The following is a 132,993-nucleotide window of genomic DNA, read 5'->3' on the forward strand; positions in this document are numbered from 1 at the left end:
CCCAGCCAGCCCTAACTCCCACCCTCCCTCTTCACTGTCCACAGCCGAGTGAGAAAATGGCGCCGACGCGGGTACCTTATATAGGATCCAAAACCCGCGAGACCCGGAAGGCGGGATGATGACGTTTTGCCTCGATTTCAGATCCGAGTCAGGCGGGAAAAGTCGAGCCTGACTAGGATCTGCCTCGGATCGGGGGGGCTCGGGGGGGTTCGGATTTCAGAAATCCGAACCCGCTCACCCCTAGTAATCATTATGGGGAAAGTCTTGTTTGTATATAATTGTTATCATTTATAGCACCACCAATTTACACTGCACTGTACAGAGGATGTACAGGGGCAGCTTAACAGAGGAGTCTCCATGTGGACCCCTTCCTCTCTTGCAAATGCATGTCTCAAGTAGGCTCTGTGCATTTGGAATTCCTAGGGGCATCCAAGCCCGTCTAAGGCCACCAGTCATGGAAGTTTGGGGCAGGCAGTGAGGCACGGGGAACCTGCTCCTGCTCCCGTGGGCCTTTGCAGAGTCCTTTGGTGATGGGTGTGGCTGCAATCTGTGCTGCTGGGTGAGGGGTGCTATGCTGGGAGAGGGTAGAGGGGTTCTGTACGAGGGGTGCTGGATGAGTATTGCTGTGTGGGAGAAGCGTGATGGGTGTTGTTGGCTGCCTCTGTTATCTGTTGCTGGGTGATGGGTGCTGTGAGACAGGGAGAGGGGTGCTGGGTCAGAGGCAGAACTAGCGGCTGTCACGAGCCTGTCTAGTTTTCACCTTTTGCCTGTTGACTTACCACTGCCAGCTGTCTCCATGGATCAGTGTGTGTAATTTGCCTGGAGGATCTGTTCCTTCCACAGTGATTATTGCACCTGGGTCCTTTCTGTCTGTGACCACTGCTAGCCCTGATTGCAATCACAGGTGTAGTTCTGACTCAGTGCTGCAGAGATGAATACTCCCTCTGCACTCAGAATGCTACTGCAATCCAGAAAACCTGCTACAGCAACCACTGGTGCAATCCAGAAAACCTGCTACAGCAATACCCAGACGTCCTGCTAGCATCAGCTAATAGTGAGTTCCTGTGCTCCTGACCTTAGTCCTGTACTCTACTAGCCCTACTCCTGGTTGGTCCCTGGCACCCTTGCAAACCTGCATCGTGCTTCCTGCTGTGGATCAACTCCTGCTCCTTCTACCCACTCCCTCCCTGAACCTAAAATCCCAAACCTACCCATTCCTTCCTGAACCTGTTATTCCCAATTACCCAATCCAGCCTGCACCTGAGTTCCAGCCTTTGTCACAGCATTTCCAGATTACCCTGTTTAGCCCTCATTTCAGCATTACCTGATTTCCCTTCAGCCATTGTCACGTTATTCCAGTCCAGAGTCAAGTTCCAAGTTCTTCAGTTCAATCCATGTTATTCCAGTCCAGAGTCAAGTTCCAAGTTCACCAGTTCAACTCAACAAGTCTTCCTGCCGGTCCCAGTCCGGTTCCTCCAAGTTCCTGTCATTCATCATCAAAGGCAGTCCACACTGCTACATAAATCTTGCAATAGAGCTATCTACGTCATCTGTGGTTCCAGTCATGCCAGTCACCGTTGAATCCCACTCATCACCTGAGACAGGTAACGCACAGACACCATTCGTGACAGCGGCGGTGCAGCCAGTACATTACACCGACCTGGGCTCGCCACAATGAAGGGAGCCACAGCAGTATAATGAGTCTGACTCATTTTACGCCGTTCCCCTCTATGCCGTGGGCTGTAACAGGAGGAAGCCTGGATAGTTGTATATTTTGTTTGTTTAACTCATGTTTATTTAACAGAAAAAACCAAGCCATAAACCAATTGGTTTTTGATGTCCTTGTATAAACACGGTGGGATCATCTGCTAGGGAGCACTAAGCCTAGGGCATCAAATTGCTTAGGGCCGGCTCTGTCTGTAACCATACGAGATTCTACTGCGCAATCGCCAATGCGATATCAGTACTGCCTATGCACAGTTTTGCGCCATTTTTCCAGTGATTCCTGCAGTGCTGACAGAGAGGTCATTATTGTGAATTGGTACAGGGTGTGCAATGTGGCCCACCCGGAACCCTGGGGCCCTTGTGCCCCACACCTTGCACCCATTATAAATACACCTATGAGGATATCTGTCATTCATATCGGTCTCTGCAATATTAGCCTGCAAGTATATTGTTATAGTGTGAGAGAGATCCCATGCAATGACAGACAGAATATATAAACCACACTGATGAGTCATGGCCAGGAATTGAACTCATGACCTCAGAGCTGTGAGGCAGTAATGCCAATCACCACACCAACATAACACTACTGAGAATAACCAGATTTTGTCCAATGTATTGTCTTCAACCATTTTTAACTCATTTTATTGATGGGCATTTGTTTTAATTCATACATGCCTACTCTCCCGGAAGTTGCGGGAGGCTCCAGATTTTTCGGGTAACCCCCTGAACCCCTGGTAGAGTAGGCATTTCTCCCACATATTTGCCCACTTCCTAGTGAAGTGGGCAGAATTGGGAGAATTTCCACGGAAATCGGGGGTCCCTGAGTAGGGGGCGGGGCTTAATAACACGATTTTTCAAGATTCATGTCATTTGGCCGGGTCCCCTATTTAATTATGCGCTGTTCGAGGCAATTTGCCGCGAGGGACAGGGCTTAATTATGCGAACCGTCAGGCCCCACCCCCATCACCGCCCACCTACTTTTCCTCCACGGAGAAGCCTGGGGAGGAAAACTTAAAAGTAGGCAGGTATGTTTTAATTCCTTCCTATGATAACACCAGTTAAAATTACAATTCAAAATTGTTTTAAAAATAAATCAATTACATTTTTCAATCACACTTTCCCTTAATAATTGACTGTTGTGTTTTTTTTAAATAAACCAAATACCCTGGGCCTCCAATTTGGCACACTGCAGATTTCTCTGTGATTTTGCCATTGGATTTAAACGGAAACATTCTTAAAAGGCAAAACCAGGTTGGTTTTGTTTTATTTAAAAAAAAAAAAACTAAATCAAGCTGCAAAACAGCCAAACTGGTAAATAAATACCTGTATTACATTTGACCACCTGTCTTTCTTTTTGCACTAGACCCCATATTATAATCTCCTGCCTTGAATCGCCATTATTAGTCTGTGAATAAATGTATCTCACAGCTTGGTTCCTTAGAATGAATTGATGTAAATCATTTTCCTCAAACATCTCAGAGTGCAGCGACTGTACATAGAAGAGTTCAATTCTGCCAGATGCAAAATCTGACTCTTTTCCCTACAACTAAGCTCAGAGACATTGTTTTCTTGCTCTACAACCCCGCCAATGAGCAATGTAATGCATCACACCTATTATGTTATTATCAGTCTAATATAGAACTAATTACCTAATGAGAAAAGTAATTATCTAATGTGACATTGTTACCAAATTAAATACAAATATCACTTATGACATCAGAAGAGTCTGTCATTGTTTGAATAGTCTCTGAACCTTATTAGTGCAACGTTTTATTGGGGAAAGTACACAGAATTAATACAGAGCATGAAGCGCTAGGCTTCTGTTATTGTAGTGCTACCTACATGTACCAGCAGATTATATTACGTTCCAGAACGCTTTGTTGTCTTGTTTACTATACTTGGTGTCCCTAAAGCTGGCCACACACATAGCAATATTCTACATGGTTTGGCCGATTTCGACGAATCGTGATGACAAATCGTGTAAAATATGCCAAAATCGTGAGTCCCCACTCACGATCACGATGCGCGTCCCTGCAGGTCGCACATAGCATCTTCAGATCTGCCGTGCAGTAGGGCAGATCCAGGGGCAGAACTATGGGAGACAATGGAGGCGCCTGCCGCCGGGCTCTAGCTCTGAAGGGGGCACCTCCTCCATTGTCCACAACATATTCACCCCACTTAGGGCTGTAACTATGTACCCGGAGTGTACCATCATGGCCATGGCCCTTCACGGCACCTGAGAAGCCACCATACACTATTAGAGAGCACCGTGTCAGACCATCAGCTGCTGCCTTCGTCTATCTATAGCCTGTCCATGCGAATTGCTACATTACAGTGTCGGCGGCTGTGATGGGGGGCACCAAATTATAATTTGCCTCCGGGCGCCTGGGATGTATTTATGCCACTGGGCAGATCTAACAATCTGGGTCACAATGCACTGGGAAAAAAAAAAAAAAGTTAAGACACACGATAGATCTTAAGTCAGATTGGATGTTTTTTACTCCAAATCGTGTGTAGGATTGCCGGGGAGCTGTCGGGGGAGAGTTCAAGAGAAATCCTACACAATGTCGGATCGTGAGCACATCGCTATGTCTGTGGCCACCTTTAGAAACATTTTTCCTTTTTTCTCCGTTCACCACTAGACAGGAGATTTACTTTAATACTGACAGATCTCCTCCATCTTTTTGCCAAGAGCCACCTTTTGTGCGGGCATGGAGGGCATATGACTGGTGTCTAGTTTGTGTACCACAAAACATGCATTTTCAGGTCCTTCCTGCATAATCTGTATATACAGAACTTGTCTGCAGTGTAAAAACAGATAAATAAAATCATACTTGCCTATTCTCCCGGAAGTTGCGGGAGGCTCACAATTTTTCGGGTAGACCCCCACACCCTGGGAAGCGTAGGCACTTCTCCTGCATCCTGCCCACTTCCTAGAGAAGTGGGCAAGATACAGAGAAACTTACCTGCAATCGATGGATCTGCGAGGAGGAGACAGGGCCTAATGACACTAATGATACAACTCTATGATAATCACGTCATTTGAACCCGCCTCCTATTTAAATTTGCCCAAATTACTGTATTTTGCAGTGAGGGGGTGGGGACTAATGCTGTAAAATGCCTGGCCCCGCCTCAGTCACCTCCCTTCTGCTTCTTCTCTCCGGGCTGCTCCTGCAGAGGAAATCATAAAGGTAGGTAAGTATAAATAAAATCAATTGTAATCTTATATTTCTTGATAGAAAGTATACAGTCCATGTTATTTGTGTCCTACTAATGCAGCTGCCAGCTAGTATACAATCCATGCTATCTGTGTGCTACTAATGCAGCCAGTATACAATCCATGTTCTGTGCCCTACTAATGCAGTTAGTATAAAATCAATGTTATCTGTGCCCTACTTATGCAGCCAGTATACAATCCATGCTATCTGTGTGCTACTAATGCTGCCAGTATACAATCCATGTTATCTGTGCCCTACTAATGCAGCCAGTATATCATCCATGTTATCTGTGTCCTACTAATGCAGCTAGTATATCATCCATGTTATATGTGTCCTACTAATGCAGCCAGCAGGGCCGGTTCTAGACATTGTGGAGCTCAGGGCGAAAGTTCCCAGTTGCGCCCCCCCACCCCAAAAATAAAAAAATACTTTTTTTAGATGGCGATCCTCTGCGCGTGCTGAAAGCGCGAGCGCTTCTGGAAAGCGGATGTGTCCTTGCGGAACACCCCCAATTCATCACACTGTGGGGCATGCCCGGCACTTACGAAGGTGCTGGGCTTCCCCCAAGCTCTCCCGTCATGGCGAATAATTGCCATGTGCAGTAATGCACCTTACACAGTATGTCTTACACAGTAATGCCCTGTATAACACATTATGCCACACACAGTAGTGCCCTTTATAACACATTATGCCACACGTAGTAATGCCCTGTGTAACATTATGCCACACGCAGTAATTCCCTGTATAACACATTATGCCACATGCAGTAATGCCCTTTATAACACATTATGCCACATGCAGTAATGCCCTATATAACACATTATGCCACACACAGTAATAACCTGTATAACACATTATGCCACACGCAGTAATGCCCTGTATAATACATTATCTCCAATTAAAATTACGCCACACAGAAGTCCCTTATTCATGTTATGACACACAGTGGTGCCCCTTTTACACAATGCCCAAATGAGTGCCCCTTAAACACAAGGCCCACAGTAGTAGTGCCCCTAATACAATGCCCACAGTAGTAGTGCCCCTAATACAATGCCCACAGTAGTGGTGTCCCTTACACAATGACTCCAGTAGTGGTGCCCCCCATTGCAGTGCCCTCAGTAGTGCCCACAGTGGTAATGCCCCCAGTCTTAATGCCCCCATTGGTAATTTCCCATATAGTAGTGCCCCCCTTATAGATGTTCCTCCAGTAGTAATGCCCCCTGTTGTAATGCCCCCAGTAGTAATGTCCCCGTATAGTTGTGCCCCCAGTAGTAATGTCCCCCTATAGCCATGCCCCCAGTAGTAATGCCCCTTATAGCAATGCCCCCCTATAGCCATGCCCCCAGTAGTAATGCCCCCTATAGCCATGCCCCCAGTAGTAATGCCCCTTATAGCCATGCTCCCAGTAGTAATGCCCCTTATAGCCATGCCCTCAGTAGTAATGCCCACTATAGTCATGCCCCCAGTAGTAATGCTCCCCTGTAGCTATGCCTCCTGTAGCTATGCCTCCTGTAGCCATGCCCCCTATAGCCATGCCCCTTATATGCCCCCCATAGCCATGCCCCCAGTAGTAATGCCCCTGATAGCTATGCCCCCAGTAGCCATGCCCCTTATAGCAATGCCCCCAGTAGTAATGCTCTTTATAGCCATGCCCCCAGTAGTAATGTCCCTTATAGCCATGCCCTCAGTAGTAATGCCCCCTATAGCCATGCCCCCAGTAGTAATGCTCCCTTGTAGCCATGCCCCCTATAGCCATGCCCCTTATATGCCCCCCTATAGCCATGCCCCCAGTGCTGGTGCTTCTGAAAAAAAACAAAAAACAAAATATAAACAAAATACTTACCTTAAGCCCCGCTCCTGCATCTGCTGCTGTCCGGTCCGACCGCGGCTCCACCACGTATCTATGGGAGAGACGTCATTACATCATGACGTCCCTCCCATAGTGCTCTCTGTAGGAGCAGGAGCTCAGGAGTGAGCTGTGGCTCCTCGCATCTATGGGAGAGACGTCATGATGTCCCTCCCACAGTGCTCTCTGCCGGAAGCCGGAGCTCAGATGTGAGCTCTGGCTTTTGGCTGCCGCTGGGAGGGAGCCGGGTGCCTGCTGATAACAAATATCAGCGGTGGGAGCCCGGAAAATGCAGCCTCCCTGCGGCGGAAGCTAGCGGCGGGGGAAAGCGGTGCTGGGGTTTGTTTTTTTTTCAGAGATTTTTTTTTGCCTCTCCTGGGGACTCAGTGGTGACCTCTAGGGGCCGGCGCTCCGGGCGACTGCCCTGTTAGCCCGCCCCTAGAACCGCCACTGGCAGCCAGTATACCATCCATGTTATATGTGTGCTACTAATGCAGCCAGTATACCATCCATGTTATCTGTGTGCTACTAACGCAGCCAGTATACAATCCATGTTATCTGTGTGCTACTAATGCAGCCAGTATACAATCTATGTTATCAGTGTGCTACTAATGCAGCCAGTGTTCAGTTCATGTTATCTGTGTGCCACTAATGCATACAAATCATACCTCCTAACTGTCCCCATTTAGGTGGGACAGTACCGCTTTTCGGGCACTATCCCGCTGTCCCACTTTCGCGCCCCAGTGTTCTGTGTTGTGGGGGAGCTTGGGAGGCCCCTCTCACCCACTGCTTTGCTTGGCAGAGCAAGTAGTGAATAGATGCTATGTGCATGCATACTTTGTCTATTCACAGGAGAGAGAGACTGGGGGCAGGTACCCAGCATGATGAAAACGGAGCATGTAATATACCATGTCATGGACAGCCGCCGTACTGTATTGCTAATCTTATGCATTAAGCACTATTTTACTCTAAGCTGCCACCTCTCTCATGTCACTCCCCGGCTTGTTGTACAGGTGCATTACTGTATACAGAGTGGTTTGCATGACAACCCTCCTGTTTGAACTACAAAAAGCATTTCTCAGTCAGGGCTGCTGTGCTCTTGACTGAACGGCCCAGAGCACTCAAGTATCCGCAGCTAGTTTTATGTTTATAGCAAAATAAACAAAATCATGAAAGTAAATTTTAGCCTGTCCAGCTCTAACTAAAAAGAAGTATTACTCTTTAAGTGTGAGAGGACCTAATGTTCAACTCACACAAAACAGCATTTAAATACAGCACTTCTATAAAGACATAGCAATGCCTCTCAACGGGTCTGTCACCCTGCTCCCCAGGTAGTGAGAGACTGACACACCCTTTATCAGCCTCTCACAGGTGGTCTGGCAGTTAAGGCTGCTGATTTGCATCTGTCTACCAGACAGAAGCTAAAAACCTGGAGCATATATATCTCCCTTTTTACAATTTTCCCAGTGTTTGCCACATATCTTCTGTTTTAAGCTCTTTATATTCAGACATCCATTTCAACTAAGCATGAGCTTGCATTTCCTAAAAGATAGTTCCTGAGTGTTTCTAATGCCCACTTAATTGCCAATGCTTCTCTTTCAATAGTGGCATGTACATTCAGTTTTCTACTTAAATAGATAAGAGGATGCTTTTTACCCTCTTTGTTCTGAAACAGAACAGTGCTTACCCTACATCTGATAGGGGATTCACAATCCCGACGCTGGAATGCCGGCTAGGGATTTATGACAGGCGTCATAATCCCCATGCCAGAATGCAGAACGACGTGGGCCTGAACGAAGTAAGTCCGGGCGTCCACCCCGGGGGGGACTTAGGGTTAGGCACCCCCAGGAAGGGTTAGGGTTAGGCTAGGGGAAGGATGGGTTAGGGTTAGGCACCCCCCCGGGAGGGTTAGGTTTAGGGTGAGGTGGGTTAGGTTTAGGTACTAACGGGGGGGAGGTTAGGGTTAGGCACCGCTAAAGAAGGGTTAGGGGAGGGAGAGGGAAGGGTTAGCTGTACTTACCTCCGCTGTCGGGATTTCCTCCCTTCGGCCAGCTGCTGTCAGGATTTGAACCGGCGGCTATACAGTCGATGGCAATACAATCCCATTCCATCTGATACATCTGATTCCACTACAAATTCATTTTTAAAGTAAGGTGTCAACAAAACTGTTTGGGTGCACAATGCTACCGTCATGCCTGAAAAGCCTTTTCTATCTCAGAAGGCCACTTAACCATAACTTTTACCCTTGCTAAAATCAGTGAAAGGGACAGCAATGGTGACAGAATTGGATATGAACTTTCTATAATACCATGTGATTCCTAGGAAAGCTCTCACCTGATTCTTATTTAGGGATTGTGGTTAATGTTGTATTCCCTCAGTTTTATTAAGTTGGGGCTTTATTAAACCTCTGCCTATGGTGTGTCCAAGATACTTCACCTCTTCCATCCCTAAGCCTGTCAACCCTGCCTAACAGATGGAATCCAACACTGCTTGTACCCTGGGTAAGACTGCTAATCAGGGATATACTGTAGATGACTGCATCATTGAGACAAGCAGCAGCATACTGTCTATGAAGCCTTAGAATTTTATCCATCATTCTCTGAAAGGAGGTGGGTGCCCCATGTAACATCTTGTTTTGGAACAGATCCCCCGGTGCAGAAAGAGCTGTCTTCTCTTTTCCACTGTCTGTCAATGGCACTTGCCAGAACCCTTTGGTTAAGTTTATGTTTCCAGCACATCAATTAGTTCATCCACATGAGGCATTGGGTAGGCATCAAACGTAGATACACTATTTAATTCACCCTAAATCATTGCAGAAGAATGAGCTGCTGTCGGGTTTTGGAATGAGTACAGTGAGACTTGACCAACCATTTTTAAATTCAACAATATCTTTCGCCTACATTTTTCTTACATTTCTTTAGAGAATGCCTCTCATTGGGCTTCTCATATGCTATAGGGCTTTAGGTTAACCTTAACCCCTGGTTCAGTGATTGTCATGTTTAATGACTGTTTTACCTGGTATGTCAGAAAAAAAATCTCTATTTCTTATGAGAAATTCTTTAGCCTCATGCAGTTGAATACTTGAGAAATTTGTGTATTATTATTTCGGGGACCAAAGATACCGAGGTTACCAGAGAGACCGGGGTAGCTGACAGGGCTTCTCTATCCTTCAGAGGTTTTATATGGTAGATCAGTTCTGGCTTTCTTATCCCAGGACTGGTAAACTTTATAATTAACCTCACCCATTTTTTCTATTTCAAATGGTCTTTGCCACTTTGACAATAATGTACTTTCTCCCGTGGGTACCAAATAAGTACTCTGACCCCAGGAGCAAAGGTCATTATGATTGAACACTCTTGTTGTGCTTGCTGGGCCTCTTCCAAGTGCTCTCACTATCGGCAGCTATTCTTTCCTGCATTTGAGAACATGTTTTATAAGAACTGGGTTGCTCCTCCCAAGTCTCATATGCAATATCCAGCAATCCCCTTGGGTGTCTCCTATACAGCAATACAAAATAGAGGTTGCTCATATCAGCTTAATGTTTTTTACAGATGCTTGTAATGGGAGGGGTTTACTATGTGCTACAGAAAAAAAAGAAATAAAAGGTTTCCCTCCAGCACACTGCAAAAATACCAACAAAAAGGCTTGAACACTACATGATCATAGAAATCCAGAGGTCTTTGTTGCATATAATTGCAAATTAATTAAGCACCGGGCCGTGTCAAGGTACCCCAGAAACCTCCAAATAGCACTACAGGAATCAGCACACCCTCCCAGTGCTGGTCCCATCCATACCAGCAATACAAAATAGTGGATGCTCATATCAGCTTTTTATCATATCATGTTTTTCACCATGTCTCCTATACAGCAAATCAAAAGGCAAGAACCTGTGGAAGATTGTGTAACTTCTTTAATGGCCAGCAATAAATAGGGTAACAAATAATCCTGATCTTTCCCAACTTTATCTTCCACTTTCTTTAGCATATGCATTAAAGTTTTGTTAAACCTCTCCACTAAGCCATCAGTCTGAGGGTGCTACACGGAGGTCCATAAATCTATGGACAGCTACAGCCTGCCGCTGCCGCTGCCCTATCCCCACAGCAGGGACAGTGCTGTCCCTGCTGCGGCGGCTGCCGGCTCCAGGCTGTATGCAGGGATCTTGCGATACTTGCGAGATCCCGCGCATGCTCAGTGGAGCCGGCCGGGACTGAGACAGAGCGCATCAGCACTAGGCTGATGCGCTGCGGTCTCTTGCGGGTAGCGCCGGAGGGGGGAGTTAACGCTCCCCCTCTCGAGCCAATCTCATCGGTAGTACTTCCTGCTTTGCCTCGGTAAAGAGGCGAAGGAGGAAGCGTTATAGCGGCACGTTAAGTGCCGCTATAATATATTTACCACGATGAGACAAGCAGACTTCTATAATGTGGCCTGAGAGCACGGTACTGACACTTGAGGCAGGGTGTTCAGTATTCAGACACATTTTTATGGATTCCTGGCCAGAAAAACCACTGCACAATTCTTTCAGAGGTTTTTTTCTACCCCTAGCTGTCCTGCAGTTATGTGACCATGAGCCAGGTCTAACACATTTCTCCTATATGTCTTAGGAACTATCAATTGTTCCACAGTATCTTCTCCTTGCTTGGTCACTTGGTTCAACAAATCTTGACGTACTGTCATGTGAGGGTATGACAACCTACTATCAGGCTCTACTGGGTTTCCATCAACCACTTTTACATTCTATCTAGCGTTTACAAGAGTAAGGTCTTTAAACTGTTCTGAGGCAAAGAGCTATTTTCTTACTTCAAGATCAGGCATACCGTCAGCTGGATCAACAACATTTTCTACTTCAGTAGAAGGTACATAATTCTGCACCCCACTGCTGGTCCCATCATTCTCTGACTCCCCAATCACATAAAAAAGAGGAAACACTTCACACTCATGGAAAACTCCCACTGCCACTGTATCAGTAACATTATCAAATGGGTCTGGGTTTTTACTTCTGTAATATATTGGGTTTCTCACAGCTTCCAGAAGTGGGAAAAATCTCTCCCCAATATAGAATCATACATCAAAGAAGGAACTAATCCCAGAGTGACTACTGTAAGACCACACTGTGTTTTTATGTTAACCTCGGCATTAACATAATACCAAGTATCCTTGTGTATACAGGTTGTACCAATAGTTTGTCCCTGATGTTTTGAGGGGTTCACCAACTCTGCTTTGACTATAGTAACTAGTTAACCAGAATCTAACAGTGTCTCTACCCATTAGCCTTCTACAGTAATTATAGACATTTGTTTATGTGGCTCAGCCTGTCGGTCTGCAGTGCAGGCTAGCTGAGCAAAAGAAAGATACTCTGTGAGTTACATATGTAGTATCACATTGCATAGGTTCAGAAGAAAGTAAACAATTAGCAGCAACATGGCCCAAGCCACCATTAAAACATCTGATTACAACCCCCCTGACACAGCTGGCCAGTCTCAAGGTCCCAAGCCTACAGACTTTGGATTTTCAACTTCATTCCAACAGTCAGCACGCTTTTCCCCTGGAACAGTCTTACCTGAAATCACTGGAGATAACTGTTGCTTGTCGGCTCTTGGGGTATTCTCAACAGTTCCTCAGCTGCCACATACCTCTCCACCATTTCCACCAGCTGGCCTACTGATTTAAGGTCCCAGTGACTCACCCACCTACACAGAACTGCAGGCAATGACCATAGTCATTGGTCCATAACGATCTGTGGCCCTGTTGCAGTCTATGACTGTAGCCACTTCTTGCTGAGATGGATGAGGTTGTGCATTTGAGAGCGGGGAGGTTTGTCCACTTGGTATCCCCAGCAATAAACTTATGCTCAAACAGACATTGTGACATCTGATCGAGTTAGAATTTCAGCTTTTAGTTTGTCATATCCCTTGGCTCAAGTCAAAATATGCCTTATGTGGTTCCCCTGACAGAAAGGGTGCCAAAAGGCCTGTCCACTGAATTTTAGGCCAACTTTCCTTTTCAGCTGTTCTCTCAAAAATGGTTAAATAGGCTTCAACATCATCACTCTTCAGGGGCGGATTGGGCCACCGGGAAAGTTCCCAAAGGGCCGGTCCCCTCTCCCCCCTGCTGGGCCGCTTTACACAGGCTGACCGGCCGGCGGCTCTAACAGCCACTACCATGATAGGGGCTCAGCTCGGAAATCGCAGCGGTCATGCGCAGAAGCTCATTCAGTAGTGAGATGGCAGAGGGAGGGCTGCTGTGTATGCCGAGCCGCAGCAGCTCCTCCCGTGGGGCATTGCGGAGCATGCGAGTGACACCTCACGGCTTCGCCTCCAGCAGCAGGAGCCAGGAAGGGGAGAAGGGGCAGGCCGCAGGGGTGGCAAGGCTGTTTCAGGACTGGAGCGAGCGGCTGCGACACTGTGTGAGTCACAATTTATCCACATGATGTGACATACTGTATGACTCCTTTTATATATATATATATATATATATATCACATCCCATAAGTTGTGTTGTGATAGTTATTTAGGTGATGCCTAGGATGTGATGTGATTATAATTTTATGATCACATAACATCCCAGGCATCACCTAAACAACTATCAGGACATGTGGTTTGGGATGTGAAATATATATACTGTATATAGATAGATATTTAAGGTGTCCTATGTGTTTGTGTTACTTTAATATCATGCACACTGACATTTATGTAGGTTGCACATGTAATTAGCTATTTAGAGTAGATTGTGCTATTTAAAGAAAATGTGTGTCTCTCTCTCTCTCTCTCTCTCTCGTCAAAATGGAATGGGCCCCAGAATTGATTACTTTAGGTGTATCCAAATTGCTCAAGAGATCGTCTAGTGTGTACCCAGCTTAACCCCAACCTCCCCCTTGTGCCTAAACCTTAATACTTAACATCTGGATTGTGGTGCTGGTATTATGAGTCCCGGGATGTCAACTACATCCCCTCTGTATGAATCTACTATATTAATTGGTACTTCTTGTGCTCGTGATTTTAGAATATATAATAGTTGCGTCCAACTCAGAATCAGGCCGTCTGAGGAGGAAACCTGCCCCCCTTGATAGTGCCCCCTCATCAGACCACGCCTCAAATAGGGCTGCTTCCAGAAATTTCCCGGGCTGGTTTTCCAACCCAATCCGCCCCTGTCACTCTTGGTCATTTTTTGCAAAAAATGACTAGCCTTTATGGAGCTGGAGCTAGTTGTGATGTTCCTGGAAGCATTTCCAGACAGTTCTGCCAGATGCTGCACCTCCTCTTTGAAGGCTTTGCGGTTTTGGTGCTGCTGACTCTGGTTTTCCTCAGCATCCATTTGTTGTTGTCTCCAAAGTTCATCAATGGCCAATCGCTGCTGCCTCCGTATCTCCTCAACATCAAATTGTTGTTGCCTCCAGGCTTCCTCAATGGCTAATTGCTGCAACATTTTAGCTTCTTGCTGTGCAGCTGTAGCCTTTAGCAGTGCTTTAACAATGTCTTCCATGTTATCTTATGGTGTAGGTGGGAAGCAGAATCTGGCTTCCCACCTACAGGACTTAGAGGGGGGAATAGGGTTAGGCACTGGGGGGAAGGTTAGGGTTAGGGGGGAGGTTAGGTTAGTTAATACTTACCTTGGTACGATCGGGATTTTCAGCCATTTCGGCCATTCCGTCTGTCACTGTAAGTTTATTATAGCTGCAATTTAAGTGCAATGCTTGCATTCTCCACGTTGTGTGGCTAGATCAGGTTATCATCTTTCCATTTCTAATAATTCATTGCAGCCAATTGTGATGCTCAGAAAATTACACCTTCTAGGAAGCTTCACTTAAATAATTTTCTTTTCTCTTACCTGACATTTTCCCTTTGTTAACACTGCTGTATTGTGGCTTACAAAGTATATTTTATACATGCTATAGAATTGAATTCATTTTGTCAATTGACATTCCTATATTAATTTCCCTTTCTTAGATGGCTTACAAATAAATGCTCTTATTTGTTCATTGTACTTCCTCCTATCCACTCATCTACTGTCATTGAATTAATTCTCTTATTTCTCCATATTCTTGTCCTCTAGGAATCATTATTATCTGGCATTTAAACATTTAAGCTTTCTGTGAATTTACAATGAACATTTGTTGGTCCTGACAGTTGATTCTTCAAAAGGATCAATGATAACAATGTGCAGTATGGCCAAAGCACAAACCACCTAACAGCTAATGTGAGTCTTGTGTGTAAGTCACATAACCTTAAATAAAATAATATTGAAAATCAATCGTGATCAACATGTTAAAGATTGTTTGGTAACAAGAAGGGAATCCAATAATCAGCGCAGCCCAGCAATGCACCAACACAAACCCACCACGTGCATTGCAGGCGGAGTCCATCCTATGCCTATGGGTGCTTACAACACGAAACCAAAAAGGGTATCCAACTCGACCTTGCAACATAAAAATTCACCCAGTTAGGTGTAGTGCTGCCCCCAGTGGGGTGGTTCAGACTTCATTTAAGATGAGTGCAGCCAAAAGATCAGATCAACTGCACCCAAGCTGACTGATCTGCTGTTCTTCCCTCAATCAATAAATAGCCAAAAACTAAAGGATGAGAGGGAGGCAAATTCTTCACAAAGAGGCTTATACAGTACCATGTGATTACAAACCTTAAATAAACCAAACTATAACCCCCACCCCTTAGAACTAACTAGCTAAAAATATACAATGTGACACCTCACAATTCAGCACATCGCCTCGTGATTTAACCCTTGCCAGGCATACTCTGCCTTCTGCCGGTGCAGTAGCTAGTGCTCCCGGCACCCGGTGCAGGCCACGCCCCTCCACGTGACATCAGGTGGAGGGGCGTGGCCTGCACCCTGTGTTGGGAGTGGGTAATTACAGCAATGCCCGGAGCATCCTATTGATGCTCCAGGGTGCTGTAAGTGCAGTATTGTGATGCTGGAGCATCCTAAGGACTCACCAGGCAGCACTGCTGCAGAGATTCTGGCAGCAGGGTGCTGTTACAGGCACCCTACTAGCCAGATGCAGGAACTGTGGATGAGCAGCGGTGCCGTTCACAGAGACTGCGCTCTGTGCGGCCGCACTGCTCGCACACCCCTAGTTATGGCCCTGCCTTCTGCTCTTCTGTAGACAACCGAACATCGCAACCATATGTTCTTGTTGTGCCTCATTCCAAAACCTCCCCCATCCTCATATTACTTGCTGCTATAATAATATATTCTCTTCTGAGAAGTCTTTCCACTAGATTTTTACACATGGCTGCAGGGATTCACATCCATTCAGCCACAGAAATACTATTGAGGTCAGGCACTGATGTTGAGAGATAAAGCCTGGTGGTGTTCCAGTTCATCCCAAATCTGTATTGGGTGTCTAGATCATGGCCATAACTAGGGATGTCTAAGCAGAGCCGTAACTATACTTTTTGGTGCCCTGTGCCAGAGAGAGCATTGGCGCCACTCACCCCCCATTTTTTAAATAGGGACATAAGATGAAAAAGGGCCATGGCCTCATGTGGAAGGGCCAGGGAAGAAATAGGGGAGGCCAGGAGATGCTGGGGATAAAAGAAGAGCAAGCTATAAGTGAGAATAATAATAAACAGGAAAATTGACAGGACCAAACAGCACGCCCTCCCCTGCGGTGCCCTGTGCCAGGGCACAGGACGCACCACCCTAGTTACGGCCCTGTGCCTGAATGGTTTCACTGCCCAGGGTGCAGGGCCCTGGGGGTAGCACAATCTCTGCCCCATGGCACCTACTTTTGGCCTGGAATGGCACCCTGCAGCCAGAAAAGATGCTGCAGAGCTGCCCTGGGCATCCAAAGGACACTCCGTACACATGCTCTGTGAACTGTATAGCCGCCCAAAACATCCTTAGGATGGGCCAGGCAGTGCTCTTCTTCCTATCCCTTGGTGCGATTGTTGAGGATGTTGATAGAGAGTGCTACTGTGCATACTCCATATTGGATCCTCCCGGGATACTTCAATCCCTTACCAAGATGGCTGGTGCCAGTAGTTCTACACATGTGCAAGCCATCTTGTTATTGTGTGCCACAGTGGCAGGCAGACATCTTTCACTTAGCTCTGGAGAGACTGGTTATTACTGCATTCCACAAAGGCCACTACTGCTATACAGTTGCTAGTTCAGCTACAATGCTGCACCTCTATCTGCATACAGTCACTGACTGGTGAACTGTATGCCTCCACTCAACTCAAGCTCCGCTCCATGACCGGGTGTGTGAGTGTGTATAACTGTAAGTATGGCTGTACTACCACATTGCTATCAAATAACCACCTCACTGGTTAAGTACTGGGCTGTTTGTTGTCTCAGGGCATCTGTTGGTGCGTACATACACTCTGCCATAACTGCTACCTGTGCACACACATTCCAACAGGTTATGGGCCCAGGCATGTAAGTTACAGTTACACAGGCCCCATGTTACTAGAATGCCCAACTGCACACAGGTGCCATCTTAGACACACATAAGGCACAGACTGCTATCAAACGCAGAGAGAAGACAGCACAGGGTGTTTCCAGGACAGTGTGTCAGCAAAAAAGCTAGTTAGAGCACAGAAGCTGCATAGTTATGTATGTGAGAAGCATGCTCTACACACAGGAGCTGCACCCATAATGGGGTTTATCAATCTGAAAGGTGCAAAAAATTACACCACATGGAAGTTTTCTATGGAAGTGCAACTAAAGCTTGAAAGGCTGTGGAAAGTGACAGTAGGTCCTGGTGACAGTCCAAGCCCAGATGATGTAGAGAGATCCATGGTGACAAATGGCTTAAGTGTAGAGCAACACATGTACTCTATCATACATGGGAAATTGTCAGCGAATGACATGTGGACAGCACTGCAGGCAGCATATCAAGATGGGGGTCTCATGAGAAGATATAATCTGAGATATGTATTATACAATACCAAGTTATGTGAATGCAGTGGTATGAGTGACTACATTGACAAAATGATGTTTGTTTCTCAGCAACTATTGCCTAAAGAAGTGAAAGTAGATGATGAGATTGCTACATCGATGCTGCAAAACTTAACTCCTGAGTTTGACTTCCTAGTTGTGGCATTGGGAGCAAATACAGCCAAGTTGACCACAGACACAGTCAAATCAAACCTACTGCAGGTACAAGAACAAGTACCGTGTGAGTTGAGAGTACTGCATTACACACAAAGGGGTCTATTTACTAAGCTTTGGGTGGAGAAAAAGTGAACTGAGATAAAGTACCAGCCAATCAGCTCCTAAATGCCATGTCACAGGCTGGGTTTGAAATATGACAGTTAGACTCTTAAGTGTGAAATGCAAAAAATTCAAGTTCAAATGATACATATGTGACAAGATAGGTCATAAAGCATTTGAGTGCAAGCAGAAGAATGTTAATGCTTCACAAAATAAGAAATGCAACAGCAAAGATGAAGTAGCACTGAGTGTCACATATAGCCATGGAAAAGATTGTTGGTATATTGACTCAGGTGCAACAAGGCATTTCAGCTGCAATGAGGTACAGTTCATCATGTTAGCTATGTGTGATCCTATCGCAATCAAAAAAATTGGGGAAAAAAGTGCTTACAGCTACAAAAGTTGGAACAATTAAAACCTGCTTGAAAATTAGGAGTAAAACTAGTCACAGAAATCCAAGACGTGCAGTATACACCAGAGATGGGAACAAATCTTATAGCCATCAGTGTCCTAGAGCAAAGAGGTCACAGAGTTTATTCTGCAAAAAGAAAGTGCATTGTGTGAAACAGAAAAGGGGCCATAATAGCAACAGGTGTAGACAGTTATACGTCATTGACTATCGGCAGTGTTATGCAATGATGCTGACTGAGTCACAGTGACTAGAACTCTGGCACAGAACATTTGGTTATCTCTGGCACAGAAGATTTGCACAGGACTGTCAGTGACTGATACAGGAAGACCTGTATCTGAAAGCTGTATAATCGGAAAACAAAGTGGTCAGCCATTTCTCAAGTCAGCAAGTAGTGCTGGAGCACCACTCGAAATAATAGCACAAACAGATGTGTATGGTCAAATATATGACCAGTTAATAAGTGGCTACAGACACTTCATTACGTTCATTGATGACTTCACAAGAATGACACCCCTATACTTCATCAAAGAGAATCCTCAAGTAGTAAAAAAAGATTGCAGTCTACAAGAGACTTCTGGAGATTCAAACCAGTCATAGATTCAAACCGCTGAGATCTGATAATGGTGGAAAATATCTAAATAGAGAAGTGGAATTCTTCTTGAAGAAATATGGATTTAGCATCAATTGATCATTGCCTACACTCCTAAACAAAATGGTGGAAGTGAACGAGCAAATCGTTCTAGTGGAGAAAGCAAAATGTATGCTGAAGGATGCAGGCCTAGACAAGCAGTTTTGGGTGGAAGCCATGTCCACAGCATATTACCTGAAAAATCGCTGTCCAATAGTTGCCTTAAAAGCTAAAACACCTATTGAAGCATGGTCAAAGCGAAAACTACGTTTAAAGCCTCTCAAAAATTTGGAAGTACAGACTATGGGCCTGATTCAGAGCCGGACGCTCTGACCAGAGCGCTCGCTCTGAATCAGGGCCCACCTACCTAAAAATTGAGCGGCCTCCTGGCCGCTCGCATAGCTGTGGGTGACCACCCACAGCTTATGCAAGCGGCCAAAAAGATGGTCGCGATGGTCATGACCATCGCGACCATCGGGCTTGCGACGAGACCCTGCGGTAGGGTCTCGCTGCTGCAAGCCCAGGAGTGCTTTTGGCTCTATCAGAGCCAAAAGCACTCCCACTGACATCACTAGTGATGTCAGTGGGGCCGGACCCAGACGGTAGGCGTTCCCATGGGAACGCCTCCGTCTGGGCAGCAACGCCCCCGGCACGCCCACCAAAGGGGGCGTGCTGTCACTCACCATCGACAGCACGCCCCCTTTGGTGCGAGACCCATAGCAACAGCTTGGCTGTCGCTATGCGGGTCTCGCGCATGCGCACGACAGAGCTCCCTCTGTCGTGCGCATGCGCATTAGGGCACCATCGACCCGCTTGCGAGTGCTCAGCGCTCGCGAGCGGGTCTGAATTAGGCCCAATGTGCACATACCAAAATAAAGAAGATACAAGCTGGATTCAAAATCTGTGATGTGTATCATACTTAGCTATTGCCATGAAAATAAAGGCTATAGATTATGGAATCCAAGTACCAGAAAGCTTGTTAAGTCAAGCAATGTCATATTTAAAGAACCAGCACAAATTACAGAAAATCTTGAATTTGAAACACAGAAAAAGTATGAGTTACTGGATATGCCAGCAGCTGGATAAATGTCTAAACCAGAAACTACCGTTGAGGACATTCAACGACAGAAAAGAACTTGTGCAAGATCAAATTTTGGGGAGCAACCTCAAAGGTATGATGAGGAATTTGCAATATTGTGTTCACTGAAACTTAAGACATCAAGAAACCAGACTGAAGAGCTGACCGATGTGAGTGGAAGTCCAAAATTGGCAAAGAGACTTTGCATTATTAAAAAATCACTAGTGTGGAGGACATCAAGAACCATGAGAGTAACAGCAGCCCTGAGTTTGTGATTAAGGAGACTGTTGACATAGTCCATTCAGTCAGTGAGATTTGTCTTGCTGACAACTCATACAGGAAAAGTGGGCTAAAACTACTTAAAATATTGATAATTTCATATTTATCTAACCATCAATTTTTTTGCAGGTTGCTACCCGACAGCTTTAAGTAAATATTTGTATAACATGGAGAGGGTGTTGAGGATGGAGAGCTCTGCTGCGCATACTCCGTATTGGATGCTTCAATCCCTTATCAAGATGGCCACCTTCTGTAGTTGTGCACATGCGATGCGCCATCTTGTCACTGTGTTTGAGTGCCACAGGAAAATCCACAAACCATTTTTCATGGAACTCGTTTTGTGCACATTGATATTGTCATGCTGAAACAAGGCTTTCCCTAAACTGTTGCCTCACATTTAGAAGCACACAATTCTCTAGAATGTCATTGTACTTTGTAGTATTAACATTTGCTTTCACTGCAATTAAGGGGCTCAGTCCAATCAAAAACAACAGCCACAGACTATTTGTCATCTTCCACCAAACAGGAAGCGTTCTCTTGTCATCTGTCAAACCAAAATTTGTTTGTTACACTGTAAGATAGTGACTGATTCGTCACTGCAAAGAACCTGTTTCCACTGCTCCAGAGTCCAATGACTGAGGTTTGGCATTGCATCCATCTGGTGATCTAACGCTTCTGTGTAGTTGGTCAGCTATATAAACCCAATCTACGAACCGCCTAACAAATAAGTTCTTGTACTTGTCTAGATACAGTTTGGAACTTAGTATTGAGTTTTGCAAGAGGATTTTTACACACTCCAGCCCTCCGTTGTCCCCTTCTGTGGGATTTTGTGGGTGAGCTGTTGTTACTTGTAGACATTTCCACTTTACAATAACATCATTTAGAGTATACTAGAGCAGCTTCAACAGGGAAGAAACTTGATAAACGTGACATCCACATTCAAATTCATTGAGCTCTTTAGTACGACCCATTCTACTGATGTGTGACTATGGGGTTGCGTGGCTGTATGTCTGATTTTTTTGCCCCTGTTACATTAGTAAGTTGCGTTCACTACATGGCATGATTCAGAAGTGAAAGCTAATGCCGTTGCCGTTGCATTTTTTTGCAGAGTCGCAGCGGCTGTACTATGCAAATGCTAGTTTCATCCTTCCCCTTGTGCACTAGCTTGTGCCAGACAGTAAAGTCCTGAGATGCCCACTTTCAATGCCTGTGGACAGTGCATGCACCAGTCGTCGGCGCACTATCGCATCCAGCAATAGAAAATGTCACCAGCCTATGACAGGTGCAGTGTCTGCTTCTCAACGCTGGCTAAACATGGTCTTTGTTGCTGCATTGTTTGGGAATGCAACCGCGTTCACCGACACGACCGGGACACTCCTATAACACGTCCGTGAGATGGCCTTTTTTTGGACACACTCTAGGCCACCTTTCAGTCATCATCTAGAAACACCCATGGTTTTGCTTCACCGGTGCTAATGCCAGCGCCTGCATATGCGGACTATGCATACACTCAAGAGAACGCATGTGCCATTGGGGTTATCAGGACTTTTCGCGCAGTCGCAAATAGCTCAACTCCGCAAACATTGGCATTGCGTTCCCTTCTGAACCAGGCGCAGTATTTCACCAGGCAAAAACCCACAGGTGGATGTAAAACTAGCTGCATGTATATATCCGTGTACTCAATAATATTGAAGGCTGATGCTTGTAAAACTTTAAGCTATAATGCAGCTGAATAAAAATAATTTTAAAATCATGTTGTGTATGAACGGTTGGAATTTATAAAACTGGGGATTCACACTGCAGCCTACATTACTTCTGACACATACAGTAGCTAGACGATCTTTCTTGACATAAGTTGGGCAAACATTCAGTTTAAAGTCTACATTATATAGCATAGCCAACCCAGGCGTGTGGCTTCTAAGTGTTTCCTGTCCTGCTCAGGGCTGCCAAAATCTCCCAATGCCATACGCTTTGCCAAAGTATTAATGCATTGGTTTAAATTACAATCAACTGTTCCCCACTTGATCTTTTGCTGACTTGAGAATTTCTTCCGGCTAATTACAATCAATTAGCAGGGGTAATTAAGACAATTTCATGGTGAGAGGAGTTCCTTTAGTACTCAAAGCCTTCTATACTGCAACAACTGCAAGTGTATATATTTATAACATCAGCTCCTATAGCCTTCTAATATTAGAAACACACTTAATCTATTGGAAATCCAAATGATACTTTTCCAGCACCCATCAATCTTTTTGACTTATACAGTGGAACTGTCTGTGTGCCAGTAACAAATAAGAACTTTAATTCTTAAAATGTAATTGTTTCTAACTTATTTGTCAGTAATCAAGATCCTACAAAAAGAATCCTCTTTAGTGGCAGAGCAGCAGAACAAGGTAATCTTAGCAAAAAGTCGCCATGTTTCCCTGTCAGCTCCACTATGTCAAAAATATAATTTTTCCGACTTGGGCTGGTGGGCAGGTGCCGTTTCACCTTTGGAATCCCCAGGGTGTCAGAGCAGTGAAGCCTCTTCCATGCATGATGAAGTTGTCGCTAAAGAGCAACAAAATGCGTTGGATCAACAATGGCTGTCTTTACTGGACTCTCAAATTGTCGGCATCTTTATACCCCAACATTTTGGATTGACATGCACATTTCTGGAGTTACCGTGGACTCTAGAACTGCATGAAGGTATCAGGTTATTTGTAGATTATCCTTCAGATAGTCTTCCTTCTACAGTATACTGTACCTGGGAAATAGCCAGGATACTATCTAAATTGGGTGAAGAAGGGCAAAGCGAGAGAGTGGTAGGCCAGAATGGGTTACAGTAATCAAGACGGGAGTTAATAAGAGTTTGGATGATGGTTATAGTGGCATTCAGATTTAAAAGCTGCCTGATCCTACAAATATTATGTAGATGTAATTAGCAAGGATATTATAACTACAATATTATAACTACAAACGTAATGCTTGAAGCTGATTAAGTTATTCTATCATCACAGCTATATGGTTAGGAGTTGATTCAATTAGCCATGGGGGGAGTTGAATTGCCCTAGTAACACCATTGCTGCCTCTCAGGTTCAATTACAACCAGGGAATTACAACCAGGGTATACAATCGGGAAGCCGGCTGCCGGAATCCCGGCAGCTGGCTTCCCGACTGCTTTATCCCGCCGTGGGATAAATGACCGGCATCTATATCTAGACACCGCTTATTTCCCCGATGTCCGGGAGACCAGGCGCCCGGCATCCCGACCAAGTGGATGCTGGGCGCCGCTAGCGGACAGCCGCGGGGGCGGAGGGTTAGGTTTAGTGCACCCGGGGGGGACATAGGGTTAGGCAACCCCCTGGGAGGGTTAGGGTTAGGCTAGGTGGAGGGAGGGTTAGGGTTAGGCACCCCCAGGGGGAGATTAGGGTTAGGCACCCTCCCCGTGTGACTTAGGTTTAGGCAGCGGGCAGTGGCATAACTACTGCCCACGCGGTGGCTTGGAGGCGCCGGGTAGCTTGGGGGCGACGGGGGCAGTGGTTACGCCACTGCAACTGTGAGCGCTGGCCTCTGAAGTGATTGGAGGCTAATGAAGCCTCCGATCACATCAGAGGCCAGCATTCCCAGTAATGCTGTGCGCAGTTGATGTCATGATGTCACCCGCAACCTGGATAACCTGCACGGCCGCGTCTGCTGGATCTATTTAGATACAGTCAGCGTTGCAGCGGGAGAGACAGCCTGGATGATAGCATGCGGAGTCAGGTAAGTACAAGGGGGGAGGGAGAGGCCACAACAACAGGGGGCACCACTTGAGGGGCACAACTACAGCGGGCACTACTAAAAGGGGCACAACTACAGTGGGCACTACTAGAAGGGATACTACTGCAGGGGGCACCACTAAAAGGGGCACAACTACAGGGGGCACAACTACAGAGGGCAGTACTAAAAAGGGCACAACTACAGGGGGCACTACTAAAATGGGCACAACTAAAAGGGGCACAACTACAATGGGCACAACTGCAGTGGCCACTACTATTACAGGGGGCATTGCATAAGGGCACTATTACAGGGGACATTGCATAAGGGGCACTATTACAGGGGACATTGCATTTTGGGGCACAACTACAGGGGGCACTGTATAAGGGGCACTAACTTGATACACGCAGCTTACAAGTTATAAACTATGTTCCCAATAATCTGGCTCTACACGGACATAAAAACTGCAACCAGTCTTCAGCTGAGGTGACAGACTGGCAGGAGCAGAGAGGAGGGATTGGTGAAGTAGATCTGTCAGGGTGGGATGTAATGGGCATTACTGTTTGGCATAATGTGTATTTGGCATTACTGTGTGCATGATGTGCTATTAGGGGCATTACTGTGTGGCATAATGTGTTATATGTGGCATTACTGTGTGGCATAATGTGTTGTATGTGGCATTACAGTGTGACATAATGTGAAATAGGGGCATTACAGCATGGCATGAATTTGTTATAAGTGCATTACTGTATGTCATTGTGTTATATGTGGCATTACTGTGTGGCATGTGTAAGGGGCATTGCTGTGTGGCATAATGTGTTATAAGTGACATTACTTAGTGTGTCATAATGTGTAAGGCACATTACTGTATCATGTAACCACACACCTTAAACGTCGTCTTTGGGTGTGTTTGATCTTAGGGCGGGGAGGGGGGGAGGGGGCGCCTGAAACTTTTTTGGCATGGGGGAGCAAAATTTATACTTATGCCACTGGCAGCGGGGTAGGGGGGTTTAGGGTTAGGCACTTAGTGGGGGGATTAGGGTTAGGCACGGGGAGGAGGTTAGGGTTAGGCACCCCTAAGTAGGGTTAGGGGGGTTAGGTTAGATTAGTAGATACTTACCTTACCACGATCGGGATTCCAGCGCTGTCGGGCTTCCGCTGCCAGGCTCTGCTGTTTTGTCGGGCTGCCGCTGCCGGAATTCGGACTCCCGGCCATGCGGCAGCCGGGATATCATACCGATTCCGAATTATCTGTGTAGAACTAATATGTTTTCCCTGTGATTGAGTGGGTTTCCTCTGGGTGCTCTGGTTTTCTCCCACATTCCATTGACATACTGTTACTTGGCTTCCGACTAAAGTAAAACATAGTAGCTTATTCAGACCCGGTTGTTAGCTCTACAAGCTTGCAACCGGGTCGATGTTGCTCTACTGCGCATGCGCACGATGGAGCGTGCGCGAGACCCGGCTCCATCGTGCGCATGCGCGATACCCGGCTAACGACGGGTGATCCGTCATTAGGGGTCTCGTAGAAGACTGGGCGAGCTGTTGATGTCGAGTGACAGCTCGCTCCATTTGTTGGGCGGGCCGGGGGTGGGCCAGGGGCCTGTCGGAACGCTTGCCGTTTGGGGGCGGCCCCACTAACATCATCGGTGATGTCAGTGGGGAGCTTCCATTACCCTTAGCGGTCGTTAGAGCTGTGGGTGTTAACCCACAGCCTAACGACCGACATGGAGGCGGCCGTTCAGGATGCAAGGGGCCGCCCTGTTTCAGAACGACCACTTGCATCCTACGACCGCCTCTGAATGAGGCCCATAATGTGTGTGCAAGTATGTGTGGAAAGATATATAGGGGATCAATCCAATTAGGTGCAAATTACGATGTGCGAGTTGCTGTTTTCTCTTCGAAGTCGCATAGAGAATTAATTTTGCAATCCAATTAGGAACTCGTAGTGAACCAGTCAGCGTGAATTCACATTTTTCCATTTGCACTTCCCTGACGGTGAGAGATGGAAGGGAAAATCCTTATTTTAAGGTTAAAATGTCAGGACACCCCCCATAATGACTAATTAGGCAATTGGAAGTTTCCAGTTAGTTTAATTAGTCCAATAAGAGCATGTCATTTTGGGGGGGATTAAAAAAATGGCCTAAAATTACCCCAAAATCAACTTTTTCATTAGTTTAGGCACCCCAAATTTAATTACACAATTTATTTAATTAAAAATTCATTGTTATTTTTATTATTTATTTTTTTAATTTTTCAGTGCCCTCAAAATACTCCTTTTTTTGCATCTTTGTTTAATTCATTTGAGATTAAATAATAAAGTTTTTTGCAATTTTAAAAAAAAGCACAAATCAACTATCTAACACCATTAAAAAACATTCAGTACTTTCCTAATGCCCACAAACAGCCTTCTATATAGTCCTGCTAACAAAACTATAAATATTTGGTGGTCCAGGATGGTCTCCCCACTTTTTCATGCACTTCTCTCACATCGCATTTGGCAGTCAATTTGCAGACCTCTGCTGCGAGTACCGCAAATAATCATTTGGACTGGAGAATTCTCGGGTGCGCGTATCCGTGCAAAGTCATCGAGTTTCATGAAACAAACTCACTACTTACAATTTGCACCTAATTGGATTGATCCCATAGATTATTAACTCCACTGGGACAAGGACTGATGTGATTGGTTGTTATACATCCAGCGAAAGAAGAGGCAGCAACCTGGTTTAGCGTTCACTGATTTCAAGCCTGATTTCACATCTGTAGAAAGCATTAAAGTTTAGCCATTGTAGCCCATGGGCTATTTTCTGCACAATTTACAAGGCGAGGGATCCGCACTTTGCTTTTTAATTATTTTAATACAGTGTTCAAACAGGCAAAACAGTACACACTGAGCGATTTGTACCTAGCCAATATATGTGAACCCGACGGGCCGACATATCGGATCCTGGGTACACATCAGATCTACAGTAGGTAATAAGCTACAGAATGATCCCTCGTTCCATCCTTCATTACCTGCAACGGGCCTGTATGCGATATCATCTGGCTGAACGTGCAGCACAGCCGACCTGACAATACCGCATGCGACCATGGGAGCGCACAAATTTGTCGTACACACTGAGCGCTGAGGCTAAAATGTCGTTCCAAATCTGCCGGAAACTACATATCTTGCCGAAATCGTCTTAGTGTGTACCCAGTTTAAGCAACAAGAGACCCAGCCAATAGTGTTGAGCAATTGGTGAATTTCCACGTTAATATTTATTATTTCCACATGTACCCTACATCCAACACACACATCTTCTTAACACTTTAACACACTATCATATTTATAGATGTCAAGACAGGTATAGGGAAACTGACATGTACTATATTACACCCCTATACCTCCCCCTCTCCTATCCTCCCTTCCTCCTTTTCTGGACCACAGCTACTAGAAAGAGACAAGTCATACTAACTTGCCTACTGGCCAAACATTTGTGAGAGTCCTTTGAACTAACGGAAGAAAATTTCACCCTAAGAGGAATGTCTACGATGCTAGGACCTCATTCAGAGCCGCTCATGAGATGAGATCGTTCGCATCCAGCGTATGCAAATATGACAAAGTGATGGCATGGGAAGCGATCGCCAAGGCATAAGCACGCCCACTTTGGCTGTGCGAGCGATCGCTCTGTGTATGCAGACACCCATTAGCGTATGTAGAGACGCCCACTAGCGCACGTCATCTCCAGGAAGTGTATTAAAACATTGGTACATCGAGGACCATCGGAAGCGATCACAGCGCTTGTGGTTGCCTTACCCTACCGCAAGCACTGCGAGGACTTCAGTGTAAAAAAAAGGCTGGTGACGTGTACAATGACTCTGGCTGTTAATTATGCACTCCTCTGAAACGGCGTTAAAACACTCAAACACGCCTGCGTTCGCACCTCCACTACCCGTTTTTACTGCACTGCCCCTGTTACCACCCACAAACGGCCTCTCCTGTCACTCATTACACTGGGATGTCTTTGCTGGGCGAGCGAGCGGTTTGCGATTGCACAGAGTAGTTCACGCATGCGTAGAACGAAGCATGCGCGTTCGTATACCATCGGACCGCTTGCGAGCGCCTCTGAATGAGCTCCGTAGTGTGATGAGGTACTATCATGGGTTAGCAATGTAAATACTGTATGCTCTGAGTACATAAAATAATTATGGAAGAATTGTGGAAAAGCATGTTTTTATATTTGTCTCTTTTTCTATATTTAATGGGCATAAAATATACAACAACAAAAAAGCTGCTGAGTAAGCCCCTCCCCATGTGGGGCCACAATTTGGGACAGATAGGAATTATGGTCTTGGCAATGTTATTTATTATTTGTACATTTTTCTGCAATGGTAAAGCGTAAAGTACATGCACCTTAAATTAGTCTTCCTGTATATTGCAAGCTCATACCACTCTGCTGTATTTTCTTAAAAGCGTGCATAAATATTCTAACCTTAATCAATTATTGAGGTTCCAGCATTTAGGAGGTGGCCTCATTAGCAGAGCAGTATAAATATTTTGTTCATGTTGCAGATGGAATTCCTAACTCCTTTTTTCTATTAGTAATATTATTTCCACTGTTTGTTTATTTCAACTAAAAGAAAGCACAGTTTGCAGCTTGCCAAAAATAGCTGTCAACAATGAAGACTTCACTCTGTGTGGCTGACCCTTTGTCACCTGCTATACTACCCAGAATGCACTGTGCAAGCCTTTCGCTAACAGCTCCAACTCCTAAAGGGCAGCTTCACCTGCTTTTAATGAATCGGCTGTGTGACAAAATATCAAACTAATCAAGCATAATCATAAAGAATAGATTTCTGCAGTAAGCACTCCACTCAATATTTACTGTGTAATCCAGTTATTTATAGAAAGGCAGCGCGGCTCTGCACTTGCAGTGATTTAATGCACATTACATTTACCCCGGCTCCAGGAGAACTGTTTACTTGTAAAATTATATTCAGACCTCAAATTTATTATGGCGTTTTAAAAAAAAAAAAACCCTCTAAAAATAAAATTAAAATGTGTTTACTTAAAAAGATCTTTTAATATTGAAAATAATATTGTATGATAGTATGAACACAGTCATGTCAGCACCAGAATTAAGGGCAGATTTTCTGCAGTCTGACTGGGAAGCAAATTATTCCTATTGTCACAGAAATCAGGCCATCATTATCTTTTATGCTACCACTGTATAAATAGAAAACTCATAGTGTACTCACCCAGGACAAGTGGAAAATTGGAGGTGACTGGTGAAACCGTAAGACCTCAGCTGGTGCTCGAGAAGCAGATTGTAAATCACAGTTCAGCTTCATGAAGTCATTCCCCATTATATGTGAGGGAGGGAATTTTATCCTGTAATGGTCTATTTTTTTATATATAGAAACGAAACCTGATGCTCTGACGCAGTTTGTGCAGTATAAGATACATGAAATCACTCTGCACCATTGGCGCATCTATAATGGTTTATGGGTGTGTGGTGCACATGGGCCCATGTGTCCAGGGGGGCCAACACCGCACACTCATGTTTTATAGTTCTCCAGAGTACCACGTTAGTGTTGCAATGGCAGCGCAACTCACCAGGAAAATTGTGGGTGGCAATTTTCCCAGAGATTTGTGCAAGTGCAGTAGAGGTGTCTCCGGGACCATGGCATGGGCGCCATGTTACTGAAGACTGAATCACTCTGCACCACAGAGAGGAGGAGGCCTGCATAGAGTAGTCTAAAAAAGGGCCCCCTCCTCTCTTACACCACCGCTGCTCTGCGCATGGCCAAAAAACAAGCCACAGCATGTTCGTTCATGAAGATTTATGTGAATCTGACACCCCTGGTTGCACCTGGAGGGGCAGGATGGGGCAGGGTAAGGTCAGACTTAGGGTGGCCAACCCCGGGATCGGGATTGGCGGGATCACGGGATTTGGGCCAAAAAATTGCTGGGATTTGAATCCCGGGATTGAAGTTTCCAATTTCGGGATTGAGCTGTCCATGCGGCATGAGTGGTTCCTGCCGGGCAGCGCTGAGCCCCTGAGCACTCGGCTCAGATGCTGCCCGGCTGTGCATGGTGCCGCGTGACATCAGGGATAACGCTGCGCAATGCAGTCCCATGCCGCCAGCCATCTTAAGCCGAGGACGGAGATGCTCACACAAGCAGTGAGCGGCGGAGGCGTGGCTGTCACAAAAGTTCTGGTCGGCCCTGGAGTGGACTTTGTAGATTGTAGCCGGGAGTCTCTGGACTCTGAGGCACAGGAAGAGGAGGGAGCCCTGCTGCTGACCTGCCAGTCAGGCCAGTGCTGGTGCTGCCACACCACCCAGCCCAGCCCCACACCCAATGAGACAGTGCCTGCTGCCTGGGCACCCCTCTGTTGCTGGATGCTCTTTTGGAGAGGAGGACGAAGAGAGTAGGGACAAACAAGAGTGGACTGGAGTGAGTGTGTGAGTCAGTGAAGTTGCTTTATTCCTGGGGGAGGATGCAATGGTGTACAGCAGCACAACAGTTTTATACATTTCCTGTGGGGCTGGGCCATGATGATTATGAACAATGGCGGCTCCAGAGGTGGGGGAGCCACACGAACTGCCAGTAAGTCCCACCCGGGGATGTTTGGCAGCAGTTGGTGTGGCTCCCCTTTCAGATTTTTGGACTGCGCTGCAGCCCCATGTGAGGGAGGGAGGGGGGGGGCTAGGGCAGCGCTGTCCTGGGGGCCTTGAATTGTAGTTAATTCCTTTGGGGGGGCTGGGGCCGGGGGGCCGTGAATGTTATTTATTTTATACCTGTGGTGTTGGGGCCCCAACTGAGCCCTAACACCACAGGAATAGAATCACATCAATGGCCCAGCACAGGCCCATAGAAAAAAAGTAATAGTTATTTATTATTTTCTGTGGGTCTGTGCTGCGCTGGGCCATAAATGTTATTTTATTCCTGTGAAATAAATTATATTTTCATTGACTAGCTCAATCGCGGGGATTGAGCCTTTTTCAATCCCGAATACGGGGTTTGAAAAAACGGCCCGGGAGTGGCCTCCCTATTCAGACCAATGGAGACTGCGTACAGTAAGGGTATGTTCATTTAATTGGTGACAGATAGAGACTGGTACAGAGCATACTTGCCTACTCTCCCGGGACTGCCTGGAGTCTCCCGAAAATCGCTTCCGGCACCCTGCGAGAGTAGGCAAGTCCCTCGGAATGGTGGCCGCCCCCCCCCCCCCGTGATCGCCATGAAAGTGGGTGAAGACGTGAATCGCTTCATCGTAGCCCCGCACTCTGCTTTATATTGCTGAGTATATCGGCATTATAAAGTGGGGACGGGCTTTCGATGACGCAATTGCAATGGCACGCCCCTGCTCCGCCTGCCTAAACCGACCCCACCCACCATGTTGCACCAACCTGGCAGCCCCCTGGCCAAATGTCGGTAAGTATGTAGTGTTCACTCTAGCTCTGGCGGCAGGCAGGGCACTGGAGCTAGAGAGGGCACTGGAGCGTGCATTGAAAAGGGGACGTGGCCATCAAAAGGGGGCATGTCTATAAGACGCGTCACCTTTTTGTTACACTTACGGACTTGTCGGGCAGCCCCCAAGCACTGCTAACAGGTAGAATAGATGCTGGGCACAAGCGCCCAGCATCTAATCACCGGCGGTGACCGGGTCACCGCACATTTCCCCGCAGGCTGTCTTAGCGATGCGTTGCGCGGTGAGGGCAGGACGCTTTTTGCCCTCCAGAAGGAGGGCAGGGCGCAGCTCCCCGCTAAAACAGCCTAGCATGAACGCTAAGTATGGTACAGTGACACATATATACTGATAGAGAAACACATATATACTCTTATCCAAGTAGCATTTTTAGTGGGCGCTGATGATGACTATTACACCTGAAAACTGCTTGTGATTGGCTGTTTGCAAATGCACTGCTGACATTCTTCATTGCTTGTTTTTAAACATATTATGCTTTTTGTGTTCATGTTTTCACTTTATATTTGGATCCTGTGTTTACTGTAAAACAAAATGTTACTTATAACAGTTTAAAATGTCACTCATGAGGACTCTATAATTATAACAATATGTATATAAAATATTGCAAGATAGAAATGAAAACAAGTACTGTAGCTTTATATATTAAATAAGATATAGAATTAAATTATCTGCAGATGATAATAAGAAAAATTCCAGTCTCAATTATTCATTAATATGCATAAACAATACAATAACCACCAAAGCGATCTGGTATAATGAGGGTCATTATATGAAGAATTAGCAGATGTCACTGCAAATGTTCATCAATGTATGAAAATACAAAGTCCCAATTAATAAAGTCCCATGGTGTTCCCTGGAATCCTATTAGCAATAAAATTGCATCTCCATATTATCTCCCAAACACCAATAACAATTTCTGAAAAGTTGGTTCAATAATCTGGATCAATTCTATTGTGGTCAAATATTAAAGTAGTCCTAAATCAGAGTGGATAAAGTGGCTATTTTGATGTGTTTCATAGCATTTGGTGAAATTTCATCAGAGGTAAGTAGCTCCAGTACAATTTAAACCCCCATATAAAGTAATTTTACTTACAAACCAGGAGTTAATCTTTTTGATCAGGACACTACCTCAATCCAATTAAATGTGATGTACTCGTGGGTGCAAGGCATCGCATGAATGGCCACACTTGATGGCAGCCCGAATTCCCAAAGGACTCCGAGCAAAATTATGCAAATTCTGGTTCGGAGCGGGTACGTGAGGGGTGCAAGATGACGTGCCGTTGCCGGCGTTTTTAACATCATGGCAACATCAACTCGCACCCTTAACAATCAAGTGGATTGACCCCAAAAAATGTGGCTGATTTTGAGGCATAGGCAAGGAGGCTGTAGTCGTGGGCAGCCGTGGAAGCCTGATTTTCTACTTATAAAAGCAAGTATCCATAGAGCTAATGTGGGGAGTTTGTATATCTGCACGTGGAAATTTGAGACACTCATTGATTTTACGCTATCCGCCGCAACCATCATCATTAGTATCAGCAGGTGCACCAGACATCTGTCACAAACAGGCTTCTCTTCTCCATATGCACAACTCAGAATAACTCTAGATATACTTCCATAACACTACCATGATATTCCCAAGATACTACCCCCAAGTCAGGGTGCCGCCCATTTGCTGCCCGGAAGTGCCCATTTCACTGAAAGACAGATCTGGCCAAGTACCGTATGACTCAGAGTAGGATGGATATACACTAAACTGTGAAAATTTGCATCTGTCCATGCACTGTATGCAAAAACTCTCAATCTGTGTCCATGAACAGATTGCTTCAGTGGTTAGCCATTTGTCTTTGAGAACAAGAGCCTCCACTTTCTTCACCGTGTCAAGATCATCCACGATTGAGGGTCTCTCGGATCGAGGCTCATCTGAGAGGAACATGTGTCTAGTTTGAAAGTTCCTTTTCCACCACACAATAGTGTCATAGGATGACATTTCATCACCATAAACAGCCACCATTTCATCATGGATTTGGCAGGCACTGTTACCCTTCAAATGGAGGAACATAATAACACTACAGGCTTCAGTTTTGTCCATTATTATTATTATTACATTTTATTTATAGGGCCCACAAGTGGTCTACAGTGCCATACATACAGTACAGGGTGCTCAGAACATTACATTGCAATACAGTAACCAAATTATAAACAGAGCACAAGTAACAATTAGCACCACAATTCTCAGTACACAATACAGCTGGGAAGGTGAAAGCTGTCATTGAAGTGCTAGAGAAGAGGGCTGTGAGACAGTAGGGACGAGGTTCCTGCTCTTAGGAGCTTACAATCTAGGGGAGAAGGGAGACAGACAGATGACATGAGGAATGAGTGTGTAGATGGGGATCTGAGTGCAGGAAGTAGGCAAGGTAGAGATGGCTGAGGTAGGATGGTGTGTAGAGTGACCTGGTGACACGGTTATGTGGTGGAAGGGTTTGCTTTGATGAACAGGTGGGTTTTCAGTGCATGTTTGAAGCTCTGCAAGGTCGGGGAGAGCCTGATCGAATGAGGGAGCTCATTCCAGTGAAGGGGGGCTGCACAGGCAAAATCTTGGATATGAGCATGAGATAAAGTAACCAGGGTAGAGGATAGGCAACAGTCATTGGCAGACTGGAGTGAGTGGGAGGGAGTATGTAAGGAGATGAGGTTAGAGATGTAGGGAGCAGTAGAGTTAAGGCCCCCACACACGGAGCGATATAGTGGCCAATCCAATCGTTTGGAACGATATCGCTGCTATATCATTCCGTGTGTGGGCATGATATAGGCCAGTGCAGTCTCCCGTGGGGTCGTACGTTGCTCCTCCAGATCTTGCTATCTGCACAAGAGATCTGGAGAATCAACGTATGATCCCATGCAGCGCTATGCAGGGGGGGAGGGGGGCTGGCACATTGGGCGATTGGGCATCGAGTATGCCGGCCGTTGGATTGGCCGTCGCATCACTAGGTGCTTATCGCACTGTGTATGGGGGTAATTAGAGAGGGTCTTGTATGTGAAGGTGGGTGAGGAGTTTGAAGAGGATTCTGTAGGGGAATGGGAGCCAGTTCAGGTTTTGGCAGAGGGGAGCAGCAGAAGTGATCCAGTGGAAGAGAAAGATAAGTCTAGCTGCAGCATTGATAACAGATTGGAGGGGTGCAAGATGGCAACGTGGGATGCATGCGAGGAGAAGGTTGCAGTAGTCAAAACGAGAAATGATTAGTGAATGAATAATCAGTTTGAGCATTCTGGGAGGGTAGAAGGCCTAATGAGGATTGAGCTAGAGATTGAATGTGGGGGACGAAGGAAAGGGTGGAGTCAAGGGTGATACCCAAGCAGCAAACTTGGGGGACAGGGAGATGATTGTGTTGTCAGCAGTGATGCGAGATTGGTTGGAGTGGAGACTCTATTAGGGGGAAAGATGAGTTCAGTTTTGTCCAGCTTCAGAGAGCACTCAGACATCCAGGAAGAGATGGCGGAGAGGCAGCTGGATACCTGAGAGAGTTCAGAAGAGGAGAAGTATAGTTGCATGTCATCGGCATAGAGGTGGTATTGGAGGCCGAAGGAACTGATGAGTTCTCCTAGTGTAGAGGTGTACAGGGAGAAGAGCAGGGGGCCCCGAACAGAACCCTGCAGGACACCAATGGGAAGGATGGAGGGGGGAGGTGGAGGCAGAGGCAGACACAGAAAAGGAGCAGTTGGTGGGGTAAGAGGTGAACCAGGCATGGACTGTGTTAGAGATACTAAAGGTCTGAAGGGTGCGGAGGAGGAGAGGATGATCCACATCACGGTGTTGAACACTGCAGAGAAGTACAGGAGGATAAGCAGAGAGAAGTGGCCCCTGGATTTGGCTGCAAACAGCTCATTAGTGACTTTGGCCAATGCAGTTTAGAGGTGAAAGGGAGAAGAGAAATGGGGCAAAGTTGGTGGATGAGGACGGGTCGAGGTTGGGATTTTTTAGAGTAGGTGTGACAAGAGCATGTTTGAATGATGAGGGAAAGATGCCAGTGGAGAGAGATAAGTTGAAAAGGTGAGCAAGGGGGGAGTAGGCAGTGGCGAAAAAGGAGCGTAGAAGGCGAGAAGGGAGGGGGTAAAGGGGGCAGTTGAAGGGGGGAGGATAAGATGAGTGAGTGGACATCGTCACTCATGGGAGGGCTGAAGGAGCACAAGGTGGGCTGGCTGGGAGGAGCGGATGGTGGGGAAGGTGGGGTTGCAGCAGAGATATTGGAGGATATGTGATGGATTGCCTCAATTTTGGAAGAGAAGGAGGCAAAGTCAATGTTAGTGAGGGAGGATGGAAGGGGTGGAGGGGGGCGAAGGAGAGTGTTTAAAGTACCAAAGAGGCAGTGGGGATAGGAGGACTGAGAGGAGATTAGCGACTGGAAGGATTAGTTGGCAAGGGAGAGAGCTGTAGGAAGAAAGGACAAACTTGAAGTGAAGGAAGTCCATAAGAGAGTGAGATTTCCTCCAGAGGCGCTTGGGGGTGCCTGAGCATTTTGGAGAAACTGGGTCAGTTTGGAATGCCAGGGTTGGGGTTTGGAACGACGGAGGGGCACAGAGGAGGGGGACAGAGGAGATGGGACAACGGAGTCAACTGCAGAATTGAGGGTGATGTTGTAGAAGGAGGCCTTCTGGTTGGGGCAGGCTATGGTTGATAGAGGAGAGTGAGGAAGACAGGACAGTTGAGTCGAGAGTCTCAAGATTGCATCTGGTGATGGTGGCTTTGGGTGAGGGGAGGAGTGGAGGGGTTGAGAGAGTGAAGGAGAGTAGATGGTTGTCAAAGAGGGGGAAGGGAGAGTTGGAGAAGTCAGAGACAGCACACAGATGGGTGCAGACAAGGTCAAGGGAGTGGCCGAGACAGTGGGTAGCGGCAGAGGTCTATTGAGAAAGTCCAAAGGAGGAGGAGAGGGCAAGAAGATTGGTGGATGCGACCCCGGAGCAGGTACTGACATCTACCAGCTCCTAAAATGAAACAAGTAGCTGTTATCAGTGGCGTAACTACTGTAGGTGCAGGCGGTGCGGCTGCTACGGTGCCTGAACGAACCCGGGGCCCGGCCCTCCCCCTCCCTAACTTCCCCCACTCCTAGCCTAATCCTAACCCCCCCACCCACTGTGACGCCTAAACCTAACCCCCCCAGCAGCTAAATCCTAACCAGCCCGCTATACTTCCGTTCTGCATCCTGGCTGTCGAGATGCCACCTACTGTCGGTATTCCGGCGCCAGTCTTCTAGCCGGGTAGTAGCATTCTGGTAACGGGATTTCTTCAGCCAGGATGCCGCACATCAGTATTTTAACTACATACCGATCAGGGGCGTCTTAAGAGAGGAGGGGGCCCGTGTGCACTCCCCGGGGACCCCTCCTCTCTCCCCGGTGGCCGGCAGCCAACTGACACGACTGGCCAGCCACCAGAGCCTTAGTAGACTCCGGGCACTAGTGTGCTCAGAGTCTACTGTGCATTCGCAGAACGCAGGAAAAATGGCCGTGCGGCCATTTTACGGCGTTCTGTGCATGTGCAGCAGACTCTGGGCACTACAGTGTGCCCGGAGTCAACTGCGCATGCGCAGATCAACGGAAAAATGGCCGCGGCAGCCATTTTACGGTATTCTGAGCAGCGCTGACACCGACGCGGGACCACGGACAGGTAAGTTTAAAATAATATGGGTGCAGTGTGTGTGGCGCGGGGCCCCCATGGACCCGGGGGCCAGTGTGCCCCGCACACACTGCACCCATTATAGATACGCCACTGATACCGATCAAATTACATCCGGATATCTCAAAAATAATTTCATGGTGATAATTAAAACATTATGGTACCCAGGGGCGTATCTATAATGGGTGCAGGGTGTGCGGGGAACACGGGCTCCTGGGTCCAGGGAGGCCCCGCACCGCACACCGTGCACCCATAATGTCACTTACCCCTCCGGACTCCCACGTCAGCGTGGGGGTCCGGTGCTGTAAAACATCTGGAAAATGGCCACAGCGGCCATTTTCCCATCGTTTGCGCATGCGCAGTACAGGGAAAATGGCCGCCACTGCCGTTTCCCGGTGATCTGTGCACACACTATAGACTCTGGGCACACTCTAGTGCCCAGACTCTATAACTCCGGCGCTGGCCGCGCACAGCTCAGTGCGCTGCCGGCTGCCGGGCGGAGAGGAGGGGGCCCGTATCGGAGACGGCACACAGGCCCCCTCCTCTCTAGAAATGCCCCTGGTGGTACCCCCTCGTATATGTGTAAAATATTGTTGGCAATGTGACTTTTTCAATGCATACGGATATATTCTTAAATTTGCAGCCTGTAATATAATAATAATTTAATTCTAGGCTTTAGTGAGTAGGTAAAGGAGTCACTTTTGCTGCAATAAGCACATGTTTAGACCAAACAATACATCACCTACATATTTCCTCATCACGTCGTACTACACACAGTATATTTAGCTGCAGTGACATATAAATTGGCTTTGTGTTACATACTATTTTTCATTTTTATTGTTAAATTTTAGAGCATTACCTACAATCCCACACAATCCATGCATGAAGATTCAAATACATATACTGTATAAGCAACATTATATGTATTGCTTTGTCCTGCTAAGCTCTTTACAGAATTTCTAACTGTAATCGTTATTAAAATGAAACAGGGGGATATGTATCAAACTTTGGAGAGAGATAAAGTGGAGAGAGATAAAGTACCAACCAATCAGCTCCTATCTGCCATTTTACAGGCTGTGTTTGATAAATAACAGTTAAGAGCTGATTGGTCTGGCCTTTATTAACCATCCTGGCTCCTTCTCCTCCATTGTTCTGCAACTCATCTGTAACACAGTGAGGCCACCTACTTTTAGCAATGGAGACCGCTATTACCACAAATGGAGATCGTGACATTCACCAAGCTCATTGTGAAACTTCTGGTAGCTCAAACACTTGCCTCTGACTGCTGATCTATGCTCTGTATAATATAATATAGGGAAAAGATAGGTGTGAACAGCGCTAGAGAATCTATCAGTACATGCAAAATTGCATAGACCATAAATCAATATATATTATCATCATCTACTACATGACTCTATACGGCTTGATTGAAAAAGATGATTTAATATGATGTCCACAATCTGGACAGAGAAAGAGCAATCAATAAAACCAATATGAATAAAAAAGGTACAATGACAATAATCATGAAAAAAATAAATAATAAACAATATAAATAAATAATAACAGTACATAAAAAATGATGGTAAGTAGAATAATGTCCAGATCAAAAAAGAAAGAAAAAAATGTCCATAGAATAAATGATATAGATAAATCTCAAAATAATAGCTGAGTAAAAAAATATATGTATATTTCATTCTCATTATAGTGGGAGGTATAAAGGAATATAGTAACAGTCACTGGCCTACACAGGTGGATCCGGAGTAATATCCAGCTGATATATTACCAGGCTTGATTTGATGTCCACAGCCTATAAATGGTATAGAAATTCTCGCACTGGCATGCTGACGTATTGTAAATGGCTGGGGCTGGAAAATGGTGATATATTTACCAGACTTAGTAAGATGTCCACAGCCTATAGGTGGTGCAGAAATTCTTGCACTGGCATGCTGGCGTGTTGTAAATGGCTGTAGCTGGAAAATGATGGATAATGCTGGTCCGGAGAATGTAATCCACATAGGAATCCAAGTGCTGTACAATAAAGGGGTGCCAAACGCATTTCGCTGTGGTAGATCCCACAGCTTCCCTCTGGCTTCCTTGCCTATGCTGACTCGCTCCCCGCTTATTATACAGTGGAACTACTTACACACAGCGGTGGCGGTGACCACACATCTATTACCTATACGGGGCCATCCATGTAAGTCATTTATACTTACCATTTACATATTCAAGCTCATGTTGCAGACCGCTCTGGACAATTTATGGTTAGACTTCCAATCTGCCATACATTGCATTTATTGGAACTTTCAAACATTACTTTGGACATAATATCCTTGCAGGAACTCATACGCTCTTGCATCTACTTTCGATTTGTCTCTGCTGCAATTGCTATCAGTATAATGTTATTGTTTTCTATTTACATTATACTGTTTTATATAATTAAATTTTACTATTAAACCCAAGGGAACGTCTCATTTATTTGTGGAAACTAGCAGTTCTTTTTTCCCAGTGTCCACACACCCCATATTTGGCCATGCCCCCTCTAGCACCTGGGCCCTCCAAGTATGACACAAAGGATGTTCTGATCCTCTCACAGCCCAGAGACAAAGGCCCGTATTCAATTTGAGGCGAAAAGTCCAGACTTTTCGCCTGCTGGACTTTTCGCCTCCTTCGCCTGTTTTCCAGGCGGAAAAGTATCGCGCGCGTTCCCGCTATTCCCCGTATTCAATTTCAAAGTAGGCGAAAACGGGACCCGGCGAAACATGGATCGGAAAAAAAAATGGAATTTTCGAGAAATCATCCTAGCACCCCCCTGGGGGGGATCACTATGGGTCCCCCGTTTTTGCCTGCTGAAGGAAGTCGAGTTTTTAAATAGCCGCGGCAGGTGCGCACCAGCGAAAAGTGAATGTAATTGAATACGACAATAAGCGAAAATGACGTAATCGATTACGGCTTTTCGCCTCAAATTGAATATGGCCCATAGAGGTATATTTACTAAAGTGCTGGTTTTTAGAAGTGGGGTTGTAGCCCATAGTAAACAATCAGATTCTACTTATCATTTATCTAGCACCTTCTAAAAAATAATAGCTAGAATCTGATTGGTTGCTATGTCCAACATCTCCACTTCTATAAACCTGCTCTTTTGTAAATATACCCCAAACTCTGTAAGTCTGCAACAGCAGCAACTTTCTATACAATAACTAGAAATAAAAGCAGATGCAATAAAGCAGAAACACAGAGACTCATTTTTTGTGCTACGCTGCATGTGCACATGACATTGGGCCTGATTCAGACCCACTCGCGAGCGGCTGTCCGCTCGCAAGTGGGTCGATGTTATGCACTGAGCATGCGCACGACGGAGGGAGCTCCGTCGTGCGCATGCGCCAGACGCGACGAGTGAAGGAAAGTCCTTCGCTCGTTGTGTCCGATCAAAGGGGGCGTGCTGTCAATGTTGATTGACAGCACGCCCCCTTTGGTGGGCGTGCCTCCCTGACGGGGGCGTTCCCACGGGAACGCCTCCCGTCAGAAGCCGGCCCACTGACATCACTAGTGATGTCAGTGGGAGTGATTTTGGCTCTGATAGAGCCTAAATCACTCCGGAGCTTGCGGTTGAAAACCTCAACCGCAGGCTCCGGCTCGCAATTTCGATGGTCGCGATGGTCTCGACCATCGCAGCCATCACAAAGCACGCTCGTATAGCCTGTGGGTGGTGACCCACAGCTATACGAGCGTCCAGGAGGACGCTCCATGAAAATGGAGCCCGGCCCTCATTCAGAGCGTGCGCTCTGCTCAGAGCGTACGGCTCTGAATGAGGGCCATTGTCAATTATCTGACTAAGAGGTTGAAAGATGTCTGCAGAGCTAGAGACACCTGTTTTGATTGTTGTGGTGACAAGTTAACTTAAAAGTTCCACTTGCAGTGCATATAAAATGAAACTAGTGTGCATGATTGTATACTGTTACCAATTTACACTGGATCCTGGAGAAAAAGTAGAGTTATGCGTACTAACAGTAGTCATTGCTCAGTAGAACTTGCAATTATAAATAATGTCATATAACAAAAATAAAGCTTAATACATTATGTATATTGCTGTGAAGCATGAACATATTATTTTAATGCATGAAAGCAAAAACGTATTGTATAATAAAATATTTAAAGGTACTGTATGCAATTTTTAATAGCCCTTAATCCTTTCTTGGAAACGATTTTCATATTATGTGTGCTTTTACTTAAACATTTGCAATGATTTATGAGCTATATTTATTATGGCAAGCATGCTGTGAAAACTAAATGTTAAACACTTATATTGGCCTTGGTAATCTTTGCCACCTCGGAGCGGGTGCAATTATATATCATAATCTGTTTTATGTTTTCATTTGTGTGGCTACTTCTGCACTAGGCTAAATTAAAAGTGTATAAGTTTAATGAGATTTGCACATGCATTATAATCAGTGGAGGAAGTGTATTCCTTATGCACTCACAAAAGCTACATTTTACAATACCCAGCACAGGAAATGTGATTCAAAAAGTATATTACCCTTAACCACTTTGATTCCACTCCACATAAAATTATTAAAGCTAAATGTGCACCTGTTACCTAAACAGAGACAAGGCAGCCATTTTGTAGAGTGAACCAATATTCATGAGATGGAAGTCTAGGAGCTCATTACAAGTAAGTAGGTGTCTCATGAAGATACCAAAGTCTGACACCTGTGCTCAATATGTCTACTTAATGGTGATACCTGGAAATTCTAGAGGTGCATTTGCTCCAGTTAGCTCAAGTACAACAGGGATAATCAGTGGCAAACGCAGGATTTTGAAAGGGGGGTTTCCAAATACTTGGTTATAATGGAATGCGGGTAATTCTCATCTACCGTTTCTTTCTTATAACTTATCCCTATTTCCCCTATCCTGTCATCCTCTCTCACTTCTCTCCCTCAGCTCACCTCTATCCGGACATTCTCCTCTGTAGGTAATATTCATGACACCCTGTTTATTATGTCCCCCACCCCTCTATCCTGTCCTCATAACTCTCCCTCTTTCCTTTACAAGATCCTACATCATCACTACACTTATCCAGCATCCAGGACACACACAGACACAGACAAACAGTCAGACAGAGATGGCTAGTGAGTGAGTGTCTCAACACACTGACTCGAATCATTCAGATGAGCAAATGATTCGAGTCACTCAGTGTTTGGTGAGTCGAGACACCCACCTCCCCTAGCCTCTCTGTCACCTCCCCTAGCCTCTCTGTCACCTCCCCTAGCCGCTGTTCACCTCCCCTAGCCTCTCTGTCACCTCCCCTAGCCTCTCTGTCACCTCCCCTAGCCTCTCTGTCAGTGGGAGCTAGTGAATGGCAGCACCACCCCCTACACTGCTGATCCGACCTGATCATACTTCTCCACTGTGTCAGATCAGCAGTGTAGGGGGCGGAGCTGCCTGGCAGTAGCTGACTCTGAGTCGTGCAGCTACTGCCAGGGCTCGGGGAGTGCACTAATGGTGCGTACACACTGGGCGATTAAAGTGGACGACTGAACGATAACGATATCGTTATCGTTCAGTCGTCCACTTTATCGTCCATTTATAACACAAAAAAGATGAACGACGACGCACGTTCCCGCGGGTCGTTCGTCATCTTCGTTCATCGGGCTGACATGCAGGCCAACCTGACGACCTCGTCAGGTTGCTGCATGTCAGGGAATGGGTGAGAGAGCCCGGCGCTGAACGATATCGCTAATGATATCGTTCAGCGGCTGTGCTCAATGTCATGAACGACATTGAGCACAGCCTGCCGGGGACACACTAGACGATATCGCTCAGGGAGCATATCGTCTAGTGTGTATGCACCTTAAGTCTCCTGAGACAGTGCAGAGGCTTGAGCTGGGCTGCGGGGGACAGAGCTGTCAGCGACTCACTGAGTCACACAGCTACTGCCAGGGCTCGGGGAGTTCACTGACTCAGGAGAGTCAGTGAGAACCCTGAGCTGTAGTGCTGGGCTGCGGGGGGCGGAGCTGTCAGCGACTCACTCTGAGTCGCTGGCTCCCCTCTGGCTCCAGCGCTTGCTCTCTCTAAAGAGCCGTGTCTCAAGACACTTCACTGAGTTGAGCCATGACAGTCAGACTCACACAGACACACATACCTTTCACTTAAACACAGTCATGCACACAAATAACAAATAAACATAGCTGCCAATCATTTTATTAAAGACACTCCTCCGATCCTCCCCTCCCACGTGATCACATCTAAACCGCCGCCCCGTCCCGCCTCCTCTCCAGCTCTGGCTCCAATCAGCAAACCCTGTCCTGTGATGCACAGAAAAAAAAACTGACAGCAGCTTCCCTCCGGCCACGGCACCCCGATGACAGCTGCAGCGCACAGTTTGGAAACCACTGGTTTAGGCAATAGAAGGAGCTAGCAAATTGTGTCCAAGATAGTGTTTATCCATGACCACCTGCAAAATAGCAATTGTTGCATGTTTCAATTGTTATGTAGCAACATAAAATCATTGTATTACAGTATGTTTGCCAATCGTTAAATGAAAGATGTGCTTAGTTTAGTGCAAAATATACCCGGCCTCTCTTGCTTATATTTAGTTCTTTACAGCTACTGTAACTTGGTATTTATAGTAAACATGTATATAATATATCTAATATATTTATAAACTCCACTAAATAATATTGGTGTAAACTAATGTAATGTGATTTATGTAATGATGAAATCAGAGTTTTGATGTCTTGACATTATTACACATTAGTAAAGTTATCTATATTGAGGAATAATGCACTATTAGTTATTTCAGCTACTACAGATATTAGAAATCATTTTGGTGACTTATCAGTTTTGATATGTCCTATTGGAGTAAAACAATAGGCACCAGCAGAACTGTGAGATGGAGATTAGGTCAGACAGATATCCTTAAACAGCCTAGCAGGTTCATTAGGATAACAGCGCTGACAGATATAACAGCGGATGTCAATGTCAGCGGTAGCACAGAGTAATGCAGAGTATTATTATTAATAATAGTTACTTATATAGCACAGCAAAGTATCTGGTCCCGGCTGCACTGGGCGGCTGCCAGCCAATAAACGAGGCTCGCAGCCGCCAGCCAATCACGGGACTCGCGGCCGCCAGCCAATCGCAGGGCTCGCAGCCGCCAGCCAATGAGTAGCTGCCAAATGGCAGCTTCTCATTGGCTAGTAGTGACGCCAGATAAACTGCTATGAAGACCCGAGGATCCCGGTGGCTCCACTCCAGCAGCGCAGGGAAGAGGGAATTGGAGAGAGGGGAGGATGTGAGAGAGGGAATAGAGAGTGGGGCAGACAGAGGGAGGCAGGCTAACTATTGTAGGGGGTGAAAGAGAGAGGGAATCAGTAAGGGAAGGGCAAGGTGTGAGAGAGGGGAGCAGGCAGGGAGAAGTGTGAGGCGGGAGTTAGGAGTACAATGGGGTGATATGGAAGCAGGGGCCCATGGGGGGGGAAGATTCAATCTCCATACCCCCACTTCTAAATTACCACTTCAAGCACTGGTTATGCCCCAAATCATATAATTAGTTGTGCCCCCAGTTCCTGTTCTGCAATATAGCTATGCCCCAAATCATATAATTAGTTGTGCCCCCAGTTCATGTTCTGCAATATAGTTATGCCCCAAATCATATTATGCCCCAGTTATGCCCCAAATCATATAATGCCCCATAGTTGTGCCCCCAGTTCATTTTCTGCAATATAGTCATGCCCCAAATCATATAATGTCCCATAGTTGTGCCCCCAGTTCATGTTCTGCAATATAGTCATGCCCCAAATCATTTTATGCCACATAGTTATGCCCCAAATCATATCATGCCCCATAGTTCAGCCCCCAGTTCATGTTCTGCAATATACTTATAATATATTATGCCGTATAGACATGTATAGAGCCCCATCCCTAGTTTACACACACACTAGGGATGGGGGTCATCACGACATAGCCCCCGCACCGTCCCTCTGACCCGTGCTCCCCAAATTGAATTGAAGAAAAATCAGGCGTCCGGCCCCGCAGCACCCATAACCCGAGACCACCAACCTGATCCGGAGACAGATATCACCTCCTGTGCTGCTTCCCTCAGCCTGTGCTGTGTAGAGTGCTGGCTGGATGTCTTTAGGCACGTGGAGGGGTGCAGCCCTGCCCCGCGCTGTGCTGTGCTGGGGCGACGGCTCATGCCCACAGAAAGGGTTCTGAGTGCCCCCTCTGGCATGTGTGCCATAGGTTCGCCTCCACTGCCCTAGAGGAACATGTGCTGCACTTCCGTACAGAACATAATACACATCCAAGACGGTGCAGGGTGGCGCATTTGCAGTTAGTGGTCCGGTAGCCATCTTGGTGAAGGTGGCTGGCTGGCTTCACTACAGACAGGAGACAGCACTGGAGCGCACTCCTCTCTAACAAATATATCACTACAATTTGCAGCAGTATTATAAATGTCTACTGCAAATTGTGGTAGAAGCAGCTATAAAATGGTTTTGTATTGCCAACGAGAATGTTAGGTTTTTTTTCGCCACAATTCTTTAAACACCGAGACACTCAGTAACAAAACTGCTTTAATTTCCCTGGACAGAGGCGAGTTCAGGATTGTTGTCTCTCTAAAATGTGTTAAATAAATACAATTTCAGGTTATACCCTCCTCGTGCCTTCTCTTCCCTGGAGATGGGAGCCATGTATAGCTGGAGGGATAAAATGAAATTGCTGGCTTCTCACCTCACGCCATCCACATTCTGAAAGCTTCAGTCAATTAACATAGAGAATGAAACTGTTGTGAAATCCATAGAGTATACAGATAAACAGGCCTTGCTGTGATTCATTACTCTGGGAAGATGCCTTAATAGGGTGGGTTATTTTTTTTTCATAGACCAGGGAAAAAGGACTTGTGTGTGACGATCCAACAGGCTAAGCATAAGTACTCTTGTTATTTTGTGACCTGTTTTATTCAACAACTTAGCCTCTCCTTTTTTCTAAAGTATACCCACAGACAGTTCACAGAGTGTTTTGTTTAAAGGTACATTTTTGTTAATTTCTCTCCTTTGGTAAATCCAGGGGATGCATTTACAATGAGCGCAGACCTGTTTTAGGATACGATTGCAATAAATAAAAATGTAATGGAGATTCGTTCGTCAAAGTAAAGGTTATCACATCTCTATCTGCCAGGAATACATCTGAATCAATATGATCAGTATGATATGACCCAGAGTTTAGAATTTGCAGATGACAGAAGCTTAGCTCAGCTGACCTGATTTTCTCCTTTCAGCTGTGAGTCACTGGTCATTATTTGATCTTTCAACTTCTTTTCAAGTCCCTATAGGGAAACATGGCTATTCAGGAATTAATGATGATGATGTTGTATAAAATGCTCATGCCTCAATTATATCCACAATAAAAGCCTGTATTGTTATCTGTTCAAAATTCATGTTCATAAAACTAGGGGGTATATTTACTAAGGTGCAGGTTTATAGAAGTGGAGATGTTGCCCATAGCAACCAATCAGATTCTAGCTTTTATCTTCTAGAAGGTGCAAGATAAATGATAAGTAAAATCTCATTGGTTGCTATGGGCAACAGCTCCACTTCTAAAAACCCGCACTTTAGTAAATATACCCCTAGGTCTCTCATAATATTGAGAAAGAAAACCAGGATGCTAATGTGACATTGAGTTTATTTATTAACAACTATTTATGTTGTGCACACATATTGCACAGCGCTTTACCAAGAATATTTAGTCATTCGTATTTGTCCCTGCTTGAGTAGATCTTGCAATCTCTATTCCCTATCACATGTACACATAGTTTGGGTACAGGATGCCGGCGCTTGGGATCCCGGAAGTCAGAATCCCAATGCCGGCATTCCGACAGGGTTAGTTTACCAACACCTGTCGGTCAGTATCCTAACCCTCCACCTCTCCCTACCTTAACCTTCCCTCCCCGGTACCTGAACCTACCTCTCCCTCCTAGTGCCTAAAACAAACCTCCCCATCCCTACACCCTAAACCTAATCCTCCCCCCTTAGTGCGTAACCCTAACCCTCCCCCTAGTGCCTAACCCCTAACCCTCCCCCTAACCCTGCTACTTACCTTCGGGATCCCGGTGTTCGGGATGCCAGCACCGGGATTCTGACAGGTGTCAAGATTCCGGCACTGAAAATCTGAGCACCAGAATCCCTGTGGTTGGGATCATGACCGCATCCCGAACACTCACATTCACACTAAGGATTTTGGATTGTGGGAGCAGTGGCATCAATAGGGGAGGTGCAGGGGGTGCCGGCTATACCCGGGTTTCACCCTCGAAGGGGGTAACACAGAAATGCCAGCTCCTCTGCAGTGACGGGAGTCGGGTTCTACAGTGTGATATTCTCCTGCAACAACCAGCTCCTGTCATAGAAGAGGAGCTGACAGTGCAGGCTGCACAGTCTCCGGGGGTAGCCTAGCATCTACGGTGATCTCCGGTGATGCTGGCTGCCCCTGGAGTGATGTTATTGGGATCGCCCATGAAGCCACGGGCCTTTATTTAGGCCACACCCCTTTTTGGATGGAGCGCGGCTCCGGCGCTCAGGGGGTATCCAGAGTGCGCACCAGGTGTTACCAGACAGGGCGACACCTCTGTGTGGGAGGAAACTGGCGCACCCTGAGGAAATCCATGCAAACACTGGGAGAACATCCATACTCTGCACAAACAGGGCCTTGGTGGGAATTGAACCCAAGACCTCAGCGATGTGAGGCAGTGATACTAACCCTTACACCAACAATCCGGTCCAATCGTTATACTTGCTATGTCTATATCATGCTTCTTTCTGAGTGCCAAATTCAACAAATAAGTTATTCATTCCTACTTCTATTAATTATATTAATCTTTATCTAATCAAAAATTATGAACTAAAGATTTTTAGTCCCTAAAAAAAGAAACCATTACTTAGATACTACCAAATGCTGAACTCCACAATGTAAGTACCGTGCAAAATGATACGTGACATGGATGAAAATGTCCACAGCATTCTTGCTATAGAAAAAGATAACAGAAATAACACTTTCATAATAATAACACAAGCTGTAGGTATGAACCTTGATTCATATAGAGGTACATTGCACTTGTGCCTCTATATATGCTATGAATTTCAAAGGAAAGGAGATGGAAGCAGGTACTTGGATTCAGCAAATGGGTCACATAAAAAGAGTACAAAGTTCATTGGATGCACTCTATTGCAATTTTCCTGTGTTCACCAGGACTCTTTTCAACTCAATTGTTTGATATTGTTTTATATATATATATTGTTGATCCACTTAGCAAAAATCTATTCACTGAATTTAATAGAGCTCTGTCCATCCTGCCAATGTCCAGTTCAACAATTGGGGCATCCCGGACATTACTAACGTCAGATTGAATGCTAGACTCACTGTGTGATAGTGTAAGAAATCTAAAAAGGTTTTGAAATGACAGTCCCGGCTGAGGTTCTTGAGGCTACACAAGTGTGCAGCCACCTAAAATGACACCAGCTCGTAGGGCGTATTATCTTAATGTGTTAAACAATTTACAGGGAACATTGGCTTGCAGGAACAGATAACTGTGGGCCTCATTCAGAGGTGGTTACTGTCTTGATATTTTCACGGTCGATGGTTGAATGACTGCACAAGGGTCAGAGACGCAGTGTGCATGTGCCGCCATACAGCTGCGATGTTGGTGACAAGGCTCCGTAAGCCGCAGTATGATTGACATGCAGCTGGCGTCTGGGGTGGCAAAGGGAAGTGTTCCTGAAAATGTGGGTGGCAGCATAGTTTTGCCAGGAAACCTTAGTAACCATATGGTTACTCCAAAGTCCGATGGTCCGGCGATGTTCGTGCTGTGCCATTGCCAGCAAGAGTTCCAGAGGAACCCTTTCCCGGTATTTTTTTAAAAATAGTAGCCCGTAGACTATTATAGGATAACACCATCTGGTGTTATCCTATTGGGGCCAAGCACCGGAATGCCTGGCATTCCAGAGCTTGGTAAATCTGACAGCTTCACAGCCCCCTTAGAAACCTATGGAGGCTGCGGCTGCTGTTGGAAATGAAGAGACTGCAGCAGCTATGGGGGGATTCTTAATATTTGCGGGTATCCTCCGAAAACAGACGTTCCCGCAAATATTACTTGATAACTAGGCCCCTTATGGTTCTATTAATTAAACAAGCTTTGGTGGATATCCTCCCAAAACACCCGTTTTTGGGGGGGCACCAACAAGTAATAAGGATTCCTGGGATTTAACATGGAGGGACTGCAGCAGATATCTTTGATATCTTCCCAGGCCCTTCCATTCCCAACAGCAAAGTAGCCCACATAGTTAATCTAAGGAGGCTGCTATGCTGTGGGATTTACCAAGCATCAGAAAGCGAAGCTCCGTGTGGCAATACCCACTCTCCCCATGCAGCTGCCACCCCCCTAACCCGTACACCAGCAGCTGGCGAAACCATCTTTCCACCAGTGTTTTCAGAAAGATCCCCAGATGTAAAATTGCCTCTGCTTCAAAATCCAAGCATAGGATACATTATCCCGAATGCTCTGTGCCCGTTCTGTGTGTTTTACATCATCCATCCCCCATCCCTCCAACAACAAAAACACCAAAACTGCCATTATATTTTACATTTAATTTTTTATTTTTTTACTCTTTTTCTTTCTGTATAAGGAGTTTTCATATTATGGATCCCAAACCAGAAGCAGCAAAACAAGTGAAAATAAACCTGTATATTACAAAGCAGCAAGATAAAAAATGACACTCAATTTAAGATGCCCAAATGTCTAGAAATAAGAGGGATTTTTTTTCTGTTTAAAGGTCTCCTTACATTTTACTTTATTTCACACAGTAAAACTGAGATTTGCCCACAGTTCTAGAGCCTGATAGTGTGATATTCTGGAGGAAATCTCACAAGAAAATGTCCGTCTAGAGAGTTTGCAGGTTTAAATGAGGATTAATGTTGCTCTCAATATTTACCCAGTACCTTTGGGAACAGCTCAACTCACATGCTCATGGAGGTGATAAATAGTGTCCACTAGAAATGGACATATTATGTAATATAAAATGCAGATTGGAAGATGAATTGATTGATGATATTTTTTATATGTTTTCTCAACAGATTCTTGGCTCAGATGATAACTGGTATAAGGCTGAACTCAGGGGCAATGAGGGATTTGTTCCTAAAAACTATCTGGATATGCATGTTCCAAGGTCTGTATATATGATTAGTAAAGTAACATCACCAAATCCAAAAAGTAAAAAAAAATAAGATCAAAGTCATAACAGAGATCTGTCTCACAAAACTTGCACTTAATATCAATACTTGCAGTGGGCGATTAAAGCGCACATTGGACCTGATACAGAGGTGAAAGCAAATGTGGTCTGTGCTGCGTCTTCGGTCGCAGCAGATCTGAGAACATGTGCAAATTCTGCAGGAGCCATCTTTTGTAAAGAGACACCCGGCGGCGGCACCACTGGACCGCTGATCAGCCCTACGGTTGCTCAGACTGTCCATCGCAACTGAAATGCCAGGGCCAGAACCAATGCTTCCGAAGATGCTATCGCTGGCTGCAACCTCCCCCTCCCAAAAATGTTTGTGACACTCCTGAGTTTTACTCACCACTCCCCGTTATTTCCCCCAAATGGTCACTGGCTGTCAATTAAACTGCCTCTAACTCCACACTGTGACCGCAGTCACAAGACCATCATGGCACACGAGCAGTGCGGCTCAGACACATGCACAATAGACAAAGCATTGGCCAGTTGTGAAAGAATTGAAACTGCACCCACCTCTGAAGCACGCTCTTACAGTAGTTGCAATGTTTGATCATAAACTACAGCAACCAATCATGCACTTCCTTTCATTGCATAACTTGTTCTAAACAGGTAAAAACTAGTTGGTGATTGGTTGCTTTTATTCCAGGCACTAAGGCCATGTCCACACAAGCCACACTTTGATCCAATAAACTGAAACATGTGTTAAGGCTTCAATCCATTAGGCCAAGCACCTTTGCCATTAAATATAAGATTGTTAGGGGAAAACTGGTTCTATGCCTGTAGCGTCTATCCATATGGGAGATGGTGCCATCCTCAGGCTGGGATTCAGCAGTTTTTAATATTGTAAAACATATTTACAACTAGCTCATTACTGTTTGAAAATGCACCCACTGTGCTTCATTCTGCTGCTGAGTGTGTTTTGACTTCTGTGTTATTAGAGTGATTTCATTATGCAGGTAATGTTCCTATTTAAGTGGTAATTTCACACTGCTACAAACAAAAGACAATCTAAAATATTGGATGTTTTGCAGAATTTCATTATGTTGAAATTTTTCTTAAATGGTTAATCCTAATAGGCCTCCAATAAAACATCAGTAAACAAGATATTATACAACTGGCTAAATCCTATTCCATGAGGCATAATTATCCTGTTTATTTTTTATTTTTACCTCAGAAGTCTTCTCTGCAGGTCCTGAGAATAAAGGGAGAATAAAATAAGTGTATATAAATTATTCTTATTCAATAGCTTCCGCCTCTGTGTGTGTTCTTTGTGTTAGGGTAACATTTATCATCAATTATTAAGTACAGTACAATCACCTACCTCTAAGTCCAAAAACAAATACACATATTCACATATTCCTAAAGGAGTGTCAATTTAAAACGTACATAAATACTGTAGGACTGATGCAGTGCTGAATGCAGAACCAATATTGCTCAATTCACGCTGCATTTGTAAGCATTTGCGTATTGTGACCAAATAAGCTGAACTGGTTTGTAACAGGTCGTTCTCACTTAGGCAAGGTTTCACGTGTTCACCTAAACCTAAGCAAAAGTTATTTTGTACCTAGTGTAAGGCAGGTGGAATGCGCACTGGTGATGATGACTAGTAGAAAACCAGGTGCAAATAATACACACGCAGAAGCGGTCACATCTCAAGATACGTCCAACTCTGACCTAACGGCGAATATGCACATTTTCTCCAGTCATGTCATGTTTCTTTTCAGCATAGTATGCTCGATCCACTTCCAAATCTATATCAGGACCCTAATGTCCAATACAAGATGGTGGATAAAGTGGTGGCTTGCACAGCTGCAACTAGTTAGCAACTGTTTGAATTTGGTAGGACCGTCCTGTTTTGTGGAACTCAAGAAGAGGCAGAGGGCCTGATTCAGAGCCGGACGCTATTTGCGCTCGCTCGTTTAGAAAAAGGGGCCGGCTATTTAAATTGAGCGCTCGCTCTTTGTGGTCTGTTGACGCCTCTATGTCTGAGCGAGAGAACGAAACATGCGCTCGCTATTTTGTAAAGACGCCCCCTGGCCGCTCGCATCCTACGTCATCTCCGCTATTTATTAGATTAAGCGAGTACATCGAAAGGCGTCTGAACTGCTCGCAGTGCTTGTGGTTGGATTTTCCTACCGCAATCATGCGAACAGTTCAGGCTAAGAAACAACCAAGTGACGTGGTCGATGACGCTGCTTTAGTAATTATGCACACCCTTAAAACGCCCGTTTTGACCGTTTGGCACGCCTGCGTTCGGATCTCCACTCCCCGTTTTCAAGCACCTTCCCCTGTTACCACCCACAAACGCCTCATCCTGTCACTCAAATTAGCAGGCACTCGCTATTTTGCGAGCGCTCGATTTCCGACCGCAATGACTGGTTGGTGCATGCGCATTACGACCCATATGCATGCGCAGTTGTGCGAACATCGCTCGGAGCGAACGAGCGGCCGCTTACTAGCGGCTCTGAATCAGGCCCAGAGTCTCAACCAAAAGTGGGTGTTTCTCGGAAGGATCGAGGTGGGGCTTATTTCAGTCCTGATTTTGCATGTTTGAATGTGGGAGGTATGCTTAAACATACATGAGCCAGTACCTTCTACCTATAGTCCTTTACTTAGTTACTTTGAAACTATCCTCTTCGGGGTCGGATTATGGGCGGGGCGATAGGGGCGGTCGTCCAGGGGCCCCCACACATAGAGGGCCCCCACACAAATTCAGTGTAGTGCGGACCACAGTAGTGCGGTCTACACTACACACAAAGCAAAGAACACACTGCCGCCGGGTGCCGGTGGTGGTGTGTTTGTTGTTACTACAAACACACCGCCGTTTGTTTTGGCAGCCAATGAGAGTCACACAGACTCTCATTGGCTGCTGCACCCACGGAGGGAGCCGGGCTGGAGCTCACTCATGAGCTCCGCTTTCCGGCTCCCGCAGTGGGTGATGGGAGAGATGTCATGACGTCTTTCCTCATGACATCTCTCCCATAGACTGCCTGCCGGAGGAGCGGATAGCAGCGGTCGCGGAAGGAGCGGCAGGATTCAGGTAAGTGGGTTTTTTTTTAATGTATTTGTAATGGGGCACTGGCACTGCATGGGGGGGCCACCACTTGGGGCACTGCATAGGGGGGCTCTACTGGGGGCAGTGGCACTGCATGGGAGTGGTATTAGTGGGGACACTGGCATTGCATAGGGAGCCACTACTGGGGACACTGGCACTGCATAGGGGGGCCCCTTCTGGGGGCACTGGCACTGCATAGGGGGGCACTACTGGGGGCACTGCATAGGGGGGCCACTACTGGGGGCACTGGCACTGCATAGGGGAGCATTACTGGGGGCACTATATAAGGGGCCTGCATGGGGGGGCACTACTGGAGGCACTGCATAAGGGGGAACTACTACAGGGGGCACTGCATTGAGGAGCATTACTGGGGGGACTATATAAGGGGCACTGCATAGGGGGGTCTACTACTGTGGGCACTATATAAGGGGCACTGCATAGGGGGACTACTACTGTGGGCACTGCATAGGGGACCACTACTGGGGGCACTGCATAAGGGGAACTACTACAGGGGGCCTGCATAGGGGGGACCATTACAGGGGGCACTGCTACTGGGGAGATTGCATAAGGGGCACTACTACAGTGGGCATGCCAAGAGGGGCATTACTACTGGGGGCATTAGCATACAAAGAAATAAATGTTCCTAGGGTGACAAAAAACGGTGGTATATAGGGGCCCCAACAAGTTGGTTGCCCAGGGGCCCCCACAGACCTTAATCCGGCTCTGATCCTCTTAGGTCTGATTCTTTCATTAAGAAACTGTACAAAGGTGAAGCAAGTGTATTTCTTTGTACACTGCTGCACAGTATTTAAGCTCATGGGAGATGGCTAACTTTGCCTCAAAACAGCAAGTAAATAATGAATAGCATAAAAGGTGCCCATATCTTATGATAAACCTAGTGGAAAATAATTAGTAATTGCAACATGCGCATGTATAGTTCACTTATGACAATTGAAACAGGTTCACTATTGCTTAGCCGTGACAAGTCTCCCGGTCTGCTACATGCAATGGGGCTCATACGGAGCAATGTGAGATATTTATGTGGTTTGTTATTTCATTTCTTTAAGGGTTAAACACCTGAAGATGACTCCACCCTGAATTCCTGTGTGTAATAATTGCACACCAGTGGCGTCCCTCCTCGTGGTGACACCCGATGCATGGCCTTGTGGGAAGGGAGCATGGCCTCATGGCCCAAACTCCCGCTTTACTCACTGCGGGGGTCCTGGAGTGGCGGACTGCCCCCCGGAAACCAGTCAGTGTGCAGTGCTGGTTCCCTCACTGTGTCAGGAACTGAGCACTGCACGTAATGCTACAATCCAGCACCCGGCTCCTGTCACTGATGAGGAGTCGGGCACTTTGGTGCTACCCCTTGACGAGTGACACCCGTGGGCGGCCTGCACTTCCTTTGTGACGCCACTGTAGCACACGTATCGAAAAGCCGCTCACAGTGTACTAGTGATGCTAGGCTATGACTTTACCCATACATGAATTGTCTTACTGTCACGGTTTTGGTATTCTGTAGATCCGGCTCAGGGCCCTAAGGTATGATGGATGTGCATAGGAAACGTGGAGGCTTAATAATACTTTGGCTCATGGGTACAAACAGGACTATAGGCACACTAGTGATGATGTAGGAACCACAGACTTGTGATATGCATGGATACTGAACTAGAACTGGAGTGAACAATCCAGATCCACTGGGCGACCCTTCGCTTAGTGACCGGTGAAGGCCAGCAAGACCAGGGATAAACTCCAGAGACAAAGGTTAACATTACGCCTCTGGTAGCAGCTGGGCCTTCCCATAGTAACGGTGACACTGCAGTCTGTTAGAGATTACTTCTGAGCATCACAAATATTATACAGATAGCTCAGTAGCATTTAAATAATGCAACATCCAACAACAGCAGTCCTCATATGAGTCTATAGAAAGAACGTTACATTAGTGCAAGTCCCTTGTTATAATAACATAGCTGTGAGTAATAAGCAGATAACTGATGCTGGGAATAAAATTGGAGAGTTTCCAAAATAGATCTTTGACATCTTCAATTCTGGTGAAGGACCAAAAACGTATACTGTATTCCAATATTTAATGTATACTGTATTCCAATATTTAATGTATACTGTATTCCAATATTTAATGTATACTGAATTCCAATATTCCATGTATACTGTATTCCAATATTTAATGTATACTGAATTCCAATATTTAATGTATACTGAATTCCAATATTCCATGTATACTGTATTCCAATATTTAATGTATACTGAATTCCAATATTCCATGTATACTGTATTCCAATATTTAATGTATACTGAATTCCAATATTCCATGTATACTGAATTCCAATATTTAATGTATACTGAATTCCAATATTTCATGTATACTGTATTCCAATATTTAATGTATACTGTATTCCAAGTCTATTTTATACATTAAAAATCAGAAAGCGGCTAATATGTGGCATTTCCCCGACCTTTACAATATAAAGTAACTCACCAAGTGGAAATAAAGAATTTGATTATAAACATAATTAGGCATATTTGTGTCTAGTACAACTCTGATTAATCATTACACAGTGTGTTAGTGAATTGCTGGATGACACAAGCCTCCTTAGAAATGTCATTATTTGCACCTTATAATTCACATTGTGAATGTAAATTTGTCCATAAATATTGCCTATTGACACACAGCAAAAACGTGCCCGAAATATACTGTTATGTCTATGGCGAAGATAGAACGCAATATACAGTAATAGCCGCGCACAGCTGAGTTGTGCCAAGGAGAATACCTGCTTTCAGGGGGTTGACTCAGTACTAGATGATGTGAGTGGTGTCAGAATGGCGTTCAGATGCCAGCACATCGGGACTGCGGCATCTCTCATTTTGCCTCACACCTCCGAAAAGATGTACAGAAAATAAGCAAAGTTTCTGGACTGTAATTCTGGGTGACGTGCGCGACCGCGCATCTGGCAGAATTGAATAACCCTTAAGAAGTTTAATCTGCTTTCACTTTTATTTGAACTTGTTTTAATGAGCACGCATAGTAACTGTAGTTACGGGCAACTACTGGAGCTTTATTTACTACCTTATGCTAATGTAAGTATCTGTACCACTAATGCGAGGGATTAGGCGTGTGCAAGCGGAAACCAGTGTCGCCCGCTGATTTTACGCAACCGTCATCATTAGTATCGGCACTTACTCCAGTCCCCATGCTCGGTGCAAGAGATCCATCAAAAACAGGCTTCCCTTGTCCATGCACACGACTCAGAATCACACAGAGCTTTTGTTACATGCCCACAACACTTTCATTACACTCCCATGATGCTCCCATAGCACTCCCATGTCACTTCCATGACAGTTCCATGACACACTTATGGCACTCCCATGACACTCCCCTAACACTCCCATGACACTTCCATGACACTTCCATGACACACTTATGGCACTCCCATGACATTCCCATGGCACTTCCTTGACACTTCCATGACACACTTATGGTACTCCCATGACACTTCCATGGTACTCCTATGACACACTTATGGTACTCCTATGACACACTTATGGTACTCCCATGACACTGCCATGGTACTCCTATGACACACTTATGGTACTCCCATGACACTTCCATGGTACTCCCATGACACACTTATGGTACTCCCATGACACTTCCATGGTACTCCTATGACACACTTATGGTACTCCCATGACACTTCCATGGTACTCCTATGACACACTTATGGTACTCGTATGACACACTTATGGCACTCCCATGGCACTCCCGTGGTCTATTTTTGTTCTATTTTCAAATGAACTGTTCGTAAATAAGCTCTTTCTACTGATGGCTATGGAGAAGTACCGATGATCTATTTGTGTGTGAAGTTGAATTTCAGGGATTTTGAGTCAGTTTCACCTTTAGTAAATACCTGATTGTCAAAATAACCACCAATTCACCTTAACATCACCAGAAAATAGAATGGAACTGAAAATTTACCTTTAGTAAATTTACTCCAAGGAACCTTTTATAATTGACTACAAATTCATATTGAATAGAAATATTATATAATAATAATAATAATAATAATAATAATAATAAACAGTTACATACTGTCTATAGCACCAATATATTTCCTTGTGCTTTACAATTGGGAATATATAATTTGTTTGGTTAAAACGTTGTTATACAATATTTAATATTGAATGAAAACATGGAGTAGCCGGCAGTAATCTCTTCCTCCTGACCTTCCCATGACAGGTGGTATTGTGAGAATATTACCCGTATGGAAGCTGAGAATGCACTCATGGGCAAGAGAATTGGATCTTTCATCATTCGTGCCAGTCAGACGTCTAAAGGGGAATATTCCATCTCAGTCAGGTACAGTACGGGTGCATTGGTGCTACATTTGGTCACACTTTGCTACAATGGTGTCGCAGGACATCTTATCATGCAGCAGACACACATCTAGGGATAAGAGCTCTTCAGTATTATTTACAGAGTCTTCTTCCTGCTGCTTGAAATCTTCTGCATAGTATCCAAGAAATGTTTTACCAGCTGTTTAATGACTGGTTTGACAGATGCAGGAGAAATAACATAGACTTCTATGATGCCATTTTTTTGAAGGATTTTTTGCTGCTGGCCCTAAACTCTGCTTCCAGCTTTTTAACAGCTGTCAAAGCAAAAGAAAAAAAAGGTTTTTGTGTGATACTGTCTAAGCAAAACCCATTCATTTCAGTATGACACAACATCTTTATTAACAAATAGTTCTGGAGGAAAAACACAGAAGAGAAAGTTTTTATGTGACTCCACCCTTAAAGCATGTGATATGGGAAAACGGAAATCTACCCTTTGTTTCCTGTGTCTACATATTTCAAGGAACCAACATATATAAGTGTATTTTATCCAAACCTATCTATCCGTATACACTTACCATACCAGCTGCACTCACCTTAGTTCTCATTCTATGATAGAGTAAATAAAATAACCAGGACAATTGGGATTATGGACCTCATTCAGAGTCGGTCGTTGCGGCCGCTCGGTCGTACGCAACCGATGGTCGCTAAACTGCGCAAGCATAAAATTCGCAATGCGTGTGCGCAAGCTAGCTATTACGATCAGAAATAGCCAGGTCATTAGTTTGAGTGACAGATTGAGTTGTTTGTGGGTGGTAACAGGGGAAGGTGCCTGACTATGCAAACGGCGTTTTATGGGTGTTCATAATTAACTAAGTAGTGTCATGGCACATGTGACATGGGAGGTTTTTACACTGACTTGATCGTAGTGCTTAAGAGAGGGTATGGTCAACCTTAAACTCTATGACCAGCTCCGATGGTTCCCGATGGTCTCGATTAATCTTTATATGCCCGGAGATGACGTGTATTGCGAACGAGAAGGGGGCGTGTTTTTAGTGTTACGGCCGCATCCTACCCTCGCTCGTCCAGCTAACGTTGCCATCTTAACGACGCAACTTGTGAGCGCTTCATTTGCATATCCGGTCCTTTTCCCTTACGACCGAGCGGCTGCAATGACCGACTCTGAATGAGGTCCTATGTCTCCATAGCTGATTTATCTTATCTTGTGATGCGCATCCCTGTCTGACTATTCTAGTAGACTATCTCATGTCCCTTCCCAAGACCCCGTCCTCTTACCCGAGTCTCTGTCCCTTCTCCAGTCTATACTGTCTCTTTTATGCTTTTCCTGTGCCCTGGAGCTATGCAGGCAGGACCAGACACTAGATCCTCCCTCTGGACAGGTAAGTGCCAGTGTTGGTGTGAAAATGTTGTCCTTTTATCTAGGGTTTTGGTAAACTTATGCAATTGGGAGGGAGGGGTGCATTTGCTTTTTTCTTGGGGTGGGGTGTTTTAATACTGTCTATGGTGGGGGTGGTGTATTAATGTGTGTGTGTGGGTGGGTATTGTGTGTGTGGGGGGGCATTATTCATATCTGTTATATAGGGGTCACTGAGGGTCTCTGCATTATCTGCCATTCACTGCGATTCTTTCTCTATTATTTGGTGATCACTGCGATTCTGTCTATTATTTGGTGATCACTGTGATGCTCTCTGTATTACGTGTGTACCCAGCTTGATAGGGGGTCTATTTATCGATAAGTTTTATCAAGTCGTTGCATATGATAAATGGTGCTACAGCCAATCCGCTCCCAACTGTCATCTGTTTGAAAAATGCAAATTGGGAGCTGATTGGCTGGAGCACCATTTATCATATGCAATGAGTTTTAAAATTTGTTGCGTATAATAAACTTGTTGATAAATGGGCCCCTAAGTAACAGATTAAATAAACAGGGCAGGAGACAGACAGCCAGGTACAACATTAACACATACTTGCCTACTTTTGATATATATTTCAGGGAGATTGTGAAAGCAACACCTGTAAGTACGGCGGTAAAGTGGGCGTGTACTGCTACATCTTAGAGGCATGTCGTAAAAGTAATTTACATACAAATGTAAACGGACCCAAATAATGGGGGTAAGGTACAATCAGGGAGATTACTAGCCTCTTCAGGGAGACAGGGAGATTGCTACTATTTCAGTCTCCCTGACAATCAGTTAGAGTAGGCAAAGTATGAGTAATACTAAGAGCAGCATTGGGCAAGGTACAGGGAGGGGCAGTAGAATGCTGGTAGCTGATCTTAGTAGTATTTTGGTGTAACAGTGTAAAAGGGGGTACAGTGCCAGCAATGCCTTCTGCAAGGTAAGGTGACCTCTAGCATTGGTGGGGAGGGGGGCATAGGGGTTGCAGGAGAGAGCTGGCAGCTGTCACCAGTATATTTTGCTGTAAAAGTGTAACATGGGCACAAGGATAATAGTCATAGCTGCCACCACTGCCTCCTGCTGGGTGACGTGACCCCTGGTATGTGGGGGAAGGGGTGCTGGCTATCAGTGCTATCTGGGTATAGCAGTGTGACATGGGCATAGCAGGCTAATAAGAGCTGACAGCAAGGACTCCTGCAAGGTGAGGTGACCTCTGGAATGGGGGGGAGAGAGGCAGTCACACACATATACACACACTCCCACATACATACTGTTACAAACAAGTATACATGCATATGTACTGTACAATCACACACATGTACAGTATATACATACTGTCGCCCATATTTACATATAATCACACACTTATACATAGTGCCCCCCGTCCATGTTACTACCTTACACTGTGTAGTGTGTACACTGTCTGCAGAGATCCTCTCCTCAGTCCCTCATGCTGCTTGTATGTACTGTGCCATGTAGCTCCGCCCCGTGCCATGTAGCCCCCGCCCTCTGATCGGAGTTCTCCATCTCTTCACTGTTAAGCTTTTAAGCTGTAAAATCAAGGGCTGGGGGGCCCGACAGCGGGTTGCCAGGGCAGTTACCCCCTCTACCCCCTCCTTAATCCAGCTGCTATTGCTGCAATGTCCTGCTCTCCTGCCCATCCCTCCCCTGCCCGGTTATCCCTCTGCCCGCAGCGCAGCTCCCATTACAGGGCACACACGCACCCCCTGAGCACTACTATTTACTATTACTTCCTTACCTTGATCAGGCAGGGAGGAGGAGAAAACTCCACTGCTGTAGCTGCAGCTTTCCCCACTGCAGCAGGAGAGAACTCTCGTCTCTGCCTGCTCAGTGTCAGTGACACGGGAGGATCTGCACTCCTGCTTGCTGGGCGAGGCGGCCGACGCACAACCCCGCGGTACTTACTTCTGTCAGGTCCTGCTCCTGTCACATCCGGACTCGCGCATGCGCAGTCCGGATTTCAGACAGGGCTAAGGGGTATGCTGGAGATTTCATTAGTTCTGCGGGGCAGCGGGAGGCTTGTTAAAAAAACGGGAGCCTCCCGCGAGATGCGGGAGGGTTGGCATGTATGCATTAACACCGAGCTAAATCATCCCCGGTGAGAGCAGCTTTCAAAGTACAGTAGACATAGCGGCAAGTGGCTCGCACCTAGTGAATGGATAATCCTGAAAGTCAAGCCAGCTGACTGTTACTTTACCTCAGTGACAAATCATAATAAGTGTTGCTGCATATACACTACAAGCAGCACTCTTCTATACCTTCAGTCGGAGATCTATACTGCTGGCTCCAGACTTGTGCATGGCTGTTCTGATGGACAGATCCTGCTGCAGGTGTCACCAGTGCCCTCCTACATCTAGAGCTGGTGAGTTATACTGCATAATTATTGTGTATCATCACTGCAGTCACTGGATTCTCACTATTTGGCAGTGACACCTGGATAACAGTTGTACAAAGGGATCGGTAACCCTTCATCATCGTACGGGACAAATAAGATTTGTCATGCCCCTTCCCCATGAGGACACGTCCCTTTTTCAGGTGCGCGCCTTATGTCCTATTTGAAAAATGGGGGAGGGTTTTTTTCTGGCCCAGGGCACCAAAAAGTCTAGTTATTGCTTGGCTAGCAATTCATATTTACTAGCCACTCCAAGAATTCCAGGGATCCAGCATTTGCCCAGTGGAACCCCATTTGGGTTTTTAGTTGGAACTGAAAGCTTAAGCAGGCTCCATAGTTAAGCTTCCAGAGCAGGTGGGCACAAAGTCAGGAGTTGTCCTATATTTTTAATGAGATGGCTTTTTGCACCATCCAGGAATAAAATATTAATTTGAGAAAAATAATTTAAAAGGCAAAACCTACCTGGTATTGTCTTTTAAAATACTGGCGCTTTAAAAAATAAATGGGCAGGCTCACCAGAATTGCTCTGATTCCTGTATCTCGCAGACAATTACATTTGCCCTTTGGTGTCTGTGTGTCAGTGAAGAAGATAAAATGGCAGACGAACATTATATGTTAGAGCGGCAGGATCATTGAAGGTGAATGTGCAAGTTATAGTTTTTGGGGTTCTTTGCAGCACAGCCTAAATGTATTACTAAATCATTAATTTATAAACTAGACACCTGTTAATGCTACAACTGCACTGGAGTTAGTTCACCTGCAAAGGGGGGCACGTGCCCCGGTGCCGGATAGGAGGGGCCTTTACGAAGTCACGCGTGCTGAAAAACAGTGTGTGAGGAGCCTGCCGCCACCACTGCCTTAAGGAGGAGCAAGGAGAAGATCCAGGTAAGTGGTGAGGGGGAGGGGTAGCACAAACACAGGCTACTGCAGTCTATAGTTATAGCGGGGAAAGGGGGGCACCAAATTACTTCCTTGCACTGGATGACAAAAATCCTAGTTTTGGCCCTGCCCCACCCCCACCCCCACCTCTTCTTCTAATTAATGTGTTTGCCCATTTTAGCTACACCCACTGCCTACACATGCATAAAATCAAGCATACAGCAATTCAAACTCTATAGACACGCATTAGCAGTAGAATGGGTCATACTGAAGAGCTTTCGACATGGCACTGTCACAGCATGCCATCTTTTCAGCAAATCTGTTTGTCAAGTTTATGCCCTGCTAGAGCTGAAAGTGTTGATATTGTGATGTATAAATGTCTAAGCACCAGAAAAGCTCAGCCGCTAATCTATAATCCACACAAACTGATATATTATGGGACTGCTGAGTGCCAAAGTGTGTAGCAATAAAAAAGTTCTGTCCTCAACCAACACTCACTTTTGAGTTCCAATCTGCCTCTAAGAAACAACAACAGCACAAGAACTGTTCACCGAGAGCTTCATGGATTGGATATCCATGGACAAGCAACTTCACATAAGCCTAAAATCACCACGCGCAATGCAGATACTGTATAGGGCCAAATGTAATAGGGTGAGAGTTTAGAAAATGTGAGAGTTTAGCCAATGTAATAGAGTCCGAGAACATGCAAACTTGCATGTTTTTAGACTCGAAAAACTGTCATGATTTAAACTCTCATCCAGATGTTGTTAGGGATTAGATGATTAGTCAGGAAGTTTTTGTTAAACAGTGACCTGTTGGAGGTAACCACGGTGCGGCTTATGAGCTGTGTAGCAACCTTGAGGGTTGGACTCTTGGCTAGTGAGCCGTAAGTAAGATGCGGCCTTAGGGCGGTGTAGCAGCTTTGAGGGCCGATATGTCTTGGCTGGTAGCGGCCTGTGAGCCGAGAACAAGATGCAGCCCTTGGGCTGTGTAGCAGCCTTGAGGGCTGGTATGTCTTAGCTGGTAGCGGCCTGTGGGCCTTGAGCAAGATGCAGCCTTTGGACTGTGAAGCAGCCTTGAGGGCTGGTAGGTCTTGGCTGGTAGTGGCCTATGGGCCGAGTTGACACAAGCGTTGGTGCGTTGGATTGCACACTGATGATGCAGAGGTGTGGCCTATGTCGCAGAGTTGGCACAAGCATTGGTGCGATGGATTGCACACTGATGCTGCTGTGGTGCGGCCTATGTTGTCGAGTTGACACAAGCGTTGGAGTGCTGGATTGCACACTGAGGATGCTGTAGTACGACCTGTGTCACCGAGTTGACACAAGCCGCCAGACACTGGTTTGCGCACTCAGGACTGGGAGTGCACCCTGTGTCGTCGGGATGACACAAGCGGCAGGAGGCTGCTGGCTGTGCCTTCTAGATGACACAAGCGGCAAACAACTGATGTAAGCTGACCGTGCCACCTAGACCCTGGTTTGTCAGGAAAGTCCTCAAACTATTTTCTCTTGAGGGTAGGAGCATGTAACGACCTTTCATGAATCCAGGAGCGCTCCTCTGGTCCGTACCCTTTCCAGTGCACAAGAAACTGAAGACCACCATTGTAAACAGGCCGAAGAACTTGGGTCCCAACTTTTGTGACCTCTGACATAGGTTAATGTTTCTGGTGGACAACTAAACCAAATCCCCCACTTTGAGACCACAGGGCCTTAGATGTCTATCTGTCCAGAACTTGAAACAACCAGATGCTTGAAGAAGGGACTTATGCACTTTCTTCCAGACTAACCATAACCTGGAAACAGATGAAGGAGAAGGAGTGGTGGAAGCCGAAGTCTCAAAGGAATTACTCCTCGGATGAATCCCGAAGTTGCAGAAGAATGGAGACACTGAGGCGTTGGAATGGCAGGAGTTGTAAGCAAACTCAGCGAATGGCAACAGAGACACCCAGTTGTTCTGAAACTTGGAAATAAAGTAATGGAAGTACTGCTCAAGTGATTGATTGTCCCTTCTGCTCCACATGAGGTTTATGTCGTCCCTGAGCTCGCTTTAGGACACCTGCGTCACGGTTTGACAGGTGTACTGCCCCAGTCAAACTCCCCACCTGCCACTGTCCCCGGAGCGGGTCTGTCCTGATGACAGGCTGACATTAAAGCCATCAGCACAAAAGCATCTCCAGAACCGAGCAACGAATTTGGTACCAAGGTCTGAGCCAATGTCTACAGGAAGTCCATGAGGTCTGAAAACATGTTGGACAAAAAGAATTACCAGTTCTTTAGCTGAAGGCAACTTGCTGAGAGGAACAAAATGTACCATCTTGGAGAAACGGTCCACAATGGTCCACATGACCATGCAGCGTGAAGATGATGGAAAATCCATCACAAAATCCATTGCGATATGTGTCTGGGCGGAGTTGGTAAGGACACAACAGACAAGAAGGAGTGGTACGGAGACACTTGTTTCTAGAGCAGACATCACAAGCTGCCACAAACTCATGATTGCTTTGAGACATGGACTGCTACCAGACAGAGCAAGAAAGCAGTTCAAGAGTCTTGGAAACGCCTGGATGATCAACAGCCTTGGACGAGTGGAACTCCTTAAGAACTGCCTTACAAGACCTTTCCGGAACAAAACTAATCCCAGAGGCATCTCAGGAGGAGCTTCATACTGGCACCACCTAAGAGAGTCCGCCAAGGTTCTCATCGAGGCCAAATTAATCCGAGAAGATGAAATGATGGTTTCTTCTCCAACAGCTGGACAATGGTCAAGAGAAAATCTACGGGAAAGGTCATCCACCTTCACATTTTTGGACCCAAGCCGAAAGGAGATGGTAAAGTTAAAGTGTGTGAAGAACAAGGCCCATCGCGCCTGTCTAGCATTCAGGCCCTCATTCAGAGGCGGTCGGAGGATGCAAGCGGTCGCTCAGAAACTGGACGGCCGCTTGCATCCTGACCAGCCGCCTCTGTTTCGGTTGTTAGGCTGTGGGTTTACACCCACAGCTCTAACGACCACTAGGGCGATGGTCGCGATGGTCATAGACCATCGCGACCATCGGGGCTTACGACGAGACCCTAGGGTAGGGTCTCACTTATTGTAAGCCCCGGAGAGCTTCTGGCTCTGTCAGAGCTGGAAGCTCTCCACTGACATCACTAGTGATGTCAGTGGGGCCTCCCCCAAATGGCAGGCGTTCCCATGGGAATGCCTCCGTTTGGGCTGCCACCCCCCCGGCCCACCTTCCAAATGGGGCGAGCTGTCAATCAACATCGACAGCTCGCCCCCTTTGGAAAGAGACCCGCTACGACCGGCGCTGTCGGTCGTAGCGGGTCTCAGGCATGCGCACGAAGGAGCCGGCTCCCTCGTGCGCATGCGCACTGGACAAACATCGAGGCGGCTGTGCGGTCGTAGACCCTACGGCCGCCTCTGAATGAAGCCCTCAGTCTTTTGGCAGACTCAATATAGGGCGGATATTTATGGTCTGTCAGAACAGAAACAACATGGTTAGCCCCCTCTAACCAGTGTCGCCAATCCTCAAATGCTGACTTTATCACCAGAAGCTCTTGGTTGCCCACATAATTTTCTCTCTGCTGACTGAAATTTCCAAGAGAAAAAGGCGCATGGATGTAAATTATTGTCCTCCAAATGTCTCTGGGAAAGAATGGCCCCTACTCCAACCTCAGAGGCATCCACTTCCACCACAAACGGAAGGTCAGGATTAGGATGTTGGAGGACCGGAGCAGACACAAACACCATCTTGTCATAATTGAAAACATGAACGGCTCTGGGAGACCAATTACCGACATCTGCCCCTTTCTTGGTCAGGTCCACGATGGGAGAGACAATGGTGGAAAAGGACTTGATGAATCAGGGGTAATAATTAGAAAATCCTAGGAACCGCTGAATAGCCTTTAACAATGTGGGTTGTTCCCAATCTAGGACAGCCTTCACCTTACTCGGATCCATGGAGAATCCATGAGAGGAGAATATCTAGCCCAAGAAGGAGATCTATTTTACCTCAAACTCTCATTTCTCCAATTTGGCATACAAACTATTATCCAGGAGTCTTTGCAATACCAGCCTCTCGTGTTGTCGATGTTGTTCCACGGATTTGGAAAAAAATAAGAATGTCATCCAAATAAACAACAGCAAAGACCCCCAGAAAATCCCTCAAAACCTCATTAATAAAGTCCTGGAAAACTGCTTGGGTGTTGGAGAGGCCGAAGGGCATAACCAGATATTCAAAGTGCCCCGAGTGGGTGTTGAAAGGCGTCTTCCACTTGTCTCCTTTCCGGATGCATAAAGGTTATAAGCACCGCATAAATCAATCTTTGAAAAGATAGAGGCCTCCCATAGCTGATCGAACAGGACTGAGATGAGCGGTAAGGGATAGTCATATTTAACGGTGACTTTGTTCAGTCCTCTAAAATCGATGCAGGGTCGGAGAGATTGATCTTTTTTCTGAACAAAAAAGAAGCCGGCACCCTCTGGGGACTTGGATGGACAAATAAATACTTTCTAAAGAGCCTCCTGGATACACTCCTGCATCGCCTTATCCTCGGGAACTGACAAGGCGTATAGCCTACCTTTGGGTAGTCTGGCATCAGGTATCAAGTTGATAGCACAACCAAAGGACCGATGTGGTGGTAGAACATCAACTTTCTTTTTAGAAAACACCTCTGCTAGGTCACGATAAGGAGCGGGGACCACGGAAATTTCAGACGGAATGACTGCAGCAAGATGAACTGGATGAGGCAAACAATGAATGAGACAGGAGGATCCCATTGAAGAATCTCCCCAGTATGCCATTGGATAACTGGGCTATGCTTCTTCAAACATGGCAAACCCAGCACCACGGGAACCAATGGGCATTGAAGGAGAAAGGAAAGTTCTTCCCGATGAAGTGCTCCAATGGTCAACTGTATAGGTGGCGTCCGGAAGGAAATGGGTACTGAAGAAAGATTCTTGCCATCCAGTCCAGCGACTGGGGTACACAACAGTTCTGGAGAAAGTCTCAAAGAATGACAGATCCATGAAGTTTTCAGCAGTTCCGCTATCAATGAAGACTGACAGAAACCTGGCCAAAAGAAGACTTGAGTATGGTGGGAAAAAGGACTGAATTTCTTGGAGAGATGGATGCAAGGCCTAGATGCAACTCTCTACTACCATCTAGACTTTTCCTTTTCCCGACCTGATGGGACAAAGTTGGGCCATATGACCTTTACCTCCACAGTAGATGCACAGCCTCACTGTGCTTCTTCTTCGTCTTTCTACTACAGGGAAACGGAAAGCCCCAAGTTGCATAGTTTCCTCCTGTTCTACAGAAGGCATCCAAAGAGGTAAATGAGGAGCTTGTGAGGGCAGATTCTTCTCCAACCTGCGCTCTCGGAGACGTTGATCAATGCGGATGGTCAGACTCATAAGGTCATCCAGTGTGTCTGTGGAAGGACGTTAGACCAGGATGTCCTTAATCTGATCCGATAGGCCCCATTGGAACTGACTCCGAAGAGCGGAATTGTTCCATCCCGAGTCTACGGCCCACTTCCGGAACTCCGTACAATAATCCTCCGCTGCCCTGTTTTCCGAAGGCTAGCCTCTGCCATGGCTAGTGAGCCATAAGTGAGATGCGACCTTTGGGCTGCGTAGCAGCCTTGAGGGCAGATATGTCTTAACTGGTAGCGGCCTGTGAGCTGAGAACAAGATGCAGCCTTTGGACTACGTAGCAGCCTTGAGGACTGGTATGTTTTGGCAGGTAGGGACATGTGGGCCATTAGCAAGATGCAGCCCTTAGTCTGTGAAGCAGCCTTGAGGGCTGGTATTTCTTGGCTGGTAGTGGCCTGTGGGCCGTGAACAAGATGCCGCCTTTGGGCTGTGAAGAAGCCTTGAGGGCTGGTAGGACTTGGCTGGTAGCGGCTTATGGGCCAAGTTGGCACAAGCACTGATGTGCTGGGTTGCGCACTGAGGATGCAGAGGTGCGGCCTATGTCGCCGAGTTGACACAAGCGTTGATGCACTGGATTGCACGCTGAGGATGCTATAGTACAACTTGCGTTGCCGTGTTGACACAAGCCGCCAGACGGTGGTTTGTGCACTCAGGACTGGGAGTGCACCCTGTGCCGCTGGGATGACACAAGTGGCAGGAGGCTGCTGGCTGTGCCTTCTAGATAACACAAGCGGCAAACAACTGATGTAAGCTGACCGTGCCACCTAGATCCTGGTTTGTCAGGAAAGTCCTCAAAGTAGTTGCTTGTGACAGATGTTTTCCCATTTTGAAGATAAAACTCGAAGAATGTGAGACTTTACTGCTAAACTTTCACATTTTGTAAACTCTCACCCTATTACATTTGACCCATAATGTCATTCGACTCTGAAGCAGTGCAAACGCATCTTCTAGAGTGACAAATCATGGTTTACTGTCTGGCAGTCTGACAGACAAATATGGGTTTCAGAGATGCAGGGAGAACGAATTCTGCATGAACTGTAAACTTTGGCATAGGAAGTATAATGGTCTGTGGCTGTATTTCATGGATTGGCCTGGACTCATAGTTCCAATGAAGGGAAATATTAATGCTGCAATGAACAATGACATTCTAGAGAATTCTGCGCTTCCAACTTTGTGGTATCAGTTTGGGGAAGGTTTTTTCTTATTTCAGCATGACAAATAGTGTGCTGAGTATTGTGTTGAAGAACTTAACTGATCTGTGCAGAGTGCTGACCTCAACCCTAACAAACATGGGACCACCAATTGCTAGACAGAACTTATCGTCCTCCATTAGTGCCAACCTCACTAATGCTTCTCTGACTGAATGAAAGTAGGGAGTACTACTGCGCACACTCCATTTTTTTCCTTCAGGGAGGCTTCATTCCCTGTTCCAAGATGGTCACCGGGCTTATGCATGCATCACGCCATCATGTCACTGTTTGGGGTGTCACAGTGGGAGACAGTAGTCCCCAACTTAGCTCCAGAGAGACCCTGGTATTACCCCCACACACAATGCCTTTCAGCATCTCTGTATCTCTAATTGATCACAAGATACACTCACCAGTTGTTGACTTGTATATCACCTGCTCTGTTCAAGCTCCACTCCATCAAACCAGTGTATAACAGTGAGCGGCTGTATCTCATATAACACCAGTAAAACTACTCCACTGGTAAGCAATATAGCTGTTTGTAGGCTCAGGGAATTTGTTGGTGTGTACTGGGATTTTGCTACACCTACAAAGCTGTACTCACATATTCCCAACAAATTCCCACAGCCAAGTTGTATAAAGCCTTCATAGGAGAGTGGAGATTGTTATAGCGGCAAAGATGGACCAACTTCATTTTAATGCCTATTGTTTTGGAAAGATGTTCAACAATCACATTTCAGTGTGAGTTTCAGGTGTCTACATACTTTTGGCCATGTAGCTTACATGCCCTATGATTGCATGGTAACAAACTGTTCTGGTTCCAAAATCTAGATTCCCAAAGGGAATTAATTTACTATGAAATATAGAAAACACATAGTAACAAATGAGATATTGTTTTTTTATTGTCTGATGTGCACAATATCAACCAAGGCATGTCATGGCTGACTGCACATTTGCACTTTGTGTTTGGGTTCCAGTGATCTTGAAAATGAGACATGTTAGAATAACATAGAGCACACACTCTGTCCGAAGATGATGCAAAGGAAAGTAAGAGATACAAATGCAGGGAGTGAAATGCTGTATCAAAATCATTAAATATAACAGAGGTCAGAGTACAAATATGTTGAGCTTCTAGTTATCATTGACCCTGATTGTAAGTCTTCACCTGTGCAGAAGGTGGCAACCCTACAATTGCAGCCTTCTAAATGGATGACTTTCAAGTGAAGGTGTTTTAACCTTTTTCCAGCTCTGAACCAAACTGCCATCTCAGTTCTAGTTTTGAATAAATAATTTCTTTACTGTTGAGCTCAATGTAATTGGACTATATTATTCAAATATAAATGTTATACTATTAGGTAAATTTGCAAAATAGTAACAAAACATTGCTAATAATCAGTTGGAACAGGATATTGAATCTAAATACCATGACAACCCATTTGTAAAGGTGCCCATACACGGTACGATTTGCAAATGATCATATGTCGTATGCAATCTCCCTTGAACTCTCCCCAGCAGCTGAAGTGAACGATGTGCTGAAAAAGCTGCACGATGTTCACCCAATATATCATGCACGATCTAATGATTTGCATATTCTTTAGAACCAGTGCTATATGACACAGAAGCATGGACGGGATCAATGAGACTCGTCTGTGCTGCTGTCTATTTCAGTGACACAGATGCATGCATGGCCCAGGGAAATCCATGCTACATGTATCTGTGTCATTGACACTGAAGCACGGATGGGACCAGTGAGACCCATCTGTGCTGCTGTGGTTAAAGAAAAAAATTATTCCTGTGTAAAAAAAAAACGGCTTGCCCCCCCCTCCCAAAGAGCAACCAGCCCCGGGCTTTTAGTGACCCAGTGCTGGTTGTGCTTAAATACAGGAGACAAACAACGTAGGTGTCCACTTTATTTAAGCACAATCAGCATCGGGCTGGTCAGAACCAGCCCTGGTTGCCAAAATATGGGGGACAAATGACGTAGGGGTCCCCCGTATTTTGTGCAACCAGCACTGGGCTCTGATCCGGTCCTGGTTCTGGAAATACAGGGGAAAAGGTTCCCCCTGTATTATCCAGAACCAGCACTGGACTTTTTCTAGCGGGGTGCTATGTCGTTTGTCCCCTGTATTTAAGCACAACCAGCACTGGGGTTACTAAAATCCCAGGGCTGGTTGCTCTTTGGGGGGGTCTCACGCTGTTCCTCTTTTTTGTTTAACACAGAAATCATTTTTTTTAACACAGCAGCACAGGCGGGTCTCACTGATCCTGTCCATGCTTCTGTGATGCATGTAGTACGAATCTCCCTGGTCTGTGCTTGCATCTGTGTCATTGAAATACACAGCAGATACCCAGGATTGGCTTTGTTCTAAAAAAAAATGCCCCCCGCCCAGCCTCCACAATTACTTACTGGCGGCTAGGATTTTGGGCGGCGTGCAGGGCTCCCGGCTTTGAAATGACATCCACCCAGGACGGGTGTGGGTGGGACCCTCCAACTGGCATTGCACAGCATGACCTCTGACCTCACGTCATGCTGTGCAGTGCAAGCCAGGGGAAGGGGGAGTCGGTAGCGTCTGAGCACTTTCCGGCAAATAAGAAAAAAGCTATTTATGGCCAATCCTGAATACCGGGATTGGAAGCTTCCAGTCCCGGGATTTGATCCCGGACATTTTTAGGCCAAAATATTGGGATCCCGCCGATCCTGCTCCCGAGATTGGCCTCCCTGATTGCATGTACATGACCTGGCCACAAGACTTATTTATAATCAATTTATATTGCACCGTATACAGACACAGTGAGACTTTACTTACCCATCATAAAATGACCATTGAGCATTATCACACTAAATTTGCATTACACTTTGTCAAAGTACTAGGACACCATGCCTAATAACGTGACCTGAACACGAGATGTGATTATAATACAGATGCTGTGTGAAGTATTTACTCAAGTATTTACATTTACTTATGGACATGACCATAAAGGAATTGTATTAGATACTATATGAATATAGATATAGGACACTACACCTGTGTTACCTAAACTGACCACTGGACAGAATTAGTACTCATGTAACGCCCCTATTACTTATCCCACATCATTTACACCTCCGCATACCTGTCCCACATCATTTACACCTCTGCATTCCTGTCACACATCATTTACACCTCTGCATTCCTGTCCCACATCATTTACGCCTCCACATACCTGTCCCACATCATTTACACCTCCACATACCTGTCCCACATCATTTACACCTCCGCATACCTGTCCCACATCATTTACACCTCCGCATACCTGTCCCACATCATTACACCTCCGCAAACCTATCCCACATCATTTACACCTCCGCATACCTATCCCACATCATTACACCACCGCATACCTGTCCCACATCAATTACATCTCAGCATACCTGTCCCACATCATTTACACCTCAGCATACCTGTCCCACATCATTTACACCTCTGCATACCTGTCCCACATCATTTACACCTCCGCATACCTGTCCCACATCATTTACACCTCCGCATACCTGTTCCACATCATTTACACCTCCACATACCTGTTCCACATCATTTATACCTCCACATACCTGTCCCACATTTACACCTCCACATACTTGTCCCACATCATTTACACCTCCACATACCTGTTCCACATCATTTATACCTCCACATACCTCTCCCACATCATTTACACCTCCGCATACCTGTCCCACATCATTTACACCTCTGCATACCTGTCCCACATCATTTACACCTCCACATACCTGTCCCACATCATTTACACCTCCACATACCTGTTCCACATAATTTACACCTCCACATACCTGTTCCACATAATTTATACCTCCACATACCTGTCCCACATCATTACACCTCCGTATACCTGTCCCACATAATGTTACCCATTTTTAAGCTTTTTAGATAAATTCACCTTAAAAATGACATGTCTTTATTGGCCAAATTATACTATTTAACCACTTAACTGACTATTTAATTCTCAGAAAACCGCTCAGAAATGGTTGTTTTTTTATTATTACTTAATAAAGTTTAAAAAAATATTTTTAAATATTTCATTTAAAAAAATATATATCTAGGGTCCCCATTATAAAATAACTACCCACCCCCTATAGGCAATAGACCCCCCAGGTGTCATAAATCCTAATAATAATATCCCCTCCCAACCCGTTAACGTAAAAAAAAACATGTTTCCTAAACCCTTTCCCCCCTGTAAAAAGACCCTTTTTCTTTACCCCACTCCTCCTCCTCCTCTTCCCCTGTGTTCAGTATAATTAGTTTTTTACTATTTTACCCCCCCCTTCCAGAGTCAAATTACTCTTTATTAGCCTCCCACTGATATTAGATCCCCCCCTGTTCCTGGTTACCCCCCATCCCCATGGGCATACACCCCCACCACCCTCCCCCATATGCAGAACATGTGTCAAAGGGGACTGATGATCAGTCCCCCCTGCTGAAGCTGATCTCTGCACTTGCAGAGATCAGCCAAAAAGTGCTTGGTGGGGAACGATCCCCAGCACATGCGCACCAGAGTGCTGTTCGTACGGCATTCTGGGGCGCGATTCCGGTAGTGATGTCGGCGGTCACAACCGCTGCATCACTTCTGGGGGTCTGGGGAGTCGGAGGAGATCCGCTCTGCACAAAAACAGAACAGATCTCTTCTGCAAAATCCGGGGGAACAGAAACAGACAAATCTCAGGTGCACAACTCCAAATTATTAATAATATATATATATATATATGGGTGTAAATGATGAGGGAAAGGAGACGCCCTCATTCTGGACTAGCACCCTTATTGGTTTCAAAGCATGGAGTATGGTAATGTATATGCACACTGTATTAGGCACAATTCTAGGTAAGTCCTACAAGTTATATACTGTAGTGCAACTTTGGTTCATTTTTGGGGTGTGGGTCCCCCTGGATTGCGTTGGTTAATCTGTCTCAGGGCACTGCATTATAACACATTTTCCTTTATAACACATTTTAACCCTTCACTGTGTGTGTTTAATATATATGTACTTCACTTTTTTATTTTCATTCTTTATATGCAGCTGCAGCTTCTCCCAACTATCTCTTTACACTGCACTTTTCTTACTATGGTGGTGCCCTGGGGCGGCTTGGCTGGGCCAGTTTTGGGGGGTCCTGCGCTCTGGATTTGAACCCTAGTATGTTAGGGACCTACCCGAAAGAGGTTACCTGGATATGGTAGGTAGGCCCATAAGCTTGGCCATGATTATGCTAAAAACCTCTATTGATTGCAAAATTTTATTGCATTTATATATATTATTAATAATTTGGAGTTGTGCACCTGAGATTTGTCTGTTTCTGTGCCTGCAATTAGTCTCATCAGGTAGCACCTCCCATTATATATATAGTCAGGTTGTGCAGTCCAGAAATCTTTCCCATAAACTCCGGGGGAAGCAGTGTGGCAGCGCGGTCGCATGTGATGTGACATTACCAGCTGATGCACTGCTGGCTGTGGTCGCATCCCATGCAACGCTGCCATTTAGTGGTTAAATCCCTCCAAGTATATTATTATTCATTGGGATGGGTGTACCAGAGGTTCTGCACTGTGCCCCAACATTTTTACCTGAAAATAAAGATGTCCCCAACCTTTTCACTTGTTCAGGGGGGTGCGCACAAAAAATGCAAATTTGCAGGGAGAATGGATTGCAAGTTTGGGATTGGATTGCAAATATGCCGTGAAAGTGGCTTGCATGAGCCAAGTCGTATCTAATTGGATTGACTCCTTTAATTGAAAATAGCCTTAAATCCAGTCTTAATAACCCAAAGCAGGGTAATATCTGTAATGGGTGCAGGGTGGGCTGGACACACGAGCCCCTGGGTCCAGGGGGGCCCCGCACCGCACACCCTGCACCCATAGCATACTTACCTCTCCAGAGTCCCACGTCGGAGCGGGGGTCCGGCGCTCTAAAAACGACTGGAAAATGGCTGCCTCAGGCATTTTCTCGTCATTTGCGCATGCGCAGTACAGGAGCCGGGTGCTGCACTGTAGCATTAAGTGCAGCACCCAGCTCCTGCCACAGTGAGGGAGCCGGCTCTCCGCACCTCAGGCACCCCCCACCACCTCAGTGATAACCACGGGCTGGGAGGTGAGGCCACACCCCTGCCCATGAGGCCACTCCCCTTTTCGATGGCACGCGCGGATGGCTTCACTCCCTGCACCCGGGTGTCAACGTTTGGAGGGACGCCACTGATTAGGCCCTGTCCTCAGCGCTGCAAATTGCAAGTCTGTGAGGAAGGGGTGGGGTAAATCAATATGAATTGCTTAATTTTAACTTCGCCCCCTCAGTATGGACCCAAAATTCACAGTATTATCTCCCCATCCGGCAAACTTCACTAGAAAGTGGGCTGGATGCGGGAGATTCATCCACTCTTCCTGGGTTGCGGGAGATCCATCCACTCTTCCAGGGTTGCGGGAGACTATCTGAAAAATCAGGACTCTCCCGGCCTACCGGAAGAGTAGACTAGTCCAAGGGTTCCCAACCACGGTCCTAAAGGCACACTAACAGTCCAGGTTTTAGAGATAGCCATACTTGAGCACAAGTGACTTTATTAGTACCTCAGTTATATAGTGATGACCCAGAGGTACTGTAAGGGTAATAACAATCCATTTCTGAGCATGCACAGAAAACACCACACTGAACATGTGCCAGCAACCCACCCACATGTAAGTTCAGAAAATCAGAGTCTAGGCCTAAAGAGGGAGAACTGACTTGTCAAGCCCTCCCGAAAGTTTTGCTATGGGGACTACTGAGTACTGATGCCTTGTTCTATCCCTGCCCTTGTTATTCAGCTGCTGTCATTTATCCTATTTGTGTTTTTTTCTTACAATATTATAGTATTGTCTGGTGAATTCTCAGGAGAATTTAAGCAAAACCCATACACACATGTGTGCTTACAGGATGGTCTCCATTATAACATTAGCACTGCATATAGATATATTAAACAGATTGCATTTGCCTTTGACGGCACAGGGGTTAATCCCTTGCCTGCTCCATTCTGCTCAGCAGGCAGCTTCGCTTCTCATTATAGAGAGATCTCCTTTAGATGTGATCCTCGCATCCTGGAACGCGTGGGCAACTGTCAGACTTAAGCCCCAAGAACAATTCTGAAACACAGAGGAGCAGTGTGGGGGAGGTGAAATAGATCAGTACAGTGAAGTATGCAACCTGTAGCTGGGCAGACGTTGTTGAACTACAAGTTTCAGCATTTATGGAGACTAACGTGACCTGTAATTCATCAACAGGAACAACAGGTGAAATTATCAATATATACTGACTACTTGCAGAATAAATGATAGTCTGTCCCCAAAGGTAACAGCAGTTGATTATTGTTGGTCACTTGGGGCAACAGATACATACTGAAGCTGAATTTGGTTGAAAACAGCTGAATCATTGCATTACATGTACAGTATAGACCGTATTCGGCCTGCAGGGGGTGCGTTACAGTTGAATGTAAAAGTTGCCAATTTGCATACAGTTATTTTTCTAGGTTTCTATTTTGAGTTACGTGTTTATTAAGATACGCCCTACCCTAAATCTAGCTGGTAGATGCATCTGCAGAAAATATTTTGCAATCATCATTATCAGTGCTAAATACAGAAATACTTCTGTAGAATATACAGATAGTGAGCAACATATTTCAAAGAAATGCAAATAGAAAGCATCTGAATGAAGTGTGCAGTATTATGTCCTTACTGTTCTGCACTCATGAACACCCCTAATCCGTAGAGTAACGCGCAAGGAGCCACAAGGGTTGGTTCCAAATACTGGTGCAGGTTGTGTGCGTGACTAGTGTGAAAAATTTTATGTACTGTAACATGTAAAATTATGTCAAACAGATTCATCCAACTGTAAAACCCTCCTTAAATGTGTAAGACAGTTCTGTTTGAGTAATATATATATATATGTATTTGCTGTGCTTTGCTATAGCAGCATTAACTGCTTTGGCAGATGTTTATGTCAGCTGCAGGTTTCTCCTTATAGTGTGCAAAGGAAAGCAATGGAGTGCTTCTTATTTATTGAAATAAATACATCCTTTCACATTTAATAGAGATTATAAAGTACCTGAAATGCCACATATTACCATGGTTTGTATAGCAATAATAGTTTACACAGTACCACTTTTTTCCACTTTTATACAGAGCTGTAACTTAAAAACTTTATAATTTGGTCAGGGAGCACCATAATTACACCACCAATACCCTAACTGCGCCTCCATACTACATGCAAAAAGCCAGGGTTAGGGTTTGGAGAGGCCATTAGTTTATGTCATGTCCCAGAAGCAGGCAGGTTTGCAGGCATGGTTACTGTGACATCACCAAAGTGGGAGTGCTCTATGTGTGACTATGGGTAAATAGGAGGAGTTTGCAATATGACACTAACAGCAGTATAAGGAAATACAGCATAGCTTGTCCTGTATTTTTATAACTCAGAAATCATTTAGATTATTTTGGAGAACAAATATGCTACTTCTGAGCCTTGATATACAGTATATCATAGGCAGTTTATTGCTGTTTAATAACATTACGTAAATAATAAGATCTGCATTGGTTTACTGTTTCAATATACCTTACCACCTTGATAGCTTACCTAACTTAATATATAAAAAATAAAGACACGGACACCAGAGCTTGGCTAAAAAGGTCACAGCTTTTTATTTATAAATTAATCAATCAACCTAACCAGGGTGGCTAAGAGACGCTGCAAACTCAGTTCTAGCTTTCACCTTGATCAAATACTCAGAGGACGACTTAAAAGTCCCCACTCTAGACGTAGTAACGATGTGAGAGTCTCACTTCCCTCTTGGGCCAATCCGAGGTGCTACCGTACAGCCAGCACCTGGGTCCCCCGCGCAGAGAAGGATAAATTCGCCTGGGCAACGAGGGTCAGTGCCCCCATCAAGTTGTCTTACGCCACCTAAAGCCACTGAATTGCAGCGTACTCCTGCCATGTTGTGCCTCTCCTGAATTGGAAAAAGAAAATTAGTGTACACAATGTAGCAAAATGCGTGGGATGGTGGGTTAAGAAGATCCACTGCAAAGAGACTGATCTGATCTCTGGCAGCCCTTAAATAGATCCAACCTAGCTCCTCCTTCTAACAATCCTATAGAATAATCCCACAAACTGACACACACATTTACCCAGCAACAAGGATGTCATCAGCACAGACACCCAGCAGAAAACCAGCAATCTTATCTTTCCTCAATTCTATACAAATTTCGTCTCCCATAAGATCTGCATTGGTTTACTGCTTCAATATACCTTACCACCTTGATAGCTTACCTAACTTAATATATGAAAAATAAAGACACAGACACCAGAGCTTGGCTAAAAAGGTCACAGCTTTTTATTTATAAATTAATCAACCTAAACAGGGTGGCTAAGAGACGCTGCAAACTCAGTTCTAGCTTTCACCTTGATCAAATACTCGGAGGACGACTTAAAAGTTCCCACTCTAGACATACTAACGATGTGAGAGTCTCACTTCCCTCTTGGGCCAATCCGAGGTGCTACCGTACAGCAGAGAAGGACATGCAGAGAAGGACAAATTCGCCTGGGGCAACGAGGGTCAGTTCCCCCACAAAGTTGTCTTACGCCACATAAAGCCACTGAGTTGCAGCGTACTCTCGCCAAAGCCAGGCCCTAATGAGAGACTGGCCCGCCACCCAAAGAAAACTAGCCCAAAAACGAGAACAAGTCTTTCACAAACAAAGCTATACCCAAATTGTTCAGATGCACTCCATCATTCCGAAAAAACTTCCCAAGCTCGCCTACAAGAAAACCATGACTAATCACCATTCCTTCGATGGACTCAACATGCCTTGTAACCGCTACATTCACCTTCTTCTGAGCCCTCTCCAACGCACCATGCTTACGCACCCCACTCCATTTCAAACGAGGCATCATTTCTGACCATACAATCTGAACAGACGGCCATCTTAAACAAATCTCGTTCAAAACTTCACGAAGCCTCACAATCAATTCAACCCCTTTCAACTGACCCACATCATTCACTCCAACATGCAACACCAAGAATTTTGGGATTCCCCATTTCGACACTGATGACACAATCAAAGCCAACACCGACTCGACCTGCAAACCTCTCACACCAATCCATCGAATACTAAAACCACTAGACCACCAGGCCTGAATCTGGGACAAAACATGTTTCGAAGCCCAAAAGATATGAGTGGCCCACAAACCACACCTGTCCATCTTCCTTTGCCAATTCTGTGGAAAAAGAGAAACCCTAACCTTGAGAACCGCACCATACCCAAAATCCAACAACACAACTTTAGCAACACATGGCAACTAACTAGCAATGATTCATATATGTGGGGAAACTGGAACCCGAGTGAAGAAGAAAACCCCAAAAACCTACCCGTGAACCAAATTGGGCCAGATGATGGCTAACGGGAGGAAAAATGTAAAAATCTCTTCACACCCCCAATTGTTCAACGCTAGCCGTTGAACAACTGACGGGTAAGCAACGTTTTCGGGTTAACGCAAGGTGCGCATCTATAACTTCTCGCAACGCACATATTTCTTGAAAGCAGCCGACTTCCAGCGCCCTACTTGCTGAATAGACTCCGCAGACGCCCCTGATAGAGCAGTGCAAGTAGCAGCACCAATGCGAAATGAATGGGTACCATACTCCGCAGGATTTACCCCTAACTCCAGTAAGCCTTTCTTAAATACCGCTGCAAATTGGTATTTAGTGAGGGGTGTGTGGTGCGCATGAAGCAACCATTGAGATCCTCCAGGAGGGCGTAACTCCATGTACTGTGAAGCTAATTAAACCAGACAAATAATCCTGTCTTGCTGCTGATTTAAAGTGACCCACTTGCCCCTGCCAGTTTGATCAGTTTTAGAGAGTCGAAGCTTGCAAAGTACTACCGAGTCCCTAAAAACGATATCCTTTAACAAAAGTCCAGAGGAACTGGATGCTTTATTGGAAGCCACCAACTCACTAACCCTAAACGCTCCAAAAAATGCCACTGCAAAGGCAAGATGAAACAAAGAAGCCTCAAAACTATCAGAAGCTACCTTCCCCATAACTGTTAACAAACCTGACAACATCTGCAAGTCTACCGGATGCCGGGAATCAGGGCGAGCGGGTGACCCCTTAGCCCAACCCCTCATAGCCTTTACTAGTACAAAAGACCTGGTAGGGTCGTGCAAACCTTTTAGGCTGCAAAAAAGGAAACCCCCGCAAGCGCGGACCCCATGGAGGCCCTGGACTTACCCTGTTGATATCTTTCCCAAACAAAGGAAGAAATCAACTCATCCGGCGACTTACCCTCCTTCTCTGGAAGTGCACCATGTGAGCACCAATCCCGCCAAGCGGCCGAGTAAGCCTTGAAAGTCGATGGGGCAAGCAATTGTAACGCCAAACCTTCTAAGCTGGCCTGATGATCTGCCCCACAAACGAGGGGCACACCAAACCAACGTCAGAAGCCAACGGGACAAGCGCTCGGAAACGCACAAATTGATAGCGAGACAAAGCATCAGCAATCTCATTAAATATACCTGGTACATGTCTAGCTTTAAATCTGATATTGACCTCGAGGCAGCGCAAAACTAAATGACGAAGCAAACGCAATACAAAAGTGAGGAGGAACGTTTGTTGTTGATGGTGTGAACCACACCCAGATTGTCGCACCAAAATACTACATGGCAGTTACTCAGTCGCACGGATTAGCACACCATTCCCCATTGAAGAAGGCCCCAAAACCAGACGACCCTGCCGCGTCAGTAAAAAGTTGTATAATGTTGTTCGCCAAAGGAGGTGATGGCCAAATACGTTCGCCATTGAAGTGTAACAAGAACCTTCAACAATTTAGAAGATCCTCCTTGATCTCCGCTGACAGGCGAACATGCTGACGCGGTCGTGTCGATCCGACTGTGGCCCTCTCCAATTTTCTGCAAAACACCCTACCCATGAGAATGATCCAACAAGCAAAATTTAAGGAACCTAGAAGTTATTCAACTCTGCGTAACCTAACTGAGGGCCTGATTCAGAGCCGCTCGTAAGCGGCCGCTCGTTCGCTCCGAGCGATGTTCGCACAACTTACCACCCACAAACGCCTCATCCTGTCACTCAAATTAGCAGGCACTCGCTGTTTTGCGAGCGCTCGATTTCCGATCGCAATGACTGGTTGGCGCATACGCATTACGACCCATACGCATGCGCCAACCAGTCATTGCGGTCGGAAATCGAGCGCTCGCAAAACAGCGAGTGCCTGCTAATTTGAGTGACAGGATGAGGCGTTTGTGGTTGGTAACAGGGGTGCTTGAAAACGGGGAGTGGTGATCCGAACGCAGGCGTGCCAAACAGTCAAAATGGGCGTTTTAAGGGTCTGCATAATTAACAAAGCAGCGTCATCGGCCACGTCACTTGGTTGTTTCTTAGCCTGAACTGTTCGCATGATTGCGGTAGGAAAATCCAACCACAAGCACTGCGAGCAGTTCAGACTCCTTTCGATGTACTCGATTAATCTAATAAATAGCGGAGATGACGTAGGATGCGATCGGCCAGGGGGCGTCTTTACAAAATAGCGAGCGCATGTTTCAGCCCCTTTTTCTGAACGAGCGAGTGCAAATAGCGTCCGTCTCTGAATCAGGCCCTGGGTCCGCTGCTAAGCAAACTGCAATAAGTTCCAGCAATTTTTCAACTTTGTCACGTGGTAATCTACAACAACCTGCCGCCATGTCTATCTCTATTCCTAAATATGATAAACAAGACACCGGACCTTCCATCTTCTCAAGGGCAATAGGCACTCCTAAAACTAAACAACGCCTGCGCAGAAAAAAGGAGATCAGAGCAAACCTCGCTCTCTCCTGGACCTATGAAGAGAAAATCATCCAGATATTGTGCTATACCCGTCTGACCTGTACCGGCATGAAGACACCATTGAAGAAAGGAGCTGAATTTCTCAAAATATGCACAGGAAACCGCGCAACCCATAGGCAAACATTTATCTACAAAGTAACCTGAATGCAGTCGAAAACCCATTAATTGCATGGCTTCAGGATGCATCGGCAACTAACAAAATGCAGATTCTATGTCTAGTTTCGCCTTCAAAGCGCCATGTGCAAAACTGCGAACTAAGGGCCTGATTCAGAGACGGACGCTTCCCATGGGAACGCGTCCGTCTGGCAGCCACGCCCCCGGCACGCCCACCAAAGGGGGTGTGCTGTCATTCACCATCGACAGCACGCCCCCTTTGGTGCGAGACCCGGAGCGACAGCTTGGCTGTCGCTAGCCGGGTCTCGCGCATGCGCACGATGGAGCTCCCTCCGTCGTGCGCATGCGCATTTGGGGACCATCGGCCCGCTTGCGAGTGTCCTGCACTCGAGAGCGGGTCTGAATGAGACCCTAAGCCTAAAGTATCGTCAAAAGATTGATACACAATCCTGCAACAACTTTCAGGTATGGCGTCATTTACGGAACTGCCCTGAGGATGGGAGAGATGTTGTATCAAACAGAACCTACCCGGAACCTTCTTGGGGACCACTCCCACTGGGGATATGCAAAGGTTATGTAAAGGAAGACTGGGAAAGGGGCCCTCCATCCACCCAACGCAAAACCTCCTCATCCACTTTATCCCTCAACTCCCCAGGAAAATCCCTGGCGGAGCGCAAGTTCTGAGATGACCTAATCAGCAACGGCCCGACTATAGGTAAACGAAACCAACTGAAACACAGGGTTTTTTTTAACAAAAACAAAGCATCCTCCCTATATGGATATAACCTTAACCATCTAGAAAGAGAAGCCAAACATACTGGAGAACTAGCTTTAACCAATACCCTAGTGGCCTTCGCCCCTATCCTGGGAAATGATTCCTGCTCCACGTCGGCAATCCTTGGCGGGGTGTTCACCCCCGCGGAGATGACAGGAGTGACGAAAACGACAGCCAGACCACCTCATACATTTGGAGTTGTTTTAAGCAAAACATTTACCTCTCCCCCCTCCCCCCTCCTGCCTGTTGGTTGCATAGTTCTTACGAGGAGGCACCCCGTCCACAGGAGGCCGATGCTGCTGGGATACTTCCAGCCATACCTCTATGTCTTTAACGCCAAATGGAATGACGAGGACACCGTCATGTTTTTTCCTGAATTGCGAGTCATATTCGCGCCATGCCAAATTACGAGACCGAACGAACATGTCAAGCACCAAAAATAAATACCTGATAATTTTACATGCTCTTCCGCCCTGGTCTCCAAGTAACGTCGCGAATATGAGCATTCCTTTCAACCATGTATTAAAGCTGCAAAAAGCATCTTCACCAATGCCCCGTCTTCTTTGTCTGTGTGAAACCTTTTTTCATTTCATCAGTGAGAAAAGGGCCACGAATTTACCTCTATGAATCCTGCCTTTGACACTTTTACGTAAGCCGCGCAGCACCGCAGTATTGGCACAGTGTATTGTGTCTGCGCGTGAGTCCCTGTCTCGTTATCCTTCTTAGCATTGCTACTAGATTTTTTTGCCAAACGCCGCGCAACCATTCTGCCAATCTTGCGGGGGCGTGCAGGGGAACCAGAAGAGTGTGAGTAGGAAGAAGAATCAGAAGAAGACATTGCCATTTCATACTCACCAGCACCGGATGGACCAGGAACCGATTCGCCAGCACCACAGACACAACTCCGACTCGACTGCTCACAACCTTGGCACCTAAAACTGATGAAGACGAGTGAGGCACTGGCAACGCAGACAAAGTAGCAGTTACCGGAGTGGGTGCCGGGGCCACCACAGGAGGGTGGATGTGTGGAGCCCGAGTGGGAGATGACGGACTGGGACTGAGAATGGCGGGAGGCAAGGGCACTGTACGTGGAATGGGAGGAGGGAGTGATGGCTGAAAAGGTGGAGCTGCAGGGGCAGGGGGGTAAAATTGCCAAGTCGGCATGTAGTGGTAAGGAAAATGGGTAAGGAAAATGGGGTTGTTGCATAGCAGAAGGATAGGCTATGGAGGATGCCGTAACTTGCGACGCATAAAGGGAGGTAGAAGGGGCTACCACAGAGGAGTCTAAAATGGGAGGAGCAACGCCTGAGCTCCATGATGTCTGACCCCAAGAAGGGCCGCCAATGTAAAGGGGCAAGTATGAAGTGAACCCCGATGCCTGTCTACCAGCCGCCATATACCAAGGGGGCTGCAAGGAAGACTGTGACAAATAACTAAAAGGCACCCCCACGCTCTGTGTGTTGGGAGCCACCCAGGCATTGTTGAATGCGGTGTAAAGGCACTGGGTACCTGACTAACAGTGCCAGGAAAATAGGGGGAGTTTGTATTTAAGATGGCCACCGGCTGAAAGATGGCTGCCGGACCCACCGCACGAGCCAGGCCAGGGGGGCTACCAGCGATCAACGGGGCATGGGCTGTGGTGAACGGAGATGAAAAAGCATAAGGCTAAGCGGGAGGTGCCGTCATGTGGCTGAGGGGGACGGAGGTAGGTGCTGGAGCCGGGAGACGTGCGGAGGGTGGATGAGGAGGCAAGGCGGGGGGGCGATGGGTGCGGTCAGTAACACACATTTACCCAGCAACAAGGCTGTCATCAACACAAACACCCAGCAGAAAACCAGCAATCTTATCTTTCCTCAATTCTATACAAATTTCGTCTCCCATACATGTGTACAGTTTCAAGATAGTGGACCTGATTCAGACCCGCTCACTAGGAAGCGTTCGCACGCAGCCAATGTTTGCATTCTGCGCATGTGTACGCATCGAACCATTGCGAACGATCGGGAAGTGTACGCTCGCTGTGCATAGACAGCCCGGCTGAATGAGTGACAGGAGAAGCCGTTTGTGGGTGGTAACAGGGGCTGGCCATTAAAAACGGGAGAGTGGTGGTGCGAATGCAGGCGTGCCTGAGCGTATTTACGCCGTTTCAGAGGCGTGCATAATTAAGAGGCAACATCATAATACACGTCACTTGGTTGTATTTCACACTGAAGTGCTCGTAGTACTTGCAGTAGGGTATAGTCAACCACAAGCGCTGGGTTCGCTTCCGATGGTACTCGATGTACCGATGGTTGCATACACTTCCTGGAGATGACGTGCGCATATAAGGGTCTTCACCTGTGGAGTCGCTAGTGCACAGCAAAACATAGGGATACATTTATCAAATGGAGAAAAGTCCTTTTTATTGCATAATGCAAAAGTTACCTGGAAACTTAGGGCCTGATTCAGAGCCAGACGCTCTGACCAGAGCGCTCGCTCTGAATCAGGGCCCTCCTCCCTCAACTTGGAGCGGCCTCATGGACGCTCGCATAGCTGTGGGTTACCACCCACAGCTATAGCGAGTGTCCATGATGATGGTCGCGATGGTCAAGACCAACGTGACCATCAGGCTTGCGACGAGACCCTGCGGTAGGGTCTCGGTGACCGCAAGCCCTGGAGTGATTTTGGCTCTATCAGAGCCAAAATCACTCCCACTGACATCACTACTGATGTCAGTGGGGCCGGACTCAGACGGTAGGCGTTCCCATGGGAACGCCTCCGTCTGGCAGCCACGCCCCCATCAATCAACATCGACAGCACGCCCCTTTTGGTGCAAGACCCATAACGACGGCTTGCGCACGACGGAGCTCCCTCGACCCGCTTGCGAGCATCCTGCGCTCGCGAGCGGGTCTGAATGACCCCCTTAATGTAGAGAAATCTCAGATTTTGCAACTTTCACCTAATTTTTGGATGCAAATATCACCTATATAGGCAATAATGGAGGTGAAGTGCATCCTGAGAAAATTGTCTGATACGTCAAATAGGAGTGTATAAAATCTCCCAAAATGCCATTATAAATATGCATGTCATAGTTTAATAATCATTCCCTACGGTTCACCTGAACAGAAAATGATCTTCTATGTGTCGCTCATGGAAGACACCTGGTTACAAAAGTGCAGAAATAACTGAGCATGTTCAGAGAAACTTATTCAAATTGCACATGCACAGTATGACCACAGACATAGAAATCACGAAATAGCTGGGATATCCAGCGCTTCCCGGGTTGAAGACTGGACCCTGAAGTACACCTGCAGCCTTTATTTGTTTACATTGTCCTCGCCTATAACTCCAATCCATTGATCCTGAAAAAGACCCACTGTTTGCTAACATGCATGTAAACAGTGGCATAACTACCGTGGGTCAAGGGGTGTGGCTGCTATGTTGCCCAAGCTGCCCCTGTGACCTGCCGCTCCCCTGCAGCCAGTCACGCACACAAGGTTGGCCGGTTCTATCAGGGCCGTCGAGGGGGACCCGAGGATCAGCTGTGTTGATTTGGTGCTGGCCTGCCAGCTGATTACTGCTGTCACACTGGCAGGCAGTCATAGAGACACAGCGCCACTGGTCGCGAGGTAATCAGAGCTGCATTTAGCTGGCAACCGGCACCAGTTCAAATTGCACTGGCGCTGTATGTCCATGTCTGCTGCTGCCTGCCGGCCTGGCCCCAGATCCATACCTGCTGGCTGCTAATGGCACACATGGGAGGCGAGAGGCTGCTGGAGGTACATGGGGAGGTGAGTTGCTGTGGGGGGCATAACTTGTAAGGGGCACTACTATTGTGTAGAATAATGTGTTTTATGGGGCACTACTACTATGTGGCATAATCTGTAAAGGGCATTACTGTGTGGTATAATGTGTAATGGGCATTACTGTGTAGTGTAAGGGGCACTACTGTGTGGCATTATGTATAAGGGGCACTAGTACTGCATGACATAATGTGTATAAGGGTTTCTACAGTGTGGCATAACCTGAATGGGCTCTGTGTGGCATAACCTGAGTGGGGTCTATGTGGCATAACATGAATGGGCTTTGTGTGGGGGAAATGTACTATATGTGGGGGGGGGGTTACCTCTGGGTGTGGCCCACAAAGTTTTAGATAAGCCCTTCCATACAAAAACAGAGGCTCTGGAAATAATATGAACTTGCATGAAATCACTCTGGCATCTAGGGCAAAAAGCAGAGACCACTCTGGCATCTAGGGCAGAAAGCAGAGATCACTGGCATCTAGGGCAGAAAGCAGAGACCACTCTAGCATCTAGGGCAGAAAGCAGAGACCACTCTGGCATCTAGAGCAGAAAGCAGAGACCAGTCTGGTGTCTAGGGCAGAAATCTAGAACTGAGTCTGACCAACCTAAATTAGGACAGTTGGGAGGAATGGTCATCGAATTGTTGCAGCATTGCCTTCCGCCACCGCAACATGCCTCGCAATGACATCTAGCCATAGCCTGTTTATTTTAATGTATTACCTGTTATCTATATAGCATCTGATATAGAAAAAGAGAGATAGTTGTATGGAGCACTAAACCATAGAAGTAATAGAAGTAAATATTTCTGGAGGGTATATCACAGACTGGTGATGTTGCTTTCTTTATCTACATTTTGTTATCTATATAGCGCCAGCATATTCTGTTGCGCCTGTTCTGTTGGTTTAACCACTGATGTTATTCTAGTGCGCAAGTGCACGCGGCACATTCCAGCGGAGTGGTCTCACAGGGGTGCAACCCCATAAGGTGTGCAGTGTGACTGCTGCTGGTACTGCTGCAGCGCTGGGCTGCTTCGGCTGGGGGTTGCTCTATGGATGGCTGAGCAGCATTATAGTTCACATAGCTGCACACCGTCCAATTTGTCTAACACTGCAGTGAATCAGAGTCACCTGTGGCCCTAGACTAAGGGGTATATTTACTAAATATACCCCTAATACCCCCTAAATATACACCAGCCTGCAGTCTAGGACAAAAAGCAGAGACCAGCCTGTAGTCTAGGACAGAAAGCAGAGACCAGCCTGTAGTCTAGGGCAGAAAGCAGAGACCAGTCTGTAGTCTAGGGCAGAAAGCAGAGACCAGCCTGTAGTCTAGGGCAGAAAGCAGAGACCAGCCTGTAGTCTAGGGCAGAAAGCAGAGACCAGCCTGTAGTCTAGGGCAGAAAGCAGAGACCAGCCTGTAGTCTAGGGCAGAAAGCAGAGACCAGCCTGTAGTCTAGGGCAGAAAGCAGAGACCAGCCTGTAGTCTAGGTCAGAAAGCAGACACCAGCCTGTAGTCTAGGTCAGAAAGCAGACACCAGCCTGTAGTCTAGGTCAGAAAGCAGACACCAGCCTGTAGTCTAGGGCAGAAAGCAGAGACCAGCCTGTAGTCTAGGGCAGAAAGCAGAGACCAGCCTGTAGTCTAGGGCAGAAAGCAGAGACCAGCCTGTAGTCTAGGGCAGAAAGCAGAGACCAGCCTGTAGTCTAGGGCAGAAAGCAGAGACCAGCCTGTAGTCTAGGACAGAAAGCAGAGACCAGCCTGTAGTCTAGGACAGAAAGCAGAGACCAGCCTGTAGTCTAGGGCAGAAAGCAGAGACCAGCCTGTAGTCTAGGACAGAAAGCAGACACCAGCCTGTAGTCTAGGTCAGATAGCAGACACCAGCCTGTAGTCTAGGTCAGAAAGCAGACACCAGCCTGTAGTCTAGGTCAGATAGCAGAGACCAGCCTGTAGTCTAGGTCAGAAAGCAGAGACCAGCCTGTAGTCTAGGTCAGAAAGCAGAGACCAGCCTGTAGTCTAGGTCAGAAAGCAGAGACCAGCCTGTAGTCTAGGTCAGAAAGCAGAGACCAGCCTGTAGTCTAGGTCAGAAAGCAGAGACCAGCCTGTAGTCTAGGTCAGAAAGCAGAGACCAGCCTGTAGTCTAGGTCAGAAAGCAGAGACCAGCCTGTAGTCTAGGTCAGAAAGCAGACACCAGCCTGCAGTCTAGGACAAAAAGCAGAGACCAGCCTGTAGTCTAGGACAGAAAGCAGAGACCAGCCTGTAGTCTAGGTCAGAAAGCAGAGACCAGTCTGTAGTCTAGGGCAGAAAGCAGAGACCAGCCTGTAGTCTAGGGCAGAAAGCAGAGACCAGCCTGTAGTCTAGGGCAGAAAGCAGAGACCAGCCTGTAGTCTAGGGCAGAAAGCAGAGACCAGCCTGTAGTCTAGGGCAGAAAGCAGAGACCAGCCTGTAGTCTAGGGCAGAAAGCAGAGACCAGCCTGTAGTCTAGGGCAGAAAGCAGAGACCAGCCTGTAGTCTAGGGCAGAAAGCAGAGACCAGCCTGTAGTCTAGGGCAGAAAGCAGAGACCAGCCTGTAGTCTAGGGCAGAAAGCAGAGACCAGCCTGTAGTCTAGGGCAGAAAGCAGGTATATACTGTAGTACTGAAAGCAGAAACCAGCCCGGTGTCTAGTGCAGAAAGCAGAAACTAGTCTGGCAATTAGGGCCAGATTGATTACGGATCGCTATTGTGATCGCAGATACGATTACTCATGCAGACAAGCTGCGAAAATATGCTAATGTCAGCAAATGCAATGCCGTCGCAGGCCAACATAAGACGCCCACTTCCCTTACATTCGTAATACTTTGCAAACATGCGAAACCATCAGTACCATCAAGTAACATCGGGGCCTCACGCACAATTGCACAAATTCAGACCTTACTCAGAAATTGCTAACCTCGTCACACGCAGTGAGGGTTCAAGCTGCGTATGCCATCGCAGTGGCTAATTTATGCACACCCCTGTAACGTCAATCAAATGCACTGGCACTCCTGCATTTTGCCGACCACCTCCCCTGTCACCACCCCCAACGCTCACTTCCTGTCAATCATTATGCTATGGGTCTACGTAGTCTTTGTGATCGCACCACGATCGCAGTGGAGTCTTTGCGCACTGCGATGCATATGCATGCGCAGTAGGCAACAATCGGCCGTCTGCATGCATAATCGTACTTGCGATCCGTAATGAATCAGGCCCCTAGTGCAGAAACCATAGACTAGTCTAGCATCTAGGGAAAAAAGCAGAGACTAATCTGGCGCCTAGGACAGAAAGCAGAGGCCAGTCTGCCGTGTAGTGCAGAAAGCAGAGACCAATTCCCCATCTAGTGCAAATGCAGAAGCCAGCCTAGCGTCTAGTTTAGAAAGCAGAGATCACTCTGGCATCTAGGGCAGAAAGCAGAGATCACTCTTGCATCTAGGGCAGAAAGCAGAGATCACTCTGGCATCTAGGGCAGAAAGCAGAGATCACTCTGGCATCTAGGGCAGAAAGCAGAGATCACTCTGGCATCTAGCGCAGAAAGCAGAAATCACTCTGGCATCTAGGGCAGAAAGCAGAGACCACTCTGGCTTCTAGGGCAGAAAGCAGAGACCACTCTGGCATCTAGGGCATAAAAGCAGAAATCACTCTGGCATCTAGGGCAGAAAGCAGAGACCACTCTGGCTTCTAGGGCAGAAAGCAGAGACCACTCTAGCATCTAGGGCAGAAAGCAGAGACCACTCTGGCATCTAGGGCAGAAAGCAGAAATCACTCTAGCATCTAGGGCAGAAAGCAGAGATCACTCTGGCATCTAGGGCAGAAGGCAGAGACCACTCTGGCATCTAGGGCAGAAAGCAGAGACCACTCTGGCATCTAGGGCAGAAAGCAGAAATCACTCTGGCATCTAGGGCAGAAAGCAGAAATCACTCTGGCATCTAGGGCAGAAAGCAGAAATCACTCTGGCATCTAGGGCAGAAAGCAGAGACCACTCTGGCATCTAGGGCAGAAAGCAGAGATCACTCTGGCATCTAGGGCAGAAAGCAGAGACCACTCTGGCATCTAGGGCAGAAAGCAGAGACCACTCTGGCATCTAGGGCAGAAAGCAGAAATCACTCTGGCATCTAGGGCAGAAAGCAGAAATCACTCTGGCATCTAGGGCAAAAAGCAGAGACCACTCTGGCATCTAGGGCAGAAAGCAGAGATCACTGGCATCTAGGGCAGAAAGCAGAGACCACTCTAGCATCTAGGGCAGAAAGCAGAGACCACTCTGGCATCTAGAGCAGAAAGCAGAGACCAGTCTGGTGTCTAGGGCAGAAATCTAGAACTGAGTCTGACCAACCTAAATTAGGACAGTTGGGAGGAATGGTCATCGAATTGTTGCAGCATTGCCTTCCGCCACCGCAACATGCCTCGCAATGACATCTAGCCATAGCCTGTTTATTTTAATGTATTACCTGTTATCTATATAGCATCTGATATAGAAAAAGAGAGATAGTTGTATGGAGCACTAAACCATAGAAGTAATAGAAGTAAATATTTCTGGAGGGTATATCACAGACTGGTGATGTTGCTTTCTTTATCTACATTTTGTTATCTATATAGCGCCAGCATATTCTGTTGCACCTGTTCTGTTGGTTTAACCACTGATGTTATTCTAGTGCGCAAGTGCACGCGGCACATTCCAGCGGAGTGGTCTCACAGGGGTGCAACCCCATAAGGTGTGCAGTGTGACTGCTGCTGGTACTGCTGCAGCGCTGGGCTGCTTCGGCTGGGGGTTGCTCTATGGATGGCTGAGCAGCATTATAGTTCACATAGCTGCACACCGTCCAATTTGTCTAACACTGCAGTGAATCAGAGTCACCTGTGGCCCTAGACTAAGGGGTATATTTACTAAATATACCCCTAATACCCCCTAAATATACACCAGCCTGCAGTCTAGGACAAAAAGCAGAGACCAGCCTGTAGTCTAGGACAGAAAGCAGAGACCAGCCTGTAGTCTAGGGCAGAAAGCAGAGACCAGTCTGTAGTCTAGGGCAGAAAGCAGAGACCAGCCTGTAGTCTAGGGCAGAAAGCAGAGACCAGCCTGTAGTCTAGGGCAGAAAGCAGAGACCAGCCTGTAGTCTAGGGCAGAAAGCAGAGACCAGCCTGTAGTCTAGGGCAGAAAGCAGAGACCAGCCTGTAGTCTAGGGCAGAAAGCAGAGACCAGCCTGTAGTCTAGGGCAGAAAGCAGAGACCAGCCTGTAGTCTAGGTCAGAAAGCAGACACCAGCCTGTAGTCTAGGTCAGAAAGCAGACACCAGCCTGTAGTCTAGGGCAGAAAGCAGAGACCAGCCTGTAGTCTAGGGCAGAAAGCAGAGACCAGCCTGTAGTCTAGGGCAGAAAGCAGAGACCAGCCTGTAGTCTAGGGCAGAAAGCAGAGACCAGCCTGTAGTCTAGGACAGAAAGCAGAGACCAGCCTGTAGTCTAGGACAGAAAGCAGAGACCAGCCTGTAGTCTAGGGCAGAAAGCAGAGACCAGCCTGTAGTCTAGGACAGAAAGCAGACACCAGCCTGTAGTCTAGGTCAGATAGCAGACACCAGCCTGTAGTCTAGGTCAGAAAGCAGACACCAGCCTGTAGTCTAGGTCAGATAGCAGACACCAGCCTGTAGTCTAGGTCAGAAAGCAGAGACCAGCCTGTAGTCTAGGTCAGAAAGCAGAGACCAGCCTGTAGTCTAGGTCAGAAAGCAGAGACCAGCCTGTAGTCTAGGTCAGAAAGCAGAGACCAGCCTGTAGTCTAGGTCAGAAAGCAGAGACCAGCCTGTAGTCTAGGTCAGAAAGCAGAGACCAGCCTGTAGTCTAGGTCAGAAAGCAGAGACCAGCCTGCAGTCTAGGACAAAAAGCAGAGACCAGCCTGTAGTCTAGGACAGAAAGCAGAGACCAGCCTGTAGTCTAGGGCAGAAAGCAGAGACCAGTCTGTAGTCTAGGTCAGAAAGCAGAGACCAGCCTGTAGTCTAGGGCAGAAAGCAGAGACCAGCCTGTAGTCTAGGGCAGAAAGCAGAGACCAGCCTGTAGTCTAGGGCAGAAAGCAGAGACCAGCCTGTAGTCTAGGGCAGAAAGCAGAGACCAGCCTGTAGTCTAGGGCAGAAAGCAGAGACCAGCCTGTAGTCTAGGGCAGAAAGCAGAGACCAGCCTGTAGTCTAGGGCAGAAAGCAGAGACCAGCCTGTAGTCTAGGGCAGAAAGCAGAGACCAGCCTGTAGTCTAGGGCAGAAAGCAGAGACCAGCCTGTAGTCTAGGGCAGAAAGCAGAGACCAGCCTGTAGTCTAGGGCAGAAAGCAGGTATATACTGTAGTACTGAAAGCAGAGACCAGCCCGGCGTCTAGTGCAGAAAGCAGAAACTAGTCTGGCAATTAGGGCCAGATTGATTACGGATCGCTATTGTGATCGCAGATACGATTTCTCATGCAGACAAGCTGCGAAAATATGCTAATGTCAGCAAATGCAATGCCGTCGCAGGCCAACATAAGACGCCCACTTCCCTTACATTCGTAATACTTTGCAAACATGCAAAACCATCAGTACCATCAAGTAACATCGGGGCCTCACGCACAATTGCACAAGTTCAGACCTTACTCAGAAATTGCTAACCTCGTCACACGCAGTGAGGGTTCAAGCTGCGTATGCCATCGCAGTGGCTAATTTATGCACACCCCTGTAACGTCAATCAAATGCACTGGCACTCCTGCATTTTGCCGACCACCTTCCCTGTCACCACCCCCAACGCTCACTTCCTGTCAATCATTATGCTATGGGTCTACGTAGTCTTTGTGATCGCACCACGATCGCAGTGGAGTCTTTGCGCACTGCGATGCATATGCATGCGCAGTAGGCAACAATCGGCCGTCTGCATGCATAATCGTACTTGCGATCCGTAATGAATCAGGCCCCTAGTGCAGAAACCATAGACTAGTCTAGCATCTAGGGAAAAAAGCAGAGACTAATCTGGCGCCTAGGACAGAAAGCAGAGGCCAGTCTGCCGTGTAGTGCAGAAAGCAGAGACCAATTCCCCATCTAGTGCAAATCCAGAAGCCAGCCTAGCGTCTAGTTTAGAAAGCAGAGATCACTCTGGCATCTAGGGCAGAAAGCAGAGATCACTCTTGCATCTAGGGCAGAAAGCAGAGATCACTCTGGCATCTAGGGCAGAAAGCAGAGATCACTCTGGCATCTAGGGCAGAAAGCAGAGATCACTCTGGCATCTAGCGCAGAAAGCAGAAATCACTCTGGCATCTAGGGCAGAAAGCAGAGACCACTCTGGCTTCTAGGGCAGAAAGCAGAGACCACTCTGGCATCTAGGGCATAAAAGCAGAAATCACTCTGGCATCTAGGGCAGAAAGCAGAGACCACTCTGGCTTCTAGGGCAGAAAGCAGAGACCACTCTAGCATCTAGGGCAGAAAGCAGAGACCACTCTGGCATCTAGGGCAGAAAGCAGAAATCACTCTAGCATCTAGGGCAGAAAGCAGAGATCACTCTGGCATCTAGGGCAGAAGGCAGAGACCACTCTGGCATCTAGGGCAGAAAGCAGAGACCACTCTGGCATCTAGGGCAGAAAGCAGAAATCACTCTGGCATCTAGGGCAGAAAGCAGAAATCACTCTGGCATCTAGGGCAGAAAGCAGAAATCACTCTGGCATCTAGGGCAGAAAGCAGAGACCACTCTGGCATCTAGGGCAGAAAGCAGAGATCACTCTGGCATCTAGGGCAGAAAGCAGAGACCACTCTGGCATCTAGGGCAGAAAGCAGAGACCACTCTGGCATCTAGGGCAGAAAGCAGAAATCACTCTGGCATCTAGGGCAGAAAGCAGAAATCACTCTGGCATCTAGGGCAAAAAGCAGAGACCACTCTGGCATCTAGGGCAGAAAGCAGAGATCACTGGCATCTAGGGCAGAAAGCAGAGACCACTCTAGCATCTAGGGCAGAAAGCAGAGACCACTCTGGCATCTAGAGCAGAAAGCAGAGACCAGTCTGGTGTCTAGGGCAGAAATCTAGAACTGAGTCTGACCAACCTAAATTAGGACAGTTGGGAGGAATGGTCATCGAATTGTTGCAGCATTGCCTTCCGCCACCGCAACATGCCTCGCAATGACATCTAGCCATAGCCTGTTTATTTTAATGTATTACCTGTTATCTATATAGCATCTGATATAGAAAAAGAGAGATAGTTGTATGGAGCACTAAACCATAGAAGTAATAGAAGTAAATATTTCTGGAGGGTATATCACAGACTGGTGATGTTGCTTTCTTTATCTACATTTTGTTATCTATATAGCGCCAGCATATTCTGTTGCGCCTGTTCTGTTGGTTTAACCACTGATGTTATTCTAGTGCGCAAGTGCACGCGGCACATTCCAGCGGAGTGGTCTCACAGGGGTGCAACCCCATAAGGTGTGCAGTGTGACTGCTGCTGGTACTGCTGCAGCGCTGGGCTGCTTGGGCTGGGGGTTGCTCTATGGATGGCTGAGCAGCATTATAGGTCACATAGCTGCACACCGTCCAATTTGTCTAACACTGCAGTGAATCAGAGTCACCTGTGGCCCTAGACTAAGGGGTATATTTACTAAAGAGAGAGTTTTAAAAACTGTCACTTTAGTAAATCTACCCCTAAGTGTACACAATTCCTGATCAGCAGGTTACTTACATGGTAACTGAGTCAGGCTGCTGAGTGCTGGTGGGGTGAGGGATGGACACTTTAGAGAAGCTCCTCCTGTAACTAACTCTGCAGCTGTCTGTGAGAGCCCAGCAGGTGAGGTCACGCAGTCTTCTGTGGGGGGCTGGGGAGCAATAAAAATGAATCATTGTGTGTTTAATTATTATTTTTTTCTGACTGTGGGGCAATCATTGAATCAGTATGTTTTATTTTTCCTATAGAGGCCAATGTGTGTTTTTTGTTTTGTTTTTTTTCCTGTGGGGGCAATCATTGAATCAATGTGTTTTATTTTTTTTCCTGTCTAGGACAATGCGTGTGTGTGTGTTTTTTCCCTGTACAGGTCAATGTCTGTGTTTTATTTCCTTTCGGGGACAAATGTGTGGTCTTTTCCTGTGCTGCCCATTGTGTGTGATTTTTTTTTTCCTGTCTTTGGATGGGGGTTAGGCACTCCAAAATTTCTCTCTTAGGGGTCTATTTACTAAGCAGTGTTAGGAGACAGAGTGAAAAGTGATAAGGTGCCAGCCAATCAGCTCCCAACTGTCATTTTTCAAACACAGCCTCTGAGATGGGAGTTAGAAGCTGATTGGCTGGCACCTTATCACTTTTCACTCTGTCTCCTAACACTGCTTAGTAAATAGACCCCTTAGGGTGGTAGTAGACCAAGCCTGGCCAAGTTTCACGTGTGCAAATGAGCTCTACTATGGACAGAGTTTTGCCTTCGGTGTGTGCAGCAGGAGTGATGTCTGCATCCTTCGAATTGCAGCTTGATATGGTGGCAATCATCGCAATCCCAGTATTGAATGGAAAAAGCATCTCCATCTTTGATGATCGACAACCATCGGTTTCCGATGCCCATGCCTAATATAACAGGCAGCGTACAATAACACATCATTCTGTGCATCCTGTCAGCCGGCAATGTTACAGAGCAAAGCAGTGCTTGTGTGTTATCACTTATGCTGCCAGGTATGTGCATGAAAACATGGAGAAACAGTACAGGGTTCACTAGGTTAATACACACGTGAGAGTAATGATCCTATATGCCGTTAGCTTTCTGGGACTTAATCTCACCCAGCTCCATATATCTCTGAGCCCCATAACAATTGCCTGGGCTGCTATTACTATTACACCCTTTAGCCCATCTGTAGATCCTCTTGTACCTTGCATGGCTCAGAGGATTCAGTAATTCAAAGAAAAGCAGTGGTAAGTGAATAAGAATGACTATACAAGCATTTGAAAGCACCGTATTGCCAATGCCCTGTAGGAGTTAATGAACACTCTTCTACTTCCTAAGCTAGTGACCTTGCCAGATCAATCTCTGATTCTGGTTCATAGAACGAGACAGGGTCATGATGCATCACAGAGCTACGCTCATGAAGGATGAGTAATGATAATTCTCAGAAAATAAAATTATTTCCAGGGACCAATTCTATTTCTTGGGAAAGAGAGACATCTAGTGTAGGTTATTAAAACTGCAACATATCCCTTAATCTGTCACTTATACTGCGTTGGGTTATCACTTCTAATGGTATTTATGGAGGCTTGATTTGCAGAATGATCTTCAACTTTGCATTGAAAGATTTATTTTCATTATTCAATTCACAAAATGTATTCCTTAGCTTAAACATGCAGGTACATTTAATAGGCACTGCAAGTGTATAAAAAGAATGTTATAGTGTACAGATGTGTCCTCATTCACAGTGTTATGCCAAACAGACCGTCTTGGCGCGCCAGGTCCCAGGGGACTTGGTCGTGCCGAAATGTGTGTCTTATTGGCATAAATAAAACAACTGGAAGTGATAAAACTACTTTTGTTAGACTGCACTGATCAATTTGATGGTTGTATATCTGTGTACAAATGAGTCTGAACCTGTGCAAGAAGTGCTATGATGCAGCGGCCACAGCTTTTTCTCATGCCGAGTTCTGTTTTTCTTTATATGCGACTTTGTACGTGTTTAATACTAATTCCTGTGTGGTTAAAGTTGCAGCCCAGCATCTCTAGTTCACTCTGAGTAGTGTTTTGCTGCGACCGCATCTGGCACTAAACTAGGGTGATGCTGCTTAATGCATACTTGCCGACTTTCCTGCAATGGCCGGGAGGCTCCCAAAAATTGGGTGGCGCTCCCGGCCCCCTGCAGGAGAGGTCAAGTCTCCCGGACTGGCCGCCACCCCCAGCACCAACACCACTACTTACCTCCCCCCCACTTACCTGACGAAGGTAGGCAGTCTGGAGTGGTCCGATGATGTGATTCGCTCTGAATCGCATCATCTGCACCCTGCCCCCTGCTATACAATACCGGAAATCTCAACATTGTATAGCGGGAAGAGGCCACAATGATGCCATCGTGCTGCCACGCACCGCGCATCATTGCTGCCTCCACAGCCCCTGCAGTGCTGACCTGGCTGACCCCTCCAGCAAGCTTGGCTTAACGCAACTAGTCCCGTGGTATGCAGCCACCATGTCTCCATTCAAGCAGAAGGGCGATGTTGATAATGTTGATATGGTTAAAATGTTGACATCATTCTCCCAAATCCAGGGTGAATATTGAACGTTCTCAATGTGTTGATATCCCTTTGGTTGGACTTTGGGAGCCATTTAGACCCGCTCGCGAGCGCAGGACGCTCGCAAGCGGGTCGATGTTGCCCCACTGCGCATGCGCACGACGGAGGGAGCTCCGTTGTGCGCATGCGCGAGACCCGGATAGCGACGGGCTCTCCGTCGCTCCGGGTCTCGCACCAAAGGGGGCGTGCTGTCGATGTTGATTGACAGCACGCCCCCTTTGGTGGGCGTGCCAGGGGCGTGGCTGCCAGACGGAGGCGTTCCCATGGGAACGCCTACCGTCTGAAGCCGGCCCCACTGACATCACTAGTGATGTCAGTGGGAGTGATTTTGGCTCTGATAGAGCCAAAAACACTCCAGGGCTTGCGGCAGCGAGACCCTACCGCAGGGTCTCCGACGCAAGCCCGATGGTCGCGATGGTCTTGACCATCGCGACCATCATCATGGACGCTCGTATAAGCTGTGGGTGGTCACCCACAGCTATGCGAGCGTCCAGGAGGACGCTCCATTTTCATGGAGGAGGGCCCTGTTTCAGAGCGAGCGCTCTGGTCAGAGCGTTCGGCTCTGAATCAGGCCCACTGGTCCTAGGCCGGTATCGAGATCTTTACTAAGAAGTACTCTAGATTCTTTACTAGTTTGGGATATGTTGATTAGAATCACAAGAAATATTAAACTACCCTCAGCACATTTACCACTGAAAGCCATTTCTAAACTAATCCCAGACCTGTCCCTGTCTCTCTGGTTGGATCAGGGGATGACTGAATCTCTTAATCTTTTGGCTGATACTGGTGTCAAGATGTTTGCTCAGCTTCAATCGCAATACGGTATCTCCACCCACGATTTTTATTTGCATGTCCGTCACTTCTTCCAATCATTTTCTCTAAGTCCTTTGGCTCTACCTCCATCCTTCTTCTGTATTCTTTCCACTTTACAAACTCCATCCCTGTAACGTGCTATCTCCGTATGGTATAAGATTCTAAAAGCTCTTGGTGAAATGGATAGATTGTATATTCAAACTAAATGGGAGGATGATTTGCATATTTCCCTATCTGACGACGTGTGGGACAAGATTTTTCAAAATATATTTAAAATATCTCAATGTAATAAACATTCAGAAATGCTGGTTAAATTAATACAGAGGATATACCTTACTCCAGAACGTATGTACTAGCCCACTGTCTTGCAACTTTGTTGGAGACATTGTGGGGATGTATGTACCCTCCTTCATATCTTCTGGTCTTGCCCAAAAAATCAGAGGCTCTGGTCTGATGTATTTAATCTCATCTCTACTGTTACAGGTACTAAGCTCCCGTTACGACTTACGACCTGGGACAGCTCTTCTTCATCATTATCCACCCTCTCTCCAAATGCATTGTAGATATGTTATAGGACATATCGCCACTAGATCAGCCATAACTCTACTTTGGAAAAACCCTGATCCCCCGTCCCTTTCTAAGATTGTAGGATATGTTCAGAGGAGTTATGACATGGAGACCATTGGATTAAAATACTTCACCTCTGCTACTTCCCCTTTGACCAAGTGGCGATTGTGGTTTGAATTCTACTCTACCTCTATTTCATTGTAAAAGTCAGTGTTAGGGATTCCACCCTTATAATGATTTGGGGCCCTTGATTTAAACTACAGAATTATAAGGGAGTTTATCTACCATTTCTGTTTGCTTTTATGCTGTACTGTACCTAATATATAAGATTTGCTGTTTATTTTTGCCCATCTCTTCTAGCTTGGATAAATCTGGATTGTACCCCTTTCTTCCCTTTTTGTAACCCCTTTTGTTTTTATTGTACCGATGCTGTAATTGACATGTTGACTTTTGTCTTTTATTATTCTTATTTCTACTTGTTATCTTTGATATATATTTGTGTTTCTGTTTGATGTAAAATAGCCATCTTTGGCTGTATTTTCAAAATGTCTAATAAAACTCTACGGGGTAAATTTATGAAGTGAGAGTTTTTAGAAGTGGTGATGTTGCATAGCTACCAATCAGATGCTAGCTATTATCTTCTAGAAAGTGCTAGTTAAATGTTAAGTGGAATCTGGTTGCTATGGGCAACATCTCCACTTAGTACATTTACCCCTACAAGTTAAAAAAAAAATGTTGACATCATCAATATAGATACTTTTTTGTAAACTCTGCGCCAGCTCCCGAACCATAATAAATGCATATGGTAAATTCCGTTACTGCATTGGCGATTTGGGGCGTAATTATCACGTCACAACCGCATTAAAAGAGATGCAAAAACACAAGTTTGAATAGGGGTATACTATAGACATGTTCGTGGCCATCCAACCAAAGAAATTCAATACATTTTTGAACTTTTTTGCAATTTTCAAGCAACTCTAGTTATTAGGGACTGTTGTATAGCAAAGTCCATGTTCGCAGAAAGATCAAACACTGTAGTGCTAATAATTCAAATTCCACTGTTCGAGCTCAAATGTGTAAGCTCCAATATGATTGAACCAGTTTGTCTTTCTCACATTTATTTATTTATATATATTTTAAATAGATCCAACAAACTGTTTCGAGAAATGATTTACAGCCACTCCAAACATATCTACTGATGACTTAAAGTATATTTTCCTTGGTGGGTTACAATCTTTATCAGCCCCAAAGCTGGCTAATGCTTGTATTTATATGACAGCACATGCATAAGTACCATATTTATATGATATCACATACATCAATATATTGTAAAATTAGCAATTAAAAGAAAAGAATATTTTATATATATATATAGTTGTGCTGTTCTTCTAGTCTATGATGCAGACCAAATACACCAATTTTCCTTTCAGCTGATACCAGTGCATACACTGCAATGGTCCAGTTATGTCAGCCAATTACACCACTCCTCCCAAGTGGCTACATTATCCAGCATCTACATGGAGAGTCGTCATATTTCTTTCTCCAGTCAGTCTACTCATGTTGGAAGGAGTGTGCTCCTGCTCTGCCTCCATCCAACATCTGACAGGAAGAACTGAGCCCACAGTCACTAGGACCAGCTGGAGCCCAATCAGACAGGTCCATCCTCTGACATGCGCTACTTGAAGCCCCTCCTGGGGCTGTGGCACTAGAGACCCCTCCGCGGCTGTGAACTCACAACTCTCTCCTGGGGCAGGACACCCAGAGCCCCCTCCTGGGGAAGGACACTTGAAATCCCCTACTGGGGCTGAAACAAGCTTGGGCATGATAACAAGCCCTGGGGGGAGGGTTAGGTTTAGGGTTCCAGGGGGGGAATTAGGGTTAGGCACCCCCCCGGAGGTTAGGTTTAGGCTAGGGGGAGGGAGGGTTAGGCACCCCTGGGGGGAACTTAGGGTTAGGCACCCCCCGGGGGACTTAGGTTTAGGCGGCGGGGAAAGGGGGAGTTAGGTTTAGGCACTTATAGGGGGGGATTAGGGTTAGGCACAGGGGGGAGGTTAGGGTTAGGCACCCCTAAGGGAGGGTTAGGGGGTAGATTAGGTTAGTTGATACTTACCTTGTAGACGATCGGGATTTCCATCCACGTCGGGCTGGCGCTGCAGGGGTTCAATGCGGCCACTGGTATTACGTACGTATTCCATATGTATCGCCTCTAGAAGAATCATTCAATAAAATAATTTGTAAATTAAGCTGTAGGACCTCAGTACATAGATGACTATCAAGTGCTTAATATGTTTTATCCAAATGTTTGAATCCAAAACAGATCACGTGACCACGTTTTTACACATCATCTACCTTTTTATTTGATACTATATCCAGTTTTAATATACTTGCAACATGTTGATCCCCATTTTTTCTATATTTATTTGTTACCAAGACTATTCCTTTTGGCTGCAGAGTAACTTGTACTATTTTATATTTTTCTTGTTATCCTCCACTTAGGTCCCTCTGACACACATTTCTACTTTCCATTCATTAGAGGTTTCCAGGTCCCCTCACTCACCAGTTAGTCACATGGGCCGGCTCACCCCTTCCTCAACTCACCTGTCACTCAAATTCCCTTTCATTGCGGTGGAATGCCGGGTTAATATTGAACAATGTGTTTTACCTCTATGGTAAATTTTGGAGTTTGATGGTCCTTTAACATGACGAGCACACTGTTTCACACTATAACCTATATGATTCTTTATTTTATCATGGTTTTCATTGTTTTTTCTTTAAGACATGAGGAAGATGTGCAACACTTCAAGGTCATAAGAGACAAGTTAGGAAATTACAGTTTATGGACCGAGAAATTCAAGTCACTCAACAAGCTCGTCGATTATTACAAAACCACATCCATCTCCAGACTGAAGCAGATATTCCTTCACGAGGAAGACTCAGCCCAACCACAGGTATGAAAAATAGGGACTTGTGGTCTGATCCAATGGCATAGTAATAGGTGCAGGCACTATAACAACCATAACAAGGCTTAGAGCTTTGGGGGCACCACTGTCATCTTAGTATTATATGCAGACTCAGGGCTGCTTGCTTCTTTCCTTCTCTGTATAGGCCCCCATACACCTATGTGATTTGTAGACGTTCACACGATTTTCGACTCACCGTACGTTCAATCTTGTTGAAATCATGCATTATTTCATCCGATGCGTGCTCCCGTGGGTCCTTCAATCGATATTTTTTCACAATTCACTTGGGTAAATTGGAAGCAGATCACATTTCCCATTACAAGTATGGGAAATGCGAACTGTGCTTACTAAAAATATGCAAATTAAATGGCTTGGGGTAGTATTTGTGAAAACTGCTCCAAAAGCCGTTTAATACATTTATGTGATACTAAAGTAATGTGAGTAGGGTGTTAAAGCACCCTTTTTCAATTTTTTTTTAGTAAGCAAAAGATTGATAATTAGGGCTCTTAGAATCTCTGTGTGATGCATAGTTGCCTACTTTTGAAAAACAGTTTCAGGGAGATTGCAGATGGCAGTAGCGGCGCAGCGTTGAGCAGACATGGTCCACTCCACCCAAAGGGCATGTCTAGCTCAACCTATGGTCATATATATTCCTATTAGCTGAGACCTACATGACTATAGGACACTACATACATGACTGGGGACATGACTATAGCACATTACAGGCATTACTTTGCTATAGCACAGCACAGACTTGACTATATGACAGTCACAGTACATTTTTCTTTAATTTTCCACTATGGTGTAAAACGCATCCACTTCCCGCTGTCCACACTTTCACCAATCCAGCTAGCAGTTGTCCCCCGACTACCCACCCATATACTGACAGCCAAGGCAGCCAATGAGAGCATGGCCAGCTGTCACATAACGCACTCTGCTTTCATAGATCCTGTGGACTGCGGAGCAGGCATCACTCACCTGCTGGAAGTGCGGCCATTCCAACCGAGTGGAGAGTTATCCGGCGTGGGTGGAGGATGAGAGTGGTTTGACTTGTGCTGCAGACCTTGTTGGGAGACCCTGGCTCCCTGCCCACATTCTCCGGATGCCGCTGCTGTGTGACTGGGAGAGGAGGCGCCCGGGCATTACTGCTGGGGAGGAGCCGTCCGGGCTGTGTCTGCCTGTAGGGTGAGATCGACAGACGCAGCCTTGCAGGTTGATGGGAGATGTAGTCCCGTGGCCACTTCCTATCATCCAGACACTGTCCCCTTCACCTTGCGCATGCGAAGTCCGGTTTCCCGACAGGGCAATTGGGAATCCGGGAGTTTTATTCAATTTTCTGGGGTAGCGGAAGACTCTATATTAAACCTGGAATCTCCCACAGGAATTGGGAGGGTAGGCATCTATGATGTGATGATGTCACCAAGAAGCACAACCATGGAAATTCAGGACTAGAAAGTCTTCAGTGTTTATAAAACAGTTCCGATTTCATAAGTTTTGCGGACCCCGGTTCAAACTTTGGACTAATGACCACAAACTTTTAGCTACACCACTGGTCAGATTCCAAGCACATGATTGGCTTATAGCAACTCTGAAGTACAGAGGTGTCCACATACTGTACATATACTTCCTTGTGCATTAAACAGCCTTTCTAGCCACTGACACTGTAACGTAGTACAGTACATCGCATGCAGATACAGCCACAGTCGCACGCAGAATGTAGCCATGACACATATCATTTTAATCAGCAGAAGCGCTGCTTGTGCAACCTATTTACATCATGGTGCGAATAAGAAGTTGCCGAAAAAGACGCTCAGCGCTACCTAGTTGCACGGCGCTCACGCATTATGTTTATAGCGCACAGAGGTAAGATGTGGACACATCTGTGCAACATTTTGCACTTGCTGGGGCTTATGCAAATCTGTTTTACAATGGGATTTTGTGACTTTTAGCACTGCGCATGCTCCATCGCCAAGCGTATGCAACTATGAGCAACTGCGGGAAATTCAGAGTATGCATCACAGCCACATCTCCACTTGCAGCTGAATGGGCATAACTGGGTGGCAATGGTGTGCTGGCACGTAGGCTAGGTCTTCTGAGGGCGAGTCATGTGTATGTGGACAGAATTGCAGAGGTGAGTGTATGCAGAGATCTGTCTCTCTTGCACCAGGCATAGAGCTTGTGCAATCACGCACTGATAGGGATTACAGCTACTCCCACAAGTGGATGGTGCAGCCCCATAGTGGTTCTGACACGTCTTGAACTTTCAAGTGATGATTCCTTTGAAGGGTCTCCAATCGGATATCGCAAAACTGTATAAAAGAAATCAGGAGACGGCAAAATATAGTGTACAGCATTTCTATAAAACAGGGTGTTAGAGATATGTTGAGAGCACTCACCCTTTAGAGGTTTCCATTGGACACTGGACAATATTGCATTGTTGTCCTACCGTGGGTTTGTGAACAATGTAGAATGGTTGTGTGGAGCTTGGATCTTTGATGTAGGCTCAAACCGTAAGGAAACAGTAGAACGGGATATAGCGTAGAAAAGGGGTATAGGGGCTGATCGGGCTAGTGTGCAGAATGAGTCCTGCATACTGTAGTCGCATGCAGACCCTTGAATGTCTCTGCCTGATTGACAGGCCGAGGCATTTAAGGGGTGGTGTGGAGACGGGGTCGGCTGGCGTTCCCGAAAATGGGGGCGTGTTTGCCCGTTTTCCGGGAGTAACCAGCCCAGGACCTGTCCTGGGCTCGCAAGCCGGCCAGTCTGAGTAAGCTGAGGCTTACTCAGCTGGCCGAAGACCCGGAGCTGTCCACCATCGTGACCATCATCCACCAATGGTCGCGATGGTGATCCCAGCCTGCGACCTCCGTCGCAGTGCTGGGATCACAAATGCAGCAGGGGGTGTCATACACTTCCTGCTACATTTGCATAATAGCAAGGATCGCAATTGCAAAGCTGCCGACGTGCAGCTTTGCAATTGCGATCCTTGCTGAATCAGGCCCTTAGTTTGTATTGTTTTTCAAACAAATTAGGTACTTTTGAATAAAATAGATTTTAAACTCACCCTTTGTCAGTTGGGCGAGCGCTTCGATCAACCTTACACCCTTGTCCTAGGGTGGTAGCAATTGCAAAATTATACGGCCAACTTGGATGTAACTCTGAATCAGTCACTATGGGCCTGGTTCAGAGGTGGACACTAAGGGGTATATTTACTAAAGTGTCGATTTTTAGAAGTGGAGTTATTGCCCATAGCAACCAATCAGCATGCAGCATCTCTGAATCCGGATCAGGAACTTATGTCACATACTACAGTAAGTGGACCCAACTTGGCTCGTGCTGTACTGTGGTGCACCAGAGACTACATCTGTTTCTCAGATGTCACCTTCAATGAATGTTGCTTTTTCGACACCCAGCCGACCAGGTTCTATTCTTTGTGTTCAGGAAGAGGGAAATACATCACCCTCCTTGGGTCACCCATTAGCAGAAAGTACAGGGGTTCCCTGGTGATGTGGTGTTGTACATCCAAAGAACTTTGCATGAGTTCTGGCCATCATCACAGTTGGTCTACTTAAATGTTGCAAGTTCGGTAGCAGGGTTTAATTAAAGTGCTCACTCACCCTATTGCCTTGGGAATGGTACGAGTTAGTCCTGGACTGTTGTCATAAGTCTGACATAGCACTCTCATCAACCACCCTTGATCACAATGTAACCACTCTGGGCACACATACTGCCTGATTTACTGTTTCTTGATGGCTTTGGCAGTGAACTCCATGGTCTGGTTGCTCATGAAGTTGGTGAAAAGGTCTGTCATCCCAAGGGTATATTGGTGCCCTGTGGCTGATTTGCCAATGTACACATAGGGCCTGATTCAGACCAGCTCGCAAGTGAGTCGATGGCCAGGCGGTACGCACGCGCTGCATGCGTGAACCTCGGAGCGAGCGAGAAATCACTCGCTCCGGGGGTCTCAACAAAACGGGGTGGCTGTCAATGTTGATCGACAGCTCTCCCCGTTTTGTAGGCGGGGAGGGGGGGTGGCTGGCCAAACGGAGGTGTTCCCGAAGGAATGTCAGTAGTTGAGCTTCCAGCTCTATTAGAGCAGGAAGCTCACTTGGGCTTGCAGGAATGAGACCCTACCACAACGGTCTCGTCACCAGCCCGATGGTCGCGATCGTCGCGACCATCGCCTGGCCGCTCGCAAAAGCTGTGGGCTCCAATAAAAAAAGCCCTGATTCAGAGAGAGCGCTCTGAAAGAGTGTCCGGCTCTGAATCAGGGCTATAGTTCACCAGCAGGATCACTGTCTGCTTTCCTCTTCGATTTCTTACTGTAATGCATGTATAAAGAGCCATCACGACATCCAGTAGTATGTCTTAATTGCAGCCAGTTGTCCATCTTGTGCATATGCATGGTCAGTTATTTTCCCATTCCCTTTGAGACCTCAATTTGTCACACTTTGCGACATTCTATATGCATTCTATATGCACAGTGGTATAAAACTCCCTCTTGCATTTCAAATCAGTCCCAGCTATTAAGCAGCCTCTTGCCTAGCATGGCCAATTGACTCCATTCACTTGCGCAGGGCCAGTGACCATGAAGCTTTCACCAATTAGTTGCCCAGACACTGATGTCTTTCTCCTGTTCTGGACCAATTCATAGACCAGCTTCCTCACTTCTAAAGTGCATACAACAGAGGTGCATTTCTTGGGACAGAGTTGGGGAAATCCATGATATCAATCTCTTCTGCATCTTCATGTGGGAAAGCACATCATCATTCCTTCATTTATATTCTGTATACCTGGATGGTAAGAGATTTTAACTGTACCTTGACACATCATTGCTGAAAAGCTCCAAGCTTTGTTGTCTCCAGAAACGCCAGTAGTAGATGCTAAGCTATAACTAAGCTCAATGTTAGGTATTCCACAGATTTTTTCACATGCTCAAAACACTCAAGTTTAAATGAAGTTTAATGATCCATGGTGGCTCACATCAGTATAGAGCATGAACAGTTTCTCAAAGTCAGCACACTCTAACCCTGGGGACTTCACCAACTCCTCCTTGAGTTTATTACACGCTGCCTGCTCACCAGATCTCCATGGCACAGCAAAACTCTTTAAGAACCACCAATAGTGCTAGGCATCTTCCAGCCTTCATTCATGGCTACCTTGTCCAATATGGCCCTTACTTCTTCTCTGGAGATGAGTCATCCTCAGTACTCCAGCCTGGACTTGAGGAAGTGATACTTCTGGGGCGTTAGTGTCAGGCCAAAATCCTCTAGTCTTTGTAAAACTAAATACAGCTGGATCAGGTGTTCGTCCAACATGATGGATGCTCTTCGGGTAAATTCAGAATAGCCTCAAAGTTGTTCAAATATTGTTCTAATATCCATTGGAAAGTGGCTGAAGTGTTGATGAGGCCAAAAGGCATTCAACAGACCCCTGGGGATAACAAATGGCATTTTCTTCGGACCCTTTTCTGCCACTGGGATTTGCAAATTCTCACTCACAAGATCCAATGTAGATAAGTACTGAGCTTACACAGGTTGGTAAGAGACTGTTACAAAAAAATGGGACTTAGTCACTCTTACCCTTTCTGGCGGTGCTTTACCAAGGTGGGCTATGCTGTCCCAGTGCAGAGTCAATCTATTTCCTGAGGTTCATGAGTGCAGCCAAGTTGTCTCTGATGAGGTGAGCACCAGTGTCCAGTCTTTATCTTCTGCGCTCACATGATCACTTCAGCCTATCTCTGACAAATGTGCCCTATTTAAGCCTGCACCTGACACAAGCACCTTGTCGGAAGCCTCTGGTTCCACTCTGGCTACTCTGCGGTTACATCAAGTCCCAGTCTGGTTCAAGCCTCCAGTTCCATTCTGGCTACTCTGCAGTTACCTCTAGTCCCAGTCTGGATCAAGCTTCCAGTTCCATTCCGTCTACTCTGCAGTTACCTCCGGTTTAACTCCGACTACTCTGCTGCTACCTCTGGTTCCAGTCCTGATCAAGTCTCCGGTTCCACTCCAGCTACTCTGCAGTTACCTCCACTCCCAGTCTGGTTCAAGCCTCCGGTTCCACTCCGACTACTCTTCAGTTACCCCCGGTTCCACTTGGCTACTCTGCTGCTACCTCTGGTTCCAGTCCTGCTTCAGTTTCTGGTTCCACTCCAGCTACTCTGCTGCTACCTTTGGTCTTCCAGTTCAAGTCTTTGATGCCATTCCCTGTCTGTAACCTCCGGTTCTTATTCGGTTCAACTACAGTCCAATTCTGCACGTTATTTTTCAATTCCAGACTGCTTGTATTCTTAAATCTCTTGGGCATCTCAAAACTCTCGTAGTGCTTCCACTGCCAAGTCTTCTGCCACAGTGACCTCATCACTAGCAAGTCCTCTGAGTATATCTCTCCTGCTCATTGCAGGTTCAAGTGGACTTTAACCTCACTGTCCTTCAATTTACTGCTGACCTGCATATACTGATTATACTGATTATACTGATTTTACTTAGCATTGCAACCATAACCTACTCTGGGACTCACTACTCACCTAACCATCGGTAACCCTATTGATTGGTTGTTGCCCTGTGGGTCCTCTCCTAGAGTGAAAACAGAAAAAGAGAGCACTGAAATCAGCAATATTAAATATTTATTAATCAATTATTAAAACATGCATAAAAGTTTAATTATTACAATTAGCATATACCAGTGGCCGGCCAGCAGGATTATAATCTAATAATTAATTATTGATCCCCATCAAATAGTAGATACCACACACATGGAATTATATAAAAAACACTAAAAAAGTCAGCATAGAAAAACACCTTGTTAGTCTGAAAATTAATTATACTGCGTCAGATAATTGCTGTTATAGATGAATGTCTTATTCCCAGAGATATTGATGCCTATTCAGGATTAGCCATAGTATAATTGCAATAAGTATGCAGACAGCAGTTGTAAAGATACCTATGTAGCAATAAATAAATCTTTTTACTCTGAGATAAATTGATACACAATTGATACACAGTATTTGGCTCCTGCTATTTGATCTAACATAGGGCTTTCTCACAACACACTGGTTCTCCGTGAGATGATTCAGCTGCTTCACCTGTATAGCAGTTTAAAGCAGTTTGTTGATTCTCAAGGCAATGCAATATTACTCTCGTTTCTGATTCAAATAAGCAAAGTGTTCATATATCAAAAAAAAAACCAGTTAGCAATCTTAAAGTTGTATATATAAACAACTATTTAAGTTATAGATTTGTCAGAGATCAAGTTTTTTAGAGATCTCCTGCAATATGCAGTTTTAGCAATTGTCCCTCATGGCCATGTGATAAAAAAGGAAAAAATAAAATATTCTTTTACTGGGGTGTTGAGCCCGCAAATTCTATGTATCCACCTGTGACCTTGTCGCTCATCTCCAAGGGCTGTAAATCATCTAGTCCCTCTGAGCGAGTAATCGGCAGATGTGGATAAGTTTATGTGGAACAATGTCAACCATTTCCTGACTGGCCTCCATTGCCAGTACAACGTTGCTTCTGCTGTAGATACAGGAGCTCATTCAGACCCGCTCGCTAGATGCGTTCGCTCGCACCCTGCATATGCAAATCCTGCGCATTCCCAGAATGGCAGGCGATCGCACGGCAAGGCATTAGCACGCCCACTATGTCTTGGCGTGCGATCACTTAGTGCTTAGTGTATGCAGACGCCCACCAGCCATTCTTAAGACGCCCACTTGCGCACGGCATCTCCTGGAAGTGCTTGAATACATTGGTACATTGTGGTTGACTATGCCCTGCCACAAGCACTGCGATCACTTCAGAGTGAAATCCCACCAAGTGACGTGTACTATGACGCTGCCTTTTAATTATGCCCGCCTCTGAAAGCCCGTTGAAACACTCAGGCACGCCTGCAATCGCACCTCCACTCCCTCGTTTCTAGTGGTCTGCCCCTGTACCACCCACAAACGGCCTCTCCTGTAACTTACTCTTCTGGGCTATCTATGCGCAATGAGCAAATGCATTCTGATCTTTCGCAGTGGTTTGCGCACGCGCATTGCGATGCATGCGCAGATTGCAACTATCAGTCAGCTACAAGCGTTCACATCCTAGCGAGCGGGTCTGAATCAGCTCCACAGTTCTGTGCTGAGCTCCAGGTTCTCTGTATCTTAACGGTTCTAGTCCGTATGATTCCAATTTCAAACTTTCAGTTTTCGGAGTTTGCTGAGTAACAGGGGGTCCATTTGGGACCCCTGATGATGAATGGCCCAGTAACTAAAATATGCGGAAACTAGCATGGTTATCGAGCCATTCATCGATGACGAATAGGCCCCTGAATCAGTTAACCATGCGTCTATGCAGTTAGGCCCTGATTCAGAGCCGGACGCTCTGACCAGAGCGCTCGCTCTGAATCAGGGCCCACCTCCATAAATATGGAGCGTCCTCCTGGACGCTCGTATAGCTGTGGGTCACCACCCACAGCCTATACGAGCGTGCAGGATGATGGTCGCGATGGTCTTGACCATCGCGACCATCGCCAGTGCGAGCAGAAGCCTGCGGTTGAGTTTCTCAACCGCAAGGCCAGGAGTGATTTTGGCTCTATCAGAGCCAAAATCACTCCCACTGACATCACAAGTGATGTCAGTGGGGCCGGCTTCTGACGGTAGGCGTTCCCTTGGGAACGCCTCCGTCTGGCAGGCACGCCCCCGGCACGCCCACCAAAGGGGGCGTGCTGTCAATCAACATCGACAGCACGCCCCCTTTGATCAGACACAACGTGCGAAGGAAAGTCCTTCGCTCGTCGCGTCTCGAGCATGCGCACGACGGAGCTCCCTCTGTCGTGCGCATGCGCAGTGCACACCATCGACCCACTTGCGAGCGGACAGCCGCTCGCGAGTGGGTCTGAATCAGGCCCTTAGTTACTACCAGATTATTGAATCATTCGATATTTGCATTAAGAAGCGGTTGTACAAGTGTATTTAATAAAGTGGCCACTGACCGTATATGTAAGATGTACCGGATCACGTCAAACCTACTGTTTATGAATGTAAATGTACACTCCCATCCCATATAACATTACTATACAAACCAGATAACTTTACAACACTCCCTCCCTCAGAAGGCAGTAATACATCCATGCCCACCTCAGGGTTTAGCGATTCTTGAAGCAGGCACTGTTATCTTTGAATCAGCCAATGGGCAAACAGAAGCAGATGAGAGGGGAAGAGAGACACGAGGGAGGTAAGAAGAGAAGGAAGTGGCAGAGGAAAGGAAAGGTAATAGGGTGCTGAAGAGAGGAGAGGGACAGGGACTCAGGGAGGTCTGGGCAGGAACACCTACAACACTATGAATTGGGGACAGCTTGTGGCAAAGTGATGATAGTGGCAAATGTTCATCATCCACTAGCTAACCTAGGCCTCCTGACTACATACAGCAATGGCCTACATCACATAACTGGTAGGGATAACCATTGCAAGATGACCATCCAATAGTGGCAGTGATGCCACCAATGCAGCATGCCTTGTAATATTACATGTAGCCAAGGAATGGTAACCAGTCAGCCGTTTATTTACTGTGCATGTCATTTACAACTAGTTTGCTAAAAACTCTGCATTTGCCCCAAAGTGATTACAAACACATGTTAATTTAATACTTTTTTCTCTGTTTGTGCTGCCAGCCCTGCAGTGGTGCAAGTGGAAGTCAGACATCTGTACAGTACGATAGTTCCTTCTACAGAAGCTCACATGAAAGGACTGAGAAGGTAATTCCTAAAGTTACATTGTTTTCTAATATAGATAATCTGACATAAAATGTTCTTAGAGGCAAATTTACTAAGAATCGTGTTTGGTTGATTTGATGTTTTTGGAGAATTTGGTGCGATTTTGCAAATTGGGTATATACTAAAGACTTAGGGGGTCATTCAGACCTGCTCGTGAGCAGCAGTACGCTCGCAAGCAGGTCGATGTTCCCCCACTGCGCATGCGCACGACGGAGGGAGCTCCGTCGTGATGTCAGTGGGAGTGATTTTGGCTCTAGTGATGTCAGTGGGAGTGATTTTGGCTCTGATAGAGCCAAAATCACTCCAGGGCTTGCGGCAGCGAGACCCTACCGCACGGTCTCCATCATCATGGACGCTCGCTATAGCTGTGTATGGTAACCCACAGCTATGCGAGCGTCCATGAGGACGCTCCAAAAAAAGGTAGGAGGGCCCTGATTCAGAGCGAGCACTCTGGTCAGAGCGTTCAGCTCTGAATCAGGCCCTAAGGGGTCTATTTACTAAGCAGTGTTAGGAGACAGAGTGTAAAGTGATAAAGTGCCAGCCAATCAGCTCCCAACTGTCATCTCACAGGCTGTGTTTGAAAAATGACAGTTGGGAGCGGATTGGCTGGTACCTTATCACTTTTCACTCTGTCTCCTAACACTGCTTAGTAAATAGACCCCTAAATCTATACCCAAATCGCACCTCAGATGCGATTAAACATACCAAATCGACACAATGCACCATTGGACTAAACCTCAAATCCTTAACAGTGACACACATACTGTACAAATCACGGATTCAATAAAAATCGTGTTTGTCAAATCGCATCTAAATCACATCTGAAATCGCAAAATCAATAGATAACCAAATCAGTAGCGTGTTTGGATGTAGAAAGTTTTTTTTCTATTCGTCTAGCCTCAATCATGATGCTTATAAAAGAGCCAAACGCAGGCACTCGCTATTTTGCAAGCACACGATTTCCGACCGCACTGACTGGTTGGCGCATTACAACCCATACGCATGCGCAGATGTGCGAACGAGCGGCCGCTTACGAGCGGCTCTGAATCAGGCCCTATGTTCCCAATAATCTGGTTCTACACGGACATAAAAACTGTGCAACCTGTCTTGAGCTGAGGTGACAGACTGACAGGTGCAGAGAGGGGGTTTGGTGAAGTAGATCTGTCAGGGTGGGATGTAATGGGCATTACTGTTTGGCATAATGTGTATTTGGCATTACTGTATGCACAATGTGCTATTAGGGGCATTACTGTGTGGCATAATGTGTAAGGGGCATTGCTGTGTGGCATAATGTGTTGTATGTGGCATTACTATGTGGCATAATGTGTTGTATGTGGCATTACAGTGTGGCATAATGTGAAATAGGGGCATTACAGCATGGCATAAATTTGTGTTGTATGTGGCATTACTGTATGCCATTATGTGTTATACGTGGCATTATTGTGTGGCATGTGTAAGGGGCATTGCTGTGTGGCATAATGTGTTGTAAGGGGCATTCCGGTGTGGCACACTGTGTTATAAGTGGCATTACTTAGTGTGTCATAATGTGTAAGGCACGTTACTGTATCATGTAACCACACACCTTAAGCGTCGTTTTTGGGTGTGTTTGATCGTTGGGCGGGGAAGGGGAGGGGGTGCCTGAAACTTTTTTGGCATGGGGGAGCAAAATTTATAGTTACGCCACTGACAGGAAGACTGGAGTCAGCACAGTAGCACACTATTCTTTCAACAGAATCTGCTTTGCAATGCAGGTAATAGCAGCTTTGTTCAATGGGGGCTGGGCACCATACTGCCCCCCCCCCCACCCGCATAACCCAATTAGCTGTGCCATTCCTCCCCCTCACATACATCACCGACCACCATCCAATCACGAGCAGTACACTAGTGCTGGTGATCATCATCATTATCATAGTTGTGCATATGCCCATAGGTGAAACTAGACATTTGGTAATGGGTGTTCCCAGTTCCAACCCCTCGCCAGAACTTGTGTTACCTTGGAAGCAGTGTTCATTGTAGTTCCAGTGCTGGACATAGAAAGAGGGATTCCTGTGCGCCGCCAAAGAAGGGGCGTGGCCACAGGAAAAGGGGGAGTGTTTTTGAGGCACATCCCCTTTTCTTCGCTCTTGGGGGCATGCCTGGCCCTTATGGACCTGCCGGGCTGCCCCCAAGCGCTGCTGTGTGTCCGGCATCAATACACTGGTGTTGACCGCGACACCACTATTTTCCCCACCCGCGGGACACAGCAGAGCACTGGTGGGGACAGCCCCCGCAGGCTATTTTAGTGGGGCACCGCTAAGAGGAGCAGAGCACATTCTGCCCTTTAGAAATCGGGCAGGGCGCGGTGCCCCACTAAAACAGCCTACCAGGAATGCTATTGGTAAGTATGGCACTTTGTTTCGTGACCATTAGTTAGGCAGCAAAGAGATGTGTCTGTTTAGTGTTGGAGGGGGGTTTAGTCTGTGTAGGGGCAGGGGTGGAAATATGTCTGTGTAATGGTGGGGGGGGTACAGTGTGCCTGTGCAGGGGCGGAGAGATGTGTCTGTGTAATGGTGGAGAGTGGTACAGTGCCTGTGCAGGGACGGAGGGGGAGAGATGTCTGTGTAGTGCTGGAGAGGGGTACACTGTGCCTGTGTAGGGGCGGAGGGGGGAGAGATGTGTCTGTGTAGTGGTGGAGTGTGCCTGTGCAGGGGCGGAGGAGGGAGATATGTCTGTGTAGTGGTGGAGAGGGATACAGTGTGCCTGTGCAGGGGCGGAGGGGGGAGAGATGTGTCTGTGTAGTGGTGGAGAGGGGTACAGTGTGCCTGTGCATGGTAGGAGGGGGAGAGATGTCTGTATAGTGTGTATATATACACACTATATAGTATAGTGTATAGTGTGTATATGGGTGGGGGAAAGGAGGTATATAATGTGTGGGGGGAGGGGGGTATAATGGTTGCTGGGGGTGTTAGGATCAGTGTACTGTGTCACCAGGGTCTTGCTGTTCCTCCCACCCGATTACCGATTAGTGCAGTCAGACTCTCTCACACCAGGCCCCGCCTCCCCAATCCTCCTCACCACTCACATATCACCTGTCTCTGGGCCTGATTCAGAGCTGAACGCTCTGACCAGAGCGCTCGCTCTGAATCAGGGCCGTCCTATTTAAATGTGGAGTGGCCTTTTGGACGCTCGAATAGCTGTGGGTTACCACCCACAGCTTATGCGAGCGTCCATGATGATGGTCGCGATGGCCAAAGACCATCGCGACCATCGGGCTTGCGACGAGACCCTGCGGTAGGGTCTCGCTTCCACAAGCCCAGGAGTGATTTTTGCTCTATCAGAGCCAAAATCACTCCCACTGACATCATTACTGATGTCAGTGGGGCCGGACAGACGGTAGACGTTCCCATGGGAACGCCTCCGTCTGGCAGCCACGCCCCCGGCGCGCCCACCAAAGAAGGCGTGCTGTCACTCACCATCGACAGCACGCCCCCTTTGGTGCGAGACCCCAAGCGACGTATTTCTCGTCGCTCGCCGGGTCTCGCGCATGTGCACGACGGAGCTCCCTCCGTCGTGCGCATGCGCATTCGCCCACCATCGACCCGCTGGCGAGCGACCTTCCCTCGCGAGCGGGTCTAAATTACCCCCTCTGTCTGTGCCGTGTGTGGAGGTGAGAGGGAGCCGGCTGCAGCTCTGCTGCTGCCCCCGGTAAGTCCCCTTCACTGCAAGCTGCAGCGTTGGTAAGGCAGCAGGGATCGGGTCCTCCTCCTCCAGGTGTAGGGCGGGATAGCCCCTCACTAGACCACTCTGGTTCAGACACAGGGGAGGTGAGCGCTGTGTGTAGAGCAGACTGAGCAGCGTTAACATCTTCCTGACCAGGAGAGGACTAATTACATTTAAAAAAAATAGCGATCTGGCGGCAGAGGCAAATGGGTGGTCCAGTGCACCCCCGAACCACCCCCTAGTTTCGCCTATGCATCTGCCCGTGACCATCTGCACATAATACGGATTTCTGAGACATATATGCCTTTGGCTGCCGCTCTGCATGTGTTCACAATTACTGTACACAAACACACCTTTCCTGTACCTGCACTAGAAAACGTCTTCATTCATTTATTCTATGTCTGTAGGTGCAGGGGTCCTAAGAGCCGGCCCTAGCCAAATTAGTGCCCTAGGCAAGATTTTGGGTGGTGCCCTCCCCCCCACGTGGTATCCTGAAAAAGGGTATGACTTAATGGAAGGGGTGTGGTCTAACTGTGCTGAGGCCCCTTCTCCCATTGTGCTATGCTCCCACCACAGCACCCCTCACCCAGCACCCTTCTCCCAGCACCCTTCTCCCAGCACCCTTCTCCCAGCACAGCAGCGATCAACCATAGCAGCTGCTAGGGCCTCTGCCCAGCCAACAGGAGGTGAGCCTGCCCCATACCTCTGCCGGCCCTAGGTTTGCTTGGATGCTCCTAGGCCAGTGGTTCCTGGAGTGCTTCAGGGCACTTGCAGGGGTGCCTCGGGTTGGTGGTCCAGTACCAAATAAAATGATTGTTAGTCAGTGTGATCAGTGTCAATGGCTGCCAGTCAAAAAATATGTGGACAAAAAGAAGCTCAGCCCCCGTCATCCACCACATAACTGACATATAAACACAATTTACTTCATTTTATTTTCTGTAAATTTCTCAATAAGAAACTTTTGGCCCAGGGGTGCCATGGAGAAAATGCTGATACTCTCGGGTGCCGTGATTCCAGAAAGTTTGGGAATCACTGCCCTAGGCATTGCTTAGTTTGTCTATGGCTAGGGCCCGCTCTGTGCCAGAATCATGTCCTGTATGTCTGCATAGGCGTACATGTATGTGACTGTACATATTCAGTCCATGCACAGAGCAATTCCACACAAGTTATGCTACACAGTACTGTGGGCCTGATTCAGAGCCGCTCACTCTCGCAAGCGGCCCAATGTTCTGCGTGTGCGCACGCTTCATGCTGCGCATGCGCGAACTACACACTGCGATCGCAACCTTCTCGCTCACCCAGCAAAGGCAGCCCAGGGTAATGAGTGACAGGAGAGGCCGTTTGTGGGTGGTAACAGCGGCAGGACACTATTAACGGGGGGTTGGAGATGCGAACGCAGGCGTGCCTGGGTGTTTCAACGCCGTTTTAGAGGTGTGCATAATTAACAGGCAGCGTCATTGTACACGTCACTTGCCTTTATTTTACACTGATTTCCTCGCAATGCTAGCGGTATTGTATAGCTACCTCAAGCGCTGCGTTCACATCTGATGGTGCTCAAAGTACCAATGTTTTAATACACTTCCTGGAGATGACGTATTGCTGGTGAGTGGCTCTGCCTGTGCGATTGGGCATACGCATACACAAAGTGGCCGCTCGCTAAGACATGGGTGGGCGTGCTTATGCCTTGGCAAGCAATCGCTTCCCGTGGCGTCACTTTGAAAAATTTGCATACGCATCTAGCGAGCGCACGCAGATAGTGAACGGGTCTGAGTCAGGCCCTGTATTCATCTTGATTTCTATTTTGCCTATGTCTCTATATGCTGCACGGATAGTTTGTGTATAGTTCTGTAATATGACACATGACCAGTAGAGGTCAGCAGAGACCATGACATCTACACACTGGACCCATACTTTGGGGAACTTGTGCTTTTCAGCCTGTAGGGGACCTGGGGGCTTATGTATGTAGAGTTGAGCTTAGCACATTTTTTGTTTTTGCACAAATTGCACTTTTTTTGCACTTCGCATAAGCACAACCTTTTTTTAAATGTATTTTTACCTGTGTCATTTCTGATACATTTAGCGCTTATGCCTCTTTATGCATAGAACAGATGATGGAGAGGGCAGGAAAATATTGGTCATATACAGTAAGGGCGTATTCACACAAATGTGTCCCATGCAGACAACAACAAACAACGCATAAGCGCCTGTTATGAAATATATAATTTGACAGTGCTCGACCCCTACAGCAAAATATGTAACAATAATAATGACAATTTGCAGCTGCTGCTGATATCCCATTGATACTATTACTATTATTAGTGTGGCTGCTGCAAGCTGTTCGCAGTATATATTATACAATCGGTCCACACACAAAAGCAAATTCACATTCACAAGTGGAAAGTAACAGATGTTTGTATATAAATGTACGTAATTCATACTTGCCTACTCTCCCGGGATGGCCGGGAGGCTCCCGAAAAACTGGTGGTGCTCCCGGCAGCCCCGAAAAAGTGGGCAAGTCTTCCACCCCTCACACACACCCCTGCAGCGGGAGGGAGGGGGGGGTGATGATGAGATTCGCGCTGAACTGTGTCATCGTGGACCCACCTCCTGCTTCACAATGACGGAAATCTCTGCATTGTGTAACGTGGGTGGGGCCACAATTACGCAAACGCACTGTCATGCCCCCTGCCCCTCCCTTAATGCCAGGTAATGTCCCCTGCCATGCCCCCATATGCCACGTCATGCCCCCTCTGCTGTGCCAACCTGGCTGCCCCCTCCCAGAGGGGTCAGCCAGATTGTCGGCAAGTATGACTTAGGCCCTCATTCAGAGCCGTACGCTCTGAGCAGAGCGCACGCTCTGAATGAGGGCCGCCCTCCATAATTATGGAGCGTCCTCCTGGACGCTCGTATAGCTGTGGGTCACCACCCACAGCCTATACGAGCGTGCAGTTTGATGGCCGCGATGGTCTTGACCATCGCGACCATCGCCACTGCGAGCCGGAGCCTGCGGTTGAGTTTTTCAACCGCAAGGCCCGGAGTGATTTTGGCTCTATCAGAGCCAAAATCACTCCCACTGACATCACTAGTGATGTCAGTGGGCCGGCTTCTGACGGTAAGCGTTCCCTTGGGAACGCCCCCGTCAGGGAGGCACGCCCCCGGCACGCCCACCAAAGGGGGCGTGCTGTCAATCAACATCGACAGCACAACCCCTTTGATCAGACACAATGAGTGAAGGAAAGTCCTTCGCTCGTCGTGTCTGGCGCATGCGCACGACGGAGTCCCCGCCATCGTGCGCATGCGCAGTGCACAACATCGACCCACTTGCGAGCGGACAGCCGCTTGCGAGTGGGTCTGAATCAGGCCCTTAATTAGTAATGTAGGGCCTGATTCAGAGGTAGACGCAGAAGCACCCGCAGCTACATCTATTGGCGGCTGCCTTTCTGCGACTTTATGCAAATGCTGCTTAAGGTCTTCCCTTGTGTAGATCCGTGCGTCCGAAAGTGCAAGAACTGAGTCGCCCACTGCCAGCGTCCCTATGCAGTAATACTGATTGTTGCATCCTTAGATGCCACCATTGGTTGCACCAGTCTATGGCAGGTGGATTCTCCTTCCGTGTATGGGCTCCCTTTGTGAGCGGTCTGTGGGCCTGATTCATTGAGGATCGCAACTGCTAAAGCGCACGCAGACAGGTGATTGTTGCGTACTGCGCATGCATATGCATCGTAGTGCGCGAAGGCATCACTGCAATCACGCAGAGCCATCGCAGAGTGATTGACAGGCAGGGACGTTTGGGGCTGGTGATGGGGGGGTGGTTGGAGAAACGCAGATGTGCCTGACCGTTTGAACGCCGTTGCATGGGCATGCATAAATTACCCATTGCGACTGCATACACAGCTTGAGTACGCACTGCGTGCAACAAAGTTAGCAACTTCTTAGTAAGGTCCGGGCTGCTGTAATTCTGTGTGAGGGGCCGATGTTACTCAATGTTACCGATGTTTGTGGAGGACTGCAAGGTATTACGGATGTGAGATAGCGGAATTGGGAGGCAGTGGGCACCTCTATGCTGGCAGTGCGACGGCCTACGATAGAAATCAGTAGCATATTTTCACAGCGGACCTGCGTGCGCTTACGGAGCTGCGATCACAATAGCGATCCTTAATGAACGTGGCCCTGTATATGCAACCACTTTCACTGTCATGCCCACGAGACGGACCCTGTCACTGTCCAGGAACGCCCACTACACTAATACACCTAACATTATAACTGCGTCTCTATACAGACATGATGAGGATGCACCTCTCTATCAGTCCTTTAATGTTGTATTTACCTCTGTATTTAAATATATTTAACAAATGTGGCTTATTAATTACTTGAGACGCACAGGCATGTGTTGTTGGATTGTTTCTGATTCATTGACTTTTCTCTATCTCCAGGTGTCACCCCAACAAAAACATGCACGGGTGGTAAAAGCTCTTTATGACTTCAAAGCCTTGGAGCCAGATGAACTCGATTTCCATATCGGCGACATCATTGAAGTAATTGACAGCACTAACGACTCCTGGTGGCTGGGGAGTTTGGGAGAGAACATAGGGCTTTTCCCAACTAATTATGTAATGAGTATCGACCGGTGACAGCAGGCATTTATACCGGGACTGAAACTTCCTCCCTGAGGGAACTGAAGCAATGCCAGTTTTACCAATCTGCTGAGAGTGTCTCTCACTGGTTATGCAGCACTGAACTAGACACAATTACCTATCAATAAATAAGTTACTATCTTGGGACAGCTGATGAAATCCAGAGAAGTGTATCTGTGTACTTTGCTATTTATTGGGGAGGGAGCGGCCCTTTGTTTATCGTAACCTATTCTTTTTATACCTGTTAATATTTTGCTGCCTGTAGCAGGGACGTATTAAAGCCCGAGGGGGCCTGTGTGCAGCGGGCCCCCTCCTCTGAGCAGCGGGCCCCTCCAAGCACCACATCTTACCTTGTGCCAGCAAGCGGGTCTCTCCTCCTCCTCTACAGCACCATCTCCCAAGTTATATTCGGGATGATGGCACATGTGCACAAGAGAGAGAGGCTCTGGCACTGCATGGCGCCATTTTCCCCAAGATGTCATTGGGAAGATAGCGCTGAGGAGGAGGATTCGCTCACAGGCACGAGGCAAGTATACTATGGGAGCAGGGTTAGAGGTCACCACACACCCTACACCAATGCCTAAAGGGCTTACTAAGAAATACACAAATTCCATGGTTGTCTTCTTGGTTACTGCTTGTCCCTTTTTTATTTTAAAATGTTTAATATAAAGGTTTGCTCAAAATCTATATTTCTATTTATTTGGTTCTGTGTCTAAGTCATTACTTAACACACTGGTAACAGATCTTACATGTGAACCTATTTAGCACTTAATAATACAGGCAATGTATGAACCGGGGGGAAGTGTTTCAAATAATCAAACTTGCAATAGGACGTAGACAGTGAATACATAAGTGGGCATAAGTGTAAAGGTGTCCTTCTTTCATAGACTGTCAGTAGGCACACATTGGGACTCTCTATGTAGTAAAAATATTTAGAAAATAAACTGGTTTAGTTTAACAGCATACAGATACGGACATAATAGGTAGACACATGTACTACAACAGCATTCCTACATCTTCTAGAACATTCCTGTAACAAGAGTACAGCATGCCTCCAAAGTGACCCGCATTCAGTCCTGTTTTTCTGGGTCTGTCCTGCTGCCCCTCTCGCTGGCCACAGTGTCCCGCAGTGGGGGGGAGCACACAATCGATGCCTCCGTTGGGAGGTATGGTACAGTATTATTGAAAGAGTGATAACACACCAACACTTCGTAACAGCTCCAACTGCTGTCCCTACAGTGTAATCACTCAAACAACACCAAGGGGCGTATTCAATTAGCAGAATCGTCCAATTTTGCTGGTGAAATCACCCGATTATCACATGCGCGATCCTGTTTTCAACAAAAAGAAAAAGGTGAAATCGGGTTGGTGCGCTAAAAAAAATAGGAGAAAAAGTCAGGACATGCACGTCCTCCTCGCCTCACTGTGTATTGCTGGAGCTGCAGTCTGCAGGCAGGGAAGAAAGTAGAGATGTGCGCCAACCCCCGTGTTTTGGTTTTGGATCTGGATCTCCTCTGGTTTTGGATCTTTTTCCTTGGTGTTTTGTTTTTCGGGTTTGGTTTTTCATTTGTATTTTTTCCTAAAAATCATATAAACAGCTAAAACCACATAATTTGGGCCTATTTTTATTCCTACATTATTATTAACCTTAATAACAATAATATTCAGGCATTTCCATGCATTTTTAACCAATCTTGATATTGATTTCACTATTTTTCACCAATACAGGCCAAAGGCTGCAGCGAGCTGGCTGGCTAAAGTAAGCAACAGAGCAGCAGCACAAACGCACGGCAGCTTAATAAAACATAGGACATCTATGACACATTGCCACACAGCAGTGGCAGACAGGATGGCAGTTTAAGGATGGCAGTTTAAAAAACTATAATAATGTCAGTCGGCAATGCCCCAAATTGGGCAAAATGTAAAGAAATGATGTGCAAGATGGAATTGTCCCTCCCACCCACTCTTATGTGGGATATTAAAAAGGACATGCACAGTTTAACAAACCAAGCACTTTAGCGACTAGGACTGACACTTTCTTGGCTGAACTCCTTAATTTGTTTGGACCCCCACAAAACATTTTTTGGAAGGACTACCTTCAATTAGTGGTGGAGATTGCATGTGCTGGTCCAATCTGCTGGTAGCTGATACTGGACTGCTTGTTATTAATTTACAAATTATTATAATTTTGTTAAACAAATTGCCTGAACTTGCTGCAAATGACATAACAGGGAGGATGTGCCTAGATGGATAACGTCCCTTCCTCTGCTAACTTTGGCTTTACAAATGGAACAGATGCCTTCACAACTGTTGTCAGAATTAAGATTAAAATAATTCCACACCGAAGACGTGGCTTTTCTGGTTTTCTTTTTATCATGAGCAAGAACTGCTGCCACTGGTTGCTGACTTATGCAAACCATATCCTCATCATCAACATCCACATTAGCGTCAGATAGGACATAAATTTCCCCCTCATCCTCCTTTTGCACTTCCTCCACACTATCATCCTCATTTTTTATTATTTCACCATCTAATACTAGCACAGCCATCATGGCGTCAGTGATCCGCTGTGAAACTGGGTGACAGCTGTTATACTTACTTCCTCTATCAAAGGACTGTTTAATAGTCAATTGTTTTTTAAAATTACTAGTAGTAGTCTTCTTGGTCCCTTTCTGGGATGAAGATCCACCCCCAGAAGCAGCAACATGCGTAGCACTCAAGGATCCTTCTGAGGAATCATGGATAGGAAAGGAGTCAGTCATGCTTATGAAATTGGATGCAGAACTACTTCCGATCATGAATGAGGATGATGATGATGCCGGTGTTGGTGGTGGAGATTGCAGGCGCTTGGATCCAGATAGAAGGGAGCAGCTAGGTGACACTGGACTGATTGTTGTTCGTTTTTTTGTCCCCAAAGTTTTAGAATTTGAAATACCCTTTCCAGTTTGATGAATGCGCTGCATGTGACGCCACAGGGAGTAGGTTCCAAGATGGTTACGGTCCTTACCTCTACTCACTGTTACTTGGTAATGGTTTCAAATGGCTTGGCAAAAGTTGTCCGGATTTGGGTGGAAATAATTCCACACAATGGAAGTGGATTTTTTGGTCCTTTGCCCAGGCATGGCAACAACGGGATTTTTCCCACCATGGGCAACAACTGTTGCCTGATTTCCAGTTTTTACACAAACATCCTCGCCATCAACATCCTCATCATCATCAATATCCTCATCATCTTTGTTGTTATCGCCAACTAGATAAGTATCCTCCTCATTCTCCACGTGCAATTCCACTAAAGCATCCTCGATTTCTACGTCAGAAGGCACACAAATGGTGGAAGGAGGATCCTGTTCAAGTACAGTATTACTAGAAAGGTCAGGCTTACACATGGCAACAGCGGACACACTTGGACTCTTCTCGGGGATTTGTGATTTTTCAAAGCACACAGTTGGTTCCACTGTCTTACTCGTCTTAACAATTTTTATTTTTTTTGTACCTCTCCTACAAGCAGAGGGGCTTAAATTATCATTAGAACCATCAGTCATCATAAATACAGGCCAATGCCTTATCCTTTCCTTGATACTTCATGTAGTGAATGGCATATTGGCAATTTTTTGTTTCTCTAAAGCTGCATTAGATTTAAATTGCTTTAACAGGGTAAAAGTTGATTTTATTTTTAGCCTGACTTTTTGGCCTGACTTAAGCCCTGGTACATCAGCCTTCATAGATGATGTTGACGGCCTTGCATCATCATCATAACTGCTGCTGGCAGCTACAAGACTGGTATGTGGATCCTGCTCTCCGGTCATGTGACTGTCCTCCATACTCACTATGCACACAACCACACACATAAAAAATAGTTGATTTATTTTTAGGCCAGCAGCCCCTTGACAGACAGTAGCACAGCATCCCTGCGCACCTTCGCCAATGACAGGTGTGGCTAACATGCACACAAAGAAAATAGTTTTTTTAGGGGGGCGGCAGCCTTTTGACAGACAGCATCACAGCACCCCTGCACACCTATGCCATTGACAGGTGTGGCTAACACGCCACACAAAAACATTATTTAAATTTTTTTTAACACTCGTGTGAACCCCTGAAAGTGGCAGCAGCCCCTTAACACCACCCCTGCACTGATAACAAGTGTGGCTAACACTATTATTTTTTTCCACACTGGGGGTGGGTGAAGAGCACCCCTGAAGAACAGAGCACCCCCTGGACAACACAGCACTACAGCTAGCCAGCCCCTAAGGACTGGACAAGATAACACCGAGCCCCTATCGACAGGACAACAGCCACCCCTATGGACAGGACAACAGCCAGCCCCTATGGACAGTACAACAGCCAGCCCCTCTATAGACAACAGCCAGCCCTTATGGACAGGACAACAGCCAGCCCCTATATGGACAACAGTAGCCAGCCGCTATGCACAGAGGCCCTGATTCAGAGCCGGACGCTCTGACAGAGTGCTCGCTCTGAATCAGGGCCGTCCTTCTTAATTTTTAGAGCAGCCTCCTGACCACCCACAGCTATAGTGTGCGGCCAGGAAGATGGTTGCGATGGTCAAGACCATCGCGAACATCGGGCTTACGACGAGACCCTTGTGGTAGGGTCTCGTTGCCGCAAGCCCTGAAGTGCTTTTGGCTCTATCAGTGCCGAAAGCACTCCCACTGACATCACTTGTGATGTCAGTGGGGCCGGCCCCAGACAGTAGGCGTTCCCATGGGAACGGCTCCATCTGGGCAGCCACGCCCTCGGCACACCCACCAAAGGGGACATGCTGTCACTCACCATCGACAGCACGCCCCCTTTGGTGCGAGACCCGGAGCGACGGCTTGCCCGTCGCTATCCAGGTCTCGCGCATGCGCGCGACGGAGCCGGCTCCATCGTGCGCATGCGCACTGGGCCAACATCGACACGCTTGCGAGCGCTCAGCGCTCGCGAGCAGGTCTGAATCAGGCCCAGAGTCAGCGTGCAACAACAACAGCACAGATCACAGATCCCAGCTCCTTCCGTCTTCACTCTTCACAGCCGGAATGAAAAATGACGGTGATCACGGGACCTTTATAGAATCCAAAACTCGCAAGAATCCGACAGCGGGATGATGACGTTTTGCCTCGTTTTCAGATCCGAGTCAGGCGGGGAAAAACCGAGCCGACTCGGATCTGCCTCGGATCCCCGTAGTTCGGGTGGGTTCGGTTCTCAGGGAACCTAACCCGCTCATCCCTAGTTTTCACACCCTTTTCGCATTTTTTTTGTAAAAAAAAAAGATTGATAAATAGAGCCCTAAATGATAGCAGTTCCGATCCATCGTGGATGGTATATCGTATAGTGTGTACCCAGCTTTACATTGCAGAGTATCCCAAGAACACAATCTAATGTATTATGGTAGTGTGAGAGTAATGTTATAAGAATCTTGGGGCTGGAAAACTTGAAAAACTCGAGGGCACAATGGCTGGAGCGAAATAAAGGGCATATTTATCAACGTTGCTCAAAAAGATACAAAGTGGCAAGTGCAAAAAACTTTTTTGAGGCCACTTTATTACAGAAAAGTCATCAAGGCAGTTGAGTGATGTCTTGTAATTTTTTTTATCATTATTTTTATATGTACCTGACACACTGCAAACCCGGAAGTATTATCCCGTTCCCAAAAGTGCTACCCTCACTCCTCAGAAGTGCTGTTCTTCCCAGTGGCATGGCAAAATTTGAAGGGGCCCTCTATGCACCATCCTAAAGCATTCTTACTCACTCTACTGGTACCTCCAAGAGACTCCCAAATTTGCGGAGAGTCCTCAGGGCTCACAGAAAAGTGGGTGTACCTCCCACACCCCATTCACTTTCTAGTACAGTGGGCAGAATGTAGAGAATAGTGATGGGAACCATTGTCCATGGAGAGATGGCGAGGTCAATATGAGGCAATTCTATGATAATCTTCGAATTTGGACCCACCCCCTCTTCATAGATGTGCATTTTGCTACATTTTCCTTTGACAGGTGGGATCTACTGATGCTAATAGTCCTAAAGTTACCGACCACATTTTCTGCACCATCCATATCTGCATAAGCAGAAATCTGACACATTAGTCCAAATCAGTGGTTCCCAAACTGTGCATCTTAGTGCATGGTAGAGTCACAGGCTCACAGTGCACTCATGAAGGGGATGGGCATGGGTGAATGCTACGGTCATAAAGCAAATGATTGGCATCCTTTTATACTGGGCCGCGTGCTGCCTGCAGCCTTAGAGAGGCTGCACATGCTTCCCCTTGTTACAACTATATCCAATACCATAAAAATGAAGCTATAGATGGCAGATAAGAACAATATTCTGAGTTTAATCATTTTTCCATAGTATCTCAATAACAAAGTATACAAGGGAGATCCAATTAAGCACAAATTTCCATCTACGCAAGGTGCACATAGCAGGTTATTAAGGTGGGAAAATCTCACACAATTATGTTCACACCTGCGAGCAAAAATGACCAAGGAGCCGTAACGCAATCACATAGTTATTGTGTCTTTGTATGCCTCAGTGGCTGTGCAATAATATGCTAATGCCGCACGGGGCGGAATATGTAAATACTAGACACTGACCTGCCAGCTTGATTCATCTGCGTGAACCCTCAGGTTACTCAGGATGGCCATGAAATTCATGCTTCTGAAACCAAAGAAGCGTGCATCCAAGGACGCAGCCACTGGCTTCAGCATACCCAGAAAAGGGGGCCAACATGCGGGGGCGTCTTTAGAGAGGAGGGGGCCTACATCCAGGTACCGGTGATCGGTGTTTCGGTGAGGTCCTCTCTTTGGGGCTTTGGTCAGCTGGTCTTTGTAACCCTGCACGGAGATCAGTTGCCCGGAGCCCCAGAGAGAGGACCTCACCAGTGCACCAATAACCATGCTGGTAAGATGAAGAGGGAGGGGGTCGTGGAAGGAGGTCACTTTGGGCATGGGAGGATGGTTGGTTAGCCGGCGGCGCATGCATGAACTCCTTCTCACTGTATTTTTTGCAAAAAATACAGTGAAAAGTGTGTGAAGTGAATTCGCAGGGACAGAGCTTTATCGCAAGCTCTGTTCCTGCATGCGATTTTAGATACACCCTTGTGATGTATTCAAATATCGCATTGAGATATTGGGCGAATTTATCACAGCCCATTCACATCTGAGATGCGGATTGTGATAAATATGCCTGAGTGTTAAGCAAGTACTCCAAGGGCTCTATTTATTAACATTATTTTTACTAAAATAAAGTGAAAAAGAGTGTTTTCACACCCTTTTCACATTATTTTAGTATCACCTATAGTTATTACAGGGCAATTGGAGTAGAATTCGTAAAATTCTACTCCATCCCCTAAGTATCACTTATCTTTAGTAAGCAGATCACATTTCCCATAATTGTAATGGGAAATGTGATCCGACCAAAGTTACTAAAAATAAATTGTAAAAAAATATCGGGGAAAGCCCTGTGATAATCACGCCACCTGGAGGTGGCATTATCCAGGGTCTGCCCCGGTTACCGGCCTCCTACTCTGCTCTAACGGGGAGAGCAGAGCCGGGAGTCGGTCCCAGTTACTGTAAAAAAAAGAAAAAAAAATTGTCCACCACAGATCTAGTCTTTATCTAGTGCATTGTTGCTGAGTAAAGTTGGCCAGATGATGGCCTATACAGACACATCAGATCTCTGATAATGTATATGGTTAAATATGAAGATTTAATGCCGCTCAAAAGATCCCTGATGGCGCTCCATTTTCACAGATTAATAAAGACCAGAAATACGGTTTTATGCAAACACCATCCAGCTGTATCTTCCATCCATCCCATTTGACATCTGAGCCAGATTGGGATCAGTGATGAGTAATGTGCCGATACATACAGATATTTGCTGCCAATTAGGTCTAAAATAGTCCAATTGGATATCAAAATCTTAGGGATTCTGACTGGCGTCGGTATTCTGGCACCGGTAATGTAAGCGTCGGCATCCTGACCACCGAGATGCCGAACGCATACCCTCCCCCTAACTCCAGTACTTACCTTTGGGATCCCGGCGGTCAGGATACTGGAGCCAGTATTCTGATAAGTGTCAGGATTCCGGCGCGGCATTCTGAATGCCAGAATCCCATTGGGATTATGACCGCATCCCACCCCTGAAAATTAAGTACTGTATGCAGTAAGGAAATTAAGAAGTTATTATTCAGCAAAGATGTAATCAGATGAATGTAAGTGACATGTTTGAAGCAGCTACGACTTGAAACTCTTGAGGCAAAATAAACACTAAAATACCTTTTATTTTATGTATTATTAAGTAAGAAAAATAATTAACATAATTAGCTGGAGGCATTTTGCAAGTTTGCATAGGTAATTTATCATATTTGGAAAAACTTAATAATACAGTAGCAAGGGAGAATTGAGAACCCAAAACCAGATGGCATTAACTGTTATGTCAGAGAGCCAGAATTACTTCTGCTTGTACACATGATAGTGATTACACATGTGCAGGGGCGGTTTAAGAGAGGAGAGGAACCATGTGCATAATACTAGAATCTACTGCGCATGTGCGGGTCTCTGGGAAAATGGCGTCCGCCCCTTATTCCCGGGGACATATTTTCTGTGCATGCACGAGTCACTGGGAAAATAGCTTGCGTCATTTCCCTGTGATTTTTGCTGCTCTGCAGCACCAGACTGACGCTGAAGGGCAGCACTCTGGAGACAGCGGAAAGGTAAGTATAACTATATATGGGTACAGGGTGTGCAGTGCGGACCCCCCCTGGACCCAGGGACCCGTGTGCACCACACACCCTGCACCCATTATAGATATGCCCCTGCACGTTTGCAGGGTAATAACCACAAAATGTTTTGTGTGGTGTCTGAGCAAGATGTCCCAGCACTAAAGGCAAAGCTGACTCAAAGCTAGTTTTGTGGGTAAGCAGATAAACATGGAAAGGGACAATATGGAAAAGTAAAAACATCACATCGGCCAAATGTAATAGGGTGACAGCTTAGAAATTGTGAGAGTTTAGCAGTAATATCTCACATTGGTCGAGTTTTAGCTTCAAAATTCGAAAACATCTGGATGAGAGTTTAAATAGTGAGAGTTTTTTGAGTCTAAAAACATGCGAGTTTGCATGTTCTCGGACTCTATTACATTGACCGAGAGACAATGTGAGAGTTTACTGCTAAACTCTCACATTTTCTAAATTCTCACCCTATTACATTTGGCCCATCAAGTCCAACCTACTCATATTTTTTATTAGAGATGTTAACAGACCCTCGTGTTTTGGTTTTGGTCTTTGCAAAACCAAACTCAAATATTTTGGTTTAGTATTTCTTTAAAATTTATAAAAAGAGCTAAAATCATATAATTTGGGCATGTTTTTGTTCCTACAGTATTATTAAAATCAATAACATTAATTTCCAGTCATTTCCAGTCAGTTTTGATCACTTCACAGCTCACAGTATTGTTTTAAAAAAAAATTGGCCAAAGGCTGCAGCAAGCTGGCTGGTTAAAGTAGGTGACAGAGCAGTGGCAGTTTAAAAGAATATATCTATAAAACATAGTGGCACTGTAATGGTAGACAGGATGGCAGTTTAATAAACTATACAATCATATAGATTGTTTTCATTAAGCAAGAACTACAGTAGATCAGAGGCCAGCACAGGTAAATGGAGAAGGGGTATTTTGTTGAAGTCAGTTAAAGCATTGATTGATTGATTAATTGATTAAATGATTGATTGATTGATTAATTACAGTACTAATAAATATCAAGAAAAACAAATCGGAGACATGAAAAAAATTATTACAAAAACTTCCAAAATCCCAATGATATTTTTAAATTGGACACTGAATCCAAACAGCAAATCACAGACCTCAGGACAATACAAGAGATTCAAGGCAGAGTAACAGCCTAGTCTAAAGCAATAATTATTAATGATATGATTATATGATTTGATGATGCTACTCTGTATCTATGGAGAAGCTGCAGAAAACAGGGACTATACACCTGGAAGAGACAGTAGTTATGGATGGCCGTGCAAGATAAAAATTAACATGAACTTCACAGTAAAGTACAGTAATGTATGCTGCCTGTCAATTACACACAATCTTGAAGAAGGGAAACTAATACACCACAGTCCCCATAATTCTCAATGGGTTATGTGGGCTACACCAGATTATCAGATTAAATAGTTGTAGAAAACCCCCAGAGAGTGAGAGACTGTAGATAGATAGATAGATAGATGTAGAAATCCCCCAAAGAGTGAGAGATTATAGATAGATAGATAGATAGATAGAAAAACCCACCAGAGAGATAGATAGATAGATAGATAGATAGATAGATAGATAGAAAGATAAATAGATAGATATAAAAACATACCAGAGAGTGAGACACGGTAGGTAGATAGATAGATAGATAGATAGATAGATAGATAGATAGATGTAGAAACCCCCAGAGAGAGACAATAGATAGATAGATGTAGACCCCCCCCCCAGAGAGTGAGAGACTGTAGATAGCTAGACAGACAGATAGATAGATAGATAGATAGATAGATAGATAGATAGATAGATGAAGAAATCCCCCAAAGAGTGAGAGATTATACCAACCAGAGAGATAGATAGATAGATAGATAGATAGATAGATAGATATAGAAACATACCAGAGAGTGAGACATGGTAAATAGACAGATAGATAGATAGCTAGATAGATAGATAGATAGATAGATAGATAGATACAGTAGATATAAAAACCCACCAGAGAGATAGATAGATATATAGAGAAACATACCAGAGAGTGAGACATGATAGATAGAGAGATAGATAGATAGATAGATAGATAGGTAGATGTAGAAACCCCCAGCAAGAGACTGTAGATAGATAGATAGATAGATAGATAGATAGATAGATAGATATAAAAACCCACCAGAGGGATAGATAGATAGATAGATACATACAAGAGAGTGAAATACGATAGATAGATAGATAGATAGATAGATAGATAGATGTAGAACCCCCCACCCAGAGAGTGAGAGACTGTAGATAGATAGATAGATAGATCGATAGAGATGTAGAAACCCCCCAGAGAGTTAGATACTGTAGATAGATAGATATGTAGAAACCCCCCAGAGAGAGAGAGACTGTAGATAGATCACATACAAAAGCAAAGAGTGAGAGATTCTAGATAGATAGATGTAGAACCCCCCCAGAGAGTGAGAGTCTGTAGATAGATAGATAGATAGATAGATGTAGAACCCCCCCCTCAGAGAGTGAGAGACTGTAGATAGATAGATAGATAGATAGATAGATGTAGAAACCCCCCAGAGAGTTAGATACTGTAGATTGATGATAGATAGATATGTAGAAACCCCCCAGAGAGTTAGATACTGTAGATAGATAGATATAGAAACATACCAGAGAGTGAGACACGATAGATATATAGGTAGATAGATAGATAGATAGATAGATAGATAGATAGATAGATGTAGAAATCCCCCAAAGAGTGAGCGATTATAGATAGATAGATAGATAGATAGAAAAACCCACCAGAGAGATAGATAGATAGATAGATAGATAGATAGATAGATAGATAGAAAGATAAATAGATAGATATAAAAGCATACCAGAGAGTGAGACACGGTAGATAGATAGATAGATAGATAGATAGATAGATAGATAGATAGATGTAGAAACCCCCAGAGAGAGACAATAGATAGATAGATAGATGTAGAACCCCCCCCAGAGAGTGAGAGACTGTAGATAGCTAGACAGACAGATAGATAGATAGATAGATAGATAGATGAAGAAATCCCCCAAAGAGTGAGAGATTATACCAACCAGAGAGATAGATAGATAGATAGATAGATAGATAGATAGATAGATAGATAGATATAGAAACATACCAGAGAGTGAGACATGGTAAATAGACAGATAGATAGATAGCTAGATAGATAGATAGATACAGTAGATATAAAAACCCACCAGAGAGATAGATAGATATATAGAGAAACATACCAGAGAGTGAGACATGATAGAGAGATAGATAGATAGATAGGTAGATGTAGAAACCCCCAGCAAGAGACAATAGATAGATAGATAAATAGATAGATAGATGTAGAAACCCCTCCCCGAGAGTGAGAGACTGTAGATAGATAGATAGATAGATAGATAGATAGATAGATATAAAAACCCACCAGAGGGTAGATAGATAGATAGATAGATACAGTAGATATAAAAACCCACCAGAGAGATAGATAGATATATAGAGAAACATACCAGAGAGTGAGACATGATAGAGAGATAGATAGATAGATAGGTAGATGTAGAAACCCCCAGCAAGAGACAATAGATAGATAGATAAATAGATAGATAGATAGATAGATAGATGTAGAAACCCCTCCCCGAGAGTGAGAGACTGTAGATAGATAGATAGATAGATAGATAGATAGATAGATATAAAAACCCACCAGAGGGTAGATAGATAGATAGATAGATAGATAGATAGATACATACAAGAGAGTGAAACACGATAGAGAGAT

The 132,993-nt window shown here is 46.1% G+C and overlaps 1 protein-coding gene across 1 annotated transcript; it reads left to right on the forward strand.

Annotated features, from left to right (window-relative positions):
- Positions 1-1,566: 1,566 nt before the first annotated feature.
- Positions 1,567-121,151, forward strand: GRAP2 (GRB2 related adaptor protein 2). Its single transcript, XM_088456885.1, has 6 exons — positions 1,567-1,604; positions 50,359-50,450; positions 57,824-57,943; positions 102,209-102,380; positions 112,044-112,127; positions 120,278-121,151. The coding sequence occupies exons 2-6, from the start codon at positions 50,437-50,439 to the stop codon at positions 120,473-120,475; spliced, it is 588 nt and encodes a 195-aa protein (XP_088313011.1). The 5' UTR covers positions 1,567-1,604; positions 50,359-50,436; the 3' UTR covers positions 120,476-121,151.
- The last annotated feature ends 11,842 nt before the right edge of the window (positions 121,152-132,993 follow it).

Source organism: Taudactylus pleione, unplaced genomic scaffold (assembly GCF_031769625.1).
Source record: "Taudactylus pleione unplaced genomic scaffold, aTauple2 ptg000726l, whole genome shotgun sequence".
NCBI lineage: Eukaryota > Metazoa > Chordata > Amphibia > Anura > Myobatrachidae > Taudactylus > Taudactylus pleione.

What these genes read in the sequence shown, in the direction of transcription:
- GRAP2 (XM_088456885.1), top strand. An exon ending in GAATATTCCATCTCAGTCAG is followed by an intron (nt 57,944 to 102,208) that starts GTACAGTACGGG and finishes TTTTTCTTTAAG; the next exon opens with ACATGAGGAAGATGTGCAAC. An exon ending in AAGACTCAGCCCAACCACAG is followed by an intron (nt 102,381 to 112,043) that starts GTATGAAAAATA and finishes TTGTGCTGCCAG; the next exon opens with CCCTGCAGTGGTGCAAGTGG.